The 121,896-nt window shown below is 43.5% G+C and overlaps 1 protein-coding gene across 15 annotated transcripts; it reads left to right on the top strand.

Annotated features, from left to right (window-relative positions):
* Nucleotides 1–5,909: 5,909 nt before the first annotated feature.
* FGF18 (fibroblast growth factor 18) lies at nt 5,910–115,536 on the top strand. Of its 15 annotated transcripts, none has more exons than XM_045028094.1 (5): nt 5,910–6,155; nt 6,376–6,412; nt 52,960–53,140; nt 83,198–83,304; nt 114,679–115,536. In XM_045028094.1, exons 1-5 carry the CDS (start codon nt 6,124–6,126, stop codon nt 114,943–114,945), a joined length of 624 nt encoding a protein of 207 aa, XP_044884029.1. In that variant the 5' UTR covers nt 5,910–6,123; the 3' UTR covers nt 114,946–115,536. The 15 variants fall into 15 exon arrangements, 14 of the variants coding, with proteins under 14 accessions (XP_044884029.1, XP_044884034.1, XP_044884033.1 ...); XM_045028099.1 differs by lacking the exons at nt 5,910–6,155; nt 6,376–6,412 and adding exons at nt 27,086–27,173; nt 28,554–28,758; XM_045028098.1 differs by lacking the exons at nt 5,910–6,155; nt 6,376–6,412 and adding exons at nt 27,097–27,248; nt 28,554–28,758.
* Nucleotides 115,537–121,896: the final 6,360 nt, after the last annotated feature.

The following is a 121,896-nucleotide window of genomic DNA, read 5'->3' as shown; positions in this document are numbered from 1 at the left end:
TCTCTGGCTCTTTTGGACCAGTGGATTCCAAAGTTAAGTCTCTTTTGCTTCCTCCTTACATTTAAATCTGGGGGATATTAGCCTGACCTCTTCTACCACCATGAGATGCATGGTGCATCATGCATATCGATGCTCAAGTCGGAGTAATAATTGCACTGCTATGATGCCTTCCTTCTGAGGATGTCAGAGCACCACACAACTATTGATGAATTATAACACACAACACCCCATAGATGGGAAGCTTATCCTCATTTCACAGATAAGTAAACAGGCATAACTGAGGTTCCACACTGAGTGGCAGAGTCAATAACTGAATCCAGGAGTCCTGAATTCCCAGCTATAATCACTAGACAGCAATGCCTATCATGTTTGAAGAGGGGAAATTGGCCCCTTTCAGTTAGTGCCAGATTTCACATGTTGCCAGAACAAAGCTTAAGGTTGTAAAAGTAGTGGAAAGCCGTAGATTGACATTATCAATGGAGGGACAGGTGAAATGTATGGCAGATTGGGCTATATTTTTTCATTGTTACCATATTACTCAAAAAAGTAAAGGGAACATTTTTTAGGGGGGAGAGGTTTTTTTCCCCAAAACATATTGCAAAATCACCTAGCATCAAGTGTCGTTTAAAACTGGAATAGACAAACAAACAATTCCAATCCTGACCTGCTGTGTGATTCTGGGAAAATCACTTCACCTCGCTGTGCCCCTGTGTCACCACCCATCCTTTCTCTGTCTTGCATGTTTAGATTGTAGGCTCTTTGGGGCAGATATTATGCCTTCCATAATGGAGTCCTGATCTGAGCTGGGGCCCCTAGGTGCTACCATAATACAAGTAAAAAAAGATGATAATTTAATGTACATACAGAATGATCCTGCATTAGCTGAGGATGTACAAGGTGGTCTGATAGACCAGTGGTTCCCAAATTGGTCTGTAGACTCACTGCTGGCTGACAGAGCACATGTTAGTGGTTCTTGGGGAGCTGGCTGTGTTACGATCTGCTTCCAGCTGCTTGCCAAAGTGTACAGGATTTTCTTTGCCAGGAACAGATTGATTCTATAGATTCGTTTCCATATCTGACATCCACTTTTATGTTTCAAAAATGTATATTGACTGTACCTCAGAAAATAGCCTTTGTAGAATTTATTTTTAGGAGGTTTTACAATGCTACAGCAGTGGGGAAAAGTAGAATTATTTAGCTGTGACTGGAGAAGAGTTAGAGGGAACTTGATGGAAATGCATCAGCTTCTAAAAGGCATGATGACAATGCCTAAGTCCTTCCTTTTTACCTTGTCCCATAATGTGAGAATAAAGGGCGCCACTCAATGAAATTGATAACTAGGAAGCTTGAAAAATAGATACATGAATGTAACTATTTTTCATGCGGTTTGCATGTGGAATTTTCACTGCTGCAAGAGGTCATTGAGGGCCCTCTGACATTGAGCAGAGTGTTACTGTTGATGCCAATGGGAGCTGAATCAGGCCCCAAGTAAATATTGTGGCTGGATTTTAGAAGGCCGGGATAATTTTTTGACCTTTGCTGACATTGCTGGTCATGAAAACTGAGAAGGGGTAGTCAAATCAGCTGCTTCAGGGCACCTAAAGCGAGTGACGGTAGCTGTTAAGCAGGAACTACTTTCCCCTGCCCACCTCCAACCTCCAGATGGCATTGTGTAATTGGTTATATTCATCATGCAGGATGTTCTTCTTAAGCATCAGATACTGACCACTGCCAGGAACAAGATCCCAGACTTACTGGACCGCAGGCCTGATGTGCATAGAAAAGCCTATATTTTTCCATTTGGAGTTACTCATCTTCCAGGTATGTGACTGAGCAATGTCCAACTACAGCTAGAAGGAAAAGTTAATTTTATCCTTCCAACAGCACCCTACCAAACACTCTGTCCTAGACAAAATAAAGTAGGCATGAAGTAAGACTAGGTAGAAGTTTAATATTTTTACCTCTAAACAGAGATTTTAAAATTAGTCTCCCCATCACAGTAATTAATCCATGAATTTTAGTGCCGTCTCTCCCATTGGACAATTTAGGGATTTAAACCATGATAAACAATGGACTTTCAAACCTCAACAGAACAGCTTTGATGATCTTTCACTAGCTAGTCCCTGTAAACAAGGAGCAGCTGCAGGGATGCTATGTGAGTTTCAGAGCAGACCATCATGATCATTATGGCCCGGATCCTGCGAACATTTAAACATGTGCAGAACTTTATTCACAGGAGTAGACCCCTTCAAGTCAGTAGGATTATTCATGTGAACAAAGTTATGCACACAGGTGTCTGCAGGACTGGAGTTTATGGAGTGAAAATTGTAAAGAATAAGGATGTTGCAAAGAATAAGGATTTGTTGCTAAAAATATGGAGAGAGCAAGAGCACTGTGTCATTTAAATGTGGATGTGAGAGGGCCTGAAATACACTGGTATTTGACTGGAGAATTTAAAAACCTTAAAGTTATGAGCTACCCTTAGGTTCTCAATTAATATTGTGTTAACTGACATTATGTTCTCTTCTGAGACTTAGAATAGTTCCAGGCATTTTGTCTACTAGAAATGAATTTCCAAAGAAGGGGAAATACTCACTGTACTCTCTCAATGCCATGGAAATCCATTGGGGTCTCCCTGCGCAGGTTCGTATCCTGCCGACTACGTGTTGTCTTACTGGCTGGGATGATTTAGTTGGGAATTGGTCCTGCTTTGAGCAGGGGGTTGGACTAGATGACCTCCTGAGGTCCCTTCCAACCCTGATATTCAATGATTCTATGATTTACATCCATGAATGTTGTCATTTATTATTTTTAAAAATGTCTTTTAACATGAGTTGAAGCAGACTCACTTGGGTCCCTGCTGAGCAGTCTGAGTATTTAGATGAGATGGTTGGAAAGCATCTATACCCTGTTGTTGGCATGAGTAGTCCTTTGAATCTTCTTCATTAGTCCCTTAATGCATGACCTAATACCTGGGTTCTGGTGGCTTAGAGAGGCTCGCAGTGCTCTTCAACACAGCAAAGGACACAGGTAAAACAACAGCCGCATGGGCCCAGGTAGTAGGACTATAACTTTACAGCTCGCTCCACCTTAATCTCCCAAGGAATAAGTAGCTCTTTGACTGGCGTCCAGCATGATGATAGGCTGGGAGTCGGGTTTTAGGCTGTTGCAGGTGATGCTTGCACATGCAAGGTTCTTCCACTAGATGGCAAGCGAAGCGTTTTGAAACTAAAACTGGCAGAGGTGGAAAACAGCTGGGATCTGGGGAAATTCCTTGACTTGCACTGTGTAAACCCAAACAACCTGCTTCTGCGGTAAATATCCCAACGTGGAAGATGTGGCAATCATAATAAATAATAACCTGGCAAAATGCTGCCCCCAGCTCCACAGATCTGAAGGGTGTCAGCAATTTCAGGGCTGAAAGCATCTCCGTGGCTGCATTTCTCCATGCATCTGTGGCTCAGCCGTGTGTTTCAGTGTGCATTTACCATCCGGCTCAGGATGATCCGAGTTGTTTCATTAAGGGTTCACTGGTGTTAACACAGGAGACAGCTGCTGCTTTCAAAAGGGATGGCTGCTCCTGATCAGCCAAGGAGAATGTTTGTCAGGGTCTCAGGGTTCTCCGCCCTCGGGTGGTTTGACAGGTGAATTGAAGCGTGAACCGCCCGTCTGGGGAAGCTGGCCAGCGAGTGGGAATTCCTGCTGCAGCACATCTCGCAGGTGAGTGGGTCTGACACTTTCATCCTGGATAGCAAAGACAGGCAGACACCGATCCACTCGCCTCCCCCTGCCCCAGATCCGCAGTGACACTAACCCACATTCCCAGGCGGCGCACACCGCGCTCCCCCCGCCCCTCCCCCGACACTGCCCTTACACGCAGCCTTGCACTGATTGAATCGGAGTCACTTCTCATTTCCCCTCGAGCGCGTACACACGCCCGAAGGCAGGGCCTGGGCAACGACCAGAGGAGGATGTTTTGTGCCCACGTACCCAGTGACAAAATCTGGCATGAAGCAAGGGAGAGGGGGGCCTAGAAGCTGTTCTTCAGCAGCATCTTGATACCACCAACAAAGGACATGAGCCTGGGTTCTGAGGGTTGTGTGTGTGTGTGTGTGAAAGAGAGAGAGAGAGAAAGAGAGAATTCCATTCTCCTCCCATTCCATGGCTTCACCAGTCTCTTTGCCTATTCTCGGGTGTGTTGCTTTCTGAGCACCAGTGAAACAACTTCTGTCATTCCTTTCACCCCCCCAGAAACGAAGCAGCAGCCCTGGACGCAGTGGGCGCATGTGAGGTTTGGCTAACTTGGCTGGCTTGTCTAGGAATGGCAACAAAGCAACATGCTGGATTGTTTCAGGCTGACACGTGTCTGCTGCTGTTTTCATGAGCCTTGAGGAGCTGCGCGCTTTGCAGCACACGGGGGAGCGCTCTGGACTGCGGGTGGCTCTTTGCTAGTGGTCAGCACTAAGCTCCTGGACAGAGAAGGGGCAGAGGCGAGGGGAGCATCCGCGGAGCTGATGGGCCATCCAAAGAGAACGGTCAAGACGCAGCCGCTTGGCTCCCTAGCTCCCACCAAGAAGTCAGCCCAGGGGCGCGGGGTGGGGGGGTTGCTTGCTTGATTTTGGGACAAGACATTCAGCCCTGATCGGGCTGCGGATTTCCCTGCCTGCTGCTGGAGCTGGGCAAGGCAGAGCCTCAGGGAGGACTGAAATTGTTTCCAAACCTGTGTAGGAAGCAAGATCGAGCTGTCGGAGAAAGCTGAAGGCTGTTGTTTTTGTGGGTAGGGGTGTGTGTGTGTGTCTGGTATTATGTGACACCCACTGCGCATCCCGAGAGAGGTTTTTTGGCTTTGGCAGACCCACTCCCCCCCTGACACAAAAAAAAGACTCGTCTGTTTTTGTTTTTCAAAGGATGCTTCGTACCCTTTGCTGTAGGAACCTGCCCTCCGGCTTTGATGTCACGGCTCTGGATCGAGAAGGACCAGCGGCTAAGCTGCCTCCACCAGATAGTTTTGTGCAGAGCTCTGGGCTCTTCTAGCTGAAGGGGACTTTTCGGAGCCAAGCGCTCGGCACTTTCCCCTACTGCACAATAAGCGAGGAGCTTCCTTCCCGTGGCTGCCTAGCCGGGTACTGTTTTGGGGGTAGGTGTGTTTGGTTCCCACCCATCGATCTAGAAGGAACCCTTAAAAAGACACCGGGGCTGCCCCTGCTCGCCTGCGGATCGGGGACTCCTGCCCGGGCGCATCGCCTCTCTGAACTGCGGAGAGAGGGAGGGGGGCCAATTGTATTTATCTCGATCGCCCAGCGAGTGGAGAGATTGCTTTTTTCTGCTGCACTGATTGGAAACGCCACTGGTCGATGATCTGCCTAGGTGGTGATGCTGAGGGAAGGAGACAGGGAGAGCAGGAAACATGAGCCTGCAAGAGAAGAGAGATCAGGGCTGAAGCCTTTGCTCCAGCATTGTGTGTGCGCGTTCCCCCGGCAGACTGACTATTAGCTGCGCAGGGTGCATATGAGAGCAACGATCCTTCCCCCCCTTCTCTGACCTCTCGAGGAACCTCTCCGGCGGCGGAGGAGATCCGCGAGCTGCACCCTGCCATGCTCCCCCTGAAATAACCTCCCAGGCACCGAGGGATCCATCCGAAGGAAGGGGATCAGAGGGCAAACGCCAGCCACCATAACCTTAAGCGAATATTAGCGCTGCTGCTGCTGCTGCGGCTGCTGTCGCGCCTCTATCTGGGGGAGCTGAATCCAGGAAAAGGCTTTATCCTCCTCGCAGGGCTGGGTCCTTAGCAAAGGGGGGGGGGGAGGCAAGGGGGGTTTATTTGCTGATGATCGGAAGTTACTGACAATAAGCACCTTCATCTCTCCAAAGGCGGAGAGAGAGAGAGAGGAGGAGGAGGAGGAGAGACGGGGGAAGAGGAGAGCTGATGCCTAAGGGAGCCACTCGGAGGAGGCAGACCAAGCAGTATCTCAACTTCTCATCTTTGTTTATCAGCGCGAAGCGAGATCGCTGGAAATCTGCGGGGGTTTATAACTGGATCATTCCCATGTCAAGGCTGCGGCTGGGGATTTTGCTCCATTAACTTGAAGCCACTGGCCTCCCCCCACCCCTCCTCACTCAGCGATGTATTCACTGCTCTCAGCCTGCACTTGCTTGTAAGGATTATGACATTTAAAAAAAAATTGGGGGGGGGGTTAACTTTAATCTTGTAAGGCTCCGGTTGCATTTTCCTTGCAATCAGGTGGTCATTGAGACCCGAGCCTTTCCTAACCAAAGCATCGATCTGTGTTATTAACAATAATGATAATAATAATAATAATAGCAGCCATTTCACGGCATCATTTGATCTTTTGTTGCTTTTTTTCTCCTCTCCAGATGTTTACATTCCCTGCTGCTGTGCTTTCAGGTACAGGTATGTGTCCTTTCTGTCTTCTCTCCCTTTGGGTTGGAAAAAGAAACAAAGGAGGCGTGTTGACCTCTGAATGTCAGGCAATTTTGCAAAGGGGTTTCACCCCCTCTCCCCAGTTTTATAGTTTGATTAAACTGATCACCACGCCAGACAGTGGAGTGTCACTTGCTCTGGAAACCAGCTGCACCTCCGGCTAAACCTCATTTCAGTGACTACTTCTGTTCATCCACTGTAGGAACAAATTATCTTTAATTTCTCTTACCTCCCCCCCTCCCCTTTCCAAATGGCCACAGCTCGATTGTGGATGCCAGTAGCCTACATTAAAAGGATTCTCTGGAGTGCATTAGCCTGGCTAATGATGTGAGCGGAGTGGTGGACTCTACTACTTGCAAAATGTGGATGGATGCATGTGTAGTGGAATAGCAGGCGCTAGATCTTTTCCTAGGGAACTTACACGAAGTGATATTGAAAAAAACCACGAGTGTCCTTAGCCAGAAAAAGGAGGCTTCTTGCTCGCCCTATCTCCCCCACCCCCAGTCATTCAGTAGAAAGCCACCCAAGCAAGATCCTGCCTTCGCGCTGCAGAAATGAAACAATTCGAAAATCAGAGGAGCGAGACTTCTGCCGTCTCGTGAAACTGACAGACAGGCGGGCTAGAGGTGGGGGGAGAGGGGGGGAGTCTGAAATTCGGGGTGGAGTGAGTTGAATCACATTTTCCACGACAACAAAAATACGGTTTAAAAACAATGTGGTTTGCCTGGACATAGTTTTCGCTGGGGTAAATGCAACACGTGCGTCCGGAGAGGACACACCCGCGATCTCGAGTGTTTCGGAGTTGGCAAAGCAGGTGCTCCGGTTTTGGGAGCCCTTCCCTCTTGCCCGGCCCTGCTGGTGAGCGCTGGGCTGGGTTCCCACTCGCCTTCTGAGGCGCTGCCGTGTCAAGCGGTGGCGGGCCCAGTCCTGCCGCACCCCTAGGGTCAGCGCCCATGCAAGGGGGCCAGGAATGCACCTGTTCGTCCAGGGTTCGCTGGCGGCGTTTGAGGTGGGGAGGAACGGATCCCGTGCAAACGGATTAAAGTGTCTGAAATACGACCAGTGCCTCGGGCCAAATTTGAAAACTTTGCCATATCCACCCCCCGGAAAAATTGCAGCTAGATTATAAAAACAAAAGAGCTCCTTATTTCAGCAGAGCAGCCTCCTAGTCAAGAGAGGGGATCTACCGCTGTAAATTACTTTGTGGTTGGAAGGCGTTTGCTGTATTTCTCCAGTTCATTCCCCCCTCTCCCCCCAAGAGGCTGGACAGGCAGGGCAATCAGCGGTTGCACCCTTCACACTAAGAAGACATTTTTGAGATTGTGTGGTAACTGAAGTTAATCAACCCTTCATTCCCTCCCCCCCCCAACCCCCTTGTTGCTTTTAGTGAATCAGAAAAAGTTTGGCTCACTGCCTGGAAAGCACTTGCTAAAATCTGATCTCTTACTTCAACAGCCTTAAAACTTGGGAAGTTATTGGCATTTATACAGTTGGAGCTTGCAGGCTTCCAGAGCAATAAAATAACGAAGAAAAAAAAAAGAGAGAAAGTTCTGTCCTCTCTTACTATTAGAACCATACTTTTTAGATTTCGTGCTGATTTTGCAGCATTTTGCAAGAAGATCTGACACTAGGATTTACTCTGAGGTATCTTCTTCTACCACTTTTCTATGGTGGTGAATCAAACTGGTTGTTATAACAAGAGGCAAACTATTATGACTTGTCCTGCGGGAAGCCAAACCATTAGGTTAGTTATACTCAAGGGCCTGAAAGAGAGTGTTTACAATATTAATGGTAGATAAAAAGATGCAAATGCAGTGAGTTTTTATTGCCCATTTTGTTACACTTGTTCTCTAGATTTATTCATGAGATTACATGTTTAGAGCCTGAATGGGAAAGAGGGATTATCGGATTTCTTTTCTAATGATCGGGTTGTGTAAGCATTAACCTTTGGTGAATAGAGTAAATTAATGCATCTCTTATGCTTAATATTTGTTTTGCTTAGAAAGCTGTGTGTTGGGAGATTTTAGGACTGTCCCAAATGAATTATATTCCAAGGCCTACGTTCACCATCCGATATAAATTAAGATCAGTGAATTGACCTACATATTAATGATTAGAGTTATGATCCATGGTTCCTGAATATTACCTGGTGGTTTAGCAGTCAGTGGTTACAGCAATTTTAGCACCTGCTAGAATGTGGTTTTTACTTTTCTACTGAACTAGTACTTAAACAGTGCAGCATATCAAAATAAGACATATGAAGCCAGATGAGATTTTAGCTCATTTCATGACAAAAATCCTCCCGCTGCAGTAAATTTCTAGACAATAGAAGCAGATTACAAATCACCATAATGATCTATACATTACTAGCAGTGGGAAATTAGGGTTAATTTTTTGGACTGTCATATCAATGTGCCATTGCTAGTTAGGTTAGCTTCATACTGTGTGGTGTCTGAAATGGGTATCCAATGTCTTAGAAGAGTTGGGGATCAATACATAGAGGAATTAAGGGAGTTAAGATAACTCAATAGTTTTCAGGAGCAGGTGGGATTTATCCTGAACCCTCAGAAAACACTATGGACAAAGATCTGTCTTTCATCATAGTCAGCTTGCTAAGACTAGAAGGATTTATCAAGTGAAGATATGCGTACATGGTACCAGTGTTTAACAGGGACATCCTGGGTCAGCAAGTGTCATTTTCAACATAAATACAATTGGGCAAGTTAGAAAAGTACCCCACTGGCAGCAACCTATTGGTAATAGAGCTGGGCCTTAAGCACAAATGAGCCCTTTGGTACCCATGCTTTTGGGGACTATATGGAGAGGAGCAATTTGAGCAAACCACCCCTCCGTCTCCTCCAGCAGGCTGGAAGGAAGGCAGCTCACTGTCCAGCCTCTTTCCCTTTTGGTGGCAAGTTCATTTGGTTTCCTTGTCTAGCTTCTTGGGACCATCCCCCCTTTGCTTGGGGCCACTCAAATCCAAAATCCAGCCTTACACAGTACACATAGCAGATGCCTTCATAAATACGGAAGATGGGTTTTATTTATCCAGGGTGTTTATAAGGAATCTATCTCCATGATATCTAAGATCTATGTGTATCAGTTATGTTGAGCATTCAGCCCCTCCCCAGTTTACTTCCTCCCTGTGTCTCTCTGTTTCCAGGAACAGTCTGAGTTGGCGAGGCTCTTCACTTTTGTGACCTTGTAGATTAGGCCCAAGGCTTTGACTAGAGTCTGGACGTCAGTGGAGCGCATGGAGCAAGGTGGCTATTTGGGCACATTGTTTAAGAGGAAGGCTTCTGCGTGCTGTATGAGTTGTAGCTTCTGTTTCTCCTAAAGCTGTTCTTGTGGGCACAGTGATTGTCTGGGCTGTTGGAAAGTGAGACTAGAAAAAAGTTGTTTCCACACATTCATGGGCCAGATCCTGCGGTCTGGCTGAGCTGAGCATAGCAGACAGCGGAGGTATGGTTCTGCCAACATGGTGTGTAGATTAGCTTTGCAATTCCCCATTCCTGTGGTGGCTGGGTGTGGGGCTGATCCCCAGGCATAATTTCGAGCAGGCTGCACTTACTTGTTCTGGCTACCCACGGGGCAGGAACTGCTGCCATTGATCTGCATAGGGTCATGCTTTGCCCCTTGGCCATGCCTCCTATGCCAGGAGCAGGATATGTGTTCTGCAGGAGTCTCTACTCAGGCTTTAGGCCACCAGAGGGTCACTCTTGCACTGCATGATCCGACTGAAGCTAGATATACTGGCTCAGTGGCTAGAATCTGCTGCCACATCACATTAGGGGATCTAACCCGTTGTGCTTGTTTTTGTCATGGATACTGATGATGATTGTCCTTTATGTATGTACGAAGAAGCACATGTACAAGCTAGGCCAACCTTACCCAATGCTTCAGCAAGTACCTCTCCTTGCCTACATCCCCCCACCTATCCCTGCATTCCCAACCTGTGCAAACAGACACCGAGCCCTTTCCTTCTTCTCATCCCCTCCCGCCCCGACATCGCAGGCACAGCTTCTACCTTAAGAGCTGGCCCTGCAGGCTGGTGGGGGCTGCTAGAGGCGGGTGGGTAGAGCTCTTGGGTCTCAGCCACAGACTTCAAACCAGCCACTATAATCAGCCTGGATTTGAAGTATGTTTACGGGTCCAGTGTCTCTCTATTCCCCAGAACAAAGTGCTACGTGCTGTTGGAGAGGTGAGGTTACCGCTTCCCATTAATGTGTAGCAGTAGTTTCTGGAGGTGTCTGTGTTGTTGGACAGTAAAATGATCACTCAGCTTGGACAGTGGAAGTAGCACGGTCAGTTTCACTCTTTGGTTCTCATGCACTGGTGCAACGTCCCTGTACTTGCCTCTGCCTCCAGCCTCACAGGTGCTCTCTGAAATGAGAGTAAAACACATAGATGAAAACATCTGTATTCAGATTAGATGTCATAAACCTTCTTCCACCCCGGTTCCCTTTTCCTCCACAGTGGGATTGGGACTGTGCTTTTACTCCAGCTCAGCTCCCCCTACCCTTGTACAGATGTGCAAGAGAGAGCTGATAAAAGTGGCAGCTTGAGAGACCAGAGAGAACAAAGGGTGTGTTTGGGAAACTTGGGCTCTTCATCCAAGTCATAGGTCTGGGTTCAACCCCATGCCGGGGAGTTTTCTATTTCCATTCTGTGGCTGTGCTTTCTTTTTATACATCCCTACCCCTGAGGGAAAGATCTTACTGACTGCCAAGGGTTTTGTGGTCTGCTGAGTCATTCCACCTATCTACAGACAGTGACATTGTGAATCCACCTCTCTCAATCCACATAGTCCTTGGGGCTCACGATTTTCTGGACAAACAGGGCGCAGGCTGCCTGTATGAAAACTTGCCATGCTCATTTGGAATTAGGGAGGTCATAAATAAGCCACTGCTGCTTGACCAATGACATCGGTCTAATTACCTTGTGCTCTGATATAGTTGTTCATTCTGCTAGTGGAGGAGGGGAGTAGGATGTGAAACTGAAATCAACATTCCTTGAATTAAGATACCTACAACATCACTTGTATACAGATAAGAAAATAGACTTTAAAAAGGACTTGTAACTGATTTGAGCAGCAGACTTTTATCCAGACTCATAGATCTTCCTGAGAAGTGTGGAATAGTATTTGTCCTCTGACACATGTATCCACTTACCACTATGCAAAAAGGAGTAATGAAAGCCTCCCTCTCAGTGTCTTTTTTTTGATGAAGAGGCTTCCAGCTTACTCCTCAGTCTCCTTTCTCCCATCTCTTGCAGGAGCTTCTGCACTTGCAGGTTGCCAGTTTTGACCAAAGACTCCAAAGGTGATGTGCCTTGTGGCTAATGTGATCTCAAATGTATGTGACACAGCAATGTTTTCACAGCTCCCAGGGGGGCAGTGCACCATCTACTTTCACTTTCTGATTCAAAATGAATCATATTTTTCTTTGTACATTTAAGATGCTGGGGTAAAAACTGTTCCAAACAAGGCACAAAGCATGGTCAGCACAGACACCTCATTTTCTTGCAAAGAAATGAGTTGCCACACAAATTCTTGTTCCAGGAGTCTTGAAAGAAACACACACATAAATTCTTTCAGGATTTTGTAACTGGTTATTTTCAATATTGCAAGTGCTGACACTGCTGTACGTCTCTGACCAGAAAAGCAGAACTGCTGTGCTCATACTCGAATTCTTGAAGGATCTGCTGTGCTTATATCATTGTGGTTATTATTTATCATTATTTTCAAGTGTTGGAAGTGTACTAGGTGCCTCAGAAACATGGAAAGACCCAGCCCTGCCCTGAGCTTGCAATTGAAATTGGGTGAGACACAATAAGAGTGAAATTCACCCCATGCAGGGTCAGGCACAAAGTCTGTGTACGAAATGATGCATAGGCCTTGCAACGGCCATCTGCACAGTGGTGAATATCACCCTGATAGAAAAGTGGGAAGGAGAAGGAAGAGAAGGGTTACAATAATACCATCTCAATGGTTCAGTTGAATGAGTGTTTTTGCCTTCACCTCTCACAGGGCAAAGTGAGGTGTTAGAAGTCATTTAAATGAGGGGAGAGAGGTACATTATTGAACAAGTGTGAAGTGGGTATTCTTTTCATAAGGGTTGCACAGAAGAATGGACAGGGATAAGAACAAATGAAAAAGGGGGGTATCCAGGCTGGCGCCCTTGGTGGAATGACAGCTTGTCACTTCATGCCTACTGCAAGTCAAGTCTTAATTTACTCAGTAGCTGCCTCACATACTGTGGAACAAGCTAAGAACGTGCTTCCCACACTATGCCTGACGTGTGAATGTGCACACCCTGGAACTGCCTCTTGCTAAGATTTGACTAACCTGCATTGGAAGCATTTGGAAAGGGTGCAGGGTCAGGTAGGGGGCTGGTCAGACAGATCATAAGGCAGTATGTCACTGGGGGTTCCCTTGCAGGTACGGATAAATAACATTAAAAACCCAATCCAATATGTAAAGTATAAACAATGAACATTTCTCCTGATGTTTCCCTCAGACCTCTCCTCAGTGGTTTGTTTAATTGTATGGTGAGATAGACGGCTACATCACAACTTAATAGTTACCAATTAGTGCTAATGATCAGGAGACTCATTGCTAATTACTAAAGTTTGTATATTAATAAGTAAGTGTGTTTATGGGGAGGGGGGAACAACATGAAAATCAGGGAAACTGTGTCATTATAATTGCTTATTCATGTTGTGACAGTAGCATTTTGGTTTTAATTATGATAATTCTTCCTGCTACCCTAAAAATGTACTGTAGTGAAGATTGTAAAAGTAATGGCATTTCACATGAGACCGCATTACACCATTGTCTATTAAACCTTTGCTGGGAAGGCTGCCATCATGATGATAGTAGTGATGTTTTTTGGGAGGCCTGTGAGGCACAAAAAGGACCAAATTTGCAGATTGACAACATAAGATTGAGCCAGGCTGTGATAAATATTTTATTTTTGAGGAACAGTTGATGTTGCAAAGCTTCCATCCTTACTGCAGCATCGCAGTGTGGCCTTTTCTGTCTTCTGGAGTGTAATTCTGGCATGTGAGCAAAAGAGATGGACACGCCCACCAGCACTGGGGGTCTGAAGCTAGGGGAAAGACTCCCATTGAGTTGGAATTCATTGTAGGTGCTACACCTGCTCCTGATCCCCTCTGCACATTTTTGTTGGTTTACAATCAAATTTTCTTGTTGTTGTTTTTTTAAAATAGCTTTTTCTTCTCCCTTGTTCCTGCCTGAAAGACCCACAAAAGCAACAAGAAAACTGATTATACAAGGGAAACACTGAAACTGACCATATACAACTTGCTGTCAAATGCACAAAGAAAACTAACCGGGCCCCTCCCCACAAGAAAAAACATTTTTTTGCTCTCATCTCTTCCAGCGATAGGAACCATACATGTTACTTCCCGGAACAATAGATTTAAAAATGTTCAGCTAGTAGTGTGATTTTTAAGTTGATGTTGTCCCTTTAAAACATAGGCTACGGCGTGCTACATGTGTGAAGATAAATACACATATCAAGAGTTTCTGATATGATCACGCCAAACTGTCTACTTGATTCGGCAAACACCCGTGTAAGTAACTGTAGGAATGGTACTCACATGTGTAAAGTTACTCACATACATGTGTTTGCAGGATTGGAGACGTTGGGCATAAAGTATGGTTCAACTTTGAAACGTGACTGTGAAAATGGCACTTATCAGTTCTGCTCTAGGCATGTGTTCAGAGTTGTAACTGCTTCAGTTTATTAAAAAACTTATAAAACTTGTTTATACAATCTTATTTTTGTCACAGCTTTTTGCTCTTGCTAGCTCTGTAGAACTAACATGACTATGCAATAGCGAGCTGCATTCTCGTTCATCTCGCCTGACCAGCGGAATTGCATATTATGGTATAATCGGTTAAGGTGAAGTGAATGGGACAAGTGTCACTGAGGGCATAATTTGCCTGGCAGAACCTTTTTAGTGGTTCTAATGCACAAGAAGGAAAGAACCCAGCTCAACAGTGTGATTCCTGATAGAGTTTGCAGGGTTAACAATTAGTCAAAAAGTATAAAAACGCTTTTTGCTTGTAAATTGAGCACACTGGACACTGAACTCATTGACAGAGGACAAACAGAAACCACTGGTGCTCTTTTTACTGTGTCCCTGCTTAGAGTAGAAGCTTGCTTAAGGTCTGATCCTGGCTCTTCAAGCAGAACTCCCCCTGAAGTCACTAGGAATTTGCAATGCTGATCAGTAGCAACATCAGGCCTTTTTTTCCTTTTCTCCTGTGTTGGATTTTATATCGTTGATTGATCTCACAGTAACACCAGTAACACCAGGTCCAGCCAGAATTGACGCTGGTCTGGGACTAACTCAGCCTACCTGGTACCACTTTTATATATACTGAGGATTAGGCATCCAAAGAAATCACTGGAAAAAAGACAGTCTGAGGCTGCTAAAGTACTTTCCTGTTGGCATTCAGTGGCCTCGCTATAGCATGAAGAGGGAAATAAAGGAGACCAGTGAGAGGAAAGACTAGACTTACTGTCATGGTTGGCATCTTTTCCTTTGTAATAGTTCCTTCCAGTGATCAGAGTCTGCACTGCGTGGGAGCAGACATGCCAATCATCCTGGTTTGGGAAGGGGAGGTTCACAATTTTGTGGACTCCCGGAGCCGTCCCACCCGCTTGCCTTCGCCGTTGTCATTTTTCCCACTTGGCATGCTGCTGTTGATGCCTGAGAGCAGCACTCTGCTGGCACACAGAACAGGTAGGCACCTAGCTGCCTGATTTTCCTATGCGAACTGGAATTGAAACTAAAATTAAAAAATTCTGCAGCAGATATAGTCAAGTTAGAAAAAGCATCTCCTGAATAGATGTAGTAATACTCTTTAGCGTACTTGGTAATATGCCTTGTTTATTATGGAGATTTTATTCTGATCAGATGCAAAGTTCCATTCTTTTCAAATGGAAGATGTGTTACTGTGACACCAGTATATTAGGAAATGCATTGTATTCCTTTAGTACATTAGCCATAGTGTCATTAGAGTTGTTACCAAGTCTCACAACATCCTAGAATAGAAGGCTACATACTATGTTCTGTGCAGATTTTGCCCAGTGTCTTTAAAGCTCATTCATGTAATTTAGTGAAAACCATTCAGAGCATGACGGTGATCTTTGTGAATAGTTACGCAGGCAAACTTTCCTTAGGGAGTGGATATGAATTTCAAAGTTAAGCAAAGGAGATTTTAGGCTGAGTCTGGTGAAAATCGTCTCAGCTCTGGGATGTATTAGATTGTGCAGGAGTCTCACTGTGCAGGAGACATTTAAAACTGTACTGGACAAAGCAAAGCACAATAAAATACACTGTAGGGAACAATCCTGCTTTGGAAAGGGAACAGAGCAGATGATCTAATAGGTCTTTCTCATCTCTATGAATGTTGTCCAACAATTTCTAGGAAAAGAGAGAGTCCAGCTCCCAATCTTTCTCAGGAATCATTGACTCAGACATTAGAGACTAGAGGTCAGTTTCTTTGCTAAATATACTGTGACAAATTTTCAGAAAGTTGAGGCTCGCTTGAAAGTGCAACAAATGAGCATCTACTTGCAGGTATGTGAGCAGAACCCACTGCGGGATGCAGAAAGGACCAGATTGTGTCTGGACAGGTGCACCCAGGGAGGTGAGCACAGTCCTGACTAGAAGTCTGGGGGGAGGGATAGCTCAGTGGTTTGAGCATTGGCCTGCTAAACCCAGAGTTGTGAGTTCAATCCTTAAGGGGGCCATTTAGGGATCTGGGGCAAAAATTGGTCCTGCTAGTGAAGGCAGGGGGCTGGACTTGATGACCTTTCAAGGTCCCTTCCAGTTCTAGGCGATTGGTATATCTCCAATTATTTTCTAAGTCAGACACAGTCCCAGTCTTTGCATTGGGGGGCACATGGAGTGTTCCAGGCTAGTGTTCATAGTGTCACTAACCTCTCAAAAGGAGGCAGTTGGGCTATGGCCCATTTCCCTCTGTACCAGCTAATGCCCACTGCTGCTTTCAAAGGGGGTAACAGCAGCTGTGCCCCCCCCCCTTGCACATCATGCCTGCTGGGACTCTGACTGGAGTAGTGCTGCTCCATGGAACCCATACTAAAGGCTGTGCCTTAAAGGGATTGTTGATCTGAGACAGGGCAATTTGGGAGGCAGTGCTGTCTTATGGTTAGAGCAAGAGACCAGGGTTCTGTTCCAGACTTTGCCCCTGACTTGTGGTCTGACTTTAATTAAGTCATTTAAAAGCCTATTCTGGGAGGAGATGAGCCTGCTGTACTCTACTGATTTCAGTGGGAGTTGAAGGGGCTCAGCACATGTCAAGTTCGGGTCACTTCACCTCTCCGTGCCTCAGTTTCCTGATATGTAAAGGGACCTGGATTTATACACATATGTAGCATTACTGTGAGGCTCATTATGTCTGGGGACATGTGTATCTAGTTGTCATCCAGGGGAAACCTCCAACCCCACGTCTTGAACATTGCTTTTTGGTTTTGTGGTGAAACGCACTCTAGAGAAACATCAGATTACAGGGGCAATTTCAAACCAAAAATTGCACCTAGTGCCAATGACAGGAAAAGAAGCAGCTGAGGAAAAACAAGCTTAAAAATGAACACCAGGAAGTACTTTACCACAGCAAAAATCATCTCTGCGCGGAATGTGCTACTGGGGACCGAGATGCAAGGGTCATTCAATAAACAATTACCGGTAGATGACATCATAGAGAGGAAGCAGCATTTAAAATGGAAAGGATCCTAATGTGCTAAATGATTCTTCTGATAACCATGTTATAATAAAAGGGATACTGAGATTAATTAATGCTAAATCTTTGTGGAATTCCAATGGAATTACATAAAGCAGCTATAGAAATACCAGAACGAAGGAATTAATAATGGTTTGCACTTCCTACATGGCATCACCATCATTGCTTATTCCTCTGAGATCTCTTCCTTCTATTGTAAATCACAACTGTCTTCTCCTCTTCCCCAAGCCCCATTGTTGGCTTCTTTCTTAAGATTAGCTTGTTGGTGTTTCCAGTGTCCTTTGGGATATCCTGTACACTTCTTAGGCAAAGTCCTAAATCCTTTTTAGCCCTGCTTTGAGCAGGGGATTGGACTAGATGTCCTCCTGAGGTCTCTTCCAACCCTAATCTTCTATGATTCAGTGAGTCTATGAAAGACAGATTTACATTAAAATATGGGGAGGAATTAAGGCATTATTAGATAGAAAGAAATGTATGGGTACATGCCTGCTGGATAGCCTGAAGGAGTGATAATGGGATATAGAAGAGGGTCTCAGATACCATGCTGTTGGGTGCAACCTGCATAGATGGGTGAAGTGATAGAAAAATCTTTCACCACCAAGCTATTGATCTGAATCCTGCCCAGGTTGGTAGTGACCCCTGCTGGCTAGTTGGTGGTTTATGTGAAATTCACTGCACATGGGGAAGGGGTTTCTCAGCATATTTCGTATTCAACAGGTGAAATAAAACCACGAATCCCTAACTGTTGGCATTGATTGTTTCACTTTCCCTGCTTGGATGAATGTAACACCAGACTTTTGGGGTGAATCCTTGCATTTATGAGTTCAAAACTCAGTTTACATTAGCATTATCTGATATTCACTGAAAATGTGTTGTTACCATGAGCATAGGAGCCTGTGAACTTGTTTGTGGAATATTAGCTGAAAGTAAAAATGAAAGCGGTAAAGAAAACATCCAGTCAAAAAGAATGACTTTTTTATTTGAGTTAATTTTCACAGACTTTGTGTTGAGTTATTTGTCTAGCCGTTAAGTGTTATATTTTCATCTGTACAGCTGCTTGGTATGTTGTGTATTGCTCCATCTATGATAGGTATGCACATAAACCTTTCAGTAATATATTGCCCATGATACTAGTTCTAATTCTAAAAAAATTGCTCCACCGTGAGATGTGAAACTAGAGAGATAGCAAACCCTTTTTAATGTATATGCAAACCATGGTCACAGTTCTGCTCTCAGATACATCAGTGTTAATCTGATAGCAAATGGTGTTCCTCCACATTTACACCAGTGTCACTGAAAGCAGAAATTAACCCTTTAAACTGCATAGGAACGGTCTTAAGGAGAAAGTACTGTATGGGTGGCTTTAGACACTAAATGTGATGTTGTACTGTAAATTGCATGGTGCAATTTGGTATTGACTATCTGTAAAATAAATTATGATGTATGTAGTGCAGGCTTCTGACCCTGTGGTCATGACCTTATGTTGATTGGCAAGACTTCCTACCAGCTGAGATCAGAATAGTAAACAGCCCCATAGCAATCAATATATAGATAAACCTGAAATTCGAATTGTTGGTGCCTTTGATAGGAATACAGTTTTAGGTTGTGTACACACAACAATTTATCCAAAAGAGCAGGCAGTTTTGTTATTAACTTATGTTGGAATGATGTGTAAAATTCAGGATCTAATTTTCCATTGTGTTACCACTAGTTTTTTGCCAGTAAAACTCCATTGAAATTGCTGACAAAAACTGGTGTAATGCAGTGGAGAATGAGGCACTTAAATGTTATTAAAATAATTGTAACTGTCAACACAAATCACATAGTTCAAATTTACAAAGAGCATAACAGGTGCAGGTCTAGCCAGTATCATGACTCAACACCAATGGTATACTGGGATGTAAATCACAATCTCTAAAGACCAGACATTCAGAATTTCCAGTAGCTCCACTGCACATTTAGTGAGGCTGAAATAGTACTATCTGTGACCTGGAATTCAAAAAAACTTTTGCTGAACTGTAGCCCAAAGTTATTGATTTTAATTAGAGAGAGTTTCAAAGGTATTTCGGCACATAAAAATGCAGATAGGCGTATAGTGTGATATTCAAAGCACATTGAAATCAATGGGAGTTAGGCACTAACCTGCTTAGCACTTTTGAAAATCCCACTAGGTGTCTAAATATCTTTGAAAATCTGGTCCCAAATGCCAGTCAGCTCTCTGAAGACCACAGCTGGGTAACGGCTGAGTTAGGTTCTGGTCTAAAGTCTCACTGTCCCTCCTTGTATCCTTACTTAACATGGATTGTATGTTATTATTAGTGCTTTTATTTGTGTTACGTGAGCGCCCCAACTGACACTGGAATTCCTTTGCACCAGGCACTGTACAAATACTTGCTAATGGACAATTTTTGCCACCACCAGCTTAACGTCTAAATAGATAAGGCAGGCAAAGGTTGGGAGGGGAAATGGAGGCCCCAAGATTTGCCTTCAGTTGCACAGCAGGTCAGGAGCAGATCTAGAGACAGAGCTCAGGTATCCTGATTCCCAGTCTAGTGCTCTATCCACTGGCCAACACTGCCTGTCAAGCTATTCAGTGCAAGGACCTTGTCTTCTCCATAAGGTTTATATACCACGTATCCTATGGGGCTGTAGCAATAAGAATGTAACAAAACAAACAGTTAACACTGAAACTCCACCACACAGGCAACCATTGGTGGAAACTAAGGCAACAGAACATAACATGAGGACATTTTAGGGTCTATACTGTCTGCCCATAGGATTTAGTTGTGCCAAATAACATATCAATATACACTACAAATACTTGTGGCCTTCAGGGATAAAGTGATTAGAATAACATGCACTTAGGAGATGCAGTGTGTATAGGGAATTAAGAAGCTCAGAATAATGGAAGATCCATCTCCAGGTCAGCTCACAGTACTTGATTCAAAGCCAATTCAGAGCCATAAGTACCTGGTATTCTGAAACTAGACAAGTAAACAGAGGATGCCCTTTCTTTCCACGCTCTGCTTCTGCCTCAGTTGCTTACAGGTTGTGACAAACTGCCTATTCTTTTACATATTCCGACTTACTTGCAACCCAAGGCTCAGATTCTGGTTGGCCACGCAAGGGTACTCAGCACTGTGATGAGTATGGTAGAAATGCCTAGATAGATAGACTCCCATCCCCTTTCAATCCTAGTCCTTGTGCTCCCTCCAGTGCCAGGGACAGGGAGAATATAGCACTGAGTAAAACCCTCCAAGGCTGTGGTCTTGCCCTCTTCTGCACTGGCCAGCACTGCAGGGCTGGCACAGATGGCAGGAGAGGGAGCTCATGTTGTCCCTGCTTAGTGTGCACTGAGTTAGTGTCCATGGAGGATCTTTGGCTGAGCCTCCCAGAAGAACACAGGTAACTCCTAGTGAGGTGATGTGCCTTCATCCCCATCTCCTCCAGCCTGCATTGCCCTGAATATTAGGTAGCAATGATCAGTCTGACACTATTTTGCAAGTCATGAGGCTATGAAAAATGTTGAAGGGGATAACCATGATGTGATTTTAAATTGGTCTAATGCGCTTCATTGTTTGTAACCCCTTCTAATAGGCTTGAAAATAACAGGTTCCACTGGCAGTCTGGTTTTTAATTAACCGGTGCTCCCTCTGGTGACTGTGCAGGGAGGATGGTCAGAGATAAACTGTGCTTTTGCATTTTTTGTGAGACTTACCCACTTTATTTTTCAGCTACTGAGTGACTTGTGTTCCATAAATGAAAACTAGTTGTTTAGGATCCATTCCCTATCAGATTTGTAAGTTAGACATTTGACAATTGAGCCTAATCTGCTTGAGCGTGGGGGACTAGATGGTCCAGGAAATTGGTAAAGGTCTATGGTGCCTTTAACCACCTGTCAGTTTCAATCATCCCAAGTTGGCAAGGACTGAAAGTTGTTACCATCTGATGGCTGTTTGGGGAGTACATGAAATGAGCATGTGAAATCAGTCCAGTTTCTAGTGGTCAAGTGCCATTGCCACAAAAAACACACCTTGCAGTTCTCTTGGCAGCTTTATCAGACACCAGCGATTGATGGGACAATGGAGACTGAAAGCCTCTCTCATCCCAGGAAACTGCCCCTCCAGGGCACGGTTTAGTTATGCTGACAATGTAGGGGAAGTTTCCATTGCTACTGTGCCTGTTCTGTGGACAGAGAACGCCAGTCTCCAGCCTGTGCCATGCCAGCATCTTTTCTGGCAGTGACCCCCCAGCCCCCAAATCTTTAATCTTCTTGAGTGTGTCCCCTCTAGTAGCTATGCTGTCTTGCCCAAAGTTGTCCCCCAAGCCTGTTGTCACGAAGCGTTAGGTACGTGTTCCGTCTAACTGTTTATTTTGAAATAAAGCATTGTCTGAAGAATATTGTTATCTTTTCCCTATAAAATAGCTTTTGCTGAAGGTTTGACTTTGTTCCCTGGGTCTGATAGAGAGTTCACTTGCCAGAGGACAGTGACATTTCTTCAGCCATCCAGTTTTGCATTTGAATATCAAGTTTCTGATAACAGTGTATGAAGCTCTGTAGGACAGAACGAAGTTAATGATAGATGTAATTAAATCTCATGCTTATGGGTGAAAGCTGATCGCCGGCTGGAGTCAGTGAGGAATTTTCTCCGCTGTCATCAGCCCTGTGCCATTGGCAGGTTTTTGCTTTCCTCTGAATCATCAGGTGTTGGGTGTGTCAGGAAGTCAGATACTGGGCTCAAAGGACATGATCCATTATGGTGTATCTGGCATTCTGCACATGTTCTGAGCTTCCTATACCTTTCTTAGCTGTTTCAAATCTGTATTGAGTTTATTTTCTAACTCCCACTGATGGTTTTTGGACCTTGTTGACCACATAGGAATGGCATTAGAACTATTCTTTGCTTTACCTACTCAGCTCGGCTAGGGGTTGGGCTAAATTTTCTATTTCATGAGATGTTTATATTTACTCATTAAGTTTCCTAGTTACTGTCTATGAGGGAGGGATACAAGCAGCTTGTTATTGCAGAGAGGCTCTGAAGTTGGCATAATTACAGCTCTGTGTTTCTGTGGCAAGCTCACTACTGAAATTGCTTAATGATGACTTGTGCTCCATGCCATCCATCCATCCATCTCCATATCAGCCATTCTCAGCCCACTGAAGGGCAAAGGCCTTTTCAGCTCAGCTTTCCTCCATCTTGTTGAAAGCTCTGGCGGGAGTCTGACCGCACTTGGCCAGCGCGGGTTGGTGAGGGGTAGATGTGGATAGCCAAGTCTGCCTTCATCACCGACTTTACCATCATGATTAAACTTGCCAGGGATTGTTGTCCCGGATGGCATCGCTTAGAGGTTCTTTGTTGGACTTGTTGCCACTGACCCATTGACTATGAGGTAGTGTCTCTAGCTTCTGGGTCACTTGTGCTTTATTACTGTGATCAAAATCTTTTGAGAGGAGTTAAATAGATAAAATAATGTGCGATGTCGACAAAGAACGTGCTTTTATGTAATTTAAGTTGAATAAATAGCTTATGAGAGTTTAATCTACATTTGCATTTATACAAAAATGTAATTTACTTGTGAAGTTTTCATTTCTTTCCGGGAGTCCGATTTCCCCAGCATGCACCAAAATCCATTCCTGCCAAGAAGTTGAATAACACCCAAGTTAGGTAATGGGTTTTCACTTCTAAAGCAATATGTGTTAGCTATGACACAGAGTCCGTGCTGGCTTCAGCTAACTGAGCTGCTACATTAGTTTAGCAGCAAGTGTGGATAGATGGAGATCAACATGCATTCCCAGAACGACCAGTGAATTTTTCTTATAGTTTAATTGTGCATATCACTGTTCACCTAGGGAGATCCTGTACTAGGCTCTGGTATGCATATGTAAGTAGAATTTGTCTCACCTAACAGCCATCTTAGATAAGAAGTGGGATATGGGTCTGTGACCAAAGGCGAGGTATACAAAGTCCAGAAAAGACAGTCACAGGTACAAGTATTCCAGGAAGAAGTGGTTGTGATGGAAACTTTGCAAACCCTCTTAGATACTTTGGGTCAAATTCAGAGCCAACATAATAAGTTGCACCTTCGCCATGGTGTCACATCTGCTCACAGCTTGTCTGAATTTAACTCCAAGGGGAAAGTAAGTGCATTAGCAAGAATCCACTTGCAATGCCTGGAAGAGCAGTGGCCAGTGACAGAGCAAGCAAAGCAGGTCATGTGGACTACCCTGAATTTTAGCAAGCAAAAATTAAATATATTGGCCAAGATTTTTAAAAGTGGCTAGTGATTTTTGGGGGACACTATATAGAAATTGCCTTCCAAAAATCAGGCCCCTTTAAGATGCCTGAAGTTGGGTGTCCAAACAGCAAGACATCCCAAATCACTAGTCACTAAAATCTTGCCCCCCTATGTGAAAGATGTGAAATTCCATTTGTCCAGCACTTGCGGTGCAAAAGTTTCTATGCAACCATACAGCTAATAGCAATCGTTATAAACCCTGAATAAGACACAAACCATGGTTTTCATGGGTTTCATTAGCTAGTCTCATGCACTCACTTCGGATCCAGAATGCAGACTGCCAGTTCAGTCTGGATTAAATACAACCGACAGTTTTATACAGTGCCTTTGATAGGGCTTAATGTTAGTCAGTGTTTTGGCACAGTCTTTAGAACATTAATGGGATAAAGGGAGAATAGTCCATTCCGATGAGTATCATCACAGCTTAACAACTCAGGATTTTACTTCTGGAGTGTAGACTTTATTACTGACTTTAAAACTTTATAAACCCCAATGATCATTGAAGCCTATTAACTTCAGGGGAGGCAATAAACTTGACATGATGCTGTCAGATTTAAAGCTATTTTGTTAACTGATACAGAGAGCTTTTACCTTTACTTTGTTCCATTAGAAAGGCAGCCGTGTGAAATAGCCTGGATAACTCAGAGAGTTTGGAAGTAGGTTTTAATGCTTTTCCCACTAGTTCATTGCCCTAGTTCACAGTTACCTTTTTACAACTGTCCAGTGGCTTGTACGAAAAGAGTTGGTGATCACAAAAGTTATCAGGACAGCTGCATCACTTGGTTCCCTTTATGACAATCCCCATAGAAATATGAACTACCTTCTAAAGTAGGCCTCTGGCTAAGGCATATTGGCTGGGCAATGCAGGGGAACTTGCCCTGTATTTGTTGTGTGGATGAATGGAAGGCTTCATTCTCCAGAGCTTTTAATCCAGCACCTTTCACCAGCACTAATTGCACTGAAAGGAAAGAAAGGAATGTAACAGTAGAGGAGAAAAGAAAAGGAGTGCATACGTAAAGGAGGAGCTGGTAGGTGTATTTTGTTCAAACTACCAAGTATGGGTCTCGGCAGAGGTCTTGGTGAGAATGTGGATGTAAAGCTGTTGAGCTGAATCCTTGCATAGAAAACTAAACTCTCAGAAACAGTGACTTGTTGTGGCTGGAATTTCAGAACCACTTAAACGTGCACACACAGGGCCAAATCCATTCCTGATGCAGCTCCAGAAACATCAGTGGTGTTTTCATCAGGGATGAACTTGGTTATTGGCCGAAAAGAAATGGAACTGGCAGGATGTAAGTCTGCCAAGTGTCCATGTATTTTTGAAACATTGGAATTGGGAGTCTGAATGGCACTGATGTGAAGGCAGCAGCTAGATCAGCTGAGATACCACTCTGACTTTATAGACGAGGAGGGGGTAAGTCCTGCTAGGAGATGAGGAGGAGCATAACAGGGGTAGAGAATCAGCAGCTCTGCCCAGGAAAAGAGTGTTAATCTGAAGTTGTCTGATTTATTTGTCTTCCTTGAAGGTCTCTAAGTGAGATCTGAGTTAGGGAGATTGTTTTAGAGCAAGGGAATTTTCTGTAGTGTTTAGGATGTACCTAGTCTCTGGTAAGACTGTGTAAGTGGTCTGTATCGATACTGAGTTAGCCAGAAATCTCCATACTGAAACGGAACATGGTGAGCCTCTGTTTGCACAATTAATAGGGTCCCTTCCCTTCTGAAAGCTGAACAGTTTATTGATTTCTTTGGCCGGCCCACCCCCACGTATACAGAAAAAATGACCCTTTCAGCCCAACTCTAAATCATCTCAGCCTGACTCACCCGTAAGCCCTCTTATCTTTTTGCATTGTTGTTGATATTTATGTTTGTAAAGGTTTATGATCTGTGTCAGCACTGGCTGCTGAAATGCTTTATTTATCCGTACACTGGGCCACACAAGGAGGTTCCTTATTCTAGTGTCACGTTCAGGATGCTGTAGTTAAGGTTGTGTCAGTACTCCTGTGTAAAACCTTGCTATTCAGGGGTGTGCGACTTGGTGGAAAAGAAAATCCAGAACCTGGCACACTTCCAAAACCCCGACAACCCCACTGGCCATTTATGTGTAATTAGATGGGCAGGGTAAAAATGAAGACATTAACCTCTTTGGGTTTGATTTTGAAGGTGCTTATTAATGTCCTTTTATCTATATTAGGAGATGAAAGATTTGCAGGTCAGGTATAATGTGGACTGGGAGTCTTTCCTAATGATAAAAATGATGGTTCAAAGCAAAACACTCCTTTTGCCGTGAATGCATCATGCACAGGGATTTCTGAAAACTGCATCAGATTTGGAAGAAAACAGTCGTATAGAACATACACAGCACATATCTGCCCTGGCTCACAGTGTGCACCTGCACTGGTCCAAAAGACAACCGGCTCTGTCCATAGAACTCAAACCACAGAGCTGCAATTGTCAATAAAAGACTGTAGCTAGTTTGTTTAGGTAGCAGCGTGTTTAAAAAAAGCCTAATCTTGATAGACCCGAGCAGCCTCAGTGGAGCTCTTACAGTCTATTGGGTTCATAATACGTGGTTTCAAAAACACCTTCACATAGTCCCCTCTGGACTTGCCTAGTTAGAATATTCTAATCAGTGTTGTGTTTAGTTCGCAGGAGACGATGTGGAGTCTGTGGCAGTAGAACAGATGAGAATGCCAGCTGGGTTTCTGTTCTCAGCCCTGCCTCGCTTCTTTCTATGAGCTGTCCTGACAAGTAGTGCCCCATGGGAGGAATCTTGGAGGGGGTCATTACCGTGCTATGGACAGTAGGTGATGTGGTATATAAATGAGCTCTATTATCATCTTATGCAGGAGCTTGTGAGCTTATAAACTGGAGATTTCTTGATAACAAAGAGAGTGTAGTATAAACAGGAGAGAGGTTTTAAATGGATTTCGGAATAACTTCTTTGCAGGAGAAAAACTTTCTCAGCTGCTTTGCTTGCAGTTGTGTGGAAAGTGCTTAGGGAACACTCAAGTTGGGAGATTTTTTTATTGCCACGGCCTTGCTGCTGGTCAGTTTGCCAGGGAGTCAGTGGTGCTGCGAGATTCAACGCTGACAAGCCAAAATGAGAATGCTCATGTATCACATTATTTCAGGACATTGGGTTTGCATTCATCTCAGGTGATCTTTCTTTAAGCAAAGTTTATTGAGGCTGCCAGCTATGCCACTCATCACTGGGGCTCAGATCCTCAAAGGGATTTAGGAGCTCTGAGAGTTTGGCACCTAAATCCCTTTGAGGATCTAAGGGCTGCATTGAACAGCACTACAATATTGCCTGGTTGAACACTTTGATATAAGGATGCTGCAGGACACACTATTATCCCACTATGGGACCGGGGGCCTTTAAAGAAGAAATGTGAACCTAGAAAGAAAACTGAAAAAGTGCAGAGGTGCCAGGTGCAGAGGGGTGGGTCAGCATTCCATGTTAAGTAAGTGTTCTAAAATTCTGTTTCTCCTTGGTGAAATCCTCTCCTAGGTAACGAGAGGCATTCCAGAATGCATCTTTCTTTGCCATCACTGATACCATTCTTCTCATGGGCTGCTGATAATACCAGCGATGTCACAGATCAGCTCTGCTTCCAACCCTGACTGGACAGAGGGGTCAGGATTGCTTAGTGAATTCCCAATCCAAGCAATCAGTGTCATGGGTGAACTTGCCACTTAATCAAACTTGAAGTAAATGGCTAACTGAAGTTATATCAAGTCCTGCTAGAGTGATTAGAAGCAGAATAAAAGAGGTAGCGATCAGCACTGCCCAGATAGGTAACCATGCTAATTTGTAGTGGACCTCCTACTCTCTACACCTGCAGACCACTAACCAGCGGGGTTAATAACACCAGGCATATCACAGAATGATGCTTTTTGGGGGATGTCATTAGAAGGTTTCACAGAAAGGAAAAATGTCTTTAAGGAGATAAGTGAAAACTCACTTTTGTGCTGAATGCCGCTTCCTCCACATCAAAGCTGGTTAGTGAGGACATTCAGTGCAGATTTCTGGACTTACCTCCATTTCCTTTTTAGTTTGGAAGGTCCCCTTTGACAGTGCAAGGCAGGGGGAAGAGAGGGGCCCGAGATCTCAACAGAAGGTGGTTTATGAGTTGGTGAGGGTTCAAGGCTTGGGCTCAGTAACTTTTTCTGTCAGATGGAGGGACTCTTAGGCACTGTGTTTGAAATAGAGACTTTGGGTACGGTGTACCCAGCCAATTTCACTGATCCTGATGCAGTTGTGTGGGCTCAGAATTTTTGAAAACTGGGCCCATTTTTAGGTGCCTTAATGTGGATTTAGGGGCCCAGATTTAAGGTATGTTGGTAAATCTTGGCCTTACAGAGAAAATGTGTTTTCACCACCCAAAAATTGGTTGGTGAAATTTTGCTCTTCTTGGCCCCTGGCAGCCTGTTGAATCTGTCAGACCTGGTCACCCCAGTGGCCTTATTCACCAATAGACACTGCTTTATACTCTGTTAAACATCCATCTCTAGTTCTTTTGCTCTTTAGCCCTGGCTTCCAAGTGGGGTTGTATTAAGGAACCGATCTCAAAACAAAGAGAATATTATTAACTGCTAGTACATTTCAGTTTTGCTAAATGCAACATCCCCAGGTAAGTTGATCTGAAGAGATTTATTTGAAAAAGTAGGTAGTCTCTCTCAAATGGAAACCAGAGCTATCCATCTCCTACTTCACCAGGGTTACCTTGGTGAGATACTGGGATGTATAGAGCAGTCCGGAGAGCATCTTCAGCCTTTGGGTTTCACAGAGGATGTTGTGAAAAGCAAACTAAACAAAACATAAAAAAAGGTAGAAAATATTCATTTTTCAGGGATGGGAGGGAAGAAGTTTTGCATCTTATGCTTCAAAAACCGTCTCTGAAGTTCCATGTCCCAGGAGTAGCATGCAGAGCTGGGCCAGGGAAAGGTGTTTCCCCATGTCACTGTTAGAGTGTCCATTGGACTGACGTATGGGACATAACTGTTATGTTCCAGGGGGATCAGTGGGGACAGAGTGGAGTGAACTGAGCCTGAAGGGGACAATGTTTTGGAAGGAAACACACCGGACATTGACAAAGCATGTGGCTGAAAGGGGTGAATGCTGACGAACATCACAGGGGATGCCCACCTCTTTGGCTTAAGGCTTTGGCTATGCAGCAGGCTGCACACACTGAAAGGCAAGGGCTTCTGATAAATTATGGTACGTATCTCTTTATACATTGCCTCTTCACTCCTGGCAGTTTTCACCCCTGGCTTCTTTCTATTCAGTTGTCTGCCTCCATGGGACCTTTCCTCTGGCAGACGGTAGTACCTCCTGGGTTGGGGGAGGGAGGCGGTGTCTGGTGTCTGCTGTTCCTGGGAGCTGACTTTCGGCAGGGTCCCTTTGTGGGAGACTGATTCTGCAATGCCCCCATTCTCCACTGATTAAGGACGGGGGGAGTGAGCATCTCAAAGTTATTCCCAACCCTGAGCCTCCCATGTCCGCTCAGTGCTGTGCCACTGAACCATAGGCCGGCTTTTTGCTGGGTGGAGAGCAGGGCAGATGCATGCCCTGCCCCCTTCATTCCTCCTCCTTAAATGCCCCTCACTGGGATGAGCCTAGTTACATTTGTCAGGAGCTTTATTTTTATGTATTTAGGTTTTCCTTTAATTGAAAAGTTTGGAGCATTTTGGGTCACTTCAACCACATCCTTTCCTTCTCCAACAATACCCCGTCACTGAGTTATTGATAGAATTATTAGAGTTGGGGGGAAGCCAAAGGATCTTGAAGTTTTTCTGGGTGGTACAGTGTAGTGTGTGGCCAATACAGTGAACAAATGAAAATTAGAAGGAGAAGAAAATACAGGCTGCGGCTGGGAAGTTATTTGGCATTTAAAGGCAGGGAACAGGTCGACTGAGGTTTTCCAGGCATTCCTGCTCCAGATAAATCTAGTTGTGAGTCTGCTGGATCTTCTTTGGGTATGGTTCTGTTCCCTTCCTTCTGCCAAAGGCTTTGTTTTCCCTTTCCCCTCGCTCAGCTATTTTATTATCTCCCTTTTGTTTTCTGATTCTGGGCCCAGGCAGATTTCACAACATCCTCAGGAAAGTCGTACCACTGGCCCTGAAAGGCGGTACCAAGTCCAACCCCAGTTAGTCACATATGGGGAGGGCATTGTGGGAGCAAGCTGAAGGGCAGGCACTGGCTTTTGCTGTGTATTTGTACAGCGCCTAGCATGTTGCAGCCTTGATCTTGACTAGGGCCTCTAGGATCTACTGTTATATAAAGAAAAGTAATAAATGCCAAGTGCAGTGGCTTTGCTGGGAGTCGAGGGTGCATACCTCTTTTAACAACCAGGCCCAAGAGGAACAAGCAGAGCTTCATGACCATCTAACAGAGAGAGAAGGAGTTTCTTCTGTTGTTACCTGGTTCTTGAGGAGCCGAGATGAATCTAATAAGACCATGAGGCCATCTGACAGACAGATGGAAGACACTTTTAGGGCAGGGTCAGAGCTATTGCCTCAGTATTTCTGTCTCCTTTCCACCATCTCTTCTCTGGACTGAGCTTCAGCTAACTGTTTTTCATCCAGGTGCTTATCTCTCGCGAAGACTAATGTCTATGTGCTGGTGATGGTAGTATCAGCAGAAGATGAGGACAGCTGGGTGTCTTCAGTGTATCGGCGGTTCTGGAGCCACCAGATTAGTTTAGCGTAGTGAATCAGAATGAGATTGATTTGGGGGATAAAAGTGAGAGCAGCAGCTCAACTAGATTAGCCTTTGGCTGAGGTTAAATACACTGAGCATGTGTGTGTACTTCTCTCAGCAGATTATATTTACAATTGCAGGAGTCTGCATCAAAAATCTCCCTGCTGCTGGCTCACTTGGAAATTCGTGTTCAGGGACCCATGCACTGGATGAACCACCTGCAGTATAGACCATATGGTATACACTTTATTTAGCTGGAGTGAGTTGAGTGGAAGAGTCATTAAAGAGCGCACCTATGGCACAATAAGCAGCTGTGTTCTCACTCCTCTCCTTTAGTTTCCTTTTGCTCTCTCTCCAGGATTGGTTCCTCCTTTAATCTCCATTATCCCATGGCGCTGATGTTTAATGTTAAAGGGAGAGTCTATTTAGGGTCATATCTGTGCACGGGGACTTCCCCTTTTGCTCCATATCACTCATACCGTAAGCACATTGCTTAACCACAGCTTTACCAATGAACCGGGGGCCTTCCTCAGGCACATTTCACAACATCCTCAGAAAAGTTGTACCACTGACCCTGAAAGATGGTACCAAGTCAAACCCCAGTTAGTCACATATGGGGAGGGCATTGTGGGAACAAGCTGAAGGACAGATACTGGCTTGTGCTGTGTGTTCGTACAGTGCCTAGCATATTGCAGCCTTGATCTTGACTAGGGCCTCTAGAATCTACTATTATTTATACAAAAGTAATAAATTAATAACCAGCAGGTTGAGAAACCCCCTATCAATTGATCATTGGGTGATATAACTTTGAGAGAGGAAGGATGGCTAGTGGACTGGTTAAGGACATGGGATTCAAGTCTCTGCTCCTCCATGGATTTCCTGTGTGACCTTGGTCAAAATCACCTAGCCTCTCTGCCTCAGTTCCCCATCTGTACAATGGGGATAACAGCACTGCCCTGCCTCCCTAGGGATCTTGTGAAGAGAAATACATTAAAAGATACTTTGAGATCTACTGATGAAATACTCGGTTTAAGCAATGGCTGAGAATAATAATGGCTGAGAATCTAGAATTCAGGTAACCACAGTCATAAATATTAAATACTTTGGAAAAATGTGAAACAGAATTAACCTAACATTAAGAGCGGACCAAAAGTATTTGCCAGCATTTCTTTGCTATGCAAGTCATCATCATCTTCTTTTTTTTTTAAAGCTACCAGATACTGCAGCATACTGCTGTTAAAATGCATGGATAATTTGCAGTTATTTAATATTATTGTTTAATATTTGTATTACATTGGCACCACGATCCACACCCAAGCTCAGGGTCCCATTGTGCTAGGCACTGAACATACGCATGCAAGAGACAGACCCTATCGCAAAGAACGTCTCATCTAAATAGGTAAGACAAAGAGCGAGGCAGTGGTATTTCTGGCGAGGGACTGAGCCACAGGGAGCTCAAGTGTCACACAGCGGCTGTGACAGAGCGATGATTTGAACGGAAGAGTGCCTTGCCAACACGAGTATTTTTCCTCCCACAAATAAAGAGTACGAGTATACTTGGGTTCAGAGTGCCGCAAACTGATGGCATTATTATTTATTTATCCCCAAAATGCCTCAGGTGCTTTACAGTGATAAAATGAAATAACTCCTTGCCCCCAAAGAGTTTACAATCCAGGGTCCTGATCCTGTAAATGCTTGCTGTTTAAAGCAGTGCTAACGACCACGAGGAGATGAAGTCAATGGAACTGCTCTCAGTAGCAAGTGTTGGTAGGCCCTATGTGATGGAGAAGACACACAAGTGAGGCTATAATATGAACCAACGAGGGGAGGGGTGAGAAAATGATGCTGGTTATAGAAAGAGGATTTTAATACTACTGTTTCAGAGTTTAAATGATTAAGGACAGGCAATCCTAAAAGTAGATTGAAAAGAGTCAATAATGGAGACAGGGGGATGGGGATCAGAGAAATAAGGGAGGGGAATGACAATCGAATTATCAGTGGAATAATTGTAAATTAATAGTTACATGAACTTGTTCCTGCACTTTCAAGAAGTCCCCTAAGCTGCCTGCAGGTTTTGTTAAATGGATTAACACTCCTGTTTCTGGTCACAGCTATTTCCTCATATTTTTGCATTAGGCAAATTTTATTGAACCGTTGATTGAATGAATGACACCTGAAATAAACTCCTATCTGTTGTGCTCTCAGATGTACCTGCTTAAGTTGTCATGCAGTCAGGTCTCCAAGCTAAGTAGGGTTGGGTTTGGTCAGGATTTGAACAGGAGGCTTCCAGGGGAAATATAGATGTTGTAACAAGTGATGTGAGAGGATTACGGTCTGATGCTCTAACAGTTTGTGACTAAAGACTTGAAGAGTAAGACTAGTAACCTCTGTGTTCTGGCCAAATTCTTCTTGGGGTAATTACCTACATGAATTTCCCCTGCAATTTCAGCTGGAAATAGTGTTCTTAAATTCATGCCCTAAACTGCTCTGTAATGTTGCTGTGCATTGCTAAACAATTGCAGTGTTTTATGCTAGAGGTAGCTCCATTTCAATGGTGGGTGCAATTTCTGTGTATACTTTGGAAAGCACTGAAAGATTCTTTGGGATGAAAGAAGCCTAGCTATGCAAGTGTAAGATTACTGTCATTGTGCCTCTACGGCAGATGTCCACTTCTGTGGAGGGAAATTGGTATCTTATGGTTCTCTCTCTCGTTCTTTCTCTGTCTTTGTGCTTGTTTCCTGAGTGTTTCTTAGATCCCATCTTCCCACATTTCTTGTTTTTGCTCTCCTCCTCACAAAGATTGTGTGCTGTGACATTAATCCTTTCGTCTGAGATGGAAGCCATCAATGTTGCTTATAATTGAGCTAGAGAATGTTCCTCTAGGATAGTGAATGACACAGAGAGAATGAAGGACCTAGTTTGAGCATGAAACTTAGGAACTTCCTCCCTAGTAATACATAGTGCTACTGTAATAGCAGCAGGTTGATAATAACTAAGAGGTCATTGTAGAATATGGGCCCAAATACTCTCCTGTTCCAAGACTCACTAGCCGTGGAGCTGTCAGGGAGCCAGTTATGATTCTTTAACTCTCTGGGCTGATTTGCCCTAGCATAGGCTAGAGCAGTCTAGAGGCTGCTCTAATGTATAGCCCCCAAATGACTGTGCAGTAGCTGAGGATTGTTGAAGTACACTGTGCTCCAGCCACACCTGCTCCTCCCCAGGCACATCCTTTATGAGGGCTTTTGGGTGCTGGCATAGGAGCCAGCTAGAAACACTCCAGTGCTGGTCCTAAATGCTAAGCTTTGTTTAGAGTGGTCATTGCAACATCTGTCCCAGATGAGTGACTGCCAGTTGGAAAAGTCATCTTTGCTGAAACAGAATGAAAAAGGCAAATTATTAGCCTGTTGTGTCCCTGAACAATGGGAAATCATGTATTAAATTGGAATAATATTAGTTTTACCATTTGGTGCAGATATTTCATTTTAATTTGGTTCCTTTTGTAACTATTTCTGATTACAATTCACTTGGCATATACTGTTCCCTTGCTCTGAAAAAGCAGGGGAGCTCAGCTGCAATATGAACGAGTGACTGGGAATCAGGAGATGATCTGCCCAAGGTCACACACCTCTCTGTGCCTCAGTTTCTCCACCCATAAAGAGTGGGGATAATGATACTCTGATATTTACCGATCTTCATAAAATGCTCTGAGATACATGGACAGTGCTATGTGAGGTATTTTGATTGTGAACATTCGCTGTTTAGGAAAAGAGTTTGCTGTGACTAGGTCTTGTAAGGGCAGGACAGTTTTGTTTTCCCTTATACGTTATTGTTTTCCATTATACATATGGTTATAAATTGGGGATACATCAGTTGGAAGTGACTGAGGAGGAGAGGGACCTCAGAGTATTGGTTGATCTCTGGTGACTCATAGTCATCCTATGTGATATGGCTGTTAAAAAAGCTAATGCGGTCTTGGGATGCATCAGGTGAGGTATTTCCAGTAAAGATAAGGAGGTGTTAGTACCGTTATCCAAGGCACTGGTGAGACCTCATCTGGAATACGGTGTGCAGATCTGGTCTCCCATGTTTAAGAAGGATGAATTCAAACCGGAACAGGTACAGAGAAGGGCTACTAGGATGATCCGAGGAATGGAAAACCTGTCATATGAAAGGAGACTCAAAGAGCTTGGCTTGTTTAGCCTAACCAAAAGAAGGCTGAGGGGAGATATGATTGCCCTCTATAAATATATCAGAGGGATAAATATCATGAAGGGAGAGGAATTATTTAAGCTTAGTACCAATGTGGCCACAAGAACAAATGGATATAAACTGGACACTAGGAAGTTTAGTCTTGAAATTAGACGAAGGTTTCTAACCATTAGAGGAGTGAAATTCTGGAACAGCCTTCCAAGGGGAGTAGTGGAGGCAAAAAACATATCTGGCTTCAAGACTAAGCCTGATAAATTTATGGAGGGGATGGTATGATGGGATAGCCTAATTTTGGCAATTAATTGATCTTTGATTATTAGCAGGTAAGTATGCCCAGTGGTCTGTGATGGGATGTTAGCTGAGGTGGGATCTGAGTTACTACAGAGAATTCTTTCCTGGGTGCTGGCTGGTGAGTCTTGCCCACATGTTCAGGGTTTAACTGATTGCCGTATTTGGGATCGGGAAGGAATTTTCCTCCAGGACAGATTGGCAGAGGCCATGGAGGTTTTTCGCCTTCCTCTGCAGCGTGGGGCACAGGTCACTTGCTGGAGGATTCTCTGCACCTTGAGGTCTTTAAACCACGATTTGAGGACTTTAATAACTCAGACATAGGTTAGGGGTTTGTTACAGGAGTGGGTGGGTGAGATTCTGTGGTCTGCTTTGTGCAGGAGGTCAGACCAGATGATCATAATGGTCCCTTCTGACCTTAAAGTCTATGAGTCTATATGTGTATGTGCTGAGATAGGGATAAATCATTCTCATGCTTCAGGGTTTCAGCTGATTGCCATGGAGATCAGGAAGGGGAATCACAATTCTCCCTCCCATCCCCAAACACCCAGCTTGGCACAACTGGCTGGGTGCACTGTGGGGTTCCACTTTGACGAAGCATCAGGCAGTAGCAGAGGATTTTGAGAGTTAATGCTTTAACTGGCCTGGTAATTCCTAGGAGTGAATGATTCCTCAGATTGTTCAGCAAGGGAATATAAATCCTCTCTTAGCGTAGTGGGTTAGGATTTTCTGAACTAGATTATTAATATAACTGAACAGATTCAGATCCAGAGAATCTGAGTCTGGAAGTAACTTAGTGCTGAAGCAGAGGAGGGAAGGGGTAATAGTGTTTAGAATTCGGGCATGTTCTGTTTTTCTCAGTGAATACTTCACTCAGTCCTAATATGCAGAAACAGAGATGGGTGATTTGTACAGAAGTGTCTTTTCTGGAGTAAACTTTGCTGTGGTTCCATGGCCCAGCCTGCTGTGAAGCGTGTTGTGGTGTCCTCTGGACCCCCAGTATTGTAGCAGTCATGTAGGTCTCATTACGATTTATCCGTTACAGCTTGTGCGTGGAACAAGGCTGAACAGCTGTGAACAGAACAGACATTTGGCATGTCCCCTTGTGCGCTGCTGCTGTTAGAGCAGTCTAGAGCCAGAACGCACACTGGTAAGTGGCTCCTAGACAGCATGCCCTAATAGGGGGCCAGTTCACCCCACCAGCCCCTGCCCAAAACTCATGGAAATGATCTTTGTGTGGGGCTCAGAGGGAGGGGAATCCATCCCCCAGTTCATGGGCCTGGCACAGGACAGCTCTGGAGCTCCTCAGTGCAGACACTCCAGAGCCTCCCTAAGCCCTGTGCATCCTGTATGTGTGAGTCTGTGGAACTTGGAATATGGGTCTGGCAACAAGGTGTCACCTCTCAGAGGGTCCTCAACTTGCAGGGCCTGCTACACCTCTCACCTTTTCCCTTCAGCCTTTGGAGAGGGGAGGGCCAGGCGTGTTTGGACATGGCTGGTGTTACTACTTATTTTGGGCCAGTTTTGTTCTAGGTGGATGGTGTGGGTTGAGTCGATCTTACATTTTATGTTTTATTCTGGAGTTATTTTTGTCTGCGTCCATTTTAGTAAAGCACCTAGAGCTCCAGATAGATGCTTGCAAAGTATATTAGTGAACTGGGACTCTGTAGTCTTCATGTCAGTTGGCCCATTTCACTCACAGGAAATATCTCCCCCCCTCCCAATGAAAAGAAACACAATTATTTTAAGATGGCGCAGGTACTCAGAGAGGGTGAAATCCTGGCCCTGTGGAAGTCAATGGGAGTTTTGTCATTGACTTCAGCAGAGCCAGGATTTCACTGGGAATTGGGCACGTATGTATCTTAAATTCTTAGCTGACTTGTTGTTATCACGAGTCACCACTGATTTGGTTTGAAGAAGACCATTAGAATTTTGGACAGTACTGACACCACAAGGAGCAGGAATTGAAGACGACAGTCCTACGGCTGCCTCTCCAGGGCCTTTCACGAGCCCTTTAGTATAAAAGGTACGTTGGGGGTCAGGTGGCAGTACCTAGCCCTGCAGAGATTCTGGGCAATGCTGCAGCTGATAGGCAGGCAGGGACAAGCTGTGTAACTTAAACAGGCCCTCAAGGCTGCCTAAATTACACCAGGAGGTGTAACGGGGGGCAAAGGCAGCTCAGAGCCCCCTGGGCTGTGAGCTCTGTGCTGTGCCTCTCAGAGCACAGCATCTCTCTCTCGCTCTTTACAATAGCTGCTTTCAGAAGAATTTTGTGTTGCTTACGTAAATCAAGTAAATCAATCATACTTTCTTAACCTCACTGGATTATACGAACCAGAGCAGAGGCTATGAATCAGAGCAGTGGCATGGCACCATTGTTCAGTTATCTGGGCAAAACAGTACTCATTGCTGGAAAGGTACAAGAGGTGGCAAATGGGTGTGAATTGAAACCTCTTAAAAGAAGATCTCATCCATTCAGGAAGGTGTAATTTTTTTCACCCTCACAAAACTCCTAAGCACCTGAAGGAATTTTGTTACATTATTATTAACAATAGTAATATATAATAACAATAGTAAATAACTTAGATCTTATAACCAAACCAATTGAGCAGGGACCAAGCATGGAACATTTCAGCCCTAATGGGGAATGTTTTGGAAAATTCTGATCATATAAAAACAAGGGGTTATAATGGAAACTGTTGCGCAACCTTTATGATAGAGGGAGCTTGCAATAAAATAGGCATGTATGATAGATCTTCAGAGCTGCAGAAAAATCACATGCTTTCTCTTAGTGTGTTTTTGATCAGATATCACAAACCAGATTTGATTTGCCTGGCAAATGTTTTGATTCTTGGAGGAGAAAATTGGAGATAACCTTCTATTTTTGAGCTGGCATGTACTACATGGTCACTATTTGGCACCAATAGCAGCAGGCCTAAGAAGGTTAGACCCATGCGGGTGGCTGTATAGACACTGGTGTGGAGGGGCCATAGTACGCGGTGGGTGACCATCCTATCCCTTCACTGCAGAGGAGAGGACCAGGGTGAGCTGCAGAACTAAATAAACAGTTTGACTCTTTCAGTCCAGTTTATTCTTACGTACTTTCCAGTAAAAAAAAAAAAAAAGACATATTAGTGCAGTAGTAAATAGGTACTTTGTACATTGTGGAGAAATCAGTGCAGAGCATTGGAGCGGACTTGGAGCTCTTAAAACTAGACTATTCAAATTCTGTCTGGCCAGTTTAACAGCTACAGACTTAACTCTTTGCAATATCTTGTAGTTCGAGGCAGACACACACACACACACACACACAAGCACTGGGTAAGCCTGAAATGACCTTGTGAAACCAACATGGGAATTTAATCCATTTCAGTAAACAAGAGGGAATTCTGCTTTTTTTTCCTTTTCTTTTTGAAATCTCTTCTATCTTTTCCTGCTTACCATCTGTCCTTATTCTGATGTTCTTTATTATCTTGGAAACATTACTCTTTTACTTTTTGTATAATCCTATTTTATTTGAGCTAACTTTTTTTAATTAAATGAGAGGAGAAGTATTGATTTAATTTCTCAAGAAACACAGGGCAAATCCTGTGAGATGGATTTTCAGGTGATGTAAATCAGCCTAGTTGCACTGGAGTCAATGAATCTACATTGATTTACACCAGCTGAGGATTTGGTATCACGTATCTTTCTGGCTGGATAAACTTAGATTAGAGCTTGGTGAATGTTTTTGAGCAAATACTTTATTCACTGATAAACGCAGTTTTGGATTTGACCCAAACTATCGGGGAGTGGGATATTGCTGAATAGTCTTGGCCTCACACCCCAAAAAATGTTGGGGGCTAATTTCACAAAGGGACTTAGGTACAATTTGCAAGACAAGAGAAGGAGGTCAGACTAGATGATCACAATGGTCCCATCTGGCCTTGGAATTTATGAAGGTAGTGGTGGGTACCCCCCCCATACCCTATAACACTATGTTTAGAGTATTCACCTGGGATGTGGGTTGGAGACCCAAGTTCAAGTCCCCATTCAGCCTGGTTTAGAGCAGGGACTTGAACTTGGGTCTCCCACTTGGCAAGTGAATGCCCTAATTGCTGAAGTGAGGGGGGTGTCTCTGTTGAAGTTGTTCCACTTTGTATGAAACATCTAAATAATCTTTGGGCCAGAGAGAGAGACTCTATAGCTCAGTGGTAGGGGGACACCTGGGTTCCAGTCCCTGCTTCAGTGACTATCTATTAATTAAAAAAAAAACAGGAGTACTTGTGGCACCTTAAAGACTAACAAATTTATTTTAGCATGAGCTTTCGTGAGCTAAAGCTCAAGTGAGATTTAGCTCACGAAAGCTCATGCTAAAATAAATTTGTTAGTCTTTAAGGTGCCACAAGTACTCCTGTTTTTTTGCGGATACAGACTAACACGGCTGCTACTCTGAAACCTATTAATTTTAAGTGTCTCACCTTGGGTTCCAAAAATGGACATACTCAAAATTAGTTGACACTTCCGTGGCTTAGGTTCTCCATCTGCCACATTGGAGATATAAATACTTCCCTGTGTAATCACAGGGGTGTTGTAAAAGTTAAGGGCCTGATATGCAGAAGAACTGTGACACCCACAGTTCCATTTGAAGCCAAAAAGAAGCTGCTGGTGCTAAGCACCTCTGCAAGATCGGGCCCTGAATTCATTAATGATGACTCCAAGGTGCTCAGATACCACAGCAAGGATTATAATTACAATAACATACCAATGTCTTGTGAAATAAAATATCTTATTGCTAATACCTTCCGGAGGAGAAGCAAAGCCAAGGAAACTGCAGGATTAAACTGTAATTATAATGGATGTCAGTGTAGGGTTAAGTCATTGGTAGAAAGATGTACCAGGGAAATGGATTTGGGTGCCACTTTAAGCTTAGATTTTGCAGTGGGCTACTAGAAACCACCCTAAAATAAAGCTGCCCGCGTTAACATTTAATCCGTGAGCACTAAGCCAGTTGCCACAATAGACAACTTGATCCTAATCTTGCTTCCCTTAACGTTAATGGCAAAAATTCTCATTGACTGCAGTGGGCAGCATCAAGCCCTCACAGGCCAGGTGATGAGGGCCATATAAGTACCTCGCTAGAGAGGTGGATGCTTATTGCACTGGGTGCATAAGTGCAGCAGAGAGGGAAAGATGCACTTGTAAGAGTAGCCAACCAAATGCTACCAATTGAACTTTCAAGGGCAGAACATGTGCCAAAGTTTATGTAGCATCAGAAAGCTGTTCTGAATGACCTTATGCCACTGAACTAATTCACGGTGCTGGATCTGTTGTGAATATTGGCTGGGGGCCATTGCAAGGAAGTTTTTGCCAGTAACAGTGAATGTCAGTGGGACCACCCAGTTCTAGCGGAGATGACTTAAAAAAGGAAAGAGGATCGTGAAAGGAAAAAAGGAAGCTAAAATCAAGACTCTACCACTGAACTCTCTGCATGTGGAGCCCATGTGCAAGGGAGGGCTTGATTATGCCCTTCCTAATCTGGAGCCAACCAGTATTGTATTAACAGCTTCAGCACAATAAAATAAATTAACCCCTGATGTAAATGAAGTCGGTGAGGTCTCACAATAGGTGAGCTTGACCCAATGGGATAGAAAAAGAACAAATATTGCAATGAAATCACTAGTCTGTTAGAGCATCTGTACTTCAGCCTGGGAAACAAAGGGCAAGCAAATCCAGTGAATAAGTGGTCCTTATTGTACACCTTTAAAAGTTGGATCAATAATCATTGAGCCATGAAGGAGCATTGCTGAGAGGTCACATCCAGCTGCAGGAGAAATACTGATGAAAGGCACAACAAGCCCTGAAACAAATAGTCATTGTTTTCTAATGATTTTTCAGTATTCCCCCTCCTCCCCCCATAAAATCATTTTAGCCCTAACTATCTCTGAATGCAAAAGTCACATTTTACTTCATAAACTTTCTTTTTTGCTTGACTGAATTTAGTTTTTGTGAGTTACTGGGTTGAAACCCTGGAGAATCAAATTTGTCTACAGGATGGGGAGCAGGGGTGAAAGCTGCACAACTTCTCCTGACCCACAGAGACCACCTATGTAGCTCCTTGACCCAGCTACTGAGACTATCAACAATTCTGTAGATTAATGTTACAGGTGAAATGGACACCTGTTCTCCAGGCTCATTTTCTATAGACTTCAACAGGCAAGATATAGTGGCATTTATTTGGTAATTTCATTAATACCTTGGCTTGGATTCAAACCAGTGACTTAAAGATGGAAGCATTTGTGATGTTTTGGCATCATGCAATGTTTTGTTTGCATGGTTATAATCTGTAGGCAGCACGATTTTCAGCCTATGACAAAGAAAGAGAGAGATATAGGCAGAGAGATATAGGCATAGAGAACTGACTTTACAGGTAATATGATCAGCACACAAAGAGAACTGCATCACAGCTGACAATAAGCATTTATCTGAGATTTAACTCCTGTATATTCAGATAAACAGAGCAAGCAAAATCATCTGTAATAATTCTATCTGATGACTTCCCAAAGTATTAGAAGCTGCTTGACTGACCACAAAAATTTGAATTCATTCAAGAGTAAAATCTTGCTCTTTCTATTGCTGAACCTTTTCCTGTTTTAAAGTGTTAAAGTTAAAATTTCACCCTGTAACAAACACTGCATTTTCACATGCTTGTCTCTGGTGACAAGTAATCCCATTCACAGAGAAACTACCGTTTCATCTGCAACAACTGCCTCTTTTCTTTGTGGAGAATGGTAAAGTAATTGGAGATCGAATTACAAAACATTTCAATGTCCTCAAAACTGGCAGAAATGCCATTTTTGGGCATCAGTGGGGCATTTTATATCTGACACCTTCTGATCTCATTTTGACGTGATGCTTAATGTATCAGGTTGTGTGAAATGAACACAGCAGGACATATTGCTTTAACAGAAATAGGATGTAAAGTGCTGCATGGATTGGAAAGTCATGAGGGGCCCTAGGGCAGATGCTGGGCTATTTGGCCAAATGCTAAGCACATTTCTAAAAAAAAAATGGCCTAATTCGGGGACACCCAGAGTGTGGGCTGAAGGCCACATACAGTCCATAGAGTACTGATATGCAGCCACTCCTAACTTTGAATGAGAAGGGGAGATGCTCTTAGAATGCAGGTCCCATCATGCAAAGCAACATCTTAATCCAAGTGTGTGTTATGTGGCTGAGTTGTGGATCACCTCTTCTGAACCCTAGAATATCCATCGCTGGGGTATTTTTGAGGGGAGACAGGTTTGACCCTATAGTCATCCTTCTTCCTTCTCCCTTTCAGCTCCAGCTCTAAAGGCATTTTAGTTAGAAAGCATTAGCAAAGTGTTTTCAGTGAACATCACTAAATTTTGACCTGTGCAGCAACTCAAAGCACTCCAATCGATTCTGTAACTGGTAAGCTGAAAAAGAAATTAGATTCCAACTGTACTTAATTTCAGAAAGCATCAACATAAGAGATGTAAAAGCTTGAGGGAGAGGTACATTGTGTAGCTGGGCTTCCTCCAGGCTTGTTGTGTAGAAGGCAGGTCGGGCAGCACCCTCAAGGCAGATATACTGTGATTCTTCCCAGTGAAGCTAAGTGCTACGATATGCCATATAAAGTGCAGTGCTCATTGTAAGTGGCCTGAGGTTGCAGTGACAGCAGTTACTGTTCCTGTGGCAGGTGAGGCATAGAGCTGTGCCAGCATTTTGTATAGAAGCTCACCAAAATAGCACTTGGTGCTATCCGAATGGTCCTTGAACACAGACTGAGGTTTGGTTCCCAAAGCCACTCTCCTCCCACATCATCACAGCACCTTCTCCATACCACAGTTCTCTCCCCTCTCCACAAGCCCCTGGTCCTCTGCCCCAATATTGCCTTGCATGTCTCTGGTTGCCAGGACGTCTGCTTCCCCTCCTTCTGCTGCCTTAGTTCTGAATAGCTGCATCTGTGCCTTCAGGAGGTGTTTGGCAGCCTCTCCTGCAGCAGGTTCTTATGGGGACTTCCAGGTAAGGGTCTCTATCTTTCTAGTTCTTAAATGGGCTTATATATGGGAAAGGAGGCCAGGATGCTCCTCTCCTTCCAAATAGCCTAGTGGGAGCAGGGAAACACGTTAGTTCCATCCATTGTCTCCTGAGTTCAGGAAGGGATTGACCATATTCCCTGCAGATGGGACTAGACTAGGGAACCTCAGGAGGCATGGATAGAGCACCTCTCTTGCAAGCATCGCCAAACACCCTGCAAAGGTGGGTAAGCAGCATTATTATCCCTGGTTGCAAAGATGGGGACCTTGAGGCATAGCAAGATTAAATGACTTCTCTAAAATCATGAGGCAAGTGGCACCAATAGTCAGGAAAAGCCAGGACTTCTGATGACCAGCCTTGCTCTGAACTGCCTGTTTTCTACCTTGGTTTGTTCTACACCTGGAATATTTTGGACCATTCACCTCATAATCTGTTTCATCAGTGGAACTAAAATTACTAGAAAGGTTTGGAAGAATAGAATCCCAGAAAGATTTGAACAAGTGCCTTTAAAATATAAGGCAGATACATTAGCCACCATGCTACACAGTCTTTGAATAACAGCCCTTGGAATCCACAGGCATTCTTTTAGCCACCAGAGGGCACCATAAATGTGCTAAACCTACCTTATATGAATGACTATTGCTTTTATTCTAAATGCTATAATGCTTTTAAGGCCACATAAATGTTCCCCAGTTCAGACCAAGTCCTAGCTGGAAGATACATCTAGTGAAAATGAGACTGGTTGCGGTGTGTTTTGCTTCTTCAACAACTGCAGTTGGTAGTGGGAGGGCTGTATGGGAATGGGGAGGGGTTATTGTTCTGTTTGCAGGTGGGATAGGAGGAGACCAAAGTAGGAATGGGCATGGGAAGAGAGAGGAGGAGAGTCACTGGAACTCTGCTCATCCACAAAGTTTGATGGGTTAAAATGACCCTGGGGTGACAGTGAGTAGGGTCTGTGCAAAAGCACTAGAAGAATATCCCACTGCATGGCATTGTCATAGTAATAATTATAGCAGTCTGCATTTGTATAGAGGAGGCAGGGCTGCCTGTTGGCTAGAGCAGGAGGTCTGAGAGTGGACTGCTGGGGCTGTTTTCTCAGTTGTACTTGAGGAATGCTGGCTAAGCCTTCGGGGGGGGGAACCTGACTCTGTACCGGCCTGATGCCAGGCTAAATTAAAGCAAACTCAGGGCTGCTTTTATACCATGTCAGCTCGACATGGCTGTTGGAGGTAGGGATGCACTGCCCCTGCCCCCTTTCCCTTGACTTGCACCTACCCCCTTGGCCAGGAGCCGGGTTTGAAGGATTTCCCAACAGAATGAGAATTCACTGGGTGGATCCACAGGCTTCTCAGGGCAGATTCGCACTGGCATAGCAGTACAAAGCTTCCCTAATAGACCTGAGAACTAGGCCGTAGGGCTGTGTTCATAGGTCTCCCACTGACTCATTTTGGCAAATAGTTCATCCCTTCTGTGCCTTTGGTTTTTTCCTTTTATCCAGTGAGGACAATGCTCCTAATCTGTGGTACTGCTAGGCGTAGGGCATGCCTGTGCTTCGAGCTGGAGATGTGATTTCCAGCTCTAGGAGGCATGCCTGCACTAGTTCTGATCGAGTCAGCATGTGTAGCCATGGTGGCATGTGCAGCGGTAAGGGCCAGCTGCCCTGTGTACGTCCCTAGTATCTTGAATGGGTATGTACTTGGGGATGCCAACCCCTCCTGCCATTTGCGCTGTCATGGCAACATTTCTATTTTAGGGCACTAGCTCGCTCAGAGCTAGTTGTGAGTGTGTTTCCTTGATCTGGAAATTATGCCTCTAGCTTGAAGTGCAGACATACCCTTAGTTAGCTGATATTTGTGAAGAGCTGTGAAATTCTCAGAGGAAAAATGCTTTTATCAACACACAAGTTGTATGGGTAAAATAAGTTCTAAATAGAGCTGGTTGGATTTTTTTTCCCCCAAGGACAATATTGGCTTTTTGGTGGGGGGAAAAATCAAAACCACCAAAATATTTCAGATGAAAAAATGAAATAATTTGATTTGGAAATGCCTCTGTGATGCCTCATGGGAGTTGGAGTTTAGGTGTCTCATGCTACTTAATAGGCTGGACCCCCTGATAGAACTTCATCACCCATGACGCACCATGTTCTATCCTCTTGGAGAGGAGAGGCAGTGCATTGTGGGAATATCATGGATGTGACATATCATGCGAGATGAAGTCTGGCTGGGGACTGGCCCATACAGGAGAATGGGGACATGAGTTCACCACAGCAGTCTATCCAAATAGAAATATGACAGGCTTTGGCTGAAAACACTTCTGTTTTGGCTGTTCATTTTTTTAACCCTAAAAACAGAAATTCTCCATGGAAAGCAGATATTTTCACTAAAGCAACATAGCCTAATCAGAAACCCAGTTTTCCATTGACAAACAGTTTTGATGGCAGATTTTTGACCAGCCCTGGTTCTTAAATAGATTTACTAAGTGGGTGCATTTGAGGTACAGCCACCCCATATTTACTGTGCAGTAGAGACCTGCATAGAGAGCTGCTGAGCAGTGCTCTCGTCTCTGAGCCCCTGCTGTGATTTTGAATACGTTTGCTTCTTTCTGTCACATTAATTTCCCAATGTGCTTCCAAGCACAAAGAAGCGTATATGTCATTGTTAGCTCAAGACACATCCAATCCAGTCCCACTTCTAACTAGGTTGTATAACCTGAACCTAACAACATCCTGGCTGGCAATTGACTTTGCAATAAAGAAGAGGAAACAGCAGCAAATAAATGGTGCACTATGTTTCAACATATGCCTAAAATATCCACTCTGGAGGTGGTCTTGCAAATTTTTCTAATTGTAATTGACATAGGGGAATTTTGCCAAAACCATGGAAGCAAAGGAACTATTATTAGCTACCTTTACAAACCTGGGAAAGAGCCATCTTGAATATCCTCTTGTTGACCTTATTAACTTTCATGTCTTTAGAAGGTCACAGAGAAAATCATTAATATTCAGTTGATTCAGTGGATGAAAGGTAATAAGTATTTCCTGCTTATCAGAGTGGGTTTTGAAAGGACTTTTAATCACTTGATTTGTTTATCTTTTGAAATCAGGAGGGAGGGATCACTCAGTGGTTTGAGCATTGGCCTGCTAAACCCAGGGTTGTGAGTTCAGTCCTTGGGGAGGCCACTTAGGGATCTGGGGCAAAAATTGGTCCTGCTAGTGAAGGCAGAGGGCTGGACTCAATGACCTTTCAAGGTCCCTTCCAGTTATAGGAAATTGGTATATTGCTAATTATTACCTTATTATCAATAAGGCCCTTACTAAGAGGGATTTTGTATTTTTATTTTAAATTTGGGAAAGGCACATGATCTGTTATCTAATGAGGTTCGGGGCCTCTGTCAAACTATATGGAATTTCCTGACTTTTTGCTCTGTATCAAAGTCCAGCTTCCAACATCAGTGTTAATTTGGCTATGTTGGGGTCTCGTATATCTCCTAACACCTCATGACACCAACAATAGCATTAAGTGGAAAATTAAACATAGAAAATTCTATATTTGTAGAATATACAGGGTGCTGGATTAAAGACTAGATCTTGTATGTGATTGGGCATAGTTAGGACTTTAGTGGCATTACTTACCTGCTTAAACATGTGCATGGGTGTTTGCAGACTCGTGACATAAGTGTGTACAGGACTGAGCCCCAGTGTTGCAATCAGAATGGTGATTTTGTTGTACTTCTTGGCTATTTCCTTGATTTTTCTTAACTGTGAAACCTTAATGTTGCATTAACACAGATTTTTTTTCATTTAATATGAACATGGTCTAATCCTTAAAATTCTTCTTAAAATTAATTACTGATTCTAAAAGCTACTTAAATAAAAATCCTTTGTTTTTTTTAAAAAGTGGACTGCACAAAGCATGTGAGAAGATACTGTAGTGTACAATCCCTTATTGTCTGGAGATGGATAAGATGTCATCTCTAGTTTCTATGATTGTTTGCTTGAAATCAGGTTTGGGTTGAGTGGCCACAGTCTGGGTCTTTAGACAGGTAAAACAAAAGAAGCAGCTCTACTCATGGGTGAAGAGAGATTTCCCATGTTCAGAAATGCACACATTTCTGGTGGAGCATTTGGGATACATCACTCATTTAAAATGCTCACTGGTTTTCTAGCAGAGCTATTATTTAATCCCCTGCATAAACTTTTATATTGCTAGTTGTATTTTTACAATGGCTTTGTAGCTGTATATCATTACATCTTTCAGTAATAATAGGACCGTTAAATATGTATGGGACTGCTTAAAAAGAAAAAGAATGCAACAATAAAATATGAATTCTGAACTTGATACTGTCCCGTTTAGTTACTAAGATTTTATTGAATATAAACAATTATTGACAATACAGTTGGTTGGAAGGATATACTGCCAGTTACTATGAGTGGTTGAAGTTCCCCTTCATGGTGAGCATATTCGTAGAAAACTATTAGACAGTTTTGCATGCCAATTGTGCAAAATGAAATAAACACAAAATTCACAACACAATGCTGGAGGGTATATACTGTGGCTACATATTCCCTGTGACATAGGGAATCATCTTTCAGTCTTCTGGGATTGTCCCAAATTGAAAGGTTTCTGGCCTGGTGTTAGAAAATGATGCGACTGAAATAACTCTTGCTATCTCCCCACTCATTCCTACTATTACAATGTTAGGAAAATGTCCTGATTTGCCAAAATTAAACATGGGTTTAGAATTTTTTGTCACTGCAGACAATAGTGCAGTTTGGCCTGATCCTTCAAACACTTACACGTGAACTTACCTTTATGCCCGTGAGCAGTCCTACTGAGGGGACTGCTCACTTAATTTTGGGCCTGAGCCAAAGTCCAAAGTGGGGAAGGCTCCCACTGACTGACACCATGGGGTTTGGAACAAGCCCCTTACATGTTAGCAGGCTCAGGGCCTATGGTTGCCAAACCAAATAACATTTGTGGAAATGTGGTTGATGAGAAGAAAAGAGAAACGGCCATTCTTTTAAGTGTGATGTTTCAATATACAGCAATCATAGATATTAATTAAAATGCTTAAGTTTTCAAGAGTAGCTGGTAACACAGAGAGATGTTTCCGTTCTCCTGTTTGTTTGTAACTGCAATAAAAATACCTTTTTTGGAAAAAAGACATTTGTCTTTAGATGACCCGTGGGACTGAGCTTTGGTTACCGTACATCAGCAGGCCAATATTACTGATTCACTTTTCTGGAGACTTATGAAATGGAATCTCTAGTATGGTAATGCTAGTATAGATTTTAATTGATTAAATGAACAATACGTGACATATTGATTGTTTGTTGATTATATTGATATTCAGTGCTGTGGGACAGATTCAACCCAAACTGGCACAGCTAATTCACCCTGGCCTTGATTCAGCAAAGCATACAGCAAAGCATACAGCAATTAGGCACAGATGCTTAAATTCCAGTGATTTCAGTGATGAAGAGCTTTGCTGAATCAGGGCCCGTGTGTCCAAGGGGGAGAGCAGGTAGGGCTATCTCTGCTTACTCTCCGACAGGGCTTCTGCCCCAGGAGAGCAGTTTTAAAGGCATGTCTTCACTGCACTTAACTCGAGTTATCTATGGTCAAATCAACTCCTCTTGAATTAGCTCATGTGAGAATGCCCCACTGGGAGCAACACTTCAGCTGCACAGAGTGTGTGTAAGCTGTTGTAAATTGTGTAGCCCCCGCCTGGAGGTGTGGCTCAAGCCTCCTGCCTGGGGCTTGCTGTGTTTATGGGGAGCAGCTTCTCTCCGCACATGTCTTGAGTCCTCATCAGTTCTCTTCAGTGGCACCTGGTACCTGCACCCCAGGTAGCTTTTCACTGTGACCATGACACACAAGGTGCTGTCCCTTGGGAAAATGAATAGTGCTACCACTGCTGGCAAGGAGTATAAATCCCTGTACACAAGAAACAATGAGGTACCTTACCACAAACCCCAGCAAAGAAATGATGCACCCAAAAGTAACAATATGATAAAGGGGGACTTCACTGGGGCCATGAAAATAGGCTCTGGGGAGGAAAGGGTTAACTAATCTTTAACATCAACAACTCAGCGTGTTTCCCACCTCCCAATACTCTCAGCACTTCCCAACCCCTCCCTCCCTCCCAGGCACCTGGCCAGCAGATGCATGCTGAGATTGAGTCCAGAGATGAGTGCGTTGCCCAGCTTACACAAAAAGGGTCCCCTGACAGTGTCTTGGCCCCTGGGTGGGGCAGAATCCCTCCCTGACCTGCAGGCCCATGGAGGGCACAGCTGGCTCTCAGTAACTGGTACCAAGTTGGATCTCTGCCATTCTTGATGCTGGTCTCTGCACGGTTGGCACTGCCTGACCCATGCACTAGATCCCACAGCAGTTCAAAGATCCCCTTTGTGGGGAATGGGAGTTAATCAGAGACTCCCTTAGCTGTTCTGCTTCTCTTGCAGTTCTCAAGCTCAAAACTGAAACTAAATTTACACTATCTGTCTGTAGCAGGCTGAGCCTTGTCACCCATGAGGAAGCCTTCCTATTGGCCTCATATGGAGTATTTAGTCCATTTTGTCCCCACTTCGGACTCCAAGCATGCATGAAATGGTAATCTGCAGAGTAGGACCTCCCAGAGGCTCAGCCCAAATAGGGGTTACAGTTGTACTGTAACCCGCTGTAGCCTATACCCACTGATGGGCAGGCCAACTCAAGGTAAAAGCACCAGCCCGCTCAGATTAAGGATTTGTATGTATGTATGGGACTCAAATTAATCCTGCAATGAAGACAAGCCCTAAACTGTGGTGGAGCCCTTCTGAAGGAGGCTACATCATAGGCAAGCCACTTAACTTCCTTCATTTGCAGTTTTCAGGGGTGGCAGGTTTGTATAATTTATGGTGGTGCCCGGAATGAGTCCCAGTCCCACCCCTCACATCTGATATTGGTGCACATAACAGAATTAATGGGGTAGGGCCAAGGGATTTGGAGTATGGGAGGGGGCTCAGGCAGGGGTGGCTCTAGGTATTTTGCCGCCCCAAGCACGGCAGGCAGGCTGCCTTCGGCGGCTTGCCTGCGGGAGGTCCCCGGTCCCGCGGATTCGGCGGCACGCCTGCGGGAGGTCGCCAAAGCCGCGGGACCAGCGGACCCTCCGCAGGCAAGCCGCTGAAGGCACCCTGCCTGCCCGCCCTCGCGGTGACCGGCAGAGCGCCCCTCGTGGCTTGTCGCCCCAGGCACGTGCTTGGTGTGTTGGTGCCTGGAACCTCCCCTGGGCTCAGGGCTGGGGCAGAGGGTTGGGGTCTGAGGACTCTGGCTGGGGCTGGAGATGAGGGGTTTGGGTGTGGGAGGGGCTCAGGGCTAGGGTAGAGGGAAGCAGTTTTGGTCCTTCTGGCCATGCAAGTTTGTGGGCTAGTGAATAGGGAAACACACTACTGATGTAGAAATCAGACTTAGCCAGGGTAAAGCAGAGGTGAAGCTATGCCAACATAATAGGTATTTTTGTGTGATGGTACAGTCCAAATTTGGTTTGGCAAATTTGTGGCCTTTGTGACTGGAAGCCTCCCTCCAAAAACCTCTAAATCCTACCTCTTTATTTTTTCTAGAAAAATCTGCAACTCATTAACATGTGGTGAAAGCAATGCAACAATGCAATCTTGATTGTAAAATCTCTTTTAAATCTTAATATTATGGAGCCAAAGTCTTAACTGCAAAGCCCCTTGCTTTTGTGGTGTGAGGCAGAGTGTCAACATTATTTGAACATCTCTTTTTTGGTAGTTTAATTTCCTTTGTTAGAAGTTTCATTTGGGTGAGAGGGGTGGGGAAGAATAAGAAGAAAGGGAAACAGGCTATTGACAGTGCAGGCCTAATCTTGCTCATTTTACTTTCACACACAGCCCCAATGATTTGGATGAGTATGATGAGCAGGACTTGATTAGTTAAGGGTGGGAAGCTCCTTTAACCTTGTGTACTGTATAGCATGTGGATGCGCCTGCTATTTCTGCTGTTAGTCTTTAATCTTCAGGACGTTGCTTCTCGCTGTTCCGTTTTCTGAGAGTGGGAATTATTGCTATTGTTAGTTGAATAATTCCTTCGTTGAGTTTGTCACCTTGCATGTGTTGATAGACAATCACTGTGTCTCCTTGAGTCTTCTCTTCTGCAGTCTGTATACGTTCAACGTCCCTAATCTCTTCTTGGCTCTCTTATCTGAACACTTGGGATACAAATATCATAATTCCAGTGTTTAACAAGGGCTGTAAAGTCAATCCTGCATTTTATAGACCCATGACCTTCACTGATGTGGCAGCTACATTGAATAAAAGTTTTTGTTGATTAAGTTGCTCAGTGAGGGGCTGAGTTTTGAGAAGGACGGACTATTTTAAATTTTTTTCCCTCTTGCTACTGATCAGTGTCTTGTGTCTTTCCACCAACTTGATAGATGTGCAAGTATTTGAAAGTAAAAGCTCTTTTCAGGGTCTGACTTTCCAGTAGCATTTGACTCTATAGCGAGAAATCTGCACTGTTGCAAGATGATGGAAAAAGTGGTCTGGGTTTGCTTTGTGTGGCCATCCATTCCTGTATGTGTCTCAGATTGGAATGGGACAGAATTGGGGCTTAACTACCCCTTTTTCCTATGTGACTGGCATCCCTCTGTGCATACTTGATCCTTTTCTTACTGTTTCCAGGCTAGAAGGACCAGAATTTTATAGCCCAAATATATCAGGCACAGAAGTAACATTTCTCCTTTGGCTGAAAATCACCCCATTGTAGAGGGGCAGCACAATGCCTGACCATCACTAAGTTTTGCTGTGAATTTCACCCCACATGCAGGTGGTCCACAGTTCAGTTCATTAGATCCCACTGACACCAGAGAATTTAGCCAATAAACTTTGAACATTGTTTGCCTTGGCCAAACTAAAATTGCACCAATGTAAAGTAGGGGTTTTTTTAGTGGCTCCAGAGTTCTATGCTTCTTTTGCTTGGTGCATGATAATATGACAGACTCTCCTAATTTATTATCATTTGAGGGTAATCTGCCATCGAAATATAGTCTAAGTCTCATGGGTAGAATCAAACAAAAGGCAAAAAAGGCTCCTCTGAGTATCATTAGATTTAGATTCCAGATTGATTTCTATTTTTTGCCAGCTACTTCTCAGGTATTTGAAACTTGAATTAATGCAGGTAATTAACATCTGGGGCTGAAGTGTTGGTTGACTAGTCGTCTGATTTAGTCTGAGTTGGGATGTCTCTAACTGGAGGCAGAAGTTGGTCTATGCTTTGGCAAATATGCGAAAATGTAAACTACAGCTGGATGCTAGCTCTCCGGAAAGGTGTCTGCTGCCAAAGGGAGCTGTTAGTTCTTTAAAGCTGCAGTTAACTAAAGTTAATTCTACTCAAAGAGCCAAAGGCCATAAAAATGGTGGAAAATGGCTAAGCAGAGGAACCCTGCTGATAATAGCTCATTCTGGAAAGTCTTCTCTTGCCCTCTGGTCCAAGTGGCCTTGTTCTCAGATAGCCAGTTGAGCTGGGAAGCTCAGGAAGATGCACAGGAATAGACCTTATGCAATCAACTGACTCCACTTTACTTTTAAATTGGCAGAACTGTTTAAAGTGCTACTCTGAAAAGCAGATTTTTCTAACTCAACAGATTTTTCTCTCTGTGTGTATTTAGAGCCAACTCTATTGACTGTAGTGACAAAAATAGGGGTTTTCATCCTTTTTAATGAAGTTGGCACTGCAGAACCAGCACAGCTATTGGAGCTGGAGCTGGGATTCTTCCTTCTGCATTATCATAATTGTTTACTGTGTTCCAATTACAGACCCAATCACTCACACTTGTGTAAGCCCTTTGGCAGTGGTGAAGCCTACCCAGGTGTCAGTGAGCGCATCATTTGAAGACAGTGGCATTGTGCAGGTTTAAATCAGGACAGAATTGAGCCTGCAGGAGCTTTTATTACTGAGAATGATACATGAGAAGAAAGAAACCCAGTTTCTTTGTCAGCACCTAGGTAGAAGTTTACTCGGAGCACCTGATCCTGCAGCCTTTATCCACATGACCACCAATGAAGTCAAGCCACAGTTGACTATTTCTGTGTGATGCGCTCTTTGTTAGGCTTAGTTTGTTGTCTTTGCAGGCAAGATGTTGTATCTCTTTTATGGTCTATTGTCTCTCTTTTTTCATCAGATGTTCCTTGCTGAGGAGAATGTGGATTTTCGGATACACGTGGAGAATCAGACACGAGCAAGGGACGATGTGAGCAGGAAGCAGCTTAGACTCTACCAGCTGTACAGCAGGACAAGTGGGAAACACATCCAAGTTCTAGGCAGGAGGATCAGTGCTAAGGGGGAAGATGGAGACAAATATGGTAAGAATACTAACCATGACCCATCCAGGGCCAGTACAAAGGTCTGAAATGAGTGTGTTTGGGTGAGAACAAATGGAAAGATGGGTCACAGCCTTGCACTAGAACGGGCTTCCTGTATCTTAGCTTATGCATCAGAAGAATGAAGTTGTGAAATTGAATTAGAAAAGCTGTTTGTTCCTGAAAGCCTTTGAGATGTCCTTGGCAAAGATGCTTCCAATCAACTTGATGCAGACCCCTCACTAGCAGAGATTTAGAATTGGATACTGTACGGTACTGAGTGCTGCTCCCAACTCCTACTCAAATAAATTGGAGTCAAGAGAAATTTCAGCATCTTGCAGGATGAGATCCAGGGCATCAAAGAGCCCATCATTCTAGTTTCCTGTGAGTGCACCACTCAGTCTAGCAAAACACACAACTGCATCCTATCAAAAGGAAAATGGAAGCGTTTTACGAAACTTCATCTGTGTAATCCTATCTTTCTCTTTTTTGAACGCTGCATGTTGTGCCTCATTGACTGTTGCCCTCTGGTTTGGCCCATTGGTTGATATGTCACTGCAGAAATTCATGAACATATATTGCCTCTGACTGTGTATGTTGTACGTACAAGTATTGGGATGTGGGTGAAGGGGGAACTTTTTTGAAAATAATTCTCTCTCTCAGGGAACTGCAGACATTAACGTGCAGTACACGGCTGGCATAGAGGTGTGCCACACAGGGACAGCCTCTGCCAGTGTGCAAGGAGCATATAAAGCGGGGCAGGATAAGGCCTGTGTGCCGCGGGAGAAATAGTTCAGAAATAGCCGATCTTTGTGAAAATGACCCTTCTGGTATTGCCAAAGCCCTAGTTTGTTCTACATCATGCCCTTTACATAGCTAAGAAAGGCCAGGCAGGTCGGCTTCTAGATGTTGCCTTTGCTTTTCCAACATTTCTAAGTAATATGGGGTGGAGAAGACCATTTGGCTGCTGATTTTAGGCCATTAGGCTGCTTTTGTCATGTTTCTGTCCCTCTTGTGCCTGCACAGTCATCATAAATACTCCTCCTAGGCCCCAGGATGGGGAATACATTCCAGAAGAGGAGGATGCTGAGGTCCCATAGGGAACTGTGCAGTGGCCAGGAGGGCCAACCCTGGACCTGCACCAAGTGAATGGCAGCACAGAGCCCTGCCTTTTTTGTGGTCCCCTCCTGTCATGCGCTGAGGCGCTCCTCCCTCAATGACCTGCTGCAGCCCACCCACCTTGGAAGCCCAGTCCACTCCCAGTTGCTGAAAAGCGCCCTACCACCCTTGTTGTGACCCATGCCCAGTAATGACAGCCCTCCCCTAACCCATCTATTCCAGTTGCTAAAATCCTCTTGCATCATCCTAATAACAAGCCTCCCTGACCAGCTGCAAACCATTCCCACCTCTAGACCAGCTGTAAGGGTTGTGGAAACCTGCTCACCATCACACATGGCACAGGGACACTCATAGCATGATAATCCATGTGGCAGTGAGTGGGGCCTTAGATGCAGGATGTGGCCCCGGTGATAATGGAGTGGAGAGATGTCAGGGTCAGGGACGTGAAGAATCATCTGTGCAACAGCCAACCCTGACTACCAAGGCGATGGCATAGAATGAATTATTTTCCAGAAATGCCCCCAGAGGCTTTGTTAAGGTGTCACCTCTGATCAGGACCAGGGATAGACCTAACGCAGGACACTGGATCTGAACGCTCCTGAACTTAGGATCCAGATCTGAAAGTTGTTGGTTAGGTGTATCCCTAACACAGAGTTTGGAGGGCACCTTTGTCTCACACCCATTGGTTGACCCTTTTCCTTCTCCACATCCTCTCTTCATCCTCCTTTGGAGTATAATTTTCATCATTTCTGAATCTGGCCCACTGAGTCAGAGTCAGGATTAGATTTTGGGAATCCCTGATTCCCAATCCCATGCTCGTTCCTCTAGAGCATGCTGCCTGTCTTGGCAATAGCATTGGCAATGGATGTAAAAGAGAGTCACAGTGTTGCAGGGAGAGTGGGAATCCATCTGAGAAGTTGCAACAAAGGAAAAGATGCCCGAGCGTATGAAATAGCTCCAAAGGCCGCTGCTGCGGGCACAAGTCTAGAGAAGGAGAAGGAAGTGTGTGGGCATCACAACTGGAACAAAGTATAATATGGTGTGTTTTCCACAGGCGCCTCCGAACACTGAAGTATCACTTCAGAGAGGATGCAGGCTGTGGGTAGGTGGAGGCAGCCTCCCCTAACCTGGGAGTTTGAACCCTTTCATCTGCCTCTCCCAGAGGACACTCGAATTCCCCAGTTGCTGTCTCACTTTTTAGATGGGAGGGTTGGTTTAGGGCTTAGTCTTCAAGCGAAGATATGACCTTTCTTTCTGAGTATCCAGCATCCAAATGATTCATTACAAGGATGGAGAGGGGGGGTTTATTTGGGTTTTCAGGGAAGGGAGAGTTGGCTGATTTATTGCAGCCTTACTGACTTGTGCAAACTTTCCTTGCCTCTTGGCTTAAGAGGATGCACAGATATGGAGTCAAAGTGAGGTCCCAGGCAGTGCTGTGGTGGTTTCAGAGCTCATAGATTCGGTGATCACTGCAGCACAATTTCATGCAGCTTCAAATCAGTAAAATAACAAACTGTAATGTGTATTAGACACTTGCTGTAGGAAGAAACCAAGATCTAAACGGAGGAAGTATGGCAGCCCAGCCACCTGATACGGGTGTGCATATGCCATTTGTAAGGACAAATACAAGTTTTGAGGTCCATAAAATAGCTAATGTAATAATCTGGGGATTCAATTTTGGGTTTGTGCAAAGCGGCCTTAGCTCTGAGGCCAGGATCTGGCCCCATGTGTCTGATTTATTAAACAGAAAATTAAGTCTGTTAATAGAATTAATTGAGTCTGTTTTATCCTTTTAGTCGGATGGCTTTTATCCCTTCTCAAACATATGAAAATCCATTTGAACAGCTAAGTCAATTATCAGACTAAATTAAATCTAATAACAATGCCTACTGCTTTCAGAAACACTAATTAATCTAAATATACTTACCTATCTCACTAGGGGGGTGGTGAGGCTTAATTGCTGTTCCTAAAGTGCTCTGATATCCTCAGATAAAAGGCGATATATATATATGCAGAAATACTGTCTCTTAACCCACCAGAAATTAATGAAAAGACTGACAATCTATTTACAGATTACACGTTTATTTTGGATCCTTTAATCTATTCTGATGTAGTTTGTTCTGGCCCAGAAAAAACAATATTCTTGTTACAAACTTATTACTACTTTACCAGGTGTCTAAGTGATTCTTTTCATTCAGAAAATGAAATGGGCTGGAAGGGGGTGGGGGGAAGGAAGAAGGACTTGGAACCTTTATATTCTATCTCAGATAAATGGTACAGATAGGCGAGATAGAGATCAGTGACCTGAAACATTAGAGCCTTTCATTTATTTTCATTTCACAAAAGGCAGAAGACATTCTATCCTGTTTGTTCACTATCTTTGTGTCCGGTTCACTTGGCTGGATGTAGCTCTCTAGGATGGGTGAAGGCACTTTGGCTCATTTGTACTGCACAGCTGTGTGGTTTTGTTTTAAAGTCATAGTCTAAGGTTGTACCGGAAGGCGTGTGTGTGTGTTTAAAGTTATATCCAGGAGAAGTGATTTCCCTTCCCTTCACTGTTGTGTGGCATACTTTGTACCAGCTGACCCCTTAGCTGGTGCGTTCCTCCCCAGAGATGGCAGTATTTCAGAGGTGGGTGACTTATGGCCGGACCAAGGCCTTGCACCACTTAAGCCATAAAAATAGAGGCTTAAGTGAGACCTTCTGTCCTGGGATTAATTTTACTCATAGTGAGTAAATTGCTTTGGGATTCTTACGGATGGAATATGTTAGATGTAGGTTTATTATAATAATTTGTTATTAGAGGCTATTCTTCTCTAAAGCACAATCATGCCAGTATTGCACTAGCGTGACCCTTGTCAAAATATTCCACAGGAATGACCCTGACACTCCAGTTTACGCACTAGCCCCAAACACTATTGTAATCTCCTTTATAATTGGGGACAGCACCAGAAGTGAGGAGCCCCCCATCCTAAACTGTCTTTCAGTTTCCAAGCCTTCACCTTTAGACTGCCAGCCTCTCTGAGGACCTGATCCCAAGCCCATTAAAGTCCATTGAAAGACTCTCGCTGACCTCCTTGGGTTTTGGATCAAGCCCTAGTTGCCTGTGAGAAAAGATGGGCAATACATTGTTCACAGAATATTAACAAGTGTGGGCCCTGGCAGATCCTGGCGGGAAGCAAGTTCCAGAGACAAGGAGAACACCCTGTGTCATTAGCTCCCCCTGCTTATCAAGGAGGATCATCTCCAGCGTCTCCACTCACATCCGCTATGGCATTATGACCCAGGGAGAGAGTCAGTCTCTCCGGTAGTCAGGTCTCGAACCTTAAAGGTTAAATCTGGCACTGGTATACCACCTGGAAACTTATGGGGAGCCAGAGCAACTCTGAGTATCGGTGCTATATCCTCTGCGTGATGGACCACTCAGCTGTGATCACTGCATTCAGTACTAGCTTGAGCTTCCAGTTGGTGCCTGTGTACAAGCCCATGTAGAGCATTTTATAGCAGTATAGACATCAGACACAATCCTTCCCTGCTGGAGACTTCATTTGTGGAGTAGATGGGCTCCGCGGTGAGGGGTGGGAAGGGTGCGGAAAGTAGTAGTATAGTAAAATAACTTCCTGTAATTGCTAAATTCCTTCTTAGGTTTCAGCCAGCCTGTGCTTTCTGAAATTACCGAGCTAATGTAGCAGTTCTTTGGGCTTGGCAGGCTGACAGCTCGCCTAGAACTCTCTCAACTCATTTCACTAATGACTCCCATTTGTTCTCTCTCAAAGCCTGGAAACAATGCAAAATACCAGGGCCATTGTTCCATGTCTAGCAAGTCATTCCCTCCCCTCCGTATCCCGGGCACCTTAAAGGCAAGTTGCCTTGGGAAAACCCATTAACCTTTTCCCTTCCTACTGTAGTTTATACTGAGAGTGGTTCCCTTGGGAAGGGGAGGAAGAAAAACAAACCCCCTTTCAGTGCCCGGAAGGCACAGAGTAAAAGTGTTTACCTATAAGCAAGAGGAGATATCCCAAGCAGTTACTGTGGCTAGTTAAACATGGACATCTTTCCACAAGCATCAGTTACAAGCATGACATTTAGAATCTGCTTTGTTTCCCAGGTATATGCAAAAGGACCTGCCTATCACAGTACAGATCCTCAGATACTCTGAATGAATTGTGATTTGCTCTGTAATTTATTCAGTCAAAACATCAGGTTGGCTGTTTCCTATTTAAACTACGTATTGCTGCCCCCAGTCTCTTGCCGTTACAGTTTTGACACGACAACAAGACAAATAATTTTTCAAAAAGACCTTTTATCTTCTAAATAATTTATTTTCACTTACTTGGCCTGGGGGCAGAGCTGACCTCAGCGTGGCGATGATCATTCACCATGGCAGCTGTACAGTCATACAGGGCTGTGTGATTGGGCTAAGCCAGGGACGCCTTCGCTGTCCAGCTGCTGTGTTGTCTCCCCCCTGCACCCCCCAACATCTCCTTATCATTCTCTGTGTGTGATTGTCTCCCCTTCTAATTTGGGTGGAGCAGGCGTCCAGTGGCAAAGTTTTCCTTTGAAAGCAGGCAAGGGTACGCCACGAGTGACAGAGCAGCTGGATGAATTAGAAACATTGTGAGCAGACCGGCTGCTTTGTTGAACCACTAATAGTAACTCTGTAGCCAAGCCACCCAGGGTTCTGTGGGCTATGAGAGAGCTGGGTGATAGTCACCTTAGATTCTATTCTGGAAGGTTCAGCAACCATTTGAAATATATTGTAATTGTCTTAGTTGAGCCATCTGTACATTTAAGGGGCGTGTGTGTGTGTGTGCGGGTGTATGCACGTGTTTGCCGTGATCTGCATTTGTGGAGGGAGCTCTACTCAAGAAAGATGAGGAATAAAAAAACAAAACCAAGGCTACGAAAATCTGTTTCAACCAGTGAATTTTCAGCAGGCCCTTGCACATACATCCACAATGTTTGTGACTCCAAAGTCTAGCATACAATGAGTGAACAATGGTTAATTCCATATCTGACCGCCCAGATGCAGTCCACCTGTTTTGTGTGCAAATGTAGATGTGAGCCTTGATTTCCACTCCCCCCCACCCCAAAAGTGGGTTCCTCACTTCTGAGCTCACCCCGAGAGACCTTAAACAGTCCTGCTTTTCAAAGTGGGGGTGCTCAGCACTTTCTGAAAATCAGGCTCCTTTTAAGGCGTCTTTAGTTGGATAGCCAAAAATGGAAGCACATAAAATCACTAGTCACTTTTGAAAATGTAGGCCTTTATGCCTACAGATATATTAGGTCCCCCCAAATAGTGAAAGTGCAGTGTTTAGAGACACCCCCCCCCCGCCATAGAATTTGGCCTGTAAAGTTTTAACATGGGGAGTGCCAATGAAAGATATTTATTTTCATAAAAGTTATGAAAGGGTTTTCTTGTTGGTTAACTCTGTGTGTGGGGGTGGGGTGGGATGGGGTGGGGTGGGGGTGGTATAATTCTATACTGTGATTTAAGTGTTCCCATTAGAAATGTAGAATAGGAAATAGGATCCCATCTGTGAGCAATTTAAGAGGAAGTGAGACAATGGAGTCAATTGCTACTCCAGTTTAGATAATCAATACAAATATTATTAGTATAGTGATTTATCTTTCTAGGCACTTTATGAAAATGTGAATGCCAGACCCTGAAGACAAGGCAATATAATATTATCTGTTCCTGCTTTCCTGTGATTAAGCTTTCCTTCTACACAGCTTGTGCAGCTGCCTTTCTACATATTCTTCCCTAGCTGTGGCGAAACGTCAGAGAAACAAAGTTAGGGTTCTTTCTCTTTTTGCTGATTCTGAGCGGAGGTCTTGGTAGATACCGTGTGTGTTGGTACAAAAGTGACTTTATCATTTTATGCAAGAGATGTAGTGTCAGTCAATTAATGGGAGCCTCCAAAATCTTGGAGACAATCTTTTTCATTGATTTAAGCTTTGGTATTTTCAGGAACACAGAAGAGTGATTCTCCAGTATAAAGGCAGAGAGCGCTTAAGTCTTGTTTATTGAGTTCTGGTGAGTCTTTCATCCGAAGAAGTGAGCTGTAGCTCACGAAAGCTCATGCTACAATAAATTTGTTAGTCTTTAAGGTGCCACAAGTACTCCTGTTCTTTTTGTGGATACAGACTAACACGACTGCTACTCTGAAATCTCCCTAGGTATTTATATCAAGCCCAGAACTGTGGTATCTGCGTGATTTTTCTTTATTCTAAATCATTTGAGACAGTGCACAATTGAAGTAGGTTCTTGTAATTGCTGGGACATGGCTAAACGTGCCTTGAAAATAAAGCTGGCCAACATTTGTGGAATGAGAAGGTTTTAGCCCCAAAATGGCCTTTTTTCCAAAAATGTTTTTTTTCTAAATAAATGATTGATGTCAACATTTTTTATTTTTATGAAACTTTTAGTGCCTTTTTTTAGAAAAAAAGACAGAGTGGGGAGATTTTTTATCAAAAATATTACCTAAGAAGTTATTGAAATGTTCCTTTTACTGGAAACCTGGTCTTCGGTAAATGAAAAATGTCATTGATTATTTGGATAACGGTTTCAATAAAAAATTTCCCCTACAATTTTGCTCAACTTTTTAAAAAAAATGAAAAAGTGTTTCAAATCCTTTTGAAATGAAAACAACTTTGAAATTCCAACATTTTTCATGGAAACAAATGTTCAAGTTTTAAGAGCGGAAGGATGAGCAGTGGCTAGGATGGTATGTGGGATCCAAGAGTCCTAAGTTTAATTCCCAGCTTTGAAACAGACTTAATGTGTGATCTTGGGCAAGTCACTTACTCTTGCTGTGTCTCAATTCCCCATCTGTGCAGTTATCCTCATTGTGAAGATAAATATAAAAAATTATGAGGTAGTCAAGTACTCTGGTAACGGGGGACGTGCCATAGTTTAGGTAGAACTAGGTATTTGCTGTTTCTGATGCTGAGAGATCAGTTTTATTTTTAGGCCATGATAGTAATAATGTCTTATACTCATAGTGCCTTTCATTCCATAGAATCTCACAGCATTTAATGAGGGAATCTCTACAGCCACCTCAGCAAATATTTTAACAATGCACAGCAGTTTGGGACAGGAAGTTAAAAAGAATACTTTCCCCAGTTGGAACTGCAAAACAGATTTACCTAGGCGGAAAGGTAAAAAGCATGAAGCCATTCACTGTGTCTCTTAAGGGGAGGAATAACCGATGTGTGTTTCTTAGAAATTTGGAAGAATCCAAAACGGAAGTTGAAAATATCCCCTCCGCGCCCCCTCTCCATGACTGTCTGTGGTTTGACCTAAATATTGTCCTATAGTCATTCCGCAACTGCTAACTTCATGTCCGTCCAATGCTGGCATTTTCCAGACTGCCTGCCAAGGAGGACACGTGTAGGGTATCTGCAGTCTCCAAAGAGTTCCCAAGACATAGAAGACAAATCAGAAACAAAGGGACTAAGAGGGCCTAGAGAACGAACATTCATTTCTTGCAGCACATGAAGAGGGTCTGAGGGATGGAAGGAGATGACAGTATGGTCTGCGGCTTACTCTGTGGGAACATCCATCTAATGATCTACGTCAGCTGTAGGGGGAAAATACGCTCCAGCCATAATGTGTTTTCAGAACTCTTGCACTAGACAGTGTGTGCTTTGATCCTGACACACAAGCTGGGAGCCTCTGAACTTGTCTCTAACTGAATGCTCCCAGCTCTGGTTGCAGATGGGTCTCTACTCTGTGTACACTAGGGCCCAGATCCTCAAAGGCATTTAGGTGTCTAACTCCATTGAAATCAATGGGAGTTAGGTGCCTAATACATGACTAATAGATACTCTGTACTACAGTATGTAACTAAGCAGAATCCCCACATAATGCATTAGGGGACGATGCAACTTAGTTTGCAGAATGGCTGTGTATTGCACTAACCTTCTGCTGGTATCCTTTGCAACTAGGAGACTGGAATTAGTGTCAACAAAACTTTCTGCTCCTCTGCATTCCCAGCTGCCAGAAAATAGGGGTACTCCTACCTCTCTAATAAAAAGAGGGTCTATGCTATAGACACATACGTATTGTAATGCAGCCCTACCTCCCTGTAATTGTAATGAGCTCAGCTGTGTCAGCCTCAGAATCTTCTTTCAGGAAGCAATTCTCAGTACATCACAACTGGCCGGGAGTTGTTTTGGCTGGAAGGGGATGGGACCAGGTGGTGCATCATCCTACAGCCTCTTTAGTTCTTTGTCACGTGTCCAGTGGTGTCTGTTCTTGATCTTAGAACTGGGACTGGGCAAAGGAGGTGGAAGGGATGTTGGGCCCCCAAGGTTGTGGATCAGTATTGTGGGTTGATCTAGACAGGAGATTGGCTTAGATGTATGGGCAATGAATATAGCAAATGGGAGGTGAATAAATTTGGGATCCAGGCTTCAAGATGGCATGGTTGTGTTTTGTTTTTGTCTTTAATGGCTTTCAGGAAAGGATGAGAGAGAAAATTGGCAGCAGCTGGAGAAGAGTTAGGGTGGGGGAGCTGAAGGAGCAGGTGAGAATCAGCCAGACCTGCCTGTGATCCCATTGAAGATTGGAGAGTAGGTGAGGAACCCTGAGCATGGCAAAGCAGGGGGAATGGCTAAGTGTGGAACTGGAAGCAGGCACAGATAAGGGTTAGGAATGATATCAAGATATAAAAAAGCCTTCCTTCTTGGCAGTGTGTCTGCTTGTGCACCAGTGGTCTTGTGAGACCTGTACTGTGCTGTGGTTCTCACTCCTGAAATACGGGTGTGAGGGGGTATATTGCCATGAGCCACAAAACAGCAGACGCTGATATACTGTTCTTGTACTGTCTATACACAGAGTTTGGGAAATGTTCCAAAAGATTCCATGTACCACAACCTACACTGCAACCCAGACTTCCACTTACTTAAAGAAAAGGGTTTCAAAATAGTTGTGGTGAATTATGAAGCAATTCAGAGGCATTTTTAATTCTTAGTTTAAAACGATGTACCCACCTATAGGCAGTGGGTCAGATCCTCAGCTAGTGTGATCGGCCTGGTTCCATTGACTCCAGTGGATCTGTACCAGTTTACACCAGGTGAGACTCTCGCCCAAGCTTTCTTTGCCTATGAAACCATAGTTCTAACAGTAACAGCAGCGTGGCAGCTCCAAAGAGGAGCATGTGTGAGTTAAAGGCCTTTGGATGCACTTTTTATCACAACTGAGATCTGGTTCTCCTCTGACCTCCACCAATAAAACTTCACTGACTTCAGTGGTGCAGCTCCTGATTTACACCCATGTGGGTGAGAGAAGAGTCAGGCCCCGAGTGCCTGATAGCAGTGATACTTCTTGTATCTTACACCTTCAATAAGACCTTGCATTTCAGACCATTTTAGCCAGTGGGAAGCAAAGCAACACTATTACATTTTAGCCTGTGGTATAACTCACTGTAGTGGGGTCGCTGTGATTTAGTGCTGGCTTTTAGTCACCCAGTGACATCTGATCAGGAGTTGCCTTTATTTTATTTGCTTCTCCATCTACATTTTTAATTGATTTTTACAGGTTACATTTTCACCGGTGACCCGTTAGCAGGCAGCTAGCCAAAAACATATTGATTTTACACCTATTAATTTGGGGATACCGACAATGAAGTCTGAAAGCCTTGTAGCCCCTAGGAAAATCAATCCAACCGGGAGAGAGGCACGGCACTGGGAGGTAATTGCGCTTATTTCTTTAGTTGCCTGCCTTGTATGTTATACTTGTCACCCTGAAGCACTAAAAGCTTTGCCATTACCTGTCAACAAATAAACTAATACAGCCTGTTTATAAGCCTCTGTAGTGGGAAAATGTTCATTTTCTGGCCTCCAAATCTTGCTCAGTGGCTTTTATGGCATTTTATTGGGAAATCTGGCCAAGTCACGGTGGTACAAGGTGTGATCCCTGACCGACATAGCTGTGTTGGCAAAAGTTCCCCAGGTAGATGCAGTTGGACTGGCAAACTGAGTTTTTGCCAGGATGGTGTATGTTGCTTGTGGGTGACGGGATAATCTATGCCAGCAAAAAATGCAGTTTTGCTGGTATAAGCTGTGTCCTCACTGGGAGTACTTCGCCGGTATGGTATACTTGTATACTAGTATAGAGTACTGGCCAAGCGCTCCTACTGTAGACCTCTGTCCTTGGTCTCTGGAATGGAAATCTTTAGCTTGTACTTAAATAGACCTTGTTCCAGCATAGGGTCCAAGTCTGCTGCCTTTGCTCGCATGAGTAGCTCTGTTGACTTCAACCTCTAAGGAGCTGATGCCAATTTATGAACTGTTTTGTTGATATTGTCTGGGATTTTGTTTTGTCTTTTTTTTTTTATTACTAGAGGTGCCTTTCCCCCAAAGCAAGACTTCATCAGCTCCTCCCTGTGGGCTCTACTTGGAGGAAACAGTTTTAAGCTCTGGCAGAAGGTCTGTAGGAGCTTCTCTGGAGAGGTTTTCCTAAGCAAGTGCCACTCGCCGCCCAGCACTGTCCACCTTGTTGCTTCTCCACCTAACCTTGAATCTCTTCTTTCATCTTAAAGCCCTTTGCAGTGAGGGCTGTACACATTACCACTTATATCGGTATAACCAATGTCGCTCACGGGTGTGAATAAGCCACCTCCCTGAACGACATAGTTACACTGACCTAAGTGCCGGTGTGGACAGCACTATGTCGGTGGGAGAGCTTCTCCCGCTGACCTAGCTACTGCCTCGCACAGAGGTGGTTTTGCTGTGCCGATAGGAGAGAGCTCTCTCCTATCAGCATAGAGTGTCTTCACCAGATTTGCTACAACTGTACCACTTGTAGTGTAGACTAGCCCTGAATGAGAAATCTGTGAGGTCTCGCAACATCTTGTGAGGTAGGTAGGGCTGTGTATTCAGGCTACAGAGGCCTCCGAATAAATATGAAAATCTTATTTATATGCGTTTGTTCTTTCTGGACTATATTTTTCCTCAGAGGTCGAAATAATGAGTTTCTGGTCTTAGATATTTCCACCACCGAGGAATTGCAATACTATGAGAAGGTCAGCTCTCATGTTCTCTTGGTCCACATGTAGCCCCCGGAGGCATAGAACGTGAAAATCATAAACCGATACTTGAAGAAAACAATTGCAAACCTAATTTAGACTGCAAGCTGTAGAAGGAAGGGACTTAGTCACCTTCCTTGTCTGTAAAACAGTTAGTGTAGCATGTCAGTGTATGCTGATCTATAAGAATACCTGCATGCACCCATACTGCAAGCTATGTAGGTAGGTATCGGTATCCCATTTTACTGATGGCTATAGACTGAGACCCAATGGGAGAAGTGACTTGCCTAAAGCTTTGTCTGCATGAGAATGTTGGGAAGGAATAGACTTAAGGTAAATCAATATAGCACTCTTTAACCAATACAAAGGAGCAGCAACTTTCTTGTGTAGACAAGACACAGTCATATAGTTGTGGCCATACCACCACGGAGTGATGCTTTGCTCCCTCTAGTGGTGACGAGGCCAACTAGAGTTTGATGAGCCTGCTACAGCCTGGGCTAAAAGAGGGGAATCTTTTAGCTCAGGCAGCAGAGGTTCATGTGTTAAGATTGAGAGGTCCCAGGTTTGATCCCGAGTGCTGCTATCCCCCCATCCATTCCCCTGTGGTGTTGGTGTTTCATTGGCAGAGCTGGAAATAAGGCTGAGGACTCCCATTCCCCTTCTAACCACCGTGATCCAGTGTCTGTTTTCCACCTCTGACTACTATAAGCCTAGGATTCTGTTGTCATAAATTGTCAGCAATACTGTTCCTGCTCCCACTGAAGTCAATGGTGAAACTTTAGCTGACTTAATTGGAGCCACTAGTAGCACTATTATGTTGATCTGTTCTTTTTTTGCACCGGTTTGTAACTTCCTACCGATTGTGTATTTTGTAAAAATAGAGGAAAAAAGGGAAAATTCTCCACTTTGTCCTGCACATCTCTGCTGAACATTTTGCCTTTTGCCTGAGCGTGGGGTGTGCATTCAAGTCGGTGGAAGCTCTTCATGGAAAATGAGCATATAGTCTGTAGTATAGACCAGTAGGGATAAAAGGTCAGCAATGTGGATTAGAGAGGCACATTTTACCCACAGGCACAGTGACTGATGCTTTATAATCTTCATTCATTTCTCAAGGACTTAACTCTTCTACATGGCCCTTTGGGTGATAGACATTTCTTGGCCTGATTGAAACTCTTAAGATTCCTCCCCAAACTCTCTGGGTTGCCTTAGAATTTCCACGGTGTCTCCTATTGATCCTGCTCTCTCAGAGCTAACTTTGCAAATGTGACTTTCAGCTACAAACCATCTTCTTGCAGTTTGACCCAGCTAAAACCGATATCTGTCTCTCAGTCTCTCAGCAGGAAGAGACTGAGGGGAGACAGCAAATTTCGGCTCCTGGGGCTAAATTGCTGTGCTCTTTAGCTGCAACCTGCGTTAAACTAATTGATGACCGGCTTTAAATATAACCCCTGATCAATCAGATTCATTGATTTATTTCCCCCCTCCCTCTTACCAAGTGCTAAGCAGTTTCCAACCTGGCTCCCTCCCCAAGAATTGCAAACCCCATCCACTGTGTAATAAAAAGGATGGGATATTATGACAGCGCTACAATCTTATCAGCACGCTGGGGGAGGAAGGAATCTCCTATATTCATATGAATGTTTGGCAACTAAGAAAAGCCTTACTCAACAACAACAACAAAAGCTGATCCATTTTCTCCGGATGTCTTTGAAAGAGGCTTACCTTAGAGACAGACTAGAGAAAGGCTATTGATTTTGTTTGACCTCCAAACAGACTGCGGTCAGTATGATATTTTCCCTGTTGGAAAAGAAGCAGGGCTGTGAATTTCAGTGTCAGCGTTTGTATTGTATCTGTGCTTTGGAGCTTTGGGTTCTTTCTCAATAAATGTCAAGTTGTGAGGAAAAGTAACACTGGAATACTCTGGATCTACCTCTCCTTCCTCTCTCTCTCGGCCAAATTGTTAGTTAAATACGACACATGTTGGGACTAGAATAACATTTAGCGGTCCCATCCACTGAGCCCCACTGCAGGTTAGCGGGTTGAGCCATGAACATGAGTGACATTTTGTAATTCCCATCTTGCTTTTTCCAGGGCCATGCCAGGCTCCTTTTCAAGCTATTAATTTCTCTTCTGCACCAGTGCTCATTATAACACCTGGTGTTAGGAAAGATCCTGCAGATTTACTGATCAGGAGGATGCAACCCTGCTGCAATCTTTATTTTTCCCTTCAGTGGAGCCTCACTAGCATTGGCCATATGGTAGATCTTGTATATTTTCCTCTCTCTCCTTTGATTAACCCCTTCCTGTATACAATAACAAACTCTCTAAGGAGCACCTCCCTGGTCTTATTAAACTCCCCCTGAGATTCTCTGCCTTTAAATGGGAAAGCCTTCCTAATTTGCACTTAGTGTCCTGAAATTAAACCAAGTATCCTATTTTTACCTCCTGTGGTACAGTGTGAAAATACAGCTAGCATTGTATTTGTTAAAGAATCATATGGCTTCTTGGTAGATCTTTGCCATGAGAGGTTTCATTAAATCAACATGCTTGTTCCTTGACAACAGCCTATTGAGAGGGAGTGGTTTGGAAGAATGGAAATACATCTTGGACTACAATATTGCAACAGACCATTAAGTGAAGGTTTTGGTCAACAAAACATTTAGACTTAAAGAGCAGGGGCATTTTTTTCAAAGTCACAAGCTCTCAAATGTCAATTTCAAACTCTCCTCAGACTCTCTTTGAGATGAGGTATATTAATCTACAGATCTAACTGCACTGAGTCCTTCCCTATGTTATCTCCCCAACAATAATGCCTTATACATGTTATGTTTTTGCTACTTTCCCCAACTCTATGGCAACAGTGACATGCGTAAGTTTGCTGATTTCAGCATGGGACACAGATCAAAGAATAACCAAGTAAACCAGTGCAGATTGAGTCAGGGTGTTGGTAGAGGGTTTGTGATAGTCAAGCTTCCCCATCCTGAGGACCCCTGTTGGTACTAGCACATGAAGTTTCTAATTGCGGCCCATGCCTCAGTTCCAGTCCAAGTGGACAGCAGTTCAAATCAGCTCCAAAACCCTATCCCGTCTCATTTAGAAAAATGAGTAGTCTGCATTGTCAGCGCTCAGCTAGAATGCACATTTGAACTACCTTTTAGGTCTGGGTGAAAGTTGCTGATATGAAAGTGTAAGACAGCCTGCATTGTGACTGCCTGCAGCCTATGTGGTCTGCTGACAATTATATATCGGTTTCCAACTGCAGTGCTTAATTTCCCAGAGCGAAATAGCCCTCCACCTCCCTGAAAAATAATGAATGATGGAATACGTATTCAGATAGTGTGAGCCAAGTTGAGCTGAGATTACAGCCTGTGTTATGTATGTAACTATAGTGACTCCCCAGAGGAGGGCTTTAAGAGTCCCACAGAATCTTTGTTTTTAGCCTCAAACTAAACTTTTTTTCATACTTCAGAATATTCAGTGACATCAACCTGATTCCTTTGCAAACACCTCCAATAGTTATGGGGAAGAGAGAGCAGGGTTGGCTGTAGCCCTTGCACAAACATACAGGAAAGCAGCCAACAGAGAGAAATTATGAGAGGTGATTGAATAGCTCTTAAAAAAAAAAAAGTGTGAGCCTGCCCAAAGCTGTGCTGCTTTGCTGGACCGAACAGCATATGCCCTGAGAAATTCCATGCGCTGAGGAGTCAGTTGGGGGTGGCTTCAAGAGTCACATACCCAAAACTTGCTTGTGCAATGGCGGAGGTTTGGAAATGAACCTCTTTGTGTGTGCAGATGGGCCTTTGTATCTGAAAACTGGGTGATAGTATATCTAACTACCCAGTGTGCCCATGTAAAATCTCCAGGCACAGTTACCAAGGCCTCTTGGAAATGGGTCCCATATGGTTATATTGTCCTGTCAGACAGAACATGGGAAACACAGGCAAATAAACCTACATTTGCTGAAAATTCACTTCCCCAAGTTGCTCTTCTGAATCCACACATTATACGGTGCTTGGTAACTGTATTCATTGTCCATTGTCCTTTGTTTACTGATAATACAGTAAAAAGTATCCATCTAGTGGGAGGAATAAGGGAAAAATTTGCAGTCCGACCTTGGCCAAGTCAGTTGACTTGTTCTTTACTCAAGGGATGTTATGAGATTTCATTAATTAACACACAGAAAACACACTAAGATCCTTGAATGACAGGGGATGTGTCTGTACAAAGTATTATTATGAGGTCCTCTAAAGCACTAATACAGAATGTTACTATATTGCAATAGCTTGCACAAGACATCCCCAGTACATGAGAATGGAAAAACCTGGGAATAAGATGTTCTTTTCTTTAATTTCTAAATTGGAGACTCAGCAAGTGAAAAGCCTAGATGTTCTTGTGTATTAAATGCTCATAAGCCATTTCTATAAGCTGGGTACCAAAGTCCCTTTGATTCTCAGAGGTAATTGTACTTTTTAATTAGCTGAAAAAATCCTCAGCCTAGGATCTTGCTATATAAATTATAATTAACCCCTTTGCACTGGAAGTTGAGATTTCCTGCCCCGAAGCACTAATGCAAAATGCATTAGCAGCACTTAACGTCAAGCACTCTAGACCACCAGTGCCAAAGGGTCATTTTGCTACCCAATAAATACTGCTTGCACTTGGAAGTCCAGTAGGAAAATGGCAAAGAAGCTGTGGAAACTTGAGGGAATTGCGGAAGACAGGATTTGAGGATGTTTGACCTGCTGCTTTGAGAGCTGCAAATGCCACAGCAGGAAGGACAACATTGAAAAACCTGGTGAGGAGATGAGAGCAAGGAGAGCGACGTGTCACGGAGAGTGGTTTTTGTTAGCGGACATGGCTGGTTGACTCGCCTTGAGAATGGCCCTGGGAATGCACAATTCATACACCTAGAGTGAAATAATTGTCTGTTGCCGAGAAGGAAAAATTGCCAGACACACTTGGCTGTGCCTGTTGTATACAGAGCACACTAGCAGCAGGGGTTTGGCCACCCACTGTTCTCATTCACTGGCATCCTGTCTTTCTGTCTCCTGCACATTTGGGGATGAATTTTAACTCTTCAAACAGGAGGGGGCCTGAAGCAGAACACCAGGTCTGAGGGATTGTGATAAACACTCTATTCTCTGAAACCTCGAGTCTCCAATTATAACTCTCCCTTCTGTCCCCATGCCACCCCCACCCCCAAACAACCTTCGCTTATCGCTCACTAAGAATCTTTCTTGGAGAAGGGAGAGGCCTGGTGGTCTGCTGCTCCCTCTCTTTGGTGAGTCTTCTACTGATTTAGGATGAACTGATGGCCAGTTCACTCTTCTTTCAGCATCCCAGTCTCATCTTCAGGAGCCCATAGTGAAGATTGTGGTTGCTTCTTCTTTCTAATTAACTGGTTCATCTGCTTCCCCTGAACTTTGAGGTGGTGAAGTTATTCTTCACTTCCCCCACAAAAGCTCTTGTATAGTGCTGTTGGCATAGATTGCCTGCCATGTTCCATCCCCAGAAACAATTTCATTTCAGCATTGGCTAAAGTGATTTTGATGTAGATATTCTGTAAACCATGTAGGGTTCCTAGAGGAATGCATTAAAAATATACAGACTTATTCTATAAGGACTCACTGTTGCTCCATCCTCTGCAGGTTCAGAAGATCATGACCCAGTTGAACCTGTGCAGTTACATTGTGTTAAAGGCAGAGTGGGATGTGAGGACAGTTGAGTGCAGGTGGTCCACCTACTCACCATAGACTCCAGCAGGGGGGTGCGTTAGGGAAGATCTGTAGCTGTGAAACTCACCAATCATTTGACCCTGCAGAAGTCACCAGCAGCAATAGCAGTTGTGAAGTGTCTCCACTGCTGTTGCATGGCCTGGAAGGAGGATTCCTTCCCCCTGCTCTTGTGGAGAAGTCCAGTGAACAGCCCTGCTCCTTGGAATTGCAAACTAGGTCAGAGATTTGGCTGTCAGGGCTGCATTTTTAAAATACAACTCGCCTATTTATAAAACCTCCTTGGGGTGGGGAAGAGATGCACAGAGGTGAGCTGAAAGGCATGAGGGGAGTTCTGGAGCAGGGAACCTCCCACGCTGCAGCCACACTGTTTGCCAGTGGGCCCCAGATGTGCACAATATGAGCAGGTGAAAATGTGATCACGACTCTGTCTATAATGCATTTCACCCCACAGTGCACTCACACATCTGTTACAGAGATATTTTTACACTGGTAGCCTCAGCCTCATTTCAGCTGCTGAGGGCATCTCCACTCCTCTCTGCTTAAAGATCACAAAAGGGGATAAAATAACCGAGGATAATGAGGTGGCACGATAAAGGAGAAGAGACCTGCTCCGGGCCAGTACAGCAATGCATGCTGGAGAAGGCATCTATTTCTGAGGTTGCTTTTTAAAGTGAATTATCTGCTGGTGAAAGGTTCTGGGTTGAGAGCCCTGGAGTCTGAAAGAACTGTTTATCCATGGAAGGACGGGCATAGCCTGGGCCTCGGCATTGCCAGCTTCTCACACCCTGTCTCCCGTTAGTGTGTCTTCCCTTGCTTCGAGGATAATTCCCTCTACGAGGACTCATTTACGTTCACTTGCAACCTCCAAAAGGTCACCTTAGCACCAAACTTTTGCCTAGCAAAAGATCAATAAGCATAAATAATAATAAAACATCAATATTTAGTCAAATGAAAGGGCCACATTTTGCTCTAACTTGCTGCCCCTGCAATTGAATTGGCTTCAGCTGGGTCACATGGTGTGTAAATCAGGGCAGAATTTGGGTCTTTCTTGAAAAATCCTTCACCTACGGTGTCAAATAGAGTTGAGCCCAAATCAAAACCCTGATCCAATCCCCACCCCGCCACCCAGAATGTCACGGAAGTTCAGAGGTGAAGGCAGATCTTCTCTGGTTTTGGTGGCTTTGGCCCGTCTCTGGGATAGATAGGATACACAGCAAACAACATACACAGGTATTGTGCTATCAATGTCCAGCATCTAAACCCAAAGAAAGAACCCTGGAGATCACTGAATTCCTTTAGATTTTATAGAGACATTGGTCGTGCCTCAATAGTTAAAGATGGGTTAACTTTTTCACTTAATGGCAGGGATTCACGCTCTGTTATGTATAAAAAATATGGTATATCCTCTGCTAAATTTTAGCATTTATTATCTGAGTACTGAATTAATGTGCTGAGAATCCATAAGATTGAGTTAAAATTAGATTTAAAAGGGGTCCTTTCAATAATTTAGCATCCTGTATTAGACCTTTTTTGTCCGTGTAGCGGAGTGGCTACCCGCTCCTGCCCTTTTGGGGCTTTAAAACATTCCTGGGAAGCGGCTTTAGGCTGGGCTGATTGGGGAAGTGGCTGCAGCTGGGGCCATGCCCCAAACTGAGCAACAGGGCCTTATAAGAAGGCCTGGGGAGCCAGAAGAAAAACAGTCTCTCTCTGTATTCAGAAGGAGATGGGCCTGGCTGCAGGGAGCTAGACCGGGTACCTGAGTGAAGCAGGGCTGGGGAAAGGCTGAGGAGCTGGGAGCTCCAGCTTGGAAAGCCCCAGGCTGTGGCCTAGCAGAGGGCAAACAGGTACTAGGGGTTGCAGAGGGCAGCCCAGGGGTAGGCCAAGGCAGCAGGTCCAAACCCTCCTTGCCAGTGATGAACAGGCTGATACTGCAGTCTGCCCCAGGGCGTGGGGCTAGAGAATGACTGGCAGTAGCCAACACTGAGGCAAAGTGGGGATAGTAGGGTGGGGGATTCCCCTGGGAGGGGGAGACCCAGTTAAAGGGGCACTGGGGTCCTGGGAGGGACACGGGGGCCAGTAGCAGAGAGGCGGATCACCGGCCTGCAGAGGGCACTCCGAACGCTGGACTGAGCTAATTCCCGAGGACGACCAGCAGGAGGCGCCGCCGGGGTGAGTCCGGCCCCGTTACAGTCCCAGATGATCTCAGTAATGAAGTAACATATTCTTCAAAATTTCCATACAGTTAAAATTCATCAAAAGACACTCAAACAATCATAACTGTCTTGTAGTGATCCCACAAGGACAAAAATATGAACAAAATAATGTCTTTAAAAATTAGTGTCCTCTAATGTGGGACCACAGATGCTAAAATGCATTAATTGTAATTGCATGGTTATTGCATAGTGCCAGAGGGCAGAGCTAAGGTTGTTTGGGTGCCTGTTTTTGTTGTTGTTGCTGTTTTTAGTGTACTGAGAGAAAATTTATTTTTACCAGGTCAATAGAGTAGAGCAGCTTCCACTAAAATAAGAATTTGATTCAGCTGGAAATACCCATAATGTTCCAAACTATGCAAGTCCCTAGAGAAAATGGACCCTATGGACCCTGGCTCTGCAGAGGGAAAACTCCTTGCTCTTCCTTTTCGGCCCTTATCCCCAAAATGAACAGAGGGTATGTTATAATTTTTTGTCTGAAGATTACTGTAGCATATGTAGCACTTCACCACTTTCACTTATAATACATTATCCTTTACACGGCAGCAGTGTGAAGGTTAAAGATCAAGGCCGAATATATTTTAGTTTACTTTCACATCCATTTGTCATAACAAAGGCTGTTTTTAATTTTAAAAAGTGAAAAAATCCTCCCCACATTCAACCCAGGCTGCATTAGATTATGTTACTGCCTTTTCTTCCCTGAGTTCCAGAGCCACAAGAATCCTGTTGAAGATACAGTAGCATACTGCAACTTTCTTTTCAGCATACTTCTCACTTGCTGGGGGAAAAAAAGTTACAATGAGCCCTTTTAAGAAAATGTACAAACACACACATATTCCCATCCGTAAAATTAATCATCATAATTTCAACTTTTATTGGAGGGTACAGAGTAATAAAACCTGCTCACCATACAGAGAAAATAACATCTTTTTATATCAGGCACAGCTTGTAGCATGAATCCAACCAATACTTTCAATATGCAACAGATTTTTCAGTGGTTTGAGCATTGGCCTGCTAAACCCAGGGTTGTGCGTTCAATCCTTGAGGGGGCCATTTAGGGATCTGGGTCAAAATCAGTACTTGGTCCTGCTAGTGAAGGCAGGGGACTGGACTCGATGACCTTTCAAGGTCCCTTCCAGTTCTATGAGATAGGTATATCTCCATATATTTATATTAACAGTGGGAACTGGACAGACTGACTTTTTGGAGTATGTAAAGCCATCGTGGTGTTGGCACGCTGAAAGATTTATGTGTTTGCGACTCCTTGGTAAGAGGATATAGTGGTGCTAACATCACACCTACTTCATGGCTGGAGATGAGCAGCCAACCACCAAACTTCCAAAGATAGACAGGCAACGTAGTTCAGAGAAAATCTGATCTGACATGAATCATTGGGCAGAACTAAAATCACGTTGAGGAAGAAGATTCGTAAAGTTTACATAATTGTTGTTCTTGGTTTGTTTATTGTGTACATCAGCATTTCTTGGTCTTGGCTGGGACTGGAAACAAAAGAGCCAAAATACCAAGAAGAACGTTGCTCTCATGGTATTTTTCTACTCCCATGGGGAGCAAGAAGTGCTAATGAGATTTCTAACCCAAGAGGTTCAAATAGCTTGCATAAGGTTCTACCAAGCATTTGGGCCCAAATTTTAAGGTCCTTATTTACTGGTCTTCACTGAGTCAAGGGGCATGTGCGTGAGCAAGGACGTTAGTTTTAGGTGCTTATTCAAGCATAATAGAATTTCTGAACCTTTTGAGGCTCATCCATCACTACTTCCAGACTCTGAAGCTGGCTGCTTTTCAGGCAGTTTTCCTGCCTCTGTAGAAATACTGTCCACTTGAGTAGTGTGTGGAGAAGCACGACACCCTGTTGAGATGGAGGAATTTCAGTTTCTAAATCTTACTTTTCACTTTCCAGGCCTGCTTCTTAGTCATAGGACAGTTGGAGGTGCTAAAGCTCAATCCAGAGATTGCTTGTCCCTACTTGCCACACCAACAGATTTTTACAGCTTGTGGCCTATCGCCTCACTGCCTTTCTACTGGATCTTGCTGAAATAAGTGTGTTTAGAATTTTGACACCTGTCTGATATATTTTTACTTTAGCTGATGGTGAATTAGGTACAAAACACCTCCATGAGTTGCAGGGCTGATTCTTTACTTACTGGCCCCATTATGATGCATGTACACCTGTGCAAAATGGGTGCAAAAGGGTATCCACTCATAATGGCAATGTTTTGCATTCACTTTGCACATGAGTAAATAGGTCTGGGGGCTCAAGTCAGTGGACAATCAGGCCTGTAGCATGTGGCTTATAGCTTGAGCATTATCCTCAAAAAATCACTTTTAAAACTGGACCAAATCCGAAGGGCCTTACTTAGTTATTATTCTATCCTTGCTTTGGTTAAATTAATGAGAATTTTGCTTAAGTAGGGCCTGATTAAGGGCTTCAAGTTTTAGCCTATCCTGTTTAAGTTCTTCAGAAGCACTGGTGAATAGTGATAGCTCAATGGATGCGTGGGGGGATAGATCATCCGTTTGAAGATCTATGCCATCTTTTGGAAGACCGAGGGGGTGGGTCTGAAAAAGTGTACATCGTTGTTCCATAATTGTGTAGCTCTTCTCCATATCCTCATGCTGGGCTGAGATGACAGCTCTCTCGGAGAACACTGAGCCAGATGCATCCCTGATCTAAGACCATTGACATCCAGTAGAGATACAAGTCAAGTTCATCCCTTGAGTATGTTCTGATGTCCTTAGTGCTGACATTTGCATTCTTGTGCTTGTGTCCCTTTATGTTTGAGCCCAAGTAGGAGAGAACATGTTTGGAGTTGAAGAACATACTGGTGTGACAGATATTCATTATAGCACTTACTACACTACTGGAAAGTGCTCCAGTACTATGGTGAAGAGGGTGGTATAAGAACCTGAATAAAATAGAATGGAAAGTCCCATGGTAGAGACAATAGCATGCCTTGACACACTCCTCCAGAGAACATCTTGCCCTTGGATGAGACCCTTTGAAGACAAGTCCTTGTAAAATATGGTCAGTGGTTTTCCCTGAGATGAGCTTAGCACAGTTCTTATTGGCTTGTTCAGAGGGAAGGTACCTGTTTAGTTCATCTGGGAGAGTTGCTGCCTCTGATCTCCACTGAAGCCAATGAGATGCATTACTTGTGTGTGAAAGTGTGTGCGGGATTGGGTTCTGACTTGATAAACTCCCACACAAATATAAGTATGAAAAAGTTGAACCTCTTATCCATTGGGATTATTGGTTCCTTAGGGCATCTACAAGAAAATCTCATTGAAACAGAGACCCTTTTTTTTAGGAATTCTACATCTGATTCAGAATTTTAGGGTCACTCCCTTTAAATTCACCCAGATACAGAACTGGACAGTATATTATTGGGTAAAGTCATGATAAAAAATAACATCAGCCCAAATCTTGGGAGTCTGATGCGCATTGTGATTGCTTTTTACCACTGAAGTGGCACAAATCAGCAGGAATGAACCAGTGGGTCAGTCCCTGGTTTTCGAATTTAACATACACTCTGTGTTAATCTTATAATTTAAGATTACTAAATATAATGGGTGTAGGCAAGGGCTATGCACCTGGTACTTCTCTCACTTGTAGCAGTTTTACACCAGGGTCACTCCACTGACTTCACCAGAGTTACTCCTGATTTGTACTGGAGTAAGTGAGATGAGAATCAGGTCATGTAGGCTTTACCATCCGGGATGATAAATTTTGAGAAATATGCAAATATACAAATACGATTTCAATATGTGCGCAGCATAGATTCTCTCACTTGTTCAGGGCCTGCAGGTTTTATTGCACCCCACAGACTTTACATAATGTTGGCATGCTTCCCTCTACATTATGTCATAAATGTGAAGTGGAGACAGGGTCATTCTATCATATGTTGTGGTCATGTAATAGGATTCAACTTTTCTTGGGGCAAACTGTGTTTGAACAGATTTCAACTATTCTAAGCATGGATGTACATATGAATCCTTCCTTACCAATCCTGGGTTTTTCATCAGAAGATATGGTCTTACAAGAAAGTAAATCTTATTTTCTACAGCTGTCACAAGGGAGAGCTAGACATGGTAGATGAGGTTTGTGGAAAGCACACTCCACCTTCACTCTCTGCTTTAGATGAACTGAACTGGAAAGCTGCTCTCCCTTGCAGAAGTTGTGGTCAAAGTCAGACAACCTCAACCTGAATTTATCCGTAAATCATTTACATTCATTAACTGAAAAGGGTTTTGTGTGTTCTCCTCTAAAAATTGTTTCACTGAATTAGTAACAATTCAAGATGCTAACCAGAAAAATGTGAGATCAGGTGTCAGATTGTGGTCCCTATGAGGGACTCTGTTGGTAAAGCCGGTTTAACCTGCCTGCTGAAGATGTGCGTGTGAATCTCTGGGTTGCATAGCTGGCTCCATGCTCCTCTTCCTCATGGCTCCTGATTCAGGGGTTGTGACCAGGGAAAGTGGGCATGGCTGCAGCATCCCTGCATTCTGGCCAAATCTGCCAGCCCTCTGAAGGACATTGCAGCAGGTGGTACTCAGAGCCACTTTGAAGCTCAAGTTGCACTCAAGAGTCCATAAGTCAGGGAGCCACATTTGCCATCTGAACTCCAGGTGCTGATCATTTTACTGGGAGGGCCTAATAGAAGATTTGAGGCCAAAAGAGCTAATGCAATCCTGGGTTTCAGAAACAGGAGAATCTCAAGTAGGAGTAGAGAGGTTATTTTACCTCTGTATTTGGTACTGATGCAACCACAGCTGGAATCTTTTGTTCAATTCTGGTGTCCACAGTTCAAGTAGGATGTTGATAAATTGAAGAAGGTTCAGAAAAGAGCTGCAAGAATGATTAAAGGATTGGAAAATGCCTTGCAGCAATAGACTCAAGGAGCGCAATCTATTTAGCTTAACAAAGACAAGGTTAAGGGGTGACTTGATCACCGTCTGTAAGTACCTACATGGGGAGCAAATATTTAATGATGGTCCCCTTCAATCTAACAGAGAAAAGTATAACATGATCCAGTGGCTGGAAGTTGAAACTAGACAAATTTAGACTGAAAATAAAACATATATTTTTAACTGTGAGAGTAGTTAGTCATGGGAACAATTTACCTAGGGTCATGGTGGATTCTCCATCACTGGCACTTTTTAAATCCAAGTGGATGTTTGGATGTTTTTCTAAAAGATCTGCTCTAGGAATTTTTGGGGGGATGTTCTCTGGCCTGTGATGTACAGGAGGTCAGAATAGATGGTCATAATGGTCCCTTCCCAAAGGTTTGGGGTAATCTTATTCCCATTGAAGTCAATAGCAAAATTGTTGACTTCAGTGAGCAGGTGGAGATCCTTTGTGGGTGCTTAAAGTCAGATCTTGATGAGAAACATATTTGCAAGAAGCCAGTCCCCTCACCTCTGCTCCAACCAACCTTTCCCCCTATATTGCTAAACTTATCTGTATCTCCTTTGCCTTCCCTCAGCGAAACTGGACAGAACCTAAGGTTTTATGATATAGGCAAGCCAAGCCTTGGCCTTTTCCGTTCCTTTCTGGTTCCCATCCTCCCACTCAAGGGAAATATTTGAAAGATAAGTTGGCATATTTTTACCACCTTCAAATATCTCCCTGACTTAATGTTTTCTTAGCTGGAAGATAGCTTTTCAACATACATACATATATATAATTATAATCCTTTTCACCTAGACATGTGAGGAATTCCACTTTCTTCCAGTGGGAGTTCTCAGGAAGGTTTAGGTTAAATGGGCCAATAAGGGAAAAGCATGTAGCAGAAGATTTTACCCTCTAAAGAATTTTTTTTTAAAAATATGTCAGAATATCTAACTGTCAAAGAATTTAAACAATAATACCTGATGTACAGACTGGAGTGCAGTGCTTAGTAATATGAAGATTGCAATCTCCCTACAGCGCACCTAGAGATTAATTGGGTTCAAAGCAATATGTCATGCAGGGCCGTCTAGCAGAAAAGTACAGCAGGGGAGAAATCTACAATCCTCTCTTACTAATTCCCACAGAAAATCTAGGAAAAATTCCCCTACAAATTACCTCCACCTGTTTGTGGAGACGTAGAGATTTTATCCAAGAGGTATCTCAAGAAAACTTGCATTCAAGCATTTCATTGAATGTTTGTGGTGATTGAAAATTGTTACTGTCTCATGCTTGTTTGTCTGGCCTATGTGCAATGAGCTGGTAACATCAGTCCTGGTTCTGGTGGATATGTGTCCATATCACAGAAACCATCATTGTGACTGGTAGTGTCAGCAGAGAGATCAAGGCTGGAATAGACCATCGAGACTGAATTGGCCTCTCAACTTCTAGAATTTGGAGGGCCAAATTCTGCCCTTGGTTATACCATGGGAAATCCGGAGTAGCCCCACTGACTTCCATGAGGTTACATCATTGTAACTGAGAACAAGATTTGGCCTGGTGCCTGTAGAGAATCATTGAGACACACGGGCAAGGCAGTGTATAGAAGTTTATGCAATTATCTGTGCTTGGTCCACATGGTGGCAAAACTCCCACTGATTTCCCTGGAAGCAGGACAGAGCTTTGGTGGGTTGTCAATCCAGCATGTGTCATGGTCCCTAAAAATAATAGAAATAATTAAAAAACTCAAGCATAAAAAAGAATCACAACTGTAAATCCACCTGCAGTTAGCTTCCTAAACAATAATTTGTATCTCACCTGGATAAAAGTTTAATTTCAGCTAATAACGTTTTAACAACCGAGGAGTACAAGGCCAATATGTTCAAAAGTGAGTGCCTAAAGTAAGGCTTCTAAGTCCATATATAGACACCTAAATAAGCCTGACCTGACTTTTGAAAGTGCTGAACACCTGTCAGCTCCCAATGAGTTCAAGGAGAGCATCTGAGTGCTCAGCAATTTTGAAAACCAGGGCTCTTATTTAGGGTCCTAAATATACACTCAGGAGCTGAACTATAGGCACCCACTTTTGAAAATCTTGGCTGAAATAACTGCTTCTAGAATTTGAGAACCCCTTTGTGGGTTTTGTTGGGGGCCTGTTTTTATTGGTATAAATGTCACTCTTGATATTTTCCCATCAAGGCTGCTGCTCTCAGTTTCTGTTTTGGGTACTAGTGCATGATGATGTGAGGGCACAGACATAACCTTCTGCAGCCCAGGGAGAGTAGGAGGAAAGGTAAGTTCAATTTATTTCTAAAATTATTACATTATTTTACTAGATCTTTAAACTTTATTTAAATTCTTTATTTGGCAAAAAAGAGGGGGTATCATATTTTAATTAGTAGCCGTGTCAAAGGAGAGCTAGATTAATTATTGGAAATTACTCTGTCCAGATGGTTTTAATTTTCACAGCAGGGAACCGGCCTCTTTTGAAGGTGATATTTTTCAAATTAAAATCAGCCTGGATATTACTCATACATGCTGTAGTTTGAAGGTGACATGGTGTGTCCTCTGCTTTCTAACCTACGCTGCTTTCACGTCTATGTTCTGCCCTAGTGAAACAGTCCTTTGGATTAAAAAGGTGCAGGTTGCTTATCTCCAAAATTAAAGCCATCAGAGGGGTAATAGGTGACTGAAGGAACTGGTAATGGGAGATGAAGTCTTTTCATTGTTAGGTTGCCCTTTTGAATTCTCAAACCAAAGTGACCAAGAGTTGTTACCTGATGGTCAGCATCACACTTAGTAGTTTTAACAGAGGCTCTGAGAACTGAATGGACAGGGAGAATGAATTACTCTCTAGCTCACAGAGGCAGTGCTTCCAGAAGAAGGTTGAGGCATGCTGTCAATGTGGAGGTAACTTGTATTGTTGTTGCCTATGCCCTCCCTGGTCTGTAGATAAATGGAGGACTTCAGTCTCCAGAGCTTCCACGTACACTATTTTCTGGTCCCTTAATTGTTCACTCATCTGGGCAGAGTTCCTCTGAGGGGTGTCCAAACTAACTCCTTAGACACCTTCTTGGAGCAGTGGGCATTATCGGGGGTTCCCTGCCTGGTGTCCTCTTCTGGATCCCTTGTTTTGACCCTGTGACCTGCACCCCGTCCTTATTTGTTTTTTTTTTGTCTCCCAAAAAAGCAGCAAAGAATCCTGTGGCACCTTATAGACTAACAGACGTTTTGGAGCATGAGCTTTCGTGGGTGAATACCCACTTCGTCGGATGCAAATGTGGGATGACATTTGTCTCCCACAATGTCAATTTCTGGTTTCCTTGGCCCCTCCCTGACCAAATGGGGTGGGTCTTGGTGCCCATCCCCTCAGCTGATGGAGGGTCCAAATAATCAGCAGTAGTTGACCCACCAGCCCCAGTGATCAAGTAGGTTGGTACATTTCTTAGACACTGAAATATATATAATACACATACATGTTGCATCCATCTGCTGTTAGACACTTAAACAATAATTTCTCTCTGCCTTGATATAGGTTTAATTTCACGGGATACCCTTTTAACAAATGAAGAATCTAAATAAATGTAAGCATCTGTTGAACATTTGGTAATCGTAAGAATAAAAATACCAAAAATCACATCTCTGTCTGAGCTGCAGAAGGAAATCTCCATTGAGGGTTAAAGTTTTGTGATATTTACATTGCTGAAAAAGCCAAATTCTGACTTTACAAGTGGGAAAAATATTAATGTGCTTAAATGAAACAAACTCGTATTTCTATCCCCTTGGTAAATCCTTACAGTGAACATATTTGATCGTAGAGGGTTTTACAGTTCTGAAATATGAAGGTCAAAAAGAATGTGACTTTCTGTAGCACAGATCAAACATTCTTCAATGTTTGGCCATAGCTGTATTTTTAGGGTAAGATTTAGTTTGTATGAATTTCCAGTACAGGGCCTGGGTTTCCATGCACTGACATGTAGACTTTCTCAGGTTATATTTCTAACATGTCCGCTTTCTATTCTGAGCTCTAGAGATGGGCCTGGGCCAAAAGGCCGGATTTGAACACCCCAAACTTTATGGGAGGATGATTCGGCTTTAACCTTGGTCTTGATTTGAATGTTGCAGCTGGCCCCTAACTCTGTAATGAAACAAAATGAAATTCTGGATCCAAATGCTTCCCCATTGTGGGGGTGTTTGTAGCGATGGGTTGCAGGCCTGGATGCCAATTTTGGCCCATCTCTGACAAAAAACTTGTGACATGGCAAGTGGCATTAACTTAGGACTGCACAGAGACAAAAAATATCCTTCACCATGGAGGCAGGGACAGGGAAACTCTGCACTCCAACATGGTGACCAGGTTAGATTGTGTAAGGCATTAAATGCCCACCCTATCACGGGCAGGGTTCTAGACTCTGCCCCACAGGATTTTCACTGTGGTAGCTGGTGGGCTCCTGAGTATGCCAGGGGATGCATACAGGACTTTTAAAGAGCCAGCGTCCTCATCAAAAAGGCACCAAAGCAATGGGTACTAATTTGCTCCCTGTTGTTGGTTTCAGTGAAATTGCCACAGCCTGAAGGGGCCATGATAACCAAGTGCCCTTTTGTCTGTCTCGGTTAGGGCTGGCACACCACACGTTGGCCTGTGGTAATGAATTTAGTTTTCACTTTGCTGTTAATGGCATCATTCCTGAGAACGTAATTCACATGATGTTTTACGGGGGGACTCCCCTCCCCACACAAGAATAATAATATAACTTTGTTAATCTGGGCAGTAAAAGTGTGTGTGTGTAAATTCTCAATTACACTGATGTAAATCTGGGGTAATCAGATGAAGTCAGTAGCATTATTTTAGATTTATACCTGTGTAACCAAGAGCAGAATTCAGCCTGTGGTAAGGTGTGTGGGTTAGTCGGTTGTGTGTGGTTTTTTTTCCCCATATGGACTGTGTCTTCATTTAGTGATCCAGGTGGACATAGGAGAACTTCTTGACTTACCTCATTCATGCCATGACTTGGTCTGACTGCGCTGGTAAATGCCTTTTTTCTTCTTCCTTTTACAAGCCCAGCTTCTAGTGGAAACAGACACATTTGGCAGTCAAGTCCGGATCAAAGGGAAAGAGACAGACTTTTACCTTTGCATGAACAGGAAAGGCAAGCTAGTGGGGAAGGTAAGTGTTTCCTATTAATTCATTTGTAACATGAGCATTACCTTTAGCAGTGACTGCGAAGCTGTAATGATGTGTTCCGAACTTTGCCTGTCAACCCCAAATGAAAAGCAGGACTTGAGGAATGTGGAATTTTTAAAGCAGTCCATCCCTTTACCAACCCTTCCCCCACAATAAAATAAAGCAGCCAACCACCGGGATTTTATTACTGATGCCTTGGGTATGCACAGGTTTCCATTTTACAGTTGCATAGATTGACAAAAGATGTATGCATCTCAAAAACAATTGAGCACTCGCATTACATGATATAAATCTCTTTTACCTTGGTGGTAAAAAAAAAAATGTTAGGAACATGTTAGAGAGGTTAGCAGTGTAGTGCCTGTTTTAATAACAAGAGTCAGAATATACTGTAGCAAAACTAATACTGGAATCTGAACATCTTATTAGGGCTGGGCCCCACGGTTCTAGCATTACAGGAATATTTTATTACTTTGGATCCCAGCACAATAGAAGCATGTAACAAATTACACATATTTGCCTGTGTAGCTTAACTTCTTTGCTGAAGTCATATTTTTTTTAATTCATTAACTTGTTTTTGTAACTTACATGGGTTCTTTGTATTGCTGGTGAATCCAACGTTAAATAATTGGGCAGGAGGCTGTCAAAGTTAAATTCCACCAAACGCACATAAAAAGCACTCACCCTCTGTACCACATGAATTAAAACACTGGCTATCCCTGTGGCAGTGAAAAAGGGAAGCTGAGTTTTTTGCTTTGAGTCAACAAAGGCACTGAAAGCCATATTCCCAAATAGAAACCAGGTGTCCTAGCCACTCTGGTGAGATGTTATGTACTATGGTGGTCCCAGGAGTGACACTGTGTGTGTGTGGGGGGAGTCTTTTCATAGGGTGCTTTTCTGTACCTTTACTCATGCAAGTAAAGGCTACTTTAAAGACTGATGTCTACACTACCTCAGTAAGTTGACCTAAACTATGCAACTCCAGCTACGAGAATAACGTAGCCAGAGTCAACGTAGCTTAGGTTGATTTATGCGGGGTCCTCACTATGCTGGGTTGATGAGAGACATTCTCCTATGGACTTACCTTGCTCTTCTTGTTCGGGGTAGAGTACTGGGGTCGACTGGAGAGTGATCTGTGATCGATATGACAGTAGACCTACTAAATCAACCCTGATGCATCGATACCCAGAGCATCAATCCGGGGGGTAGTGTAGACATAATTTTCAAAAGCACCCATTAATTCTGGGTGCCCAACTTAAGATGCTGACAACCTGATTCTCTGAAGTGTTGGGCACTGGGATTCCATTTTAAATCAATGAGATTTGCAAATGCTCAGCATCTTGGAAAATTAGACCTAGATGCTGGATTCACCATTGCCCTTCACCTTGAGAGGAAGGATCATTCATTGGTTAAGGCCCTGGCCTGGGATTTAGCAGAACCACATTTGATTCTCTGTTCTGGCACAGATGTCTTGTGTGACTTTGGAGAAGTAACATGGGGCCATAATTTTTAAGGTATTTAATCGCCTAAAGATAGGTGCTTAGTGGGATCTTCAAAAGCTCCTAAGGGACAATGGGAGTTAGGTACCTACGTGCTTTTGAAAGTCCTACTTGGCACCTATCTGTATCTTTAGGTGCCTAAATACCTTAAAAAATCTGGCCCTTAGCCTCTCTGTGCCTCAGTTCCCCATCTGCATGGTGAGGATAACAACACAGTCCTGCTCACGGGGAGTGTTGTGGGGATAAATACGTTAACGGCTGTGAGGTGTTGAGATACCACAGCCGTGAGGGCCGTGTAAGAATCTAAGGTAGATACATGTAAAGTGACTGTAAAATGCTGCCATTCTGCTTCAGTGGCATTTACACTGGTGCAAATGACCACACATGGTGCAGGCAGCAACCAATGAGCCTTAGATGTCTTAAACCGGATACCCAGATACCACTTTTGAAAATTTAGGCCTAAGTCTTTTTCAGAACCAGTCCCACAATTTGGCTCATTGGGTGTGATTCAGGACAATTATTTAGCTTGTTCTCTTCATATAATGTGATGTTTCAGTTTCTCTCAATATGCTTTTCATGATGTTAAGCTGGCAAACAGCTCATTTTAAAATAAATCTTTTCTTGTAAATATCATATCTGAGCCTTCCTGCCCCACTCCGGTAAAGATCCAGATTGCTGACAAGTTCATAAAACATGCCGCCTTGAGCAGGAGGGGGCACTGAACATTCTGTTTGGAAGGAAAATGTTCCAGACGCGTTGCCCATATTAACAGCTTCTCAAGAGCACAAACGAAAATAACAGCATGTCTTCTTGATACCAAAGAGTGTGGTTTTAATTAGTATCATAGTTTCAGCTCTTTTTGTGGCAAGAGTTTGAGGGAGTGTTTTTTAGACTGAATGCTCTAAACAGCTAGTAAGCCCCGAGGAAAACGTTAGATAAAAATTCATACCTGGGCTAATGCAAATCTCGAAGTATGTTCTGAGAGGAAATACGAAGCACACGATGATCATTTTGCAGTTGCCCCAGCATGTCCATCTGGCAACATTGGAAATTTGAGGCAAAACTGGTTCTTTTTCTCTGCTCGTTTCCTCTTGCCTTACACTGCATAATCTGTAACAATACCAACAGATGCCATCTGGCTTTGTTCTCCTCCTCAGTCAGCATTTTTGGATTCTCCCCAGTTGAAAACCTGCTTTGAATTTAGTTCTTTTTTGTTTCCCATAATCACCTACAAAGGGTATTACAAATCGGAGCAGGTTGTTGTTATTCGCAGCTGGAACGTCTGACGAAAGTGACCATTTCAGAAACTGGGCTCGTTCCCTGCCTTGGAGCTAGTTATGTTGCAGGCAAACAGATTAATCCTCAGGGTTCAAAAGAGCAGCCTTCATTTTTCTTTTTCATCGACTCATTTACATCTGTGCCAGCTCTTCTGAGTCCAGGCTTCCAATGGCGCTTTCTCAGCAGCTCAAAATCTGGTGTTTGCAGCATTGCTCTCCCTTCCTTGTTTCAGAGGGGCAGCCATGTTAGTCTGTATTGGCAAAAACAGCGAGGAGTCCTTGTGGCACCTTAGAGACTAACAAGTTTATTTGGGCATAAGCTTTTGTGGGCTAAAACTCACTTTTAGCCCATGAAAGCTTATGCCAAAATAAATTTGTTAATCTCCAAGGTGCCACAAGGACTCCTCGCTGTTTTTCCTTTCTTGTTAGTTATTCTTTGTGACTTCACAGCTGACATTGGCCAAAGGTCTGAAAAGTGTCACAGGCAGGATTCTAACTCTGTTGTCACTGCAGGCCGCTTCTGAGTTTTCCGAGATGCTGACCCACTACCTCCCAACTTGGGAGTCCCAAGTGCAATGTATGAAAACTGGAGACTAGGCAAGTGCTGGAAAGGGAATGACTGTTTTTCTGTTACAAGTGACCTGCGCAGCAGAAAAGCAAATTGAATTGTGCATGCTCTCTAGCTGCTGCTTGATGTTGTGTAAAGAAGGCCTAATCAGGTTTTTATTTGGTTGGTTGGTTTCAAATATTTGTTTTCTGCTTTAGTTATTTGTTTATTTTACCTTAGAAACAGCATGTCTTAATTTCCCTGGTTTTATTAGGTGTCTGTGGCCCGCTGATGAGCTAAGTGGGATTATGACATCATGAAGAGAGAGCAATTTAGGTGGAAGGGAATTGTTAGTTTTGTTTAAAACTTTGTTTTCTGTTTGTTTTTTGTTAATGCCCATTTAACTCAGGCTTCTGACCGACACTTGGGAGAAGAACGCTCTATGTGAAAGATTTAACACTCCGGCCCATACAAATGAAAGCTGAGAAAATTTCAATTCCAATTTTCTCACTTAGTAATCTCTCCTAGTTTTGGGATTTTCATATTAAATAAAATCGGGTTTCCTATGTGTTCCAGACAGGATGATAACCAATGGATAATATCCATGATTTGTTCTGACTCATTTTCTCTCTCACCGCTGTGTGCACACTGGTGTATGTGTATGCACACACATCCCTTCTCTTTCAGACTGACTGCGAATTGTAATGACACAATAGCATCAGAGACACTCTGATTTACATCAGTTGACAATCTGGCCCAATTATTTTAGATGTTGCTTACTTCCATGTCTTGTAGCTAACCGGACGCTTAAGGGCTCAATGTTTTTGCTATAATTGAATTTTCAGTGTGAGAGAGGTGAGGCCTAGTAGTCTGTGTGCAGGATCTCCTGAATTCTAACCCGGACTCTGACAGTGGGTGTATCCACACTGGAGCAGAAGATGTAATTTCCAGCTTGGGGAGATATACCCATGTTAGTTTTGATTGAGCTAAAAATACCCGTGTAGTCCTGGCAGTGTGAGTGGCGGGATGAACTGGCAGCCCCAGGACCATCCTGAGGGCAGGTACCCACTCTCGCCCAGGGCCGCCCAGAGGATTCAGGGGGCCTGGGGCAAAGCAGGGGGAGCTGCGGCGCTTGTACTCACCCGACTGCAGTCCGGGTCTTCAGCGGCATTTCGGCGGTGGGGAGCCCTTCAGTCGCTCCGCATCTTCGGCAGCACTGAAGGTCCCCCCCCCCCCCCGAAATGCTGCCGAAGACCCAGACTGCCGCCGGGCCAGGGCATGCAGGGCCCCTGTGGGGCCTGGGGCAAATTGCCCCATTTGCCCCCCCCCTCGCCCGCCCCCCGGGCGGCCCTGTTCTCACGGCCTGTGGGCTCGATCAGAGCTAGCACAGGTATGTCTCTCTGAGCTGGAAGTTACACCTCCAGTGACTCCCACTGGGGCCTCAGACTAGTTGTTTTTCTTTCTGCTTCAGCTGCTCTATCTCAGAAATAGAGATAATAATACGTATAACGTAGGAGTTTTATGAGACAATGTTGGTAAGGGACTTGAGGTTAAGTGCTAAGTAATATTCTGTGTGCAATAAGGACTACAAAATCTTTACAGAAGGGAATGGCAGACAGTCATGCAAGCCAATAGCTATTGGTTGGTACACCACTAAGCATGTTGGAGGTGTTGTGTTGATGCTGAGAACTTGAATTTTCATTTCAAAATGAGCATTGTAGACCAGGCTCGTCATGCCAGGCTCCACCAGCTTGCTACCCAGTGTTCCTTCTGCTGCAGAATTAGGTGCTATATAGAATTTGGGGACGCTGTGCCGTTTCCCCTTTGCTCCCACATAAGGAGCTCCATGCAGCAGTCCATTGTTATGCAGCATACACGTGATTGGTTAGCCATATGAATGTCACCCTGGGAACAGAATTCATGAGTTGGGCAGTGCATCTCCTGGAACGCACAGATAGGGTGGGTTCATGTTCTATACTCTCCCGTGAACAACAGCCTGGGTCCATGCGCAGTTTATGGACCTGGGCTGATTCTGTGTGCACCACTGTAAGGCATCCAGTTCCTGCTTCCTTCCCACAGGTACCTATCCCCAACTGGTGCCCTAGCTTCCATCCCCAATCCCCTCCCAATCTGAGGTGTCTTCTGGAAGATGGTGGTCTGACTTCCTCCTCCCACTTCCTCTCTGGGACAGAGGCCCCATCATGTGTTCTTCAGGGGTGATGGGTAGCCCTTCCACTCATTTTACAGCTTCCGAGGAGCTGTCAAATGAAAACCACAGTGCTCCCCTGTCCCAAATCTGTAAGAATCTCTGGGGTGGGAGCTCTCTCATCAGGCACTTGTGCTCCAGTGGCAGCTACGCTCTACAAAACACCCATTGACAAAAGCTGCTAAGGGCCTCAGAATTTGGCCGAGTGGGAGTTCTGCCTGAGTAAGGAGTAAGTAGATACCTCAGGATTTGGCTCCCTTTCAGCAAGTGGGGATTGGGATTGTATGACACTGTGGGCTAAAAAGAAAATGTAAGGTCACGTCCTAACAAAATCTCAGACCAATTACATTAACTCAGCTATTTACTAAGAATACAACATATAATAAGGTGCAACATATCCATATTGTACAATTCGCTGTTGTGCGCCAAACTAGCACTCTAACTTTTACCATAGTGCTCTGAGTTTTCTTTTAAAAACCACAAGGACTTGAAATTCAAACTCCCCAGGAAATCACCTTTAATATTTTCAATATTTCTTGAGATAAGTTTGGAATTTTAAGGGTTTTCTTTTATTCCCCCTTTCTGTATCTTTTATGGACAATTTCCACCTCCTACCCCTTGTTCCTATTAAAGGGTATAAAATGCAGCCACTTGAATGGTCTGAACTTAAACTCACTCTACTATAAAAACAGATGAAGCAAAGTTTTATACTACATTCAGGCCTATACTAGGAAGGCTTTGCCAGTATCGCTCTACTGGTATATTATACTGCCAAAGCGAATGCAGCTTATAGTGACAAACCTTGTAGTTTTGCTAGAATAGCTTATTTCAGCACCCTGAGCAAAATAAGCAATACGAACAAAAATCTAGTTTGCTGATCTAACTGTGTCTGCATTAGGGGTTTTGCCTGCACAGTTGATCAGAGATCACACCCCATCATAGCCCTAACCGACAGCTATGCCAGCAAAAGAAGTTTGTAATGTAGATCTGGCCTAAGAAACGTACCATTTTCTTGTGGCTTTCCAAACCAATTTAATGTTACCAGCATGTTGCTAATACCATATGGTAAGGATCTCTGTATTTTTGCAAACTGTTGCTTGATGCCAAAAACTGTTTTGGCAGAGCTTTATCACTGACTCCTGCCAGCAGTGGTCTTTAGGGGAAAGTAATAATTTGGCGTTGTTTACATTACAGCAAATGTAATGGAGGGTTTCTTGAAGCGTGTGTGTGTGTGTGTGTGTGTGTGTGTGTGTGTGTTAAAACGGGAAGGTTGGGGGAAAAAATAAATCCAACGGCATCAAAAAGTGAAGGTGTTGGTTATTGTCCAGGTATGCAGTCCTGGTTTACAGGAAACGGGGTGTCTTCTTCTACAAGAACTTCAGTGGAACTCTCCATGCAGGGTGGGAAAACCCCTTCAGGATAAAAGGAATTTTTAAGGGCCAGGACTATCTGGTGGGAAATACGGGGTGGAGTTCTTAAAAGCACTCAGCACTGGCTTAGCTGCACCAGTGGGAGTCTTACTACTGACTTCTTTGGGAGCCTTGGGAAAAACCACCCATAAAGCACAGATTAAATAAAAACACTTTGTCACGGTAACATTAAGGGTCTGATTTAAATAGAGATGAAGAAAGATTCCAAGGTAAGGTTGAAACTGTGCCCTTAACTCACCTGAATGTGCCTATGCAGCATGCATGGTGCATGATTCTCCTCTGCATGTCTGCACTTCAGATCTCTTCTCTGCAAGAGGATTCTGTGTTGCCAGTCAGTGTGAGTTCTGAGCATGGACCAAATGCAGAGGGTGCCACAGAGAGCTGCGGTGCTGATAAAAAGGTGTGCATGTGGCAGTGGAGAATTCTGCCCATAGACCTAGAGCTGCATCGAACTCTGCCCTTCTGCTTTGCAGGGGTTTGTTGGGCAAACATTTTTCTCCCAGTTCAATGTGCATCAGATTTGCCCCCCTGAGTTTGGGATTAAAACTGACCCCAAACTTCAAAGCGATGTGATAATCAAAACTATCAGATTTCACCTGGCTTTGGGTCAGAACTGCAAATTCCACAAGGTTTTGACATTAAACAGTTAATCTTACCAGGCTCACTCAGTCCTGGACCCAGGCTCATTCAAAAACTCCATAAACCCTAGCAATTCCTGGACTTAGCACTGTGCTTGCTACAAAACCAGAACCAAGGAGTGTTTGATGGAATCTGAACTTTAATCTCATACATTTTTTTCAAAGCTCTCTTTTGTCATGAACTGTCCTGACTGGCACTTCCTTCAAAGGCAAGGATTGGCAGGGTTTTAAATTACCTGGCTTTTGTGAGTTCAGTCAGGGCCTTTTTTGAACTGCAGTGTGATTCTTCATATTCAGTGAGATTTGTTCTTCAAGTGAGCTGCTCCTTTCCTTTCTAAGCTATGTCTTTACACTTCTCTTCCTTTCCCATTTTAATTGTCTGTGTAGACACCCCAAATGCCCTTGAACTCTGAGGAACTTTGGATGTAGAACTCAGCTGCAGTATTGCTAACCCAGAGTGTTCAAAGATCATGAATCTGGCTCCCCAAAACCATGAGATTGGCTTTAAAATGTTGAGATTTGAACAACAAATATTTGGGTTTTTTCTTTGTCTTCTTACTCGGGTCACATTTTCAGACTTTCCTCTGCAGCCATGAGGGCAAGAAATGTACTCTTATTTTGACCAAAAAAAAAAAAAAGTGAAATTCTCATGCAATCACTTGATTCCAGAAGCTTGTGATAAACTCATGAGAATTGACAACACTATGAACTTCATAGCTTCCCCCATCTGGTATAGACTGAACTACATCCCTCAATCCACACACCTCTGATCTCTGAAGAATCTGGATCTGGGTCCAGTTGCTACAATCTCTAATCTTTTCAGTGCTTCAGTCATGTGCTATGTGTTCTCAAAGGGTGGGTGTGAGTGTTACACTGCGTGTATGTTATTATATACACTCAGTTTACTTGGACATGCAGTATGTGCTTGTAGTAGTAGTCATAATCTTTTCCTGTATATTTAACATGTAAAATATTGCATAAAACATCATTCAGATTAAAAACAAGATTAAAAACTAAGGAGCAGTCCCTTCCTCTAAGGCTGTCTAAACACAAAAGTTGTACCATTTTAATTATACTGGTCAAGTTAAAGTGCTACAGCTCCCCTCTAGTGTGGATGCAGCTATACCAGGATAATAGTGCTGATATCAGTTTAGTGTATTCCCATACAGGAAGGGGAATAAGTTATACTGGTATGAGAAACCTTTTATACTGATATAACTGTGTCCGCACTTGGCGTTGTACTAGTATAACTATTTCCGTAAAAAAAATCATCTCCCTAACTAATGTCGTTATACTGGTACATAAACTGTGTGTAGACAAGGACTAAGGTATCAAGTTACTGGCATGTAGTAGCCTCTGAGCAAATACCACTGTGAACAAATTATTTCCAGAAGCCTGAGCAGACTCAGTCTGAGCTGAATCCTTGGGTAGTTAATAAGTGCTCTGCCTTCTCTCCAATCAGCCTGATTTCTGAATGCTTCTAAACATTACACACCTCCCACCCCACCCAAGTTCTACTGGAGCATTTTGTGCATCCAGAACAATCAGAATTAAATTGGTCACATGCTGGCTCAAGGTACTGTACCCATAGAGTGCTGAATGTTGAATGGGTTTTCCAAGAATTCTTGCTATGAATAGCATTACACCATGGTACGCTACCAGAACAGTCGCTTATTGCCCTACTGTTAAGGCCCAGTGAAACAATTCTTTTTTATATGGAGGCAGATTCATCACAACAGTGAGGTGACATAGTACATTGCAGTGACTCCTCCAAAATGGTAGGAGTTTATATAAATGAACTGTATCTTTAGGGTATTAACATTTGCAAGTAGCAGTGGTTCTTGTCATGGATCTATATTTTCAACCATCTTTTTGTCAGAACAGCTCTGAGGCTGGACATACAAGCCATGTTTTCAAAAGAACTCAGCTCCCGTTTAGTCACTGTCAGAAGAGGACATATTTTCAAAAGTAATTGACATATCGAGAGCTGAGCTTTTTTGAAAATCTGGCCATAAGTGTCACATTGGGAACTGTCAGGTGCTGAGCTCTTCTGAAAATGGGCTCCCTATAGATTCAGGCACAAAATAACTGTGTTTAAAGTACAATCAGAGATGCTTTTTCAAAGCTGTGTAGGCACTGGGAAAATTATTTTTGCCTGTGCATTATTAATACTATTATTGAGCATGCACAGTTTGTTTGCTACTGAATAAATACTGAAGAAGATACAGTCCCTGCCTCTGGGAGCTTGCAGTCTGGTTCAGACCTGACAAAAGAATTAATTTCTTCTTCCTCTTCTTCCTCCTCCTCCTATTTATTGAATGGCAACAGCGTGTCTGGTGCTGTACAAATACAGAGGAAGACAAGCACCAATGAGCTTCCATTCTAATTAAGGCACAGAAAATAGGTATAAACAAAGCATGGGTTAAGAGCTGTCTTTTTGTGGTGCAGTTATTTGTAGTAACTATCTGGGTTATCAACTCTGGGTTACTGTGAAAAGTGTTGCAGAAGAATGTGTTTCCAGGAGGAATTTGGATGAAGAGAAGGAGGTTGTTTGAGGCACAAGGAATTGGAGGACTTCTGAGTGTAAGGGGCAGTGTGGAAAGAGGCATGAAGATGAGAAGTGAAGATACAAACAGAGCATGGAAGAGGGATGCTTGTAAGGAAATGAGAGCAGAGATCTCGACAGAGGCAGGGCTGTGCTGGGTCACAGAGGGGAAATCTTTGAGCACTTTGAGGTGAGATGAAGTAGGTGGAGGGATTAGCAAGGAAAGCTACCTTACTGAGGTCAGAACATGTAGGGATGAAGTGAGAAAGGCTAAAAGCCATGTAGAGTTGGACCTTGCAAAGGGAATTAAAACCAATAGTAAAAGGTTCTATAGCCATATAAATAAGAAGAAAACAAAGAAAGAAGAAGTGGGACCACTAAACACTGAGGATGGAGTGGACGTTAAAGATAATCTAGGCATGGCCCAATATCTAAATAAATACTTTGCCTTGGTCTTTAATAAGGCTAATGAGGAGCTTAGGGATAATGGAAGGATGACAATTGGGAATGAGGATATGAAGGATTATTACCACATCCGAGGTAGAAGCCAAACTCGAACAGCTTAATGGGACTAAATCAGAGGGCCCAGATAATCTTCATCCAAGACTATTAAAGGAACTGGCACATGAAATTGCAAGCCCATTAGCAAGAATTTTAATGAATCAGTAAACTCAGGGGTTGTACCGTACGACTGGAGAATTGCTAACATAGTTCCTATTTTTAAGAAAGGAAAAAAAAGTGATCCGAGTAACTATAGGCCTGTTAGTTTGACATCTGTAGTATGTAAGGTCTTGGAAAAAATTTTGAAGGAGAGGGTAGTTAAGGACATTGAGGTCAATGGTAATTGGGACAAAATACAACATGGTTTTACAAAAGGTAGATCGTGCCAAACCAACCTGATCTCCTTCTTTGAGAAAGTAACAGATTTTTTAGACAAAGGAAATGCAGTGGATCTAATTTGCCTCGATTTCAGTAAGGCATTTGACACGGTTCCACTTGCGGAATTATTAGTTAAATTGGAAAAGATGGGGATAAATATGAAAATTGAAAGGTGGATAAGGAACTGGTTAAAGGGGAGACTACAACGGGTCATACTGAAAGGTGAACTGTCAGGCTGGAAGGAGGTTACTAGTGGAGTTCCTCAGGGATCAGTTTTGGAACCAATTTTATTTAACCTTTTTATTACTGACCTTGGCACAAAAAGCGGGAATGTGCTAATAAAGTTTGCGGATGACACAAAGCTGGGAGGTATTGCTAACACAGAGAAGGACCGGGATATCATACAGGAAGATCTGGATGTCCTTGTAAACTGGAGTAATAGTAATAGAATTAAATTTAATAGTGAAAAGTGCAAGGTCATGCATTTAGGGATTAATAACAAGAATTTTAGTTATAAATTGGGGACGCATCAGTTGGAAGTAACAGAGGAGGAGAAGGACCTCGGAGTATTGGTTGATCACAGGATGACTATGAGCTGCCAATGTGATATGGCCGTAAAAAAAGCTAATGCGGTTTTAGGATGCATCAGGCGAGGTATTTCCAGCAAAGATAAGGAGGTATTAGTACCGTTATATAAGGCACTGGTGAGACCTCATCTGGAATACTGTGTGCAGTTCTGGTCTCCCATGTTTAAGAAGGATGAATTCAAACTGGAACAGGTTCAGAGACGGGCTACTAGGATGATCCGAGGAATGGAGTCTTATGAAAGGAGACTGAAAGACCTTGGCTTGTTTAGCCTAACCAAAAGAAGGTTGAGGGGGGATATGATTGCTCTTCATAAATATATCAGAGGGATTAATATTAGGGAGGGAGAGGAATTATTTAAGCTTAGTAACAATGTGGAAACAAGAACAAATGGATATAAACTGGACACTAGGAAGTTTAGACTTGAAATTAGATGAAGGTTTCTAATCATTAGAGGAGTGAAGTTCTGGAACAGCCTTCCAAGGGGAGTAGTGGGGGCAAAAGACATATCTGGCTTTAAGACTAAGCTTGATAAATTTATGGAGGGGATGGTATGATGGGATAGCCTAATTCTGGCAATTAATTTGGAAATTGATCTTTGATTATCAGCAGGTAAGTATGCCCAGTGGTCTGTGATGGGATGTTAGATGGGGTGGGATCTGAGTTACTACAGAGAATTCTTTCCTGGGTGCTGGCTGGTAAGTCTTGCCCACATGCTCAGGGTTTAACTGATCGCCATATTTGGGGTCGGGAAGGAATTTTCCTCCAGGGCAGATTGGCAGAGGCCCTGGAGGTTTTTCGCCTTCCTCTGCAGCATGGGGCACGGGTCACTTTCTGGAGGATTCTCTGCAGCTTGAGGTCTTCAAACCGCAATTTGGGGACTTCGATAACTCAGACATAGGTTAGGGGTTTGTTATAGAATTGGATGGGTGGGATTCTGTGGCCTGTATTGTGCAGGAGGTCAGACTAAATGATCATAATGGTCCCTTCTGACCTTAAAGTCTATGAGGGATTCCAGGAAAGGAGTCACATTGTCAGACTGTTGGGAGGAAGATGATTCGAACAGCAGCATTTTGTATATTTATATATATATTGGGGGGTGGGGTGGGGGAGAAGGAGAGCGAGGGAAAGACAAGGAGAGACCAAGACGTGGACAAGGGTTTTAATGGCCAGGATGTGGGAGAAAGGTTGGATTTTTTGCAAGGATGTAGAGGAAGAAGAAGCAGAACATGGGAGGAGCCTGGATGTGGAAAGAGAGGAGATTGCAGGTCTCGGAGATGGGGAGAGCGGTGGCGGTGATGTTAGTAGAAGTGGGTGAGGCAGAGCATAGGAGGAAAGAAGAGGAAGTTTGAATCTGAGATGACCAAGGGATTTCTAGGGAGAGGTATCATAGAGGCACTTGGTACACACGATAATGGTACAAGTCAGAAGAGATTGAGAAATCTTGCTATTCTATGTAATAAATGGACATATTGGCATATGTGGCTAAAAGTTGCTTTAATTCCATTGGGGCCCAGACTCTGCCCTGGGATGAATATCTGTGACTCTCTTTTAAACCAAGTGGTGCCAAGCCTCTGATGGCCCAGTTTAGCTGACAATCTATAATAATCATGCCATGGGTTGTGAAAAGAATAGCATGTTGGATTTACATTTGTAGTCTCACTCAAGTTCACTGATCTATGGAGCATTTAGTCTGTAATATTCAGAGAACATGTATTGTGCACACATTTTTAGTGTTCATTCTGTCTGGTTCTGGTCACAGATTTCATACATGGAAGTTATTAAGCATATGTAAACACCCCTTTAGTTGATGCAATTTGATTCGAATTTGGCTACTTTGCCAGGTAGAACGTTTTCAATGTTAGACACTGTCAGCCTGACATGTATAACAATAATGTAAATATTTAAGATCTGAGCTAAGCTGCTTTACATTACGTCCAGTTTATATTGCCTTCAAAGCACTGCAGGTTAATACAGATACTCTTGGGCTGACTTGGGGGCAGGAATCTTTTTACTTCAGCCAAACTATGGGCAACAGTTTCCTCCTGGTTCCATATTTTGGGTTGCTTATCTGCAGTCTGGAACTCAGCGTTGGGTTCTATGAATGGGGCTTTCTTTGGTATCAGTGGGACCCCTTTATGTGGAACTGAATTTGCAATATAACAGCACACAGAGCAATGTACAGGGCAGCTCAATGGTCTAAAGTCTGAATCACATTTTAAGTGCATATCAAAGTCTCTGCCTATCCTAGGTGTTTCAATAGTTACTACAGTGATAGGCTCTAAGTACTAGAGTACTGGTACCCAAATGCTTTTCTCTTTTTTAAATTGAGTTTTCACTCTAAGCTAGAGCTAAATATCCCTATTGACAGCCATTTACTCTGTTATTTAAAAAAGAAAAATATTGGCATTGGAATGAGAAGTGACGTACATCAGATTATATAAGAAGGAAACATTTTCATATGCTGTGGTTACAGAGTCCACTTCCCGAAGAAAGAGTGGTACAACTGGCCACCAAGCAGAGTGAACTATGCAGGTTCCTTAGGGCCCAGTCCAGATCCTTTGGAAGTCATTAGAAAGACTCAAGTTAACTTTGCTCGGAGTTGGATCTAGTGCATAGTACGAGTTTTAAGAGATCTTTAATAATGTAGAAAAAGTAGTAAACAGGAAATACAAACTAGTAGGAATAATAAAAGGTAGGAAGAAGGGGAAGAAAGAGAGAGGGAACTCCTGCAAAGCTGTAGCACAGGTCTGAGTTGGGGAGCACAGCCCAGGGGGAGGTGGGGAACTGTTTGTAAAGCTTAGCTTGGAAGCTCAAAGCAGTTGTTCTTTCCTTCTTTCTCTCTTTCCTGTCGCTATGCTGTTTTAGTTTCTTTAGCTCTATCTGTGCATCATACTCTTCCTGTTCAAGAGACACTGGAAGGCGTCTTTTCATGCTTTGCTTGTGAGAAAGGTTCAGATATCAGCTGCTTGGGAACACCAGCTCACTCGGGCTTGATCTTGCTCCCATTGAAGTTCATGATGAAATTCCCATTGATTTTGACAGGAGAAAGATCAAGACAAGGGAAGGCTGCTGGTAGGGACATAATGGGCCAAACCTTCAGATGGTATAAATCAGCGTACACTCTGATTCCAGTTCACACCAGCTGAGGAACTGACCCATGGATTCTTCAGTTCTACTCCATTGCTAGTCTTCAGTCAGCTGAGTAGCAAGGGATAGATATTTTGATCACAGTTTTCTGTTTTATTCTGATGTCTGTTCTCGATCACCTTCCAGAAGAGGCAGCTAATGAGACACGGGTTGTGGTGAACCTCACTGTCATTCATGGACTGCTTCTGCTTGGCTCTCTGGAGTGTTCTTGGAAAGTGAAGTGAGGGTCACTTAGAAGAGAATAATTTAGAAGGGAGGAATTTAATTTACCATCTAACCACTGAAAAAAATAACTCGGTTGGTAAGGCAATTGAAAGGCTACTTTTAAGCACAAAAGCACAGAAGATATTGCTAAAAATAGGATTTGTCCTAGGCAATTTCCTATGTTGTATTTTGTTATGTAAAGAAAGGTGTTAGGTTTTTGTAAAAGGTGATGAAGCCCTTGCATTTGCTATACACCTCCATGTCAACAGAAAGAACCTTGTCATTTACAGACTGGATCAGCTGTTGACATTATTTTTTAAGAAAGGCACCCAATTTGGATGTGGGATTATTTCCTTTCTTCATCCTTATGAGCTGAAACACACAGATCTGCGTCTGCCCTGCAGACAATCAGTGACTCCCTGTGCTGAGGCTAAACTCTACCCTGATACAAACTCAGGTGCCAATCATGTCACTAGGATGTTAGGCTGTAATTTGTCCCTTTCTGCATAGGATTGTGTTACTGTAAATGGAATCTTATAATGTACAAAGCCAGTTTCTATGTTTATTCAGTATGAAGCCTAGGATTTGCCAGACCAGACCACTGGTCCGCTGAAGCCAATGTTCTGCCTCTGGTCATAATCAATACCTGATGCTTCAAAAAAAGTGCAGTACCTCCCACCCCACCAATATATTTAGCCAAATAGGTCATGTTCTATGTGGCTGGGTGGAAATTACTTCCCTACCCTTGAAGGTAATCAATTTACATCCTGAAGCATGAGACTCAATTAGATCTATTATGTTAACATACGTAGATACAGATGTTAAGGGTCATGAAATTATCCTTACCTTTTGAAACCCAGCTAGGGTGTTTGATTTGATGGCCTCCTGAAGGAATGATTTCCACAGTTGACTACACTCTATATAAAATCAGAAGTATTTCACTTCATTTACTCTTTCTGAATTTTGAATTAATTAATTACGTAAAGTTTCTATTTATGGGACAGGGCAAAAGAAGGAAGTGACTGGTTTTATTATTATTGATTATAGAAACCCTTTGCACTCAATTAGAATGCCTTCCCTTCATACTTCTAAATTCAGCAATCAAGTTCACTGGCAAGACTCCTTTCCAAGTGAAGCAATCCTAGATTTGCTCTTGTCACATACATACATACATTCTATCATACTGCTAATAGTAACCTGACATGATATCAGAAAGGATGACCTTGTGATAGAGGTGATGGACTGGGAGTAGGTCTTGACTTTGCCACAAACTGCTGTGTGACCCTAGGCAAATCACTTAACTGTTACGTGCCTCAGTTTCTCCATCAATAAAATGGGTTTAATGATACTTACCTACCTCACAAGGGTGCTAGGTGGCTTAATTTGTAAATATCAGGGAAAAATTTGAGATCTTCGGATCCATTGAGATCCTTAGGTAAAAGGTGCTAGAAGAGTTTAAAAAAAAAGTAACCATCTTTTCCTTCTCTGAACCTCTTCAGTTTCTTCTGTACTTTCCTTAAGATGTGGTGATCAAGACTGGACATAGTACTTCAATGCTCCCGCTATGGGTGTGTATATCCCCCAATGCATATGCACAATTCAGGACTGTACATGCTCACATACAGGTGTGCTTGTGTGCACTATGAGGAGGTGTGTGTGTGTGTGTGTAAGTGTGCATTTAAAAAGTGGGCCCCAAATCAATATGTGCTCTTGTTCAATATAACATCTTCACACCATACTTTATATTATTTTCCATTGCCTTTTTAAGGCAATTAGACATCCTATATATATCATTAACTACTGCAGTGCACTGGTGGTCATCTTTATTGAACTGTCTGCCATGTCTGACTCCCAAGTATTTTCCTCCGAGGACTCTGCAAGTTCAGAGGCCAGTAAATTGGAGAAAGTGTTTGTGAAATCGAGAAACTCTTGGCATACAGTTACAGATATATATGGTCTGATTTACAGTGCTGTGCAGCAGCTGAAATTGCATTTGGATCAAGAAGGATCTTTGTGGTTATGGTTTCGGGATTCCTTGGCATAACTTCAGAATGCAGAACACTGGAGATGTTCATGAGAGGTCTACCCCCATTACTTCACATGGCTTGGGTCTGGTCTGCCTGCAGCCTTGCACTTGGATTGATTTCTCAAGGCAAACCCTTCAAGAGTAGCCTCTGAGCATCTGGTGGTAGGATCAGCCACAGCAACCTACTTGGGAGCAGTGGCAGATTAACACACAGGTCCATGGGGCGCAGGTCCACAGGGTCCGTGCCCAGGGACCCCAGCCAATTCCACCCCCTCAGGAGTGCTGGAACCTGGGTAGAAGTGGGGGGAGGGGCACTGGAACTGGGGCCCTGCCCCCTGCTCCTCCTCTTTCCCCGAAGCAGGAGCCGAGCAGTGGTAAGAGCTGCCCAGGGAGCCCGGGTCACTGTGAGGAGTCCCGGACCCTCCATCTGCCCTGGGTGGGGGCCGGGGTGAACACGAGCAGCTGCCAGTCCATGTCCCCACCCCCCGGGGCCTGCCGAACGCTCTGCAAGGAGAGGAGGCCCTGCCCCAGCTAGGTCACAGGCAGCAAGGAACCGGGCAGGGAGGGCTCCTCCAGCGTAGCTCCCACTTCTACTGGCCCAGCGTCAGCAGCTGCCGCACTCCGCCCAGGCTCACTCAGTGCCAGTGCCTGCGCCCAGCTCCTGCTGCCAGGCTGCCCTTGCCAGGTCTCCCTTGCTCCCAGTGACAGGTTGCCACTGCTGCCACCTGGGCTGTGTGTCCAAGGCAGCAACCACATGCAGCACCACTCCTCCTGTTGCCTCTGCCCTGAAACTTGCTGTTTGTCCCCCCCCAATGTCCCCTGACCCCCAAACTACGCCCATGCCGCCGCCGCTTCGCACCTGCCTGAGGCTACTACACCTATCTTAAAAAGTGTGGGGGCATGGCCCTCCTGAGCCATCAGTCAGGGCCACCCGGGGAGGCGGGGCAAGTGGGACAATTTGCCCCGGGCCCTGCAGGGGCCCCCACGAGAATATAGTATTCTATAGTATTCTGTAGTTTTTCTTATGGAAGGGGCCCCCGAAATTGCTTTGCCCCAGGCCACCTGAATCCTCTGGGTGGCCCTGCCTTCAGTGCTGGCACCTCTGGGCCCCCAGGGTGTGGAGGGCCCATATGTTTTGTGCCCAGGGCCCCAATAAATCTTAATCTGCCTCTGCCTGGGAGCTGCTCCACTAACATGCAGTTCTCACCCATCCTGCTTGTCACACTGCTGGGACTTTCCACGCTGTGAATGAGTTGTGAGGTGAACCCTTTAAGAGATATCCACTTCCTTTCCTGCCACAGGCAGTGGCAGAGTCACAGCCAAGAGATGCCATGACTCCAACCTGGCCTGGGCCTACCCTTCCCCCATTGAGATTTTCCGCTCTGGGTGGGGTGAGCCCTTTGACATCCCTCCAGCTTTTGGTTCCTTCACTAAACTTCTGCTAGTGTGCCGAGGAGTAGGACCCTTGCAGAAAACCATGGGTCACTGTGCAGATTCTGTACAGAGAGCCCTACGTTTTCAGAAGTGATGAGTGATTTGGGGTGCTTCAGGTTTTGGTTCTTAACTTCAGGTACCTTGGGCCTCGCCGTCAGAAAGTGCTGAGCACCTTTTTAAGGCTTCTCAAATTGGGGACCCAAGAATGGAGGCGCTCTTTAATTTGTTGTCAATTATTACAATAGCACCCAAAATCACTGTTCACATTGAAAATGTAGACCATGTGTGCTATCTAATTGTGTTTGGAAGGATTGGATTTTTATCTGTAAATGTCAGTAAACATGGATTTCACTGTGTACACACAAACCTACGAGAAATATTTCCGTTGATAATTGAAATTTACAGATAAGCAAAGTAAGAAGGGTGCTGCTTGAAAACTCATTAGAGTTTGATTTAACGATTTTAACTTTGTATATGTTGATATGTGATGAGGACAATTTTTGTTCCAACAATTATAAAGCTTTAACTTTTTGAATCTCGAAGTCTACTGTCATTAAATAATTATTGGCTGATCCCATATAATTTCCCACAACTGAAAATTTAAACAGATAAAAATAGAAAAAATAATTAAAGCTAAACATCAATATTATCCATCAAAATTACACAAAAATACAAATCAAATTCTGCCCAGCCAATATATAATATATAGTATGCTATGAAACCATGTATAATAATGAGGAATCAAAAATACACAATTCCAAAGGAAGCCTTTTGAGTAACAGCTAGACGCAATCATTAACTTACTGACCGTTGTGGTCCCTTCTATCCCTATGAGTCTGTACCTGTCACATGGGGATGACATTAGAACAAGAAGCTCAGTGGCGGAGCTGGTCAGGACATGGGGAATTTTCTGCAGAAGATTTCAACATTTCTTTGAAAAAACAAAAATACAAAAACTGAAATGCTTTTGGGTTTCAGCCAAAAAGAAAAGAACTGTCAGCTTTCATTTTTTTTTACATGTTCATCTTTTCCACAGAAAGCAGGCACTTTCCCTGAACTTTTTATTTAGTCAAACCCTCATTTTTCCATCAAAAAAACAATTTAGAAAATTTCCACCCAGCTCTGCTCAGGGGGTTTGGGTTCAAAGTTTGTGAACCAAAGTTTTCCTCATTTTCAGATGGATTTCACTTTGCGATTCAGCTGTGAACAAGCCACAAGAAGGTGATAATTAATCAAAATGGGCATATCATAGTATTTGTCTTGAAACTGTAAATTGTCCCAGTCTCTCTTGAAGGGTGTGAGTCTCACTGAACCTTTCAACAAACATGCGCTCCTAGGTTGTAAAGAAACCTGCAGCTGGGCAAGTTTCATGGGGCCTGTTGTTTGTTATTAGTTGTGAAGCACCGGCAATGTGCTCAGTTGAACAAGACACAAAATGGAGACCGTCCTGAAGAGCTTCCAGTCCAAGATGGGTGGGCTGCCTAACAAAAGCTTTGCACAGCATTACGTGTGAGGCTTACTGAATGAGATCATCTTTTTCAAACAGAGAAACCTTCAAACGATGGGGGCCTCTATCACTGCACCTTGTTATTATCTGAACTGTTCATGCCGGGGTTCTCTTGCTGCAGAAGCCAAGAGAAGTGCAGGATTTGGGAGTCCTACAAAGCCTGTCTGCACAGCTGCAGTTCTGAAGCATAAATAAGAATCTGCCTCGCCCTCCCTTCCGCATACAGAGCTGCTCAGGTGGCTTAGTGCCCCAGTTTAATGCGGGGGGGAGAGGGGTGCTGTTGCACCTGATAATGCTTTCTCTCAATCCGGTGGCACAGAGGCTCCTGAGAATTTCCTACGAGCAGGAAGCTGTTAGTGGAAGTAATGGCTAGCTCGGAGAAGCACTTCTGCTACAACAACAAAGAGCCCTTTGATCCTTTCCATTTGGAGAACTTAAAACAAGAAAACAAAACTCCAATAAGACCAAGTTGGGCTGTAAAAGGAGAGGGGGAGAGAAGGAGCACCAAAGAACTCGGGAGTGTAATTGTAGAAGTAGCAAATGTTTTGGCACTTTGATCTGCTTCGTGTCAGTTCAAGATGTTTCATGTTTAATACCGGAGAGCCATTCACCAAATGCTCTGCACAAACAATACAAGGCCGCCTATTGGTAATTCCAGGGCATTTGGAGAGAGACTCGCTCAAACTCAGCCCTTTTAACTCCAGTGAGTTCAGTTACATCAGGGGTGACTTTGGCCTGCTGTGCATAAAAGGATCCATTTACAGAGACACCTCATTGTGAAGTGGTAGCACAGGGCAGATGTTACCTTGCTGAGCCCACTGGATAAAGAAGCTGCAGCCATATGTGTTCATTATCTCATGACCTGGTAGCAATTTAAAAATGGGGGACAGATCTTCAGCTGGTGTGAACTGGAGACGCTCTATTGAAATCAGTGGAGCTATGCCAATTTACCCCAGCTGCGGTTCTGGCTCCTTTAGTCCAGCAGGGTTTGTTTTCTCCTCACTGCAGTGCTGTCTCTCGCCTTTATACAAGCATGAGGGATATATGAGAATTTTCTTTGGGAGCTGGAATATAGATCAAGTTTTTTACACAGTAGTTTATAAGAAACTTATCAAAGAATAGCTAACAGTTACCACATCTTTGTGCCTGGGATGTATAAAAAAAATCACTGAATTAATATCCCAGGAGAGAACTGAGGTCCCAGGAAAGGGTTTTTCTAGTACCTGGTTGTTCTCCTCACTACTGGACTGGGACATTGTCCCTCTTGTAGCCCCATCTGCAAGGATCTGCGTTGCGATCGCTCTTCCCAACGCAGATCACAGTGTGAGTTGAAAGCCAAACCTTCTGACTGGTGCAGACTCCTGCAGATAGATGCATGTGTGCCAGATGCAAGCAAGAGGAGGCCTGCTGCAAATAGTCTCTGCTTTGAGAGGGAAAGGGAGAAGGAAAGCAGAGCAACAGCAGCTAAAACATTTATGCGTTAAAGTTTCATTTGCCCATAGGCTCCCCTACAAGAAAATGCCTTTCATGTGGGCATATAGCAATGGACTGCAGAGAAAATCACATCCTTGGTGTTAGACGGTGGAGTGTTTGCTTCCAAATCAGCAATGCACTGTAAGGTTGGGTGTGTCTTCACCAAGTCCTGCCCCTGTTGTTTCTGGGAGTTATGTCACAGCTTTAACTAGCATTGGTTGAGAAGATGGTTTTTTTTTCACTCATAAAAATTTTACCTGTCAAAGGCAGAATATCTATTTTTGATATAAGAAAAGGGCATCTCTCTAGTACCTGATGTATCTATGGGTAGGGTAGGGTAGCTACTGGGATTGGGAAGATGTTTTGTTTGCATAGATTATTTTCCCCAGCCATCTTTAATGAACACTTTCTCTACATATGCATTTTCCTTTGATGGCTTTTGACTGTCTTGTGTAATTACCTGTGATTTATAGTGATGATGTGATGTAGTGCCTAGGTGTGGTGTGGTGGCACTGTGACTGGGTGTTTGTATCAAAGCAATTATGTCAGGCGAGGAAAAAAACCTCCATAGCTTGCATAAAAAAATTGTGCTTGAAAAGATTTCTTCCAAGGAACTGAGATTGCCTGCCTTCACTCTGGAATGACATTCCCGTCGGCGGTTTGTAATAAAAGTTCATTTCTTGGCTTATTTTTACATAAACCTTCAGGCATTTATATTCATTCATGATCGCAAGACTTCTGTCTTATTAATGGGTCCGTGTCAGCAATACAAATGTTTGATTGGAGTATGTTTTGAGGAACTATGAGCAAAGGGATGATCTGGTGGTTTGGGCACCAGCCTGGGACTTAGGAGATCTGGGTTTAATTCCCTGCTCCACCACAGATTTCTTGCGTGAACTTGAGCAAGCCACTTAAGGCCAAATTCACAAAAGGATGTAGGCACCTGGATCCCAGAATCAGGCCCCCCTGGGATTCATAAACCTCCCACTCATGTGCCCTGAACCCTGTAGGTGCCTAAACTCTCTTGGCACCTAAATTTTTGCAGTAAAAGTGCTCTAGGTGCCTGTATTTGTGCCTCTGAGCATGCACATTGCAGCTCCACACCAAGTGTGTGGATATCTAAGCCCCAGAGTGATGCACAAACCACAGAAGATGGGCATTCCTCGGCCTATCTCACCTGCATGACTCAGTCCAGTAGGAACTTACACACAGTGGCTGAGGAGGGGGAGAGGAGGAAGTTCCTTATAACGTTTAGCCCAGTGGTTAGGACTCACCTAGGATATGGGAGATCCCTGGTTCCACTCCCCACTCAGGCAGAGAAGGGATTTAAACTGGGATTTGTCACCTTTCAAGGGAGTGCCCTGACCACTGGGCTGTGGGATATTCTCATGGGGGGCTCTCTCCTGTTGAAACTCTTTCACTGTGGACAAATAATGAAAGAATCATTGGCCAGAGAGACAGCAAGCATGAGAAGGACTCTGTAGCCTGGTGGTTACAGCACTCACTCGGAAGGTGAAAGACCCTGGGATCCAGTCCTCTGCGCCAATGACTTTTAAAAATTATTTATCCACAGTGGAACAGCTTCAGGAGGCGAGCCCCACACCAGAGTGTCCCATATCCCTGGGGTTAGGGCACTTGCCTGAGAGGTAGCAGATTCCTGTTCAAATCCTCTCTCCCACTCAGGTGAAAGGGGGACTTGACCTGGTGGTCTCCCACCTCCCAGGTGAGTGCTCCAGCCACTAGGCTCAAAGTTCTGAGGCTTCTGCTTGCAGCAGCATTATAGGCACCTAATGCCAAGAGTGTTTGCAACTGAGACTCCCAAGCAGAGGGAGGGGCCTCCCCACGCCCACCTCTGAGGGAGGGGTGGGGCTTAGCATACACCCCTCAGCTTGCCTTCTCGCATTGGATGCCTTAGGTGAGGAGCCTCCTACTTGTTTTTTGTGAATCCCATTCCAAGTTTCTCTCTCTCCTCATTCATTGTATAAGGAACCCAGGAGCCTAACTCAGGGGTTGTGGATCCCAGAGGTTTTGTAGATGGCTAAAAATTAGGTGGGGTGACACGCAGTTCCCTATCTGTGCAGTGGGGATAACAGCACTGTCCTACCTTACAGGGGTTTTATGAGGAGAAATGCATTAGTGACTGTGAGGTGCTCAGTTGTTCTAGTGCTAGGGGCTGTCCATACATTACAGAACACATTGTTTGGTGATGTTTTTGAAGACCCACCCACCCATTGTAACTCTTTGTAACACCGAAACAAACACGCACAAGTAAGGACCCACTCACCCCCTAATGTGTTACATGATTTATGGACAGCCCCATATATGTACCTATGATAGATAATTTTCTTCCTGAGAGTTGGCCTCTACAGAGCTATGCTGTTTGACACCAGCTGAGGAACTGGCATAAGTAAAGAGGATATAATAGAGATCTATACATTCATGACTGGTGTGCAGAAAATAAATAAGGAAGTGTTATTTACTCCTTCTCATAACACAAAAACTAGGGGTTATTCATTTCATTTGGTAGGCAGCAGGTTTAAAACAAACAAAAGAAGTATTTTTCATACAATGCACAGTCAACATGTGGAACTCATTGCCAGAGGATGTTGTGAAGGCGAAGACTATAACAGGGTTCAAAAAAGAAGTAGATAAGTTCATGGAGGATAGGTCTATCAATGGCTATCAACTAGAAGCTTTTATTTGCCAGAAGCTGGGAATGGGCGACAGGGGATGACTCACTTGATGATTCTCTGTTCTGTTCATTCCCTCTGGGGCACCCGGCATTGGCCACTGTTGGAAGACAGGATACTGGGCTAAATGTCCTGACTCAGTATGGCCGTTCTTACGTTCTTAAGTATAAAGTAGTTTGTCAGTATAACTGAGTTACATTGAATGTGTGGGGAGAGGGAGGCAGATCTCCATGAGCTTTTCAGTTACTATCTAAAGGATACAGGAGATAACACTCCAACCCGAGTAATTTTTCTGGCTAAGGAGTGTGTCTGAAGGAAGTAATAAAAGTTGAATGGGGCTAGCTTGGGAAAGTGAAATGGCCATAGAACTTGTGTCAGTTCTTGTGAAGAATCGGCCCCAGTAGCCCAAGTGTGCAACTGTTTGACGCCTATTGTACTCAGCACATTTCACCTCAAAGGCTCTCCAGTCCTTTATGAGCAATCCACGTACAGCAGTAATGCAGCCATCTCTGGGGAGGGTGGTGGTGGCCAGCCAGCACACAAGCACTCTGCACAGTATTAGGCAAAGAAGGACAAAGTAGGATCCTAAGCCTACGTAAAAGGGTGTTGTTTAATGTATAAATGTTATAGATCAAGCTGCCTTTCCTTTTACTGGAAATTAAAGTTTGGGCCTGAACCAAGATCCTGGATCTGAGCCCTTCCAATTCCAGATCTGAACTCAAACTTCACAAGTGGAGCGTCTCTCTCTCTGGTCTCAACCTGCACGGTATCCTAGAAAGGTGCCAACCCAGCATGAAATTCACTCCTGTGCCGAGGGCGTGCACCAGGCTTGTGCTATCACATAAGTCCTATTTTATGGGCTGAAGTAAAACTGAAGTGGTGCGCAGCTTTGTGCCAACCCCATGCACTGGTGTGAATCTCCCCCTCCCGCACTGCATAGCAATGTAATCATGCAAGGGACACACTTCAGTGTCCATCTCTCATGTTTTCAGGGATTCTATACATTTCAAGAATCTGTCTCAGAATCCATTGCTTTAATTAGAGCACTACTACTTTGTATTTAGAGTGCATTTTGCCAGCTAAGTATCTATGAAATTAATACATACTGTAACTTGGCAGGATCTCCCCATTGAAGTCTACTTGAGTAGTGTGCAACCCAATATCAGCAGCATATTTTTGGACTAAGAATTCTTTGGAAAAGACAGTCAGCTAGAATACAGGGTTTTTTTCTTTACCCTCAAACAGCCAGTTCTTGTGTTTGACAATTAAATCTGGTTGGGGCCATTTCTCTTTTCTTTCTCCTCCTCTTGAATCTTCTTAAGGGGAGTTGCTGTCTCAGGAGGTGGGGGGGGGAGGGGAGAGTATGGGGGGAGGGACGGAAGAGGGAAGTTTCAGGACAAACAAGACACCAGGGAGTACTGAACACATTTTTAGGTTGGGGATTTACTGCTATTTTCTTCTAGAGGTTTAAATTGGAAGCTGCTTGTGATTTAGGAGCATGAATCTGAGGACTGTGCCGCAATTCAGGAAGGCACTTAACCATGTGCTTTATTTTAAGCCTGCGCTTAATTTTCATTGACTTCAATGAGACTTAGCCAAAGCTAGGGAAGTGCTGAAGTGCCCTTCCTGAACTGGTGCCTTTACCAAATAGCATTTCTTAGAAGCTTGTCTAGGTATTGTCATAGTCTGGACCAGGGGTTCTCAAACTGGGGGTGGGGACCCCTCAGGGTGTCACAAGGTTATTACCTGGGGGAGGTCGCACGAGGTTATTACATGGGAGATCGTGAGCTGCCAACCTCCACCCCAAACCCCGCTGTGCCGCCAGCATTTATAATGCTGTTAAATATATAAAAAAGTATTTTTAATTTATAAGGGGAATTGCACTCAGAGGCTTGCTATGTGAAAGGGGTCACCAGTAAAAAAGTTTGAGAGCCACTGGTCTGTACTGAAGATTACAATGCACTCCAGAAAATCACCACGCTGAGGGTCAAATGCAATGCTGACATCATAACTCTTAGACCCAAGTTCTTTGGTGTAGTAACTTGGATGGGCATTGAGGTTCTCACTGGAAGAAGGGATATGGACCCACCTTCCAGACTGAGGATCCTCTCAGCAGATAACTCAGCGTAGGTTCTTTGGAACTAGCACCCCTGCCCCCCCGCACCTCCCCGAAAGACTGGAAGTTCTGTGAACCGGTGGAACTTCTAGCTCTTTTGCTGCACTAATTTCCCCCAACCAACCAGTGCACTGAGTGGTAGATCTCTCTTTTCTGCCTCCCCAGTTCCTACCCTCTTCTTCTGTGTAAGGGAGCTGCATCAATATTGCTGTGTGTTGGGCCATCTGCATTCCTGGAGGTTGGTTGGATGGATTGTCCCTTATACTACAGAATCTGATTGGAATGAGAGGAGAACAGAAGGAGATTGAAATAATTTTTTGTGCACCAGAGACCTTAGACTCCTTCAGGACTCCACACTCACGTATTTTACTGCTTTAATTTCAATATTTTAGCTGACTTCCCAGGAGGATGGTGGGATTTTGTTCAGCTGAAGTGCATTGGAATTGAATTTGAGCCAGTTCCCTCCCTGTTGTGTCTCTAGTGAAGGCAATGCAGTTATACTAAGTCAGTTTGGCCCCATATTGATGACGTGCTCTGGCTTGACAGGAGACATGCTCATATATTCATACAATGAGGGCCTGATACCAGTGAGAGTTTTGTCACTGATTTAAATGGGAACAGAACTGGGCCTCAAATGAGTGGCAACTGTTGAAATTAAGGTGACATTTATAAATTACTTTATTAATAATCCCTAAAGGATGAATAGAAATTGCTTTTTCACTAATAGATTATCTCAGGGACAGATTACATGATGTAGAGACCCTGCTATATAAGTGATTTATGTTCTATATTCCCAGTCTATCGGGGTTTATAACAGATGCTATAAAATCATCTGTCTGTTTCTACAACATGCCCTAGCACACATAAGAATGATTTACTTGGAGAAAAGCAATTTCTGTTCGTTATCCATGAATTATCTTAAAGTACGTGTACATGTCACCTTAATTTCACGTTGTTATATGATTTAGTGCCTTCTTTTCCAGGCTACATTTATTTTTATGGACCTTGTTTGCTTCAAATTAGCCCTGAACCTGGCCCAAAGTAGTATCCTCTCTTCCTACTCTTCATTGCTCTTCCTTAGACTCTGCTGGCATATTTCGAGACATAAACACAGAAAATACCTTTAATAATAATTTAACCCCCCGCAACATTTTCTTCTTTTAATTCCAGTCTCACCTCTGGGTATGTCTAAGTGTTCCACAAGAAAATTACATTGTAGTGCAAGCAGAAAGCCCCAAAATGGATATATTAAAAGTGGTCAAATTTTCATAGAAACAAGGTCATGGGTCAAATCCAGGACCTTTCTGCAAATGTAGGGAAAATGAGCTTTCCAATTCCCTGCTATACCTAATAGCTCAGAAGGAATTTGGTTGGTTCATCAGCACCTAATTTTGTGTGAACTTGATACTCAGCCACATTAGTGTTTACATTGTATTAATTGTTGAAAGGTATGTGCCGGGCCCAGTTTTGAGTGAACCAGGGGCTGTTTCTGGCTTCACATTGAAACCTGGTGGAATTCTGCAGTGTCATCTGTTTTCTCACTGTGGTTTTGATTGAACTCTGAACTCAAAAGATGAGCCCCGGTGAACTGAAACCACTGGGTTTTGCACAGCCCTGCCCTTCCTCAAAGCATTTGTAAGCTCAAAATTATAGATGATAAAATATGACCTTTATGCTTTCCCAAATATGGAGGATGCTAAGTAGCAGAGCTGGCTTCAACCCCTGTCAATGTGCATGGACTCCTGATTATGTATATTTGCTGGGCAATGTATATTTCTGGGCCTCTTCTCAAACTTTTCCCTCATATGATTCTGTGTTGCTATTGTAGAATTGTTTATGAACTCCCCTTGCCCTCTTAAGGAGACAGGTACTATACAGTTTGTGTAGCAAACAAAAGGCTTTGACAAGATGATATGTTAATGGTTTCAAGTTTAAAATAACATAAATGCATCCATGAGTAGATGATCTAAGAGGAATGGATAGTTCTGGAGATTAGTGGTGAATTATGGAGCCTTTCCCCTTTGGTTGCCTCTTTGAATCCAACCTAGGTTGGCAGTGACTCTGAGTTAAGCTGATTTTGGTAGCTCATACAAAATAATTTGGAGATCTCAGGTCTAATGAATTCTAAACCAGCACAGATTGGCTGTGCCTTTCTCTTGACTCAGATTCTGAGTTTAACAGCATCTGACAAATTGTACCAAGCTCTGCAATGATTTTCTAGACAAGCATTTAGAAGGGAGCAGACTGAAGAGTACCAGTTTCACTCTGTGTGCTCATGTCTCTGGAGGTGAACGGCTGGTGCTATTCCTATCTGTTCTGCCTGGCCCATTTTCAGACATACGTAGCGATGATTCTGCCAGAGCTCTGTGATTAATCCTTTGCCTCCTGTGATCTGCTGCAGCTTCTGTGCAGTGGCATGTTAATTTTATTTTTCTCAGGCATTTGGGGAATTAGTTTGCTAAGGACTGAAAGGGCTTTGACTGTTTTGTTTGTTCACGGGCAATTGTAGCAATAATTCTACATATAAGCTATTCAGTGTAGCATAAGCAACTTCTTATATGGTACTTACCGACCTTTGGAAAGCACTTTGAGGGCTACAGATGAAAAGCCCTATATTATTTATTTATTAGTTGTAGCAGTCTAATCCAGCTCCCACTGAAGTCAGTGGGAACCTTTCCTTTCGCTTAAGTGAGTTGTGGATTAGGCCCTATATAATGTTCCGTATTTTGTTTATGGTTGTTGCCCCTTTTTGACATGAGCAGCTAGTTGACGTTTGGGGGCTTGTGCGTGTTCGAGTAGAAAGTGGTGGTAGTCAGGTATTTCTCTGATGCCGTTTTGTGTATATACAAAGAATGTATGAAGTCCTGTGTCTTGGAACACAGAAGGAATAAAACAGCAAGAAACAGCTTCTTTTACTCACAGCACCAAGAGCGCTTTTTTTTTTAGCCTGCACCCTGACCTGAAAAACCTCTACCCAGGGTCAGTGACATGCATTTAGCTGCTCGTTCAGGCTGCCTCTCTCACTCTGTTCTTGGCTGACCTCAGTTTCTGAGATCTTTCATCCCCCAACCCAGGGCTGGCTCCAGGCACCAGCTTATCAAACAGGTGCTTGGGGCGGCAACTCTGGAGCAGGGCGGAACTTTCAGGTATTCGGCGGCAATTTGGCATAGGGTCCCTCACTCCCACTCGGAGCGAAGGACCTCCCGCTGAATTGCCTCAGATCGCGATCGCGGCTTTTTTTTTTTTTTTTTTGGCTGCTTGGGGCGGCAAAACCCCTGGAGTCGGCCCTGCCCCGACCTTCCCCTATCCAAAAGAATACTCAGTCAAAAGATCCTCAGCAGGTTCCCACACACCTTTTGTCTTAGGTGGTGCTTACCGCTATGTTAGTTGAAGGGTGAGTTCACACCTACCAATCTCAATGGGGTATTAATTCAGTCCATAACAAGGTTTCACCCGGATCATAACACTATTGTGAAGGTTCTGTAAATATTCCCAAAGATGGGATGGATAGTTATAGTTCTGATGTATTTAGAAAAGAAAAAGAAATTAATGAAAGACTTGATACAGGAGGCATCATCTGACCTGTGGTTTATTTCATGGACTGTTTCAGTTATTCAGCAGTTAAAGGTAAAATAGCAGTATATTCTGGCATAGGATTATAGTGTTTGTAGGATTTCCGCTTGGCTGAAATACTTAAATATCCTATTATGTGATGCCGTGACTCTTGCAGTGCTGCTGCATGCATTGTATAAATTAGAGATTTGCCTGAACCTAAACCACAGATCAAAATGCTGCTGGATTTCCAAATCCAGATCTGGTTTAGAATTTTGCAAATGGTCCCAACTGTAAACTGTCCTGAACCAAAACCCTCAATAGCATTAGTCCCAAATGTTGGGATGTTTGGCATCTGGATTTCTAGTATAAATGCCCCATCCTCCATTATAATGATTTCCCTTGAAAAGGAGGCTTAGGAGACCTTCCTGAGAAAGTGAGCCTACTGCTCTGAGTACAGGCCTAGGAGCTCCAGTTCTGGCTCTGATGATGGCACCATCTGTAGCCTTAGTAGCCATAGTAAAGTGATGTAAAGGTAAACTTTTAAAAGTAAGTTCTTTGACGTTTGAGTGTCCATTTTTTACTCCATGATTTAAAAAAAAAATAGAGGCCAAAAGTTAGGTTCCACAGTTCGGCCCCGAAATAAAGAGCCCGGGATGAGATTTTGAAAAATTGGTACCTAAGTAAACAGACAGATTTTCAAAAATGCTGCGCAACCCAGACGTCCCTTTGATGTCAGTGGGAGATCTAGGCACTCAGCACCTTTTTGTGCTCAGCTCCCCATCTTTCCAATGAAAATACCAGTCTGCACCTCCCAGGAATCGTATGGCTAGTTAATGTTTGGGTTGCCAATGGGCAGCGCGTTGGAAATTAAGGATGAAATTTCAAAAGCACCTTAGTAGGGGAAGTTCCCCATCTTGCATGGGTGTGGTGGGTTCAATGGCGGTTGGGCATCAAAGCATTTTTGAAAAGAGCAGTCTAAATTCTGGGAGTTGAACTAAATGAATACTTAGTTCATGGCAAGCAGGGGTCTAAATCTATTCTGCACTATCCCTCCGCACACTAAGCGTCTTTGTGGACCCTGCTGCTGTGCATTAAAAGTTCCCTAGTGCTCTTTGATCTACCCCGCTTCGAAATGGTAGATTGACACCCCAGCTTGCTGACAATTTAGGGCTTCTCTAAACAAACATTAAGTGTTGTTGTTCGCCCTGTTCAAGATTCCTACAAGTAGCTCTTCTGATGTATGCTTCACAGAGGGATATGTTTTATTGGGACAGGCCACAATGGGGGAGGTTTATGAAGTTGAGTGACTACTTGCTATTTGTGTCTTTGAAAATCTCCCTATGAAAACTAGATCCCTGTGTTAGGAGTGTTTAAAAAAAAAAGAAAGAAAGAAAACAAAACAAAAGGCACCCTTGAATCAAACAATAGTGTTAATGGTTCATTTTGAATATTTCAACTGATATTTCTCCCCCTAGAGAGAGCAGGACTCAAAACAGGAGAGAACAGGACCAGATCCTGTAATTGCTCTTTTATGCAAAATTGCTATTTGGCCAAGCGGTTTGCAACTGATTGAAATGAATCTTCTTTCCCTTTTGCAGCCTGACGGCACCAGCAAAGAGTGTGTCTTCATTGAAAAAGTCCTAGAAAACAACTACACAGCACTGATGTCTGCGAAATACTCTGGCTGGTACGTTGGATTTACCAAAAAGGGAAGGCCACGAAAAGGGCCCAAGACCCAGGAAAACCAACAAGATGTGCATTTTATGAAAAGGTACCCAAAAGGTCAAGTGGAGTTACAGAAACCTTTCAAGTACACCACAGTGACCAAGAGGACTAAGAGAATACGACCTACCAACCCCAGTTAAAAGATAGACAAAAACAGTGTCACAATAATAAACCACAAAAAAACTGCACCAGAGGAATATTTTTACATTAAAAATAAGGAAGAAGCTCTATTTTTGTACATTGTGTTTAAAAAATAATTAAAAAAATTAAAAAAAAATAAAAAAGACTGGATGGCAAACGCTGGGGGAAGCTGTTAGGGATTTATTGTGACTTGAAAAACAAAATGAACTGCTCTATTTAAATTGACTTCTTGTTGACACATAGGTGCTTATTTCTCTTTTTGGAACGGACAACTTTTCAAGCAGATCCCCAGAGGAAAAACAATTAATATTAAATAAAATAAAACCAAAGAAAACCAAAGTTCTTTCCCAAAGTTACTGAGACCCTGCCCCAAAAATCACCAGTTTTGCAGTAATCTATTTATTGTCTGCTGCAAACTGTCCCGAGACAAGATGGTGTGTGCGGCAGTGATTGAGTTTCCGTGGAGTTCTCAATGCATCGATCTTCTGTAACCTTTCTGATGACATAAGGTGTCACGGCTCTGTGATCCTGCATTATGCTCAGTTCTGGAGAATGCTGCTAAATACATTCAATTGACTAAAAGTGACCTAATACACCAATGATAAGGGAATATTTTAAAACCAGCTATATTATATATATTATATATATATATAAGCTATTTATTTCACCTCTCTGTATATTGCAGTTCCATGAACCAAGTATTACTGCCTCAACAATTAAAAAAATTATTTAAAACACATGTACATATTGCTGTAATTCACACTTTTTGATTATTGCTATGAACTTTTATCCTTCTATCACAGTGGTAGCCACTCTGTAGTTAAGGTCGGAACTAGCTTCCCATTATAAGCTTGATTTTCAATCCTCCCCCGGTTTTCCCCAATAGAAACCAGTCTTTCATGGCCTAATGGACTGAGTCCTATGTTGGGAACCAGGAATTCACAGAGTTCTTCCACCACTGAAACTTTGTCCAGACTAAGATTGAAAGCTGTGTTGTTAGATCTTGTTTGTTTGCTCAGTCTAATGGACACTTTCTAAAACTCTAGTTTTATGCTAATCTGCCCCATAGATCTTTGATGTGACCAGTTTAACATACACTAAAGTACAACTTGCCATGTCTTGACTAGAGTTTTAGAAGGCATTATTTGTTTCAGGCTAGCCAATATAGTTTAATATTATACCTTTTAAACCCTAGAACCTTGATTTCCTTCATGACCTTGGGTAAGTCACTTAACATTTCTGGGACTCAGTTTCTCCACATGTAAAATGAGAATACCAACCACTTATCTACCTTACAGGGTGTTGTGAGTATGAATTAGTTAATGGTTTTGTACTGGTTTTGGACAATGAAAACCCTTATGTAAATGATAAATATTGATGAGAAACATTTAGCTACAGAATAGCATACATCAACTAGGGCTGTCAAGCGATTAAAAAAATTAATCGTGATTAATTGTGTGATTAAACAAAACTAGAATCCCATTTATTTAAATATTTTTGTATGTTTTCTACATTTTCAAATATATTGATTTCAATTACAATACAGAATAAAAAGTGTACAGTGCTCATTTTATGTTTATTTTTTATTACAAATATTTGCACTGTAAAAAACAAAATAAATAGTATATTTCAATTCACCTAGTACAAGTACTGTAGTGCAATCTCTTTATCATGAAAGCTGAACTTATAAAAGTAGGATTATGTAAAAAAAAACTGCATTAAAAATAAAACAATGTAAAACTTTAGCGCCTATAAGTCCACTCAGTCCTACTTCTTGTTCAGCCAATCTCCGACAAACAAATTTGTTTACATTTGCAGGAGATAATGCTGCCTGCTTCTTGTTTACAATGTCACCTGAAAGTGAGAACAGGCATTTGCATGGCACTGTTGTAGCCGGCGTTGCAAGATCTTTATGTGCCAGATGAGCTAACGATTTGTATGTCCCTTCATGCTTCAACCACCATTCCAGAGGACATGCATCCATGCTGATGATGAGTTCTGCTTGATAACAATCCAAAGTAGTGAAGCCTGATGCATGTTCATGTTCATTATCTGAGTCAGATGATGCTACCCACAGAAGGTTGATTTTCTTTTTTGGTGGTTTGGGTTCTGTAGTTTCCATATAGGAGTATTGCTCTTTTAAGACTCCTGAAAGCATGCTCCACAGCTTGTCCCTCTCAGATTTTGGAAGGCGCTTCAAATTCTTAAACCTTGGGTCGAGTGCTGTAGCTGTCTTTAGAAATCTCACATTGGTACCTTCTTTGCATTTTGTCAAATCTGCAGTAAAAGTATTCTTAAAACAAACAACATGTGCTGGGTCATCATCTGAGACTGCTATAACATGAAATATATGGCAGAATGTGGGTAAAACAGAGCAGGAGTCATACAATTAGGGTGACCAGACAGCAAATGTGAAAAATCGGGACAGGGTAGTGGTGGTAATAGGAACCTATATATGAAAAAGCCCGAAATATTGGGACTGTTCCTATAAAATCAGGACATCTGGTCACTCTACATACAATTCTTCCCCCAAGGAATTCAATCACAAATTTAATTAATGCATTTTTTTTAATGAGCATCATCAGCATGGAATCATGTCCTCTGAAATGGTGGCCAAAGAATGAAGGGGCGTACAAATATTTAGCATATCTGGCACATAAATACCACAATGCTGGCTACAAAAGTGCCATGTGAATGCCTGTTCTCACTTTCTGGAGACATTGTAAATAAGAAGTGGGCAGCATGATCTCCCGTAAATGTAAACATATTTGTTTGTCTTAGCAATTGGCTGAACAAGAAGTAGAACTGAGTGGACTTGTAGGCTCTGAAGTTTTACACTGTTTTGTTTTTAAGTGCAGTTATATAACAAAAAAATTCTACATTTGCAAGTTGCACTTTCACAATAAAGAGATTGCACTACAGTACTTGTATGAGGTGAATTGAAAAATACTATTTCTTTTGTTTATCATTTTTACAATGAAAATATTTGTAATAAAAAGTGAGCACTGTACACTTTGTATTCTGCATTGTAATTGAAATCAATATATTTGTAAACAGAAAAACATTCAAAATATTTAATTTCACTTAGTATTCTATTGTTTAACAGTGTGATTAAAAATGCAATTAATCACTATTAATTTTTTAATCACAATTAATATTTTTGATTTAATCGTGTGAGTTAACTGAAATTAATTGACATCCCTAGTATCAGCCTGTTCAACTCCTGTCAGAGTAGATGGGAACCATAAATATTAGGATTCCAAGCCAATACTAGTTGACCCGAACCTTTGGCCAATATCACAACCAAACCAGAATGACCTGACAACCCATCTTCCAATGAATCTGCTATGAATTGTTGTATTGTTGATATGCCAGTAGCACCTCCAACCCTCAGCCAAACTCAGGAACCCTCTGTGCTAGGCACAAGAGACAGTGCCTGCCTTGAAGAGCTTCCAGTCTAAATAGATGAGACAGAAAAAGGGTAGGAAGAGAAGCAGAGAGACTAGGTGATTTGCTCCGGGTCACACAGTAAGTCAGAGCTGGGACTAGAACACAGGTCTTCTGTCTCCCAGTCTACTGCATTGTACTACCAAGCCTGTCGTTTGCAGGTAATAGGGGTGAAAGTAACTTAAAGGACTTACCGGTACGCCGGAGTCCTGAGCGGGGTGTGGCCTCAGCAGGAAGAGGTGTGGCCTCAACCAGAAGAGGTGAGGCCTTTCAAGATTTAAAGGCCCTGGGACTCCACAGGGGCTGGAGTTCCAGGACCTTTAAATCCCCGCCCAAGCCCGACTTCCGGAGCTCCAGAGGTGATTTAAAGGTCCCGGGGCTCCCTGCAGCGGCTGGAGCCCTGGGCCCTTTAAATCACCTCCGGAGAAGCCAGTCCAGTCCGGCACAGCGTACCGACTCTTGCTGCTACGCCATACCGGCTTGCTTTCACCTCTGGCAGGTAACTATGTACTAAGCACCATACAGCTAACAATTTCCTTTACTGTAGCAACCACTTGGGTTTGTACTCCAACTGTTTGTATGTGTTTTGGGGAGGGTGAGAGTCCCATTAAAACAAACAAACCCCAAACTCTCCCCCCCAGTGGGATGTGGATCTAGGGTCTGCCGTATCAATGTGGGTCCAACCCACCTGACCCTTCCAGCAGCTAGAACTGCCTCGAGGGGTTGAGAGCCCTCTGAAAACCTCAACCCATACCTCTACCACCACCCGCAGAAGGCATCTGTGTAGTAGGAGTACGTCTCTGGACTGTGGAGGAAACTGAATCCGGTATTGCCAACCCCAAATGTTCAAAAATCACGAGATTGCCTTAAAATCATTAGATTTTTAAAAAGGATAAAAACAGGCTTCTTTTGTCTTGGTCTTCTGGCATTGGAACCGTTAGGTTCACAATTCCCAGCTTTTCTTCACTGCCAAGAGCCTTCAAATCTTTCTTTTTTTAAAAAAATGGAAGCTGATATTCTCATGCTTTTCACACAGCAGCTGGGGCTATCAGCACATAGCATGAGGCCCGCAAGAGTTGACAAACCGACGTACGTCTGCCAGGAAGAGGAGTTCTGAAGGAAGACACTGAAACAGCTTTCTCTGGGGTTGTGCAGGACAAAGCTATTACAAAGACTAAGTATAGGTGGCAGCAGCGCTGGGGTCAGGACTGGAACTGCTGCTGCACCACAGCTTTAGCCCACCCCCCGCAGCCTCGGTTTCTGTTGGGGGGAGGGGGAATTAGTCTCTCCCTTGTAGCAGCAGTACCATACTTGCAGATTGGTCAAAGAGTGTATGTGGGGGGTCCTTTGGATTTGGCTTCAGCTGTGATTTGTGTGGTGAAGGAGTTGGGGTGGGTTCAGGTGGGATTTTTTTGACAAGTGCTGGGTGTAAATTTGCATGGGTTGGTTTATCCAAGGTGACAGGGAGGATGGTCCCCCAGGTAAATAGAGATTTATAATTGTCTTTTCTTTGAGGCTTGGTCATGTCACCCAGCATTCTGGTTTTGGGGGCAGGGAGGAAATGGATGGGACCCCCACTTCCTAGGAGAAAATCATAAAGGGGAAAGTTAAAACCATTTGGAGGCTCTAGTCTTGGACAGGAGGAATATCTTATGGGGATGAGAGACCCTTGGTGATGTGGGGAGGGGAACGGAACTCCGTTAGGATAAGAAGCGCCATGATGGGATCTGGAAAGAGGTTTTTAACCCTTTTTATGAGGGTAAGAGGACCTTCAAACTGCAGCACAGACCTCTACCACTTGAGCTAAAGGACTGGGTTCTTTAGATGGTAGCAGTAGGAGGTGGTTAATCATGTGGACCAGCCACTAGTGGGGAGGCTGACACATACTTTGCCATTGGTTACAAAGCTATTTGGCAGACAGTAGTGAATCAATATTCCTGGGTTCTCTTCTTGGCTCTGGGAGGGGAGTGTTCTCTAGTGGTCACAGCACTAATTTAGGACTCCTGGAAGCTATTTGTATGTTAATAATGGCATGTTAATAATTTGCACTGATATAGTCCTCATTAATGTGTATGTCTAGAAGATGGGTATGCAGGAGCAGCCTCACTTTACAGACTATGGACATGCACATGGACTTGGCATAGTCATGAATTCTATTAATAGCTCTACCAAAAGTGACTATGGGCAACCTCTCAAACAATCAGTTACCTAGCTGTAAAACGGAGGGAATAATGCTTACCGGTCTCCTATGATAAGGTCATGAGGCCTTGCTCAGTATGAAAGTTTGTGACATACACAAGATTATTAACACCAGTCAGCATAAGAGATGAAACAGAACCTCCTAGGCTCCTGGTTCCCAGTCAAGTGCACCTTAGGGCAGAGGGTATTCTGATGGCAGGAGAAAGCAGCAAGAAGATGGAGGTGGAGGAAACATTCACAAAATTGGGAGCCATAGGAGATGCTGGCTTCCAAATATTTTTGAAAATCTGGCCAGTGGGGAGCATCCACACTTAACTAGATCTTCATTTTCCTCCTAAGCAGCAATTCTGCTGGAGACATCTGGGTCGCTGCATGTCAAGTTGCTCTGTATTTCTGTACACAGTCTATGGCTACTGATTTGCTTCTGGGTCAGAGGTTTGCAAACAGCCTTTGAAAACTTGATTAAAACATTCTATTTCCCCATTGGCTTGAGGATTATAGAATGGAAGAAAATCTGTGCTTAACATTTCTCTCCTTCAGAAATTCTTCCAGCGCCTTTTATGTGAGCTGAGGTTCACTGTGTAGCCTGTTACTTTTTAATTTACTTTGTGAACTGTGATTTGATTACTGTTGTTGAAATAACCTCAATAGGAAATGCAATCACAAGCCATTTGCTGAAGTAATTGATGACAGTAATGTGCCCAGAGGTTCAGATGGGCACATTTGAAATAAATACATTAATTAATTTAATTTAATAATAATAGCATATCACAGGTATTGTTCCGAAGATACTGTTGTATCAGTAGCAACATTTTTCTGTCCAGAGGCAGGCAAAGGAATGCAGTGATGGATGCAAAGGTACAATGTGTGTTATGTCTGGTTTTTTTGTCATGAATCTAGCAAGTAATTCAGGATGCTATCGCATTTTCAATGTGTGCATCCATCCCAGGTCCCCAGAAGAGAATGCTGAGTTTTTGTTTGGTTCAGACAAATCCCTGATAAGTTTCTCTACCATGTTGAACAAACCTGTGTTGCAGGTCAGTTGGAACTACCTGACGGTGAGTGCCACATGTGACATACACACCAGAGATGGATGTGTTTCAAGCAAGACCTCACATCCCGGCATTTGCAAGCTCGGGATATGAACTTTGAACTTTTCAGTTGTCCCTTATCTTTATGATGTGGAAAGCTAAACCCAAAGATCCAAGCACCCCAAAGATTTTGGGAAAATTTTGGATCTCAGTCCAGATTTGAACTCTCTAGCTTGGGCTCACTCCTTACACTATATTTAAAAATCATCATCA

Source organism: Mauremys mutica, chromosome 8, assembly GCF_020497125.1.
Source record: "Mauremys mutica isolate MM-2020 ecotype Southern chromosome 8, ASM2049712v1, whole genome shotgun sequence".
Classification (NCBI taxonomy): domain Eukaryota; kingdom Metazoa; phylum Chordata; order Testudines; family Geoemydidae; genus Mauremys; species Mauremys mutica.
The sequence above is the reverse complement of the archived record's forward strand: the minus strand, read 5'-3'. Positions and strand labels throughout refer to the sequence as shown.

What these genes read in the sequence shown, in the direction of transcription:
- FGF18 (XM_045028094.1), top strand. Translation starts at nt 6,124, where the DNA reads ATGTATTCACTGCTCTCAGCCTGCACTTGCTT. An exon ending in CTCTCAGCCTGCACTTGCTT is followed by an intron (nt 6,156 to 6,375) that starts GTAAGGATTATG and finishes TCTCCTCTCCAG; the next exon opens with ATGTTTACATTCCCTGCTGC. An exon ending in GGAAGATGGAGACAAATATG is followed by an intron (nt 53,141 to 83,197) that starts GTAAGAATACTA and finishes TCCTTTTACAAG; the next exon opens with CCCAGCTTCTAGTGGAAACA.